This window comes from Salvelinus alpinus, chromosome 22, assembly GCF_045679555.1.
Source record: "Salvelinus alpinus chromosome 22, SLU_Salpinus.1, whole genome shotgun sequence".
NCBI lineage: Eukaryota > Metazoa > Chordata > Actinopteri > Salmoniformes > Salmonidae > Salvelinus > Salvelinus alpinus.
In genome coordinates this window covers 29,621,466-29,747,331 of record NC_092107.1, presented here as the reverse complement: position 1 = coordinate 29,747,331, position 125,866 = coordinate 29,621,466, and the positions used below count along the sequence as shown (strand labels likewise).

The 125,866-nt window shown below is 42.1% G+C and overlaps 1 protein-coding gene and 2 long non-coding RNA genes across 3 annotated transcripts; 1 reads left to right on the top strand and 2 right to left on the bottom strand.

Annotated features, from left to right (window-relative positions):
- Positions 1-31,107: 31,107 nt before the first annotated feature.
- On the bottom strand, positions 31,108-97,764 carry LOC139549395 (chloride channel protein 2-like). The gene is made up of 23 exons (XM_071359863.1): positions 97,563-97,764; positions 91,939-92,092; positions 85,564-85,695; positions 81,786-81,914; positions 81,527-81,660; positions 80,266-80,343; positions 77,226-77,304; positions 76,499-76,624; positions 67,030-67,114; positions 63,720-63,821; positions 62,851-62,935; positions 60,957-61,112; positions 52,859-52,928; positions 52,430-52,540; positions 49,072-49,285; positions 47,791-47,924; positions 46,585-46,781; positions 44,540-44,657; positions 44,181-44,251; positions 42,525-42,563; positions 39,211-39,315; positions 38,392-38,478; positions 31,108-35,968 (listed from the first exon to the last, which is right to left on the bottom strand). Exons 1-23 carry the CDS (start codon positions 97,605-97,607, stop codon positions 35,762-35,764), a joined length of 2,658 nt encoding a protein of 885 aa, XP_071215964.1. The 5' UTR covers positions 97,608-97,764; the 3' UTR covers positions 31,108-35,761.
- On the top strand, positions 54,848-56,521 carry LOC139549396 (uncharacterized). Its single transcript, XR_011669877.1, has 3 exons — positions 54,848-55,270; positions 55,570-55,702; positions 55,813-56,521. It is a non-coding gene; the product is annotated as an uncharacterized lncRNA (long non-coding RNA).
- Positions 97,765-111,303: 13,539 nt separating the features above from the next.
- Positions 111,304-112,709, bottom strand: LOC139549798 (uncharacterized). The gene is made up of 4 exons (XR_011669942.1): positions 112,487-112,709; positions 112,213-112,283; positions 112,030-112,118; positions 111,304-111,920 (listed from the first exon to the last, which is right to left on the bottom strand). It is a non-coding gene; the product is annotated as an uncharacterized lncRNA (long non-coding RNA).
- Positions 112,710-125,866: the final 13,157 nt, after the last annotated feature.

Genomic DNA, 125,866 nt, shown 5'->3' with positions numbered 1-125,866 from the left:
CCCATGTTGACTAAAATGCTTTTCACAGTTGAGTCAAGTTGGCTGGATGTCCTTTGGGTGGTGGACCATTCTTGATACACACAGGGAAACTGCTGAGCGTGAAAAACCCAGCAGCGTTGCAGTACAGGTGACATCAGTAAGGGATCATAGCTTTCACCTGGTTTCACCTGGTCAGTCTATGTCATGGAAAGAATTATGTACACTCAGGGAATATAACACACAGGGAAATCATGTTTTTGATTGCAATGAGCCTTTAAGTAGAAAATCTACACCAATATTGCATTTTAAAAGCCTTTCATATTTAATGACATGCCCTTTAATATAGACCACATGGAAAATTCAATAAATCTGATATTTTTATATGAATAGACTCCAGAATTTTACAAGTCCCTCTGCACAGGAAGAGTTTAACCCACTTGACACCAACATTTCTCAAAATGTTCACTATCATTGTAAAACCTTTTTGTTGCTTTGACAATGTAAGGTCCCGTGTGGCTCAGTTGGTAGAGCATGGCGCTTGCAACGCCAGGGTTGTGGGTTCATTCCCCACGGGGGGACCAGGATGAATATGTATGAACTTTCCAATTTGTAAGTCGCTCTGGATAAGAGTGTCTGCTAAATGACTTAAATGTAAATGTAAATGTAAGATTCTGAAGATTAGTGAACATCCATTTTTTTTTTTTTTTAAGATCAACCCTGTTACCTGAACTGAACTCTTGTTTTAATATGGTGGAACTATTCCTTTTAAATATTTACTTCAAAAGAAACACTGAACATCTATTAGTGAAATCCTAGTGTAAAATCAGGTGGGCTGGTTCTACTCTTTTTGGCCTTTTTGTGGTGTAATACTGGGTGGGTCGAGTATAACACGTCAACCCTGTTGCCCATAGACAGACAGGCTAGACATGTTTTAACAATTTAAATTATTTTTGGTGAAACTTGCATTCAATTGCCCCTCCCTGTTGCACACAACAAGCTTCCAGGGGATTTACGGCCGATTTAAGGTGAAATCGTCAACCCTGTTACAGTCAAACCTGTTACTTTAATTGGCACTTAATAGGCAGTTACTATAGACATTTTTTATTTAACCTCTTGAGAGGTTATTATAGGTTGAACATGTGCTTTTTATGACAGAATGTTCAAATTAGGTGAAATCAAAAGCTTTTTTTCACCAAGTTACACATCTCAAAAGGCACTGAATTAGTGGAACGTCCGCAACTAAGAATGACTTCCTGTCCCTCTGTTCTGTATAAGGGATCTTTGTCTCTCTGGAGTATAACATCACACCTTACCTAAGAAGAAGATACCTTCCTCCTGATGATGATGATGATGATGGTGATGATGAGGGAAAATCCCAGCATGTGATGGGAGTAGAGGTTCATGTTTTGGAATTTCCTCCCTCTCCCTGCCTCTCACTGTTTCATGATATATTGATATATGTGGGCCTCTCTCTATTCAACTGTCAGTCAGTGTGTGAGGTTAGAAGCCCAGAGAGAATGTAGTTGTCTGTCTGTCTGTCTGTCTGTAAGATTAATTGATGTGTCAAATAAGCTTATTGACCTCTCAGGACTTGAATATTACTGCCAGTCACAAAATAATTTAACAAGTAGACCTACATAAAATGTTTACGTAGTGATAACACTATCACTCGTAATTCATTAGTCACAATGATGAGAGAGATCTTGCGTGGAGCCCCAGATCGAGGGAGATTATCAGTGGTCTTGTATGTCTTCCATTTCCTAATAATTGCTCCCACAGTTGATTTCTTCAAACCAAGCTGCTTACCTATTGCAGATTCAGTCTTCCCAGCCTGGTGCAGGTCTACAATTTTGTTTATGGTGTCCTTTGACAGCTCTTTGGTCTTGGCCATAGTGGAGTTTGGAGTGTGACTGTTTGAGGTTGTGGACAGGTGTTTTTTATACTGATAACAAGTTCAAACAGGTGCCATTAATACAGGTAACGAGTGGAGGACAGAGGAGCCTCTTAAAGAAGAAGTTACAGGTCTGTGAGAGCCAGAAATCTTGCTTGTTTGTAGGTGACCAAATACTTATTTTCCACCATAATTTGCAAATAAATTCATTAAAAATCTTACAATGTGATTTTCTGGATTTTTTTTCTCATTTTGTCTGTCATAGTTGAAGTGTACCTATGATGAAAATTACAGGCCTCTCTCATCTTTTTAAGTGGGAGAACTTGCACAATTGGTGGCTGACTAAATACTTTTTTGCCCCACTGTATATGTAAAACACTAACCTACACTTTTTTGAATCAAAACACATTTGTGAATTACCACATCGCTCCCTGCCTTTCTCTCTCTCACTCACTCTTCCCCTCCCTCTCACTCCCTCTCTCTCCCACCTCCCCTACCTTATTCAGCAAAGTAACCCCTCTCAGAGAGCCCATCAGTGCCTCTCCACTCCCTGTCTTGCTTAGTGCCAGATAAACGCTGATTCTCATATCCACCCACTCCCAGTGACAAAGACAGATTCCACAGTACAGTATGTGTGACTGGAGGGCGTCAGTGCATGGCAGGTGCCTGTGCCTAGAGAGATAGAAGGCTGGTGCCTAGAGAGATAGGAGGCTGGTGCCTAGAGAGATAGAAGGCTGGTGCCTAGAGAGATAGGAGGCTGGTGCCTGGAGAGATAGGAGGCTGGTGCCTAGATTGATAGGAGGCTGGTGCCTAGAGAGATAGGTGGCTGGTGCCTAGATTGATAGGAGGCTGGTGCCTAGAGAGATAGGAGGCTGGTGCCTAGAGAGATAGGAGGCGGGTGCCTAGATTGATAGGAGGCTGGTGCCTAGAGAGATAGGAGGCTGGTGCCTAGAGAGATAGGAGGCTGGTGCCTAGATTGATAGGAGGCTGGTGCCTAGAGAGATAGGAGGCTGGTGCCTAGAGAGATAGGAGGCGAATGCTTAGAGAAATAGGAGGCTGATGCCTAGAGATATAGGAGGCTGGTGCCTAGAAAGATAGGAGGCTGATGCTTAGAGATATAGGAGGCTGGTGCCTAGAAAGATAGGAGGCTGATGCCTAGAGAGATAGGCTGCTGCCTAGCCAATCTTATTTTCTTCCTCGCTCTCTCTCTCCCTCTTTCGCTGAGTCAGTGACAGGAGACAGAGCAGAGCACACTTACTTACCCTGTATATGTCAGCCTGTCTATCATCATATACAGTCTATCACATATATCTATTAGACTTCCATACATATGTGTTTACACGTCTATTATCAAGCAGCTGATTCTAGTAAGTAATATCAGACCTCTCTCTCTCCATCACTATCTTACCATCACAACACTACTAGCCTTCTCTAACTGTTCAGACAACTTCTCCACAGTATCATAAGCTGCTCTTTACAAGACAAATATTTACATAAGATACCAGTTATTTCTGCCATGTATGTCATGCCATGAATGTTTGAGTATAATATTCTGCTGTCCTGAAACTAGCCTACACAGTGCATTAACACAGAGAGGAGAGGAGATGGATACAGCACGCAGTTAAAAGAGGAGTATTTACCTTCTGATGATGAGGACAATGATGATGATGCTCAGACAAAGAAAGAGAAGGCGAGATGATCGGACAGAGAGAGAAGACGTTATTTGACATATGTTTTGGAGGAATGTCCTGAGAGTGGGAGGACTTCCAGATGTCCCCCCCTCACCCCTCCAGAGGTGACATCAGACCTTACCTGGGTTGTTCCATGAAATTAGTACCTTTTGCTTCCCTTTGATATTTTAAAGGTCCAATGCGGCTGTTTTTATCTGAATATCAAATCATTTCTGGGTAACAATTACATACTTTACTGTGATTGTTTTCAATTAAAATATTGGATTTTTTTGTTGTTGCTTCTTAGCAAAGAACCATTTCTGAAGCAAAAATGTTGCTGGGACTATATGGGAGTGGTCTGAATTGAAAGGGGGAAAATGACAATGTGTTATTGGCAGAGAGGTTTGGAACTCTCTTTCTTATTTGTCTATTAACTAATTTATCGATTGATGATGTCAACAGGTAGGCCAAAACTATATCCCGTTAAAACTCCATCTCACCAAAACATTTTTCAAACAGCTCTTACACTAAAAGGGCATTATCATAATTTTCACAATTTCACAGTATTATTCCAACCTCAGTGTGGAACACCTTCTTAATATTGAGTTGCACCCCCTTTAGCCCTCAGAGCAGTCTCAATTTGTCAGGGCATGGGCTCTACAAGGTGTCGTAAGCGTTACACAGTGATGCTGGCCCATGTTGACTAAAATGCTTTTCACAGTTGAGTCAAGTTGGCTGGATGTCCTTTGGGTGGTGGACCATTCTTGATACACACAGGGAAACTGCTGAGCGTGAAAAACCCAGCAGCGTTGCAGTACAGGTGACATCAGTAAGGGATCATAGCTTTCACCTGGTTTCACCTGGTCAGTCTATGTCATGGAAAGAATTATGTACACTCAGGGAATATAACACACAGGGAAATCATGTTTTTGATTGCAATGAGCCTTTAAGTAGAAAATCTACACCAATATTGCATTTTAAAAGCCTTTCATATTTAATGACATGCCCTTTAATATAGACCACATGGAAAATTCAATAAATCTGATATTTTTATATGAATAGACTCCAGAATTTTACAAGTCCCTCTGCACAGGAAGAGTTTAACCCACTTGACACCAACATTTCTCAAAATGTTCACTATCATTGTAAAACCTTTTTGTTGCTTTGACAATGTAAGATTCTGAAGATTAGTGAATATCCATTTTTTTTTTTTTTAAAGATCAACCCTGTTACCTGAACTGAACTCTTGTTTTAATATGGTGGAACTATTCCTTTTAAATATTTACTTCAAAAGAAACACTGAACATCTATTAGTGAAATCCTAGTGTAAAAGCAGGTGGGCTGGTTCTACTCTTTTTGGCCTTTTTGTGGTGTAATACTGGGTGGGTCGAGTATAACACGTCAACCCTGTTGCCCATAGACAGACAGGCTAGACATGTTTTAACAATTTAAATTATTTTTGGTGAAACTTGCATTCAATTGCCCCTCCCTGTTGCACACAACAAGCTTCCAGGGGATTTACGGCCGATTTAAGGTGAAATCGTCAACCCTGTTACAGTCAAACCTGTTACTTTAATTGGCACTTAATAGGCAGTTACTATAGACATTTTTTATTTAACCTCTTGAGAGGTTATTATAGGTTGAACATGTGCTTTTTATGACAGAATGTTCAAATTAGGTGAAATCAAAAGCTTTTTTTCACCAAGTTACACATCTTAAAAGGCACTGAATTAGTGGAACGTCCGCAACTAAGAATGACTTCCTGTCCCTCTGTTCTGTATAAGGGATCTTTGTCTCTCTGGAGTATAACATCACACCTTACCTAAGAAGAAGATACCTTCCTCCTGATGATGATGATGATGATGGTGATGATGAGGGAAAATCCCAGCATGTGATGGGAGTAGAGGTTCATGTTTTGGAATTTCCTCCCTCTCCCTGCCTCTCACTGTTTCATGATTCATGATATATTGATATATGTGGGCCTCTCTCTATTCAACTGTCAGTCAGTGTGTGAGGTTAGAAGCCCAGAGAGAATGTAGTTGTCTGTCTGTCTGTCTGTCTGTCTGTCTGTCTGTCTGTCTGTCTGTCTGTCTGTCTGTCTGTCTGTCTGTCTGTCTGTCTGTCTGTCTGTCTGTCTGTCTGTCTGTCTGTCTGTCTGTCTGTCTGTAAGATTAATTGATGTGTCAAATAAGCTTATTGACCTCTCAGGACTTGAATATTACTGCCAGTCACAAAATAATTTAACAAGTAGACCTACATAAAATGTTTACGTAGTGATAACACTATCACTCGTAATTCATTAGTCACAATGATTAACTGGTACGTATGCCAGAGGTGGCACCACAGGTCCCTGAGTGGTTGGCCAATTTTTTTCACCTGATGGTAACCAGGTATAACTTTGGAACCTAGTTGTAGCAGGGACTGTAAGGGTTGCCCTACTGCCTGGGCAAGTGAACTGAGCAGTCTGGCAAGTTGAGCCTGCTCTAAAGTTTCCCCAGGTGATTTTTCTTTAGTGAGAACAACAAACTGTAAGGAATTCCCCTAGGCCTAAAACTGAAGAAAAACTAGAGTATGATAAAGAACATTTCATGGTTTTGCTGTTTAATGTTTTCATTCTTTCTCTCTATCTGTCCCTCAGGACTGTTTTACTGACATACTCTACTGTCCGTCTGTTTGTGTGTTTGTCAGAGATCCTTCAGACCCATGTCTGCTACACTGAGAGGACTCCACCAGTCTGCCCTGGACAGTAAGCTCTGCTCAGCACTTTACTCTGTACTGTGTACTCTCTGCTGTCTCCTTCCTGTGTTAAGATTTTCCTTTACCACAATATCAAAACACACACACATATATACTGTACACAAGCACATTGGCTAAGTGTTTCTTTCTGGCTTGGATATGAGGAAGCTGATGTTTGACATTAGTAAATATTGGTCTGATCTGTTCTATTCATACAGGCTGTCTTGTTGAGGTCTACAGTATACTGTATATAGACCTACATTGACACAGGCTGTCTGTGTTGGTTGTCTACCTCTCCTCTGGTTCTTCGTCTCAGTTCAGACATGAGTAAACTGAGCTAAGAACATACTGAGGAGGTTTTAAACATTCCTGTCTCCTCTTGTCCTCGTCTCCCTTCTTCTCCCCTCCCCTCGTCCTCTTCAACACTCCTCTCCCCTCTCCCTCCTCTCCCCCCTCCTATCCTCCTATCCTCCTTCCCATTCCCTCCTCTCCTCATTCCCTCCAGTGACAGACCATCCAGGCTCAGAGGACAGTGTGACAGACAGTTTTGGACAGTTCATCCAGGGTGTCCAGTCCTACCAAATTCCCCCATCCTGCTCCCCCGGAGCAAGAGGATGGTTCTGGACTCCATCGGAGTGGGACTACTGGGCAGCACCACACACATCTTCCAGTTGGCCCTACAACACTGTCAGGTGAGATAATAGAATAGAAACTTTATTGTCCATTGGTTACAACGTATACTTGTCTTCTGCCTTTCCCAACACCCCTAGATATACACACACACACCCATTGAGAGGCACAGGGTCAGCCGCACAGAGCGCCCCTGGATGGAGAGCAATTGTGAGGGGTTAAGTGCCATGCTCAAGGGCCCAACGCCAGGGGATGGTATATGGGATCAGAGACCAGCAGCCTTTCATCTACTAGTTCAGTTCCATTCCCATTTTTGTGTCACCTGGGACTTGAACCAGCACCTTTCAGCTTCCTTTTCTCCTCGTCTCCTTCCCTTCACACTACCGCTAATTGATGTGAAAGCAGATAGCTTGTAGTGATATCAATCTACCAAGTTGGCAGAACAGTGCAGATGAAGGAGAAGACACAAGGAAACGAGGCAAGGGCTTTTCTCCGACTGACAACTCTATGAATCCAGTCGAGTGCTGTAACAGTCTGTAAGAGGCAGAGACAGCCTGCAGACAAAACACAGTAACTGGACGCAGGGTTAAGGTTAGACAGAGACAGTTGACAGACTACATAACTGTTAGAGGCAGACACTCTGTCATCCATTAAATAGTCAGGACAGGAATGGAGGAATAGAGTGTACACTGTAAAGATTGGTCACTCACAGTCCCCATGGTGACAGTTTCTGTGTAGATGTGTGGAAACACATGGTGATATGGACACAGTGTTGTTAGGAAGAGGAGAAAAATTGGTTGTTTTAACAGTTATGTTGTCTCCGTTCTGTCTCTCTAATGCCCCCTACTGATGCCCCCTACTAATGCCCCCTCTCTCTAATGCCCCCTACTAATGCCCCCTACTGGTTGATGAAATCCGAGCACGGGTAGCATTCCAGAGAGACATCAGGGATTGCAACGTGCTCTGCTTCACGGAAACATGGCTAACTCAAGAGACGCTAACGGAGTCGGTGCAGCCAGCTGGTTTCTTCATGCATCGCGCCGACAGAAACAAACATCTTTCTGGTAAGAAGAGGGGCGGGGGGGTATGCCTTATGATTAACGAGACGTGGTGTGATCATCATAACAACACACAGGAACTCAAGTCATTCTGTTCACCTGATCTAGAACTCCTCACAATCAAATGTCGACCGCATTATCTACCAAGGGAATTCTCTTCAATCATAATCACAGCCGTATATATTCCCCCCCAAGCAGACACATCGATGGCCCTGAACGAACTTTATCTGACTCTTTGTAAACTGGAAACCACACACCCTGAGGCTGCATTCATCGTAGCTGGTGATTTTAACAAGGCTAATCTAAAAACAAAACTCCCTAAATTCTATCAGCATATCGATTGTGCTACCAGGGCTGGAAAAACCCTAGATCATTGTTATACTAATTTCCGCGACGCATATAAGGCCCTCCCCCGCCCCCCTTTCGGAAAAGCTGACCACGACTCCATTTTGTTGATTCCAGCCTACAAACAGAAACTAAAACAACAAGCTCCCGCGCTCAGGTCTGTTCAACGCTGGTCCGACCAATCTGAATCCACGCTTCAAGACTGCTTCGATCACGCGGATTGGAATATGTTCCGCATTGCGTCCAACAACAATATTGACGAATATGCTGATTCGGTGAGCGAGTTCATTAGGAAGTGCATTGACGATGTCGTACCCACAGCAACGATTAAAACATTCCCAAACCAGAAACCGTGGATTGACGGCAGCATTCGCGTGAAACTGAAAGCGCGAACCACTGCTTTTAACCAGGGCAAGGTGACCAGAAGCATGACCGAATACAAACAGTGTAGCTATTCTCTCCGCAAGGCAATCAAACAGGCTAAGTCCCAGTACAGAGACAAAATCGAGTCGCAATTCAACAGCTCAGACACAAGAGGTATGTGGCAGGGTCTACAGTCAATCACGGATTACAAAAAGAAAACCAGCCCCGTCGCGGACCAGGATGTCTTGCTCCCAGACAGGCTAAACAACTTTTTTGCCCGCTTTGAGGACAATACAGTGCCACTGACACGGCCCCCTACCAAAACCTGCGGGCTCTCCTTCACTGCAGCCGAGGTGAGTAAAACATTTAAACGTGTTAACCCTCGCAAGGCTGCAGGCCCAGACGGCATTCCTAGCCGCGTCCTCAGAGCATGCGCAGACCAGCTGGCTGGTGTGTTTACGGACATATTCAATCAATCCTTATCCCAGTCTGCTGTTCCCACATGCTTCAAGAGGGCCACCATTGTTCCTGTTCCCAAGAAAGCTAAGGTAACTGAGCTAAACGACTACCGCCCCGTAGCACTCACTTCCATCATCATGAAGTGCTTTGAGAGACTAGTCAAGGACCATATCACCTCCACCCTACCGGACACCCTAGACCCACTCCAATTTGCTTACCGACCCAATAGGTCCACAGACGACGCAATCGCAACCACACTGCACACTGCCCTAACCCATCTGGACAAGAGGAATACCCATGTGAGAATGCTGTTCATCGATTACAGCTCAGCATTTAACACCATAGTACCCTCCAAACTCGTCATCAAGCTCGAGACCCTGGGTCTCGACCCCGCCCTGTGCAACTGGGTCCTGGACTTCCTGACGGGCCGCCCCCAGGTGGTGAGGGTAGGTAACAACATCTCCACCCCGCTGATCCTCAACACTGGGGCCCCACAAGGGTGCGTTCTGAGCCCTCTCCTGTACTCCCTGTTCACCCACGACTGCGTGGCCATGCACGCCTCCAACTCAATCATCAAGTTTGCGGATGACACTACAGTGGTAGGCTTGATTACCAACAACGACGAGACGGCCTACAGGGAGGAGGTGAGGGCCCTCGGAGTGTGGTGTCAGGAAAATAACCTCACACTCAACGTCAACAAAACAAAGGAGATGATTGTGGACTTCAGGAAACAGCAGAGGGAGCACCCCCCTATCCACATCGACGGGTCAGTAGTGGAGAAGGTGGAAAGTTTTAAGTTCCTCGGTGTACACATCACGGACAAACTGAATTGGTCCACCCACACAGACAGCATTGTGAAGAAGGCGCAGCAGCGCCTCTTCAACCTCAGGAGGCTGAAGAAATTCGGCTTGTCACCAAAAGCACTCACAAACTTCTACAGATGCACAATCGAGAGCATCCTGTCGGGCTGTATCACCGCCTGGTACGGCAACTGCTCCGCCCACAACCGTAAGGCTCTCCAGAGGGTAGTGAGGTCTGCAGAACGCATCACCGGGGGCAAACTACCTGCCCTCCAGGACACCTACACCACCCGATGTCACAGGAAGGCCATAAAGATCATCAAGGACAACAACCACCCAAGCCACTGCCTGTTCACCCCGCTATCATCCAGAAGGCGAGGTCAGTACAGGTGCATCAAAGCAGGGACCGAGAGACTGAAAAACAGCTTCTATCTCAAGGCCATCAGACTGTTAAACAGCCACCACTAACATTTAGCGGCCGCTGCCAACATACTGACTCAACTCCAGCCACTTTAAAAATGGGAATTGATGGAAATTATGTAAAAATGTACCACTAGCCACTTTAAACAATGCCACTTAATATAATGTTTACATACCCTACATTACCCATCTCATATGTATATACTGTACTCTATATCATCTACTGCATCTTGCCATCTTTATGTAATACATGTACCACTAGCCACTTTAAACTATGCCACTTTATGTTTACATACCCTACAGTACTCATCTCATATGTATATACCGTACTCTATACCATCTACTGCATCTTGCCATGCCGTTCTGTACCACCACTCATTCATATATCTTTATGTACATATTCTTCATCCCTTTACACTTGTGTGTGTGTATAAGGTAGTAGTTGTGGAATTGTTAGGTTAGATTACTTGTTGGTTATTACTGCATTGTCGGAACTAGAAGCACAAGCATTTCGCTACACTCGCATTAACATCTGCTAACCATGTGTATGTGACTAATAAAATTTGATTTGATTTGATTTGATTTACTGTCGATCCTCTGTCCTGCAACATATGTACGCTCCGGATGACATCAGTTCTGTGTACAGATGCAGAGGAACCAGACTCTCCCCAACCCTCGCTGCCTTTATTCAAGAGAGTGGCTGTGAGTAGATGCATCTACAGTAGATCTGCATACACATAAGTGTAGATATGCAGTACCAGTCAAGAGTTTGGACACACTTCCTCATTCAAGGGTTTTTCTTTATTTTTACTATTTTCTACATTGTAGAAAAAGAATGAAGACATCAAATCTATGAAATAACACATATGGAATCATGTAGTAACCAAAAAAGTGTTAAAGAAATCAAAATATATTTTATATTTGAGATTCTTCAAAGTAGCCACCCTTTGCCTTGATGACAGCTTGGAACACCGTTGGCATTCTCTCAACCAGCTTAACCTGGAATGCTTTTCCAAAAGTCTTGAAGGAGTTCCCACATATGCTGAGCACTTGTTGGCTGCTCTTTTCATGACTGAGTAGGTGTGTCTAAACCTTTGACTGGTACTGTATGTGGACACTATGTGGCTCCTATTACCACAGACAGAAAGACAGACAGACAAAGATACATATAGAGACAGACAGAGAGACAGACAGAGAGACAGACAGAGAGACAGACAGACAGAGTTACAGAGACAGACAGAGAAACAGACAGACAGGTCATAAAGACAGAAAAAACATCCAGCAACAGACATATAATTGTCAGTATTTGTCACTATTTACTGTCTCGTGGTAAACCAACTGTGTACACCTACTGTCTTCATTTGAATTGTAATAAACATAACATTTGAATCTTTAAAGCAATGAGTCTGTTAATAACTGTGGTCTTTCCAGTGTCTGTCTCCATTGTATGTCTGTTGTCCAAGAAAACTACTGTGTGCCTGTTGTGTGTCGGTTGTCCTGTCCAGGCCCACTCCATGGACTTTGACGACGCCTGGCACCCTGCCATTTACCCGTCGGGGGCGGTCCTTCCCGCTCTACCGGCGATCAGCGACATACTGCCCAATAACAGAAAGCCTAGTGGGTGGGACTTTCTGTTGGCCTTCAACATTGGAATAGAGTTCCAGGGACGACTGATGAGGTTCTCCAACGAGGCTCACAACATCTCCAAGAGGTGAGGACTGGACCATTGCTCTGGTGCTCTCTATGGGGCTGTGACATAAGTATTATAAATGTTTACAGGTCTGTTTGTGTGGTATTCTACCAGCCTGTCTTTGGGATAGGAGAGGGTCAGTGGCTAGTCTAATTAGTTTACTTTAAACAGTGGATTCCCTCAGAAGTCGGAAGTTTACGTACACTTAGGTTGGAGTCATTAAAACTTGTTTTTCAACAACTCTACAAATTAATTGTTAACAAACTATAGTTTTGGCAAGTCGGTTAGGACAAGGCTAATTTACATAATTTGAGTCAATTAGATGTGTACCTGTGGATGTACACTTTAAACTATGCCACTTTATGTTTACATACCCTACAGTACTCATCTCATATGTATATACCGTACTCTATACCATCTACTGCATCTTGCCTATGCCGTTCTGTACCACCACTCATTCATATATCTTTATGTACATATTCTTTATCCCTTTACACTTGTGTGTGTATAAGGTAGTAGTTGTGGAATTGTTAGGTTAGATTACTTGTTGGTTATTACTGCATTGTCGGAACTAGAAGCACAAGCATTTCGCTACACTCGCATTAACATCTGCTAACCATGTGTATGTGACTAATAAAATGTGATTTGATTTGATTTGATGTATTTCAAGGCCTACCTTCAAACTCAGTGCCTCTTTGCTTGACATCATGGGAAAATCAAAAGAGATCAGCCAAAACCTCAGAAAAAAAATTGTAGACCTTCACAAGTCGGGTTCATCCTTGGGAGCAATTTCCAAACGCCTGAAGGTACCACGTTCATCTGTACAAACAATATTACGCAAGTATAAACACCATGGGACCACGCAGCCGTCATACCACTCAGGAAGGAGATGCGTTCTGTCTCCTAGAGATGAATGTACTTTGGTGCGAAAAGTGCAAATCAATCCCAGAACAACAGCAAAGGATCTTGTGAAGATGCTGGAGGAAACAGGTACAAAGTACCTATATCTACAGTAAAACGAGTACTATATCGACATAACCTGAAAGGCCGCTCAGCAAGGAAGAAGCCACTGCTCCAAAACCGTCATAAAAAAGTCAGACTACGGTTTGCAACTGCACATGGGGACAAAGATCTTACTTTTTGGAGAAATGTCCTCTGGTCTGATGTAACAAAAATAGAACTGTTTGGCCATAATGACCATAGTTATGTTTGGAGAAAAAAGGGGGATGCTTGCAAGCCGAAGAACACCATCGCAACCGTGAAGCACGGGGGTGGCATCATCATGTTGTGGGGGTGCTTTGCTGCAGGAGGGACTAATGCACTTCACAAAATAGATGGCATCATGAGGTAGGAAAATTATGTGGATATATTGAAGCAACATCTTAAGACATCAGTCAGGATGTTAAAGCTTGGTCACAAATGGGTCTTCCAAATGGACAATGACACCAAGCATACTTCCAAAGTTGTGGCAAAATGGCTTAAGGACAACAAAGTCAAGGTATTGGAGTGGCCATCACAAAGCCCTGACCTCAATCCTGAATAATTCAGGGTGTTGTGGAGGCAAAAGGGGGTCCTACCCAGTACTAGATAGATGTACCTAATAAAGTGGCCGAAGAGTGTACAGTAATGTCAAATCTGAAAACATGGTCTGGAAAAGTGGTACATGGTACCATAGAAACAGCGTCTGATAAAGAATGATGATGAAATATTACATCCATAGATAATGTAGTCCACTTGGTTCATGTTCCACGGTAATTGGTGTCAATGGATCTCGTTATCCTGAAAGTTTAATGATCTAAACATAGAATATTGTTTGTCAGTTTCCATAAAACTGCATTAAGAGTAATGCAACAGTTACTTATCATTTTGAGCAGTTGTATCAATTGATACTTAGATCATTGTAATGAAATGAATAGACAGTCATGTAATGTGTGAATTGCATTTTGAAATGGTAATGCATTTAGGTTAAGTTGTGTCACTTTGAACAGGTGATTTTAGTTCAATGAACAAATGATCTTAGCTTTATGTGTATTGTATCCAAACAATTGGAAAAAGTGTTAAGAGTTTTGAAAAATGTGCATTTTGATCATCGGTTGTGAGTTTTGTGTCTAGAGTTTTGAAAAATGACATCAAGGTTCTGACATTAGTGCCAAAGTGATCGTATTTTTTATTTATTTACCACAGGTGGACTCCAAACAAGTTGTAGAAACATCTCAAGGATGTTCAATGGAAACAGGATGCACCTGAGCTCAATTTTGAGTCTCATAGCAAAGGATCTGAATAATATACATTTTTTCAATCATTTTTATTAAATAATTTTTTCTCCCCTTTTTTCTCCCCAATTTCATGATTTCCAATTGCGATCCAATTACGATCTTGTCTCATCGCTGCAACTGCCCAACGCTCTCAGGAGAGGTGAAGGTCGAGTCATGCGTCCTCCTAAACATGTCCCGCCAAACCGCTTCTTAACATCCGCCCGATTACCCCGGAAGCCAGCTGCACCAATATGTTGGAGAAAATACTGTTCAACTGACAACCGAATTAAGCCTGCAGGCGCCCGGCCCGCCACAAGGAGTCGCTAGAGCACGATGAGCCAAGTAAATACTTTCCGAATGCACTGTATTTCTCTGTTTGTCTGTTGTAACAGATATTGCATTTGCACAAGCAGGATGCAGTTCCTACACTTTGGAGAAAAAACGATTGAGCGTTTTATGTGATGCTGTAGACTATCTTTATAGTTGCTGCCATATCGTACTTCTTGAAAAAAGAACACTACTTGACTGCCCCCTGTGCGGCTTAGCCAATGTTTGCAATAATGACGGACAAATATATTTCAATCGCTAATTAGACTGCATGTCTGTAAGCAGGTTTTCATCCAACCTTTTTATGGGAGTATAGTACTACATAGTACTACATGTCGGATAAAAAATGCCATGACAGGCCTGATGGAAACAGAAACATTTTCGGTAACATTTCCAAATGTTGACGAAACAAAATACATTAGATGAGGTGGGATCTTTTTGTGTCAGTAAAATTAATTATGCAAAAAATGTCGGTAGAAATTAATGCTGTTATGCACAAGTATTGATATAATAACCATCAAAGTACACTTTCAATCATGCAATAACGTATGTGTGGTGTAATCAAACTTGTCTGTATGTGAATAAAATAACTACTATCTACTAACTAGAGGTCGACCGATTATGATTTTTCAACGCCGATACCGATACCCATTATTGGAGGACCAAAAAAATAATATATATATTTGTAATGAAGACAATTACAACAATACTGAATGAACACTTCTTTTTAACTTAATATAACACATAAATAAAATCTATTTAGTCTCAAATAAATAATGAAACATGTTCAATTTGGTTTAAATAATGCAGAAACACAGTGTTGGAGAAGAAAGTAAAAGTGCAATATGTGCCATGTAAAAAAGCTAAAGTTTAAGTTCCTTGCTCAGAACATGAGAACATATGAAAGCTGGTGGTTCCTTTTAACATGAGTCTTCAATATTCCCAGTTAAGAAGTTTTAGGTTGTAGTTATTATAGGAATTATAGGACTATTTCTCTCTATACCATTAGTATTTCATATACCTTTGACTATTGGATGTTCTTATAGGCACTTTAGTATTTCCAGCCTAATCTCGGGAGTTGATAAGCTTGAAGTCATAAACAGCGCAATGCTTGAAGCACAGTGAAGAGCTGCTGGCAAACGCAGGAAAGTGCTGTTTGAATGAATGCTTACGAGCCTGCTGCTACCTACCACCGTTCAGTCAGACTGCTCTATCAAATCATAGACTTAATTATAATATTATAACACACAGAAATACGAGCCTTAGGTCATTAATATGGTCAAATCCGGAAACTATCATTTCGAAAACAAAACGTTTATTCTTTCAGTGAAATATGGAACCGTTCCGTATTTTATTGAACAGGCGGCAACCCTAAGACTAAATATTGCTGTTACATTGCACAAACTTTAGTTTAATACTAGCTAGCAAGTTACCTTGGCTCCTTGCTGCACTCGCGTAACAGGTGGTCAGCCTGCCACGCAGTCTCCTCGTGGAGTGCAATGTAATTGGCCACAATCGGCGTCCAAAAATGCAGATTACCGATTGTTATGAAAACTTGAAATCGGCCCTAATTAATTGGTCATTCCGATTAATCGATCGACCTCTACTACTAACGGTGTATCTTTATGAAGACACATTTATTGCTAATTTGACATTGCTTCACATTACAAACCACATGAGAGAGAGATGCTTTCCTCATAAACCCCACATTCTCACAGGTCTGCCTTAGCATATGGCTAATCAGGTTACAATATGCAAATAACACCACAGTGTGGTCCCCCCACTACAACTCATCAGGAAAGCATGCAGTCCCGACCCCTCCTGTCTCAGCCTCCAGTATTTATGCTGCAATAGTTTATGTGTCGGGGGGCTAGTGTCAGTCTGTTATATCTGGAGTATTTCTCCTGTCTTATCTGATGTCCTGTGTGAATTTAAGTATGGTCTCTCTAATTCTCTCTCTTTTTCTCTTTCTTTCTTTCTTTCTTTCTTTCTTTCTTTCTTTCTTTCTTTCTTTCTTTCTTTCTTTCTTCCTCTCTTTCTTTCTTTCTCTCTTTCTCTCTCTCTCGGAGGACCTGAGCCCTAGGACCATGCCTCAGAACTACCTGGCCTGATGACTCCTTGCTGTCCCCAGTCCACCTGGTTTTGCTGCTGCTCCAGTTTCAACTGTTCTGCCTGCGGCTATGGAACCCTGACCTGTTCACCGGACGTACTACCTGTCCCAGACCTGCTGTTTTCAACTCTCTAGAGACAGCAGGAGTGGTAGAGATACTCTGAATGATCGGCTATGATAAGCCAACTGCCATTTACTCCTGAGGTGCTGACCTGTTGCACCCTCGACAATCACTGTGATTATTATTATTTGACCCTGCTGGTCATCTATGAACATTTGAACATCTTGGCCATGTTCTGTTATAATCTCCACCCGGTACAGCCAGAAGAGGACTGGCCACCCCTCATAGCCTGGTTCCTCACTAGGTTTCTTCCTAGGTTTTGGCCTTTCTAGGGAGTTTTTCCTAGCCACCGTGCTTCTACACCTGTATTGCTTGCTGTTTAGGCACTTTGTGACATCAGCTGATTTAAGAAGGGCTTTATAAATATGTTTGATTGATTGATTAATATTAGGTTACAGATTAAATAAATTATGATGATCTTCACAGGGTGGTGAATGTGCAAGGTGATGAGCTTGATGCTCCTTTCCAATAAATATCGAGAGTTTTATTCTGGTGACATGATAATCGATGCTTGGTTGACCTTTGACAGCTGAAAATAATCTCGCTCTTTGTACATAATAATAATCTGAGCATGTACACTACTTGTGGGTTTTAGCCAACAGCGCACAGATAGTGCGCGCTGTTGGATGGAGCGCACGTGACGGAAACCCATTTATCTTGAATTTAACCGCAAAATGTATTTTATGTGCACTACGTCACACACTGCCTTCTCTCTGCAACAAGTCCATTTTATAGAAACATCTCTGGTGGTATTGTTTTTATGCGGATTTTAGAATATTCATATGAAAACATGTCGCCAATTGGATGGAAACCTAGCTACTGTCTTGCTGCTTTCCACATGACGAATGTTCTACGCAGCCGAGCGTGTATCAAGACAAGTGAAAGAGTCTGTCAGGGCTCAGTCTGAGTATAGGCGGATTTGTTTTGCATCGCCGGTGCCATAGTTAAGCCATATATGCTGATATTGTGGCGAGAGTAAATAGCTGCATGTAGCTCAGGAACTAAAAACAACATGAAATCGCTAGACTGCCTATTTGTGTTGTGCCTACAGTATAGTAAACTTAAAGAAAACAGAAGGAAAAATACGTTTTTTTTTATTGATGACAGTAATAGCACGTTAGTTAACATTAATAAAGGAAACAAGAGTGTGAAGAAAGTAATTAAAATAGGAAAGGAGTTGTCACGGCCGTTGAAAGGAGAGGACCAAGGTGCAGCGTGGTGAGCGTACATTTTCCTTTTATTAATAAAAATGACGCCGAACAAAAGAATAAACACCACAAAAACAAACCGTGAAGCTAAAGGCTATGTGCCCTAAACAAAGTAAACTTCCCACAAACACAGGTGGGAAAAAGGGCAGCCTAAGTATGGTTCTCAATCAGAGACAACGATAGACAGCTGTCCCTGATTGAGAACCCTACCCGGCCAAAACATAGAACTAAAAAACATAGAATACCCACCCCAACTCACGCCCTGACCAAACCAAAATAGAGACATAAAAAGGATCTCTAAGGTCAGGGCATGATATGAGTTTCGGGGGGTAGGTTACATGTTCATTGTGGTTATGTTGTGTTTATAAGTGAGGTCTGTTGATGTGGTATGGGATGTGAGGTTAAGCTTGTATCAGTCTGGCTTTGACATCTGGAGCATGACTGACAGGTGTTTCTGTGGCCCATTATGCTTCTTCTACGGTTTTCTTGTGATGTGTTGTGGATTGCGCTGTTCAGGTATTTCTGTCCTATTATTGTCTGTCTTTCTGTGATGGTCTTGACTCCAGATACAGTATGTGTTGAATGTATTGTGTTTATGAAGCCGGATAATCTATATGCCAGTTGTATTAATTTGTTCTGTATTTTTAGTAGTCTGTTCATTTGATGTGTGGAGGCTGTAATCCAGTGCATATTCAAGAATTGATCTGATTTTAAAATAGTTTTGCGTGCTGCTCCATGTTTATTTCCACAAAGTGCTTTCAAATGATTGATCCTCTTCTGTCCTCTCTCAATGTTCCCAATATGGGTGGTCCGCAGCATGTTTCTTTGAAATGTTACCCCCAGGAACTTATTTTTAAATTGTTATTGTTTTGATGTACATTTTTACATGCTGACTAAAGCGCAGGCTAAAGCGCAGGCTCAGCAAAAACGATAAACCTAATTAGTTTTTCTTCATCTCTCCTCCTTCCTTCAGGCTTCTTTTTCTTCTTTGGACTTTATTTGGCGGTTGGCAACCAACTTTACAGCATTACTACAACCGAACAGAGTGTGGACCTAAGTTCATCTTTCAATCCCCCACATGGGTATATGCTCCTAAAAACCAATGAGGAGAAGGCACGTGGGTATATGCTCCTAAAAACCAATGAGGAGATGGCACGTGGGTACATGCTACTAAAAACCAATGAGGAGATGGGAGAGGCCGGACTTGCAGCGCGTTGAACGTCACAAATAGAACCAATTTCTATTTTAGCGCCTGGCCACGCAGACGCTCGCTAGCACTGTGGATGCAATGATTGAATAACATGTATGTGTACATTTATTTTGCCAAGCTCGCGCAAGCGACGCAAGTGGTGTGGTCAACATGTAATAGGGTTACGAGTTTCTTTAGTTATAGGTTTGTGTTTTTGGTTAATAGGATGCACTCAGTCTTTTTGGGGTTTATTTTAACTTGCCAGTTGTTTGACCACTGTTCTATTTTTTTATATGCACTTTGTGAGTATCTTTGAGGCTAGCTGTGGGCACTTGGAGCTGGTCCAATGGCATAGGTCATCAGCAAATTGTGCTACCTGTTCAATGGAAGGTGGGGGGTAGTAAATGTCTGAGATGTAGATGATGAATAGGAGTGGGCTGAGGACTGTACCTTGGGGGACTCCAGCTTCTGGGGTAAATGTGGAAAGATGGCTGTGGACACCTTAACTTTTATTTGGCGGTTATGGAGGAAGCTTGAGATGATGTTTCTGATTGGATGTGGGAGTTGGAGGTTATTGTCGGCTAGTCTGTAACGTAGTCCGTTATGCCACATTTTGTCGAATGCTTTCTCTATGTCGAAGAAAACAACAAGATTTTAATTTTAATTTTGGACATTTCTCAGGATGTCCTCTGATAGCCATAAAATATTGTCAGTCTTGGATCATCCAGACTGATACACTACATGGCAAAAAGTATGTGGACACCCTTTGGCTATTTCAGCAACACCCGTTGCTAACAGGTGTATAAAATCGAGCACACATGCACTCTCCATAGACAAACATTGGCAGTAGTATGGCCCAAGCTCAGTGACTTTCAACGTGGCACCGTCATAGGATGCCACCTTTCCAACAAGTCAGTTCATCCAATTTCTTCCCTGCTAGAGCTGCCCCGGTCAAATGTAAGTGCTGTTATTGTACAGTAGAAACGTCTAGGAGCAACAACGGCTCAGCCACGAAGTGGTAGGCCACACAAGCTCACAGAACGGCACCGTTGAGTGCTGAAGCACGTAGTACGTGAAAATGGCCTGTCCTCGGTTGCAATACTCACTACCGAGTTACAAACTGCCTCTGGAAGCAAAGTCACAAGAACTGTTCATCGGGAGTTTCATGAAATGGGTTTCCATGGTTTCCAATGGATAACATAAATAGGAAACACATAAAATAATAACAGTAAGCTACACCAACATTAGTTATCATTCATACAAAGTATTGAGTACATTTCCACAGTAGATTTGCTGTGGTGAAAGAGGAAATACTTTATGCTTGTCAAATAGATACTGTAAATCACGCTTAGTCTGTTTAAAAAGGACTAAATTGTTACGATAATTCCAACCAGAGGGCGAACATATATTGAAAGACTATGTTTGCAAACTGGAGTAAGGTTACACTGACATCATCTATTAGGGAGCTGTAATAAGATGACTACAAATTGTTGCAAATGAGATCAGCCATGTTCGGGTGAATTTAGAATGTATTGATGGTTTAAGGAGACATCAGCTGGCAATAATCTAGTGTTAGCGATAGTTATTTGCAGGGGTGAAACTTTCACTGGGGACGGGGGACATTCGGACAGGGGGGACATCTGAAAATTGCATTTTTGTCCCCCCCAGTTTTATAATTGGAATGTGATACAAAATTAGTCCAGGGGTGCTTTAGAACCATGCAGACTCCTCCGAGCGGTCGGGTAGGCTGTTTGGAGTGTTTATTCAGTACATTTTAAAAAAAGAATTATGCCCACTCACTTATAAAACCAAAGTTGCACCCCTGGTTATTTGATTATATTCCAATTCATTCTGTAAGCTACCTGTTACCCTAGCCATTGTTGCATAATGAAAGGTGTGCTCACAATCTATTGTTATTTGTCCAATGATTTAATCTTTATTAAAGGTATTTTATTAAGGAGTGGGTAACTGTTAGTGGAATTAAATAATTCCTACAATATACTCATTAATTAAACTCAATCTGTCTATCTATAAGAATTTGTATGATACTTATTAACATAAAATAGACAGGATACAGTCATATTAAAAGTAGATAATAGTGTTTATTCTCGGAGCAAGCTCCCATTTGATCATAAACACAGACTTATATACAAGATATGACGTCATAGGTTACAGAATAAGTCTCATTGTCCTAACAAATAGAAAACAGGTTCAAAAGTTCATTCTAACCTCACAGGGCACTCACATGTAACACCATATAATCATTTATCCTGAAGGCTCACTATAATTGATTACCACTTTAGCAGACAACTCAAGATAATGAAAGACCTAAAAAGTGACCCACAGCCTTATCTAAACATCTCAGGGCTAAGTTGGGTCAGTTCAACCAGAGTTTAATGACCCTTTCTGCTTACTTTATAACCCACAACACAAATCTCTTTTCACCAGGCGTGCAGAGTTCAATTTGTTATAGTTTTATTTAAAGCTAGAATTTGTTTTAACTATTTATTAACAAAATTCCTAACAATCCACCCTAAATAACAAAACAATTCATAGCTACATATCAAAAGATCATATATAAACTTAAATGTTTATACAAGAATAATACCAAACCAATATATGTATTTACACTCCATCAACATCAATGACTGTTCTAACTTATATCAGAATTGTAACACTTCTATTAGGATTTTCGTTACAATCTTCATTAAAGAAACAGTCTATACATTGAAACATGTAACCATCTAAATTCTCTAAACATCAAATACAGTCTCGTCCAATCTCGGTTCCTCATAATTAAAAGATCCGGAGTCGTTTTCCACTAGATCCGGGCCCATACATTCATCCTTCCACTGGTCAGAGCTTAGAATTGGTCCGCACTTCATCTGTTGTGTCATCGATTTCTCCAGAATCCTGGAAATGAGAACTTTCACACACGGAATCAAACCACATCCACACAAAACTAATACAGTCACACAGGTGAAGGTAGCCCATAACACAGTAATCATGACATTTTTCCATTTCCCAAACATACTGTCAAACCAATTAGTCAGAGAAGTATCCACCCCTGAGTTCACTGCCAACTCGTGAGCTAGGGTGGTTAAACCTACCAAGGCCTTAGTCACAGATCCATCCAGAGCTGTGTTACTTGGGATAAACGTACAGCACATCGACCCGAATAACACACAAACCCCACCCTTTTCTGCCAATAACATATCTATCTCGATTCTATTCTATTCTGCCAAGCCATTCATTACATCTCTGGTATAATTGATCTAGTCCACATTCTTATTGAGAGTGGACCACTAGAAAATACTTGACTCTAATCCAGCTAAGATCTAATTCTTCGCTTTGAATTGGATCTGAGTAAGGGTAAAGAGCATGCCTAACTGCACTAGTGCATAACTACCGTTCCAATTGGTAGGCAGGTTAGGTCACAGCTTCATACCTCCACACTCTAAACCTTTTCATCTGCCAGCCAGGTCCCTCATTGTCTTCTCAGTTGTAACATTCTCAGTCCTATTGCATGTACTGACTCCCCCTACTTCCCATCCGTGTGTTATGTAGCGATCCATAAAATCCTGTCACTGTGAAAGAGAAAATCTGGATGTAATCGGCACCTGGGGACACATATCACAGATCAATGCAACTGTCATAGTTCAGCTTCCTGCCCTCTTGAACCGCTTTATCATACAGGCCATTCCATGGGTGTAGCAATTCCATCAAATGGAAAGGAAATTAGTATGAACTGAGGTTTTGCTGAGGCATGCCTAACCATAGGTTATAATCCCATAACAGTTTCCACCTCAATCACTTCCTTAAAATCTTTCATCTGAATCATCCACATCGGCCTTGGCTCTGGACAACTCTACGGTCAGTATCTGCTTTGTCTGGGGCTCTGCTTGTATTCTGGCTGACTATCATCTGCTCTAACTTCTCGTATTCGGAATGGCACTAGGTTGTCAACTGAAACCCTTACTTTCACTACTCTCCATCTTCTTCCATACTGGGTATGTAGATTTATGTATCCCTCTCTCATGATGTGAGCTATAACCTGTTTCCATGAACTACACAAGGACTTGCATAGATGTCTTCCACAATGGCTGCTCTTAGTCCTAAACTTCCAAGGAGTCAGAGGCCCCATTTGGTCTACATAAAACTCCACTGAGACTTCCTTCCCAATCCCACTCTCACTTCCTGTTTATCCAGATCAAGTGATCTCTTATGCTTGGTTAATACAAAATCCTCATTGTCTAACTATGTGTCAATATTACCCTCTGGCCTTCTTGGGGTTCATGGTGTATCAGGAATATGGCTCCCACAACCAGACAGCTCAGGATGGACCGCCCACCTATAAAGCCCCACCCTCTCCCAGAGAAAACATCATCAGCAAGAAGCCAGACACACCTTCACTTCTATGAACAAACACAGGAATGGAATGACGGGGAAAAGGAAAATCTTCATCCGAGAGATGGCCCCCGGAATTCTGTTAATTCCAGTTCTCCTCTCGGACACTGTGCTTGTTCGACAGTGTCAATGTGTCTTACCCCTCCCTCAGTGTGATATGAATCCTGGTAGCTCTTTCAGCTAGCTGTTACCAGGAGTCCTTGGTATGGTCCCCTCAACAGGCCTCGGGGACTGGATTGAGTGACTTCAACTGTAATTCACCTGTAGTGCATAAAATCTTGGACATACAGGTTTGGTTAAACAAACAACCTTTTCATGTAATTAACAATACTTCTTTCTATTTCTATATCTGCTTGTTTAGCTAGATTTTTTTATTTATTAGTTTATCATCCAATAGGCCACATCCTATCCTAGACCAACACTTACCCATCCCCCCTTGTTACCTGGCTCTGCCAGGTAACAACCTTGCCTAACCTAACCAATGACTTAGGTAAAATTAGTGTAAATTATCCTTATGTCTGACATTATCATGTAGGAACGCCCCTTTCATTCGCCGCATGTCCAATTCTCCCTTGGGCGTCCATTCATATCTATCCTTTTCCAATTCTCTGTCAAGTGACTTATCTACTTTAAAAGGTATCTGTGCTGCTTATATATGTTCTTAAATATATATATATTTATTGATTTAAACCGTATCCCTTTTCTCACCAACTTATTTCACAGCCTACCTTGCTCATGTCCTGGTCCCCCCTCTCCACTCTGCTCTCAAACCTTCAAGATCTCAACAGTGCATGGCAGACCCCTCTGTATGCCTTTTTCTCATAATAGTCAATAACAACTATGTGTTCCATCCAAATATTAACTAAGTGTCTCACTGTTTTGGCTTTACCTAAAATCCTGGATTTAAAAAAAACAACATGTCTTATAGTGTCAATCTCTAAAGTCCTTACATAACCTATCTCCATCCTATCAATAATCCCAAATCATCACATATGCCATATACCCCTGTCAATTTTAATACTATTTAAATAAAAATATTCTAATGGCCAAAACAAATGGTAACCATATCAAATCCTTTCTTTACTAATAAGCTCTCTCCCCCAGGAGCCCACTGTTTTTTATTAAATAATAACATTTGGTTAACCTTAAACTCAGTCTCATAAATAATTAATATATGTTTTACAGTGTGGAAACCCTATCCACAGTAAATTACCACTCCTAAGAACTAAAACTTATTTCTTCTCATAAATAATTTTAATGCTTACGTATTTTCCTGCCATATTGGCTTAAAATATCTCCTGTCCAAACCTCAATGTATCATATCTTCCCTCATTTATTATTGATGACAAAGGGGATTTTTCCAGTTGTAATACCAAATCAATAATAGTCAATTAATTTACCTCAAAACTAGTATCCCAAATGATCACAAATTCATTATCTACATGGCCCTCCCCTGAAGCTGATCAGACTTCAAGAGACAGCCATGATAAAGGTCAAAGGTTATACCACCCCTGTATAGTCATGTTCCCAGACATTTTAAAGAACCCTTTATCCTTAAAATCAAAAAATTCACTTGTGTAATTAAAACTCAGAAAATAAAAACTCAGAAAACTCCATATATGAGCATGCCCCTTTAAAATTCCTTTGCACTAAAACAAATAGTCCTACCAAATGTTTTATGTGTGTATATTTGCAAACCTTAATTAAAAAACAAAAACCTTTCAGGCCCTTTCCAATTTGGTCGTTTATGACCTCAATCTCAAACTCCATCTCTCCCCAAGATAATAGTCCCTTTAAACATTCAAGAAGACAATAAAACTCGCACTCTCCCAGGAAAAACACAAAGCGCCTAACTAGCATTCACTGTGCTACATCGATTCAGAAACTCAAAAGTGAACTATTAACCAAACCTAATTATAATTTCCAATTTACCTCAAATCATTAATCATAAGTTTTAAACAACGTCCATGTATATGCCTACTTAAGTGATCATGCTAGCCTTATATGCAATTAACCTGATATTTATTATCTAACCGTATTACTTTTTTCCTCTGTCGCAAATGTCATACATTTCTCAGGGTAAGAAATCAGTAATTTAATCCCAGGTATTTAATAAAAATGTAAACGTATTTTCCCATGGCTCCTTCAACTTACATATTTTAGATAACTTCCATCCGTCCCGGAAGAAGGAATCCTACTTAAACACACCAGAATACAATGTTCATAATCAATAACCATCAGAATCCATTATTACTATGTTTTACGATTCAGACATTCAGATCTCCCTTCACACAGGTGAATATAGTCCAATAAACACCATAAATCAATGATGCCCACCTAGCGAATCTGTTGCTAGTTTTTAGCATCTTTCCTAACTACCCTGACGATTTACAGCTACTTTTAAAAATGTATCTGGAAATGTTTATCAACTCCTGAAAAGTGACTCAAAAACATAATGGACGTATTTCCCTTCTAAATGTCACAAACACTTTTCTCTGCCACACCCCAGTCACAACATCATTGCCGTGGCGACAAAAGTGCCTTGTGAGTGATGTCATCAACATGCGCTCATCCTGTCTCCATGCCACAGCGACTTTCAACAAATTGCACAATCATAGTTGACTGATTGTAGCAGCAGTTTTACGGGTTCGATAAACCAAACCCAATTTATCACAAATGTTGGAACTTGTATAGAACTTACAACATCAATCAACATCTCCCAATCCAAATTGTACATCCAGAAGTACAGAAAAGAGTGGGAGTCCGTCCCTAAACTACTTTCAAATTAATTTGAGTAACGTAAATGTGTATTCAACGTAACGACGCAGTTTTGCGTTATCACCATACAATTAAGTCCCTCTTCATTATTATTTTAGAATTCATTAGAATTTTGTAACTATCTCTTCCTTGATTCAGCATTTTAATTACGACTATATTCCCAATACATTATTCAAACATATAATTTAGGCAAAAGACATCGTCTTGCATCGAAATTCGTTTCGTTATTTTATTTATTTTGATAAATCAGTCACTCAATTTAACCTAAACAATCCATTAAAATAGTTCAATTTATATCTTATACAAACACTAGCGACTGTAACTTTCTAGGCAAAACATACAAATAGTTTAATTATAATCAAAAACTCTAATTCTAGTAAAAGCATTTACCGGGAACCGAACCCGAGACTCTCGCGTTCCAGGCGAGAATTCTACCACTAATCCACCAAAGCCATGTAAATAATAAAAACTTATATCGCATTTAACCCCACTTTACATGTGTCTGTATTCGTAATTCCAATCCCGAGTCAACAAAATATCCTAATTTAAAAGCTCAAGCATTTCTTCAGTGAGAATTCCCATTTTTCTCGCTTTCGTTGTTTCTCGACTCTCTCTTATTCTCCCGATAGTCGCGCCTTACCTTTCCCTTAGTTAAATTACAATCTCGGTGATTGTGTCCAATCCTGTCACAATGTTTGCAGGGAGTGTTACACTCCCGGGCGAAATGTCCAGTTTCATTACAATTAAAACATTTTCTATTTCTCTTTTGACTCACATTTCCCACTTTTCTCGACTTATTTTCTTTCTCTACACCGACTATTCCTCCTTCGGCTTCAGCAGACTCCACAATTTTGGGTGGTGGTTTTACCGTTATCTCCTGCAGCCGTATTCTCACCACTACTATCTCATCAACAGGATTACCTCTGTATATCTGGTCTACTAGAGAAGGACATAGTATTTGACTCCCACCCCCGCCCATTCGGCTAACTTTTTCATCTGTGGGAGCGGAGTGCAGCGTATTTTGGCTCTCTTTAGATTTCTTTCTGTTACTACCCTCTACTCTTTTCCTAGCTTCCGAAAGCCAGACTCTAGCTGTGTATAACCCATGTTTATTCTGCTTCTTCACATCCCCACCACTCTCTTTATGTATTTGTTTTATAAGCAATTCTAGTTTTTCAACATTCAGCCTCCCATCAAATGCCTACTGCTTTCTCCATTTTGGACAGAATTCTAAGTTCCTCTTATCTTTCAGTTCCATAAAACGCTGGTCTCCCGTTAATACCGGGACCTCCTTAGAGGATTTACTACCCATGTTTGATAAATCCTTACCGTTACTAGTAGTTATGGTATTTATCACCTATCTATGTCTTTCTATTTATTTATTTCTCTATGTGTGTGTTACTACTTTTACCCAAGTTATAATCTTTTATGTATGAATTTATATGATTCTCTTCCTTGGAAACTTTATCTATACCGTTGTTATCGATCGGACATTAGATCTCACTTTAAACTATCAGTTATTACCCAGGGGACACACTTCCCTGGTCAAACTCTGTTTGTATTTATCCAATCTCACTTCGCTATATTAAGTTTCCCTCCCACTCTTTTGGATATTACTATCTTTCAGTATTAATAAGTTCAGTTATTCCGTTCGCCTAGGATTACCCTGCCTTCTCACCAAACCGAATTTATCCTCACCTGTTTTAGGTTAAAACTTCATTTAGGTATGTCTTTTGAATTAATGGCTGTCCTATTTGTACAAAACGACCGTCCTAACAACACTTACTATATCCCACCCTTAATAATCCTCACAGCTAGCAAGGCCCGGATTATTCAAGTTCATTATTTTTAGTTATGGTAATGCACCTACCAAGGTCTTTTCGGACCTTTTCATCCATCCATCTTGTATTTCGGTCATACAAGTAACCCACAATCTGTTTGGAATATCCGAAGCTACTATTATTGATAAATGCTAAACACGTTTAGAATTTAAAATCAAAGATAACTTACATCATACCCCCCACATTCGAGAATAAAGACTATTTACCTTCGTCTTGCAGACTGGGAAAAGCAATGCCGGTTTGATTCCGTCACCGTCTCTGTCTACCTCAGATATATAAATACCGGCCTGTTTTTTAACCTCAATTCAGAGGCCAGGACTTTAAATAACGGGTCTTGACCCGCCCGTGCACGGTTTTCGGCTAATATCTTCGGATGACAGAGGCAAAGTTTGGAAATCCGGCTCGAAGGACCAATTGTTAGTGGAATTAAATAATTCCTACAATATACTCATTAATTAAACTCAATCTGTCTATCTATAAGAATTTGTATGATACTTATTAACATAAAATAGACAGGATACAGTCATATTAAAAGTAGATAATAGTGTTTATTCTCGGAGCAAGCTCCCATTTGATCATAAACACAGACTTATATACAAGATATGACGTCATAGGTTACAGAATAAGTCTCATTGTCCTAACAAATAGAAAACAGGTTCAAAAGTTCATTCTAACCTCACAGGGCACTCACATGTAACACCATATAATCATTTATCCTGAAGGCTCACTATAATTGATTACCACTTTAGCAGACAACTCAAGATAATGAAAGACCTAAAAAGTGACCCACAGCCTTATCTAAACATCTCAGGGCTAAGTTGGGTCAGTTCAACCAGAGTTTAATGACCCTTTCTGCTTACTTTATAACCCACAACACAAATCTCTTTTCACCAGGCGTGCAGAGTTCAATTTGTTATAGTTTTATTTAAAGCTAGAATTTGTTTTAACTATTTATTAACAAAATTCCTAACAGTAACTCCCATTCCTTTCATAATTTTTTAGCTTCAATTGAAGAACATTGTTGGTGTCACGAACGTCGTTGTCACGATCGTCTTGTGAAGAGAGAGAGGACCAAAACGCAGCATGTGAAAAATAAGACATCTTCTTTTTATTTTAAGAAGGAAAAAACAAAACAAAACACTTTACAAACTAACAAAACAACAAACGACCGTGAAGCTACAAAACGAAAGTGCACACACAAGCTACTAACGTTTAGACATAGACAATTACCCACAAATACATGATGCCTATGGCTGCCTTAAATATGGCTCCCAATCAGAGACAAATGAAAAACATCTGTCTCTGATTGAGAACCACTCAGACAACCATAGACATACCTAGACACATTCACTCAACCATAGACTTACCTAGAAACATTCACTCAACACAAACCCATACACTCTAACAAATCCCCCTAGACACTACAACCACCCAAGACAAGACAAAAACACAAACATACCCCATGTCACACCCTGACCTAACTAAAATAATAAAGAAAACAAAGAATACTAAGGCCAGGGCGTGACAGTCGTAGTGAGGAGACCAAAGCGCAGCGTGATGTGAATACATACTTTTAATGTAAGACGAATGACCACAAAGAACACTAAACAAACTAACAAAAGTGAACGCTATAAACAATGAGTGCAGACATGCAACTTCACATAGACAATAACCCACAAACCAAACTGGAAAATGGCAACCTAAATAGGATCCCCAATCAGAGACAACGATAAACAGCTGCCTCTGATTGGGAACCAATCTAGGCCACCATAGACCTACATATGTCTAGACTAGACACACACACCTAGACATACAAAAAACCCTAGATAAGACAAAAACACACATACCACCCTCGTCACACCCTGACCTAACCAAAATAATAAAGAAAACAAAGAATACTAAGGTCAGGGCGTGACAGTTGGGAAGATAGGGGTCAAAGGGCAGTGGGCCTATTGCTTACCTTGAAATACACTGAGTATAATAAACATTAGGAACACCTGCTCTTTCCATGACATAAACTGACCAGGTGAAAGCAATGATCCCTTATTGATGTAACTTGTTAAATCCACTTCAATCAATGTAGGTGATGACGAGGAGACCGGTTAAAGAAGGACTTTTGTGTTGTTGAGACAATTGAGACATGGATTGTGTATGTGTGCCATTCAGAGAGTGAATGGGCAAGACAAAAAATGCTGGAGTTTTCATGCTCAACAGTTTCCCGTGTTGATCAAGAACGGTCCACCACCCAAAGGACATCCAGCCAACTTGACACAACTGTCGGAAGCATTGGATTCAACATGGGCCAGCATGTGGAACGCTTGCGACACCTTGTAGAGTCTATGCCCTGACGAATTGAGGCTGTTCTGAGGAAGATACTCCTAATGTTTGGTATACTCAGTGTATAATAAAACAATTGATATATAAAAAAAATATGTATTTTCCCTAATTAAAAATACATCTACCCCCTACGAATGTCAATTTATTATAATCCACATACGAATTCACACGAGACGGGCTGTAGCCTGCATATGCTACTTGAACTGACGCCCAGTGGACTTTCAGTCTAAGGTACAATGTAGGTACGGCATTGTATAGCCTACAAACACCACTTCCAGCTGCCCCCTGGCGGCAAATACTAAATATTCAATATTCATTCAAATCCTCCTGCTGCAGGATTATTTTCTTCCTGCGACGAAATGGTTCAAATTAAGATCCAACATCTGTAGAGCCCCCCTCACCCCCCACATACTGCTCCGAGGCAGGCCTCTGACCTGTTTTACACATACTGTAGAAGAGATGTCCTGAAATGCGATAGATAAAACATTTATGATTCGATTTCAGTAGATTTTTTATTGGTTTGTTTAGGTGTTGATGAATTAATACATTTTGTTACATACATTTTCTGTCCTTTAGCAGATGCTCTTATCCAGAGCAACTATGGATAAGTGCCTTGGTGAAGGGCACATTTATAGATGTCAGCAACCTTTGGGCTACTGTCAGGGCACTCTTAACCGCAAGGCTACCTGCCGCCTAATAATATATAAATGGATGACCTTTATAAAGAAAATGCATACAAAAATACAAAATGTATCTTTAACATTGCACCATATTAAAGTAAGTAACATGGGGTTTGGTTTATTACATACACAGTACATCCTGGTCAAAGAAAAGTTCAGACCAGGATACAGATAGACCCCCCCCCAAAAAAACTCCAAACTGAACACACTGGGTAGACCTGAGAGAGAGAAAACGGGTTACTTTCATGAACAACAACAAATACTTGTCCAGAGCCATAGAGCCAGCAATATCCTGGTAACCTATGTAACTACATTGTTCTTACATTACACTTGATTTGGTATAGCCTTTGAGCCAGCTCATAACATAGAAATAAACTAATTGAAAATGACCAGTAGTTAATGACAGGTGGTGCCTTGTTACAATTGTTGTTACCAGGTCCTAGCCTATTTATCAACCTTGGTATTACATGTGGATTCGATGGTAGTGGCACCTTGTAGTTACATGTAACAAGGTCAGATGTTGGTTAGAGTTATTAACATAGTAATTCACAGGTGATTTTCAAATGTGTAACTACAAAACATTACTTACATAGTTAAACAAGAAAATGTGTAATAACATCAGTAGTTACACCATGTGGAATAACTTTCAGCAAGAGGATGTGTAATTACACATTCATTGCTCCAATTGTGTATTCAAGGGACATTTCAACTTCATACTCATCATCAACCAATTAGTAGACAATTAGTAGTGTGGAAGAAAATGTAATTTGTTATCTTATTTGGCCTGAAGAAGAGACAGGTCATCCTGTTTCTCTTAGATTGCTAATTCTTACAGAAAGTTGTCCATTTACCTTTTTGTAGTCTGTTTTATAACTGTTTCTAACTTTCTGTGAAACGATCTTTCATAGCTCCTGCTATCCCAGGATGTGTGGGGGAGTGGTCATGTCCTTGGTATGATTAGTCGTTCTTTTTCCTTTACTATCTGTGGTGATGAGCAGAAGGACCAGACTCATTCGTAGTGCATGTGTAACACCCCACCCATCCTCAGTCTGTGAGAACAAAGAGCGAGTTGAATTGTTTTCCCATGCATGTTCAAATAAAGCTTTTGAATATTGAGATTGGACTGCCTTATGACTGTTTTTTCCACCACAGTAGGCAATGTCTACTCATAATTGCTAAAATCACACGGCACACACCCATGATGTCATTGGAAACACTTATCTTCCTCTATTTTTTTACTACAAAACATAACAAATGCGCCATTTTCACATAATGCTGATGTTGAGGTGGTGCAGAGTATGTGTGTGTGTGACCAAATGCAGAGACATGGGTAGTCATTTCTATCCCTTAAAATTATCACATTCATTTACAGAGAAAACCTATCCTACCCCTGTTACCATGCAGGGGCCAGGATGATGTAGGCACTTGTGAAATGACGATGTCATACAGACCACCGAGAACACCCGTGGGTCCTTTAAACATTCTATAAACGTTGGTTAAATGTTCCTGTTACTTCAGGTAGTGGGTCTCATTCTGCTTACTTTATAGTGTTACTTGCATTATTCAAATTACATATATAAACATTGTAGAAATGTTGGGTACATGCTGCAAGGCTGGAAAAACATTGAACATTGGACCTTTTTATAACAATCAGACAGGGAAGAGCAATACGCAACAAAAACTAAAAAGGAGATTCAGGAAGAGCAACTCGATAGATAGCAATGTAGATCAGTTAGATTTTAAATTAACAATTATGTATTACAGCAATGATGTTAAATATGTTAAATCTGTAAACCTATAGCAAAGTTTTAAATCCACACATTCCCCAAAAATCCCCATCCCCATTCCAGTGGTGGAAAAAGTACCCAGTTGTCATACTTGAGTAAAAGTAAAGATACCTTAATAGAAAATGACTCAAGTAAAAGTGAAAGTCACGCAGTAAAGTCCTACCTGAGTAAAAGTAAAAAAATATTTGGTTTTAAATATACTTAAGTATCAAAAGTAAATGTAATTGCTAAAATATACTTAAGTATCAAAAGTATAAATCATTTCAAATTCCTTATATTAACCAAACCAGACGGCACCATTTTCTTGTTTTTTTTTAATTTAAGGAGCCAGGGGCACAGTTCAACACTCAGGCCTAATTTACAAACGAAGCATTTGTGTTTAGTGAGTCCAGATCAGAGTCAGTAGGGATGACCAGAAATGTTCTCTTGATAAGTGTGTGAATTAGACAATTTTCGTGTCCATTCAAAATGTAATGAGCACTTTTGGGTGTCAGGGAAAATGTATGGAGTAAAAAGTATATAATTTTCTTTAAGAATGTAGTGAAGTAAAAGTAAAATATAAATAGTAAAGTACAGATACCCAAAACAACTACTTAAGTAGTACTTTAAAGTATTTTTACTTAAGTACTTTACACCACTGCCCCTTTCCCAAAATAAGCCATGATTAAAGCTCATTGAATGAATGAATGATGCCAATCAAACCTAGATCAAAATTAATTCAATGAGAAAAGATACAAAATAAACAAGAATAAAAACATATAAAAAAAAAATAGCCATTCTCATAATGATATTGTCCATTAAAATGATATACACAACAGCATACTTCTCATATGTGTGCATCTCTCTGCATGTCAGGATGGGCATGTCAGTCTGTGAAGATGTTAATGTGTGTGTGTGTTTTCTTTTCAGTGGCGGTGAACAAGGCAAGAACTCACCACTGAAATTAAAACGTATTTATGCAATAACACATCCAGGTTGCAGAAATGTCAGTCAGTGTGTGTGTATGTGTGTGTGTGGACGTGTCTAACTATACTTGTGGGGACAAGAAGTCTTCACAAGAATTGTCCAAAACATTTTTTGACCAACTGGGGACATTATGTTGGTCCCCACAAGGTCAAATGCCATTTCTAGGGGGTTTAGGGTTAAGGTCAGAATTAGTGTTAGGGTTAGAATTTGGGCTAGGGTTAGGTTTAAGGTTAGGTTTTTGGGTTAAGGTTAGGGTTTGGAGCTAGGGTTAGGGTTAAGGTTAGGGAAAATAGGATTTTGAATGGGACTGAATTGTGTATCTCAACAAGGTTGTACAATACTGTGTGTGTGTGCTTGTGTGTGTGTGTGTACTTTATTCAATGTGTCACTGAATAAGGCATATGAATGTGTAAAACCACAACCATCTGAGCTTGCATATGTGAGCAGACATCTTTACATTGCTGGCAGAAATCAACACCAAGCAGTGGTTTCCTTAGTCATTCAAATAACTAAGGAAACTATGCAGCACATTAAGCCAGCAACTGTCATGAGGAAAATACATGAATAAGTCAAAATCACAGAGGTCAGACTCTTAATCATCTAACCAGACCTCCTCTAGGCAGCTCTATATATCAGTAGGACTATTGATAACTCATACTGTAGTAGGAATGGAGTGCTTTATCATTGGTCATGTATAGATCATCGATCGGTAATGCTGACGGCTTCTAATTGGTCAGTATGGATGGGCTGTAGTGTTTGATCATTGGTCAGTTAGTTCAGATATCTAGTTTCAGTCAGTTGGCTACTGGTCAGCATTATTTAAACTGGTTCTATGTGGTCTGGGTCTGACCTTACTCTGATCACCGTAGTGTTACTGGATAGTGAACATATAGAGTGGGGATGTGAAGTTGGCCAACCAGAAAGCTACCCTGGGTTCTATTGGGGGGGGGGGGAAGAAACACCCTAAAGCAGCAGATTAGATAACAGAAAACGCTTTCATATTGTCATATTTTAGCCTTTTTCACTCTCCCTCTTCCCCCTCTCCTTCTTCTTCTCTTCAAGGTTATAAAGAGCTATTTTTAGAGAAAACTCCATTGTCTTGTGTGCAGACTGGCTCTTATTAAAACTTGTGCGTGTGTGTTTGAGACTGTATTTTCTGAGAGGGTATTACACATAGGATTTCCTTTTTTAAATTTCCTCTCAAAGTCAGACCAATAGCCAAGTCTGCAAAATGTGTATAAAAATGCAATTCCTTTTATAGTCAAACCACGCATATTCTATACATTTTGCTCTGACCACCTTTGTTAAGCAGTGACACCTTAACCCATCCCTCCTCTCCTCTCCTCTCCCCTCCCTAACACCCAGATCTCTTCTGTTCTGGTTGGGCCAAGCGCAGGGTGAATCCATCCCTCCTCTATAAGAGCTGAGTAACTGTAGGGCCCAAAGGCCAACCGGGAGGAGGGGTAAAGGAGAGAGGGATGGAGAGGAAGGTTAGGAGAGGAGTAAGAGGAGAGAACTCTAGTCCAGAATTAAATATTGATCCAAGCCATGAGTTTGCAGCATCGGTTGTGGTTTTGAGTTAGAGGGGGTCAACGCTCCTCCTACTCCTCGCCAACACACCTGTCCCCATCCCTGTGTCACCTGTCCCCATCCCCGTCCACCTGTCCTCATCCTCGTCCCCGTCCACATCCCCGTCAACCTATCCCCGTCCACCTCACTTGGACTTCTCGTCAGAGTCGGAGGCTCGGTGCTCCTGGGGGAGGGACATCAACTTTCGGCGGTTCCACAGCTTGTGGAGATCTCTGGCTTTGTTCTCGTTGTTCATAATGGTGCCACTGGTGCCGCTGTCCCGGAAACTGGCCAGAGGGGGGCGCACATTCACCCCCTTCACTGCCACAGAGCCCTCGATGGCCTTCTGCAGCTATAGAGATAATGACAAAGAAATAGTGGGTCAACAAAGGTGAAGCGACTTGCCCAATCCAAACCCAACCCCTAGCCTGGACACTTTGACACTTAGGGACTACAGGTCACAGTTATTGAGTACCAGTCAATTTGGGATTGAGTATAAATTAGGCTCAGTATCAGAGAGGACAGCTCAATCTGTACAGTGACCAATAATGTGTGTAAACCCTGGATTGCTGATGCTATGTATTTGCCAATGAAAGACTTTGAAGCCACCGGCCAGCCATATTGGCACTCCCCAGAAGGAGCAATCCTCCATAGGAATTAATGTAATTTTATAGTATTTCAATGAAATGATTCAAGGACAAAATTACATCTATTTAAGTATTCTTTGTTGCAGTGGGGACCAGGGTTGCAAAACTACCGGTCATTTACCAAAGTTACTGGAATCTTGTAATTAACAGAAAATCTATCGTAACTTTGGTAATTTATACTTGAAAAACATGAATAAAATTGTTAAATTACGAGCCTAGTTGGTTAAGCCACAGAAAAAGCAAGCAACCTTCCCGCTAGCCATGATTGGCTGAGATAATGAGATGGCTGGACATGCCCGAGAGATGAGTTTGGATTGGTCTGCCATATAGCACACTTCTGTCTATTTGAGCTGGTCAGTATGTGTAGGTAATCCTGTCTAACGCTGTTTAAAAAAAATATGCATTGCTTAGTAGAACTGCATAAGTGTTGCTCTCCACTTTCTGGAGGACCAAGTTTTGAAATCAGTGGAATTAGAGTATGATAGCTAAGGAGATGGAGAAAACACCTGTCTCCGGATTACATCTTCAAACCAAGGGAAACCATGGCATCCATAACAGGGAGAAGCGTCCATCCATGATGTACACTACCGGTCAAAAGTTTTAGAACACCTACTCATTCAAGGGTTTTTCTTTATTTTTTATTATTTTCTACATTGTAGAATAATAGTGAAGATATCAAAACTAGGAAATAACATATATGGAATCATGTAGTAACCACATTTTTTTTTAAACAAATCAAATAATATTTTATATTTGAGATTCTTCAAATAGCTACCCTTTGCCTTGATGACAGCTTTGCGCACTCTTGGCATTCTCTCAACCTGCTTAACCTGGAATGCTTTTCCAACAGTCTTGAAGGAGTTCTCACAGATGCTGAATTCTGGTAGTTTACTGGTAGTTTCCAATAATATACCCTCCCTTTGCAACCCTAATGGGAACAGTACTTAAAAAAAATAAAAAATAAAATATATTTTTTTAATTTGTATGTTTAGCTTACATAATATATTTTAAAAGTATGCATTAAGGTGTCTGTAATAGAATGAACATGGCAAAACAAAAAATTAAATTAATAAAGGCATTTCTATAGCTTCCAAAATAGATTTTTTACAACGGTGGGGGAGTGCCAAGATGGAGGCGCGGTGGCTTCAAAACGGCGCCCCTAGTCAGTCATCTAGGGCATATATAAACCATTGACAGTCTTAGGCAAGTGTAGACCAAAGTGGAATGGTGATGTTTAACAATGGCAATATTACAGGGCGGTTGCTATGGTGATTCTAGGTGATAATATAGGGAGTGTGGCTATGCTACCATGGTAATAAATTAAAGATGATGAACAATGTTGTTTTGAACTCAACATATATTGGCCCCAACAATAGCCCTAATCAGACGTCGTCATATACTCCACCCCTCTCCTCCCCCAACCATGACAGACGTCTGGGAAACAACAGTTTCTAGGCAGACATGTTTCTCACTTACACACACACATACACACACTCCCCAGTTATTAGAAAGCATAAGGAGAGCTGAATGCAGCAGTGCTGTGTGACAGAGACGAGGAGAGGAGGTGAGGCGAGGAGAAGCAAAGAGAGGAGAGGAGACGAGAGGGCGAGAAGAGGAGAGGCAAGGAGAGGTGAGGCTCATCTCGCTGCTGTTTAACACCAAACAAAAGGCCTAAATGTCAGCCAGTGGAACAGCACTGTGCTTAGCAACAATCTCCTGTTTTCCAGCCAACTGACAAAGACAGAGTGCCGCCGCCTGCTTTGTTTGTGAAGAGAGCGAGAGAGTGAGAGAGAGAGAGAGAGAGAGAGAGAGAGAGAGAGAGAGAGAGAGAGAGAGAGAGAGAGAGAGAGAACAAGAGACAGAGAGGAGAGACTGCAAGGAACATTAACTAGTCATTTGTCTCGCTGTCTGTCACATAACAAGGCACGGAAGGAGCGAAGGTCATTGATACTGACGGTATGTATGTGATGGTGGTGACAATTATGCTGATGATTGTGACAGTGAGAAAGATGATGATGATGGAGAGGTCTATGACAATGGTGGCTGTTGTTATGTTGTAATCGATGATGATGATGATGGGACAGTGCCATGTTGATGTGCTCAACCCCAGGTGATCTGCGTCACTCACCTCTTTGAGGGACACCACTCCGATGAGTCGTCCAATGCTGGTGACGTAGGCATGGTCCAACCCCAGCAGAGAGAAGATGGTGTGGGTCTGGGGACAAGAGAACAATACACTTAGAACCCACATTTAGAACACTTAGAACCAACATCTAGAACACTTAGAACCATAGATTCCTTTTTGACATTCATATGGAGGCCCCTCTGAATCACAAAACAGTAAACATCTGAAAGCAGCTATTAAACTACAGCAGTTAGTGCATTAGAACAGTCAGCTCAGTGGTCACTGGAGAGCTGAATGGTGTGCAAGCTCCTTCCTCATTCAACTAATGAAGTAAATCAGCAAGTCATCAAAAGTAATCACCTTGATTAGCCTAATCGGGTGTTTGAGCACCACAGAGCTAGATTGTTGTGAAAGGTACAACATCCCTACTGATACTGTAAGCTACTAGAACCTCAAGTGAACCACACAGACAGCAGCTTGAGCCTAAACCCAATTCACAGGAAATAGAATAACCTTATTGTTATTTAAATATTTAATGCAATGGGAGTTAACCATTACAATGTACCAGGAAACAAACACATAAAACAGCATGGAATACACATTACCCAGACTGATAGACGCAAGAGAACAAACACCAGTCTCCATAAAACACACACAAATGCGAGTGTGTGTGCTTGCACTGCAGTGGCTATAATAGCAATAACACTGGACTATCCATCTACAAAGCGCATTTTACAAAATAATCCTGGATTTATTTAGTGAAAAGGGGGTACTGAGCAGTATAACGGAGATAAACAGACAGACAGACAGACAGACACAGACCTTATGTAGTGAGGTGCTCTCCACCAGTTGGATGGGGGCGGGGTCGATCATGCAGTTGTCGAAGTTCACCTGCTCGTCAAGCTGGTTCTCCTCCCACTCTGCAATCTGCAAACCCGAGGAGGATAAAGAGGAGAGTGGAGAGAAACATTATGGAAGTACTCAACCACTCAGACATTGGGCTGGCACAATTACCGTATAACCATGTAACCGACGGTTATGGATGAAGACCGTCATGGACAGAAAGTTGTCATAACTGTAATAAATAAATTGATAAAATAAAAATACAAATCCTAACAAACAGCTGACTGAATGACTTCAATTCAGCGGTAGCACATATAGAAATAGGTGAATAGAACAGGCTTGGAACTTGTAACCCTGGCAAGTTGACAGGTAAAGTCATGGGTGCACTCACAATGGCTACCTGGTATTGTGATGCCATAATTTGCTTTGTAATATATGCAGAATGTTAATTGAAATTATGTTAACTGATGTGGCTCATGCACTGGAAAGTATTTTTTTGTAACGTTAGTGGAGTTGAATTACATTTACATTTTAGTCATTTAGCGACTTATGATAGTGAGCGCATACATTTTCATACTTTTTTCATACTGAACCAACAAAGCACAGCACATATTTGAGCAAATATTTTCCTTTCTGCTTTGCTCTGTTGGAATCGGCTAAACTTTGATCATTGAGGTAGTAAATGAATGATAGGAAATGAAAGAGACGATGTCAGAAGTTAATGGTTCTCTGAAGAAAGACAGAAGGCTTTGGAATGTATTCGATGGAGGAGAGGAGAGCGATGTGTTGATATAGGGAAGACAGATGGATATCTGTGGGTCAGAAGGTGAGGGGTAAGGTCAGTTCCCCTTAAGGGAGTAATCAGGGTTGCTATCTGGTTACCTTCTTTCCTGTGGAGCCATAAACTGTAAGGAAGAGGAGTGTCTTAAGTAAGATGTATATAAACTGTGATGTCTGAAATGTTTTGCTGTCTGATTTCAGCTGTACAGAACCTTTGGGAATGATTAAACTTGGTTAAAGCTTCTCTAGTGTCCGTGAGTTATTTACTCTGAAAAATAAGACCCTAACAGCTCCTATGGGTACGCTAGCTATGACTGCCAGTCCACCCATTATGCTGTCATTGACTTGAATGGGTGGGACACCTGTTCTCTTCATTCTATTTCTATGGCAGCACATGCAGTCAAGAGCGGAGGAGAAAATGTGTGTAAAAAAATTAAAAAGAATACAATTTTTTTTTAAATGCTATTCGAACGGTTATTACGGTGACAGCGGTCATTTGGCTGGCCAGTTATCATCATCCAAAATCCCATGATCGTCACAGCCCTACTACACATGGTGAGAAAGAACGGCTATGGCTTTTATTTTCAATTCCTTAAAAGGACCCCCCCGAGGAAGTTGCCACCACTATTTAAACTTAATTTCCTGTCCTAGAGAGGAAATCAATGTTTAGGTTCCACCTCCAAAGAATGACGAAGCCTACTTGTACATATTCACAAATTGGATGTGGGAATTTCCACATGGAGTTGATTAACATCAACAAATAGGGCATTGACACCTGTCTGTGTAGCTGGCTAACATGCTAACTAACCATATTTAGCTAGCGAATGTTATATGTTGCTGTTTTTTTAACTACACAATATTCAAAAGATCAGCCAGCTGGCTCTATAGCTAGTTCTGGAACTGGATTTGTCATAAGCATTGATTTAGGAAAAACTTCGCCACAGATGGAAACCCCTGTCATCTTTGACTTCGTCATCTATTGTTATCGCCAAACCTTTGGCATTGTCCATAAATTGCGGCCACGAATCCGCCATAAAGATAGTTAGAAAGAATAAGATGAAGCTCCAGTAATGTGGATAACCATTGAAAGATAGCTGATATGCGTTTTCTACATTGTAATGGACACGGTGCAACCCTTGATAGGTAGACTGCTGGCAGGCTGCGGTACAGCAAAGCCAAATCAAACCGTGCTCACAGGGGAAGTGAAATGATAGGCTACAATGACTTTGCTCATGATCATGTACTCCGCAGATGACGTGTAACTATACATTTTATTTTTCGGGTGCCTTTTCATTACCTGGATAGACACTTGTGGTTTCTAGCTAACTTTACACCAATCAAAGCAGTGGAGCGTCTAGTGAAGCAAAACTTTAGTGGTCAAAACCATTCATCTTGGGGCGACGGGGGGAGCAGGTTTGCAAAATGCTATCATATCACGCAATTATACCCTTAATAAAACGGTCAGATATATGCAGTATATTTTTAATACAGACTAGCTCAAAAATAAGTGAAAATTGACAAATTATCCAATGGATTATGTACATTTTTTCTGGGGGGAAAAAAACATACATTTGCACCGTCCATGGCTCAGGCGGCCAAGTGGACACAAGGCTGTTTCGCTCATCTCAGTCACAAAGAGGAATAACTTTGCAGCTGTTTCTGATTAATAAACAATGTCATGTTGGTGGCTGGCAACATTCAAATGAAACCCAGTGCAGAAATTAAACGTAGGCTGAAAATAATTTCTTTATCATATTTTAGGAAAAGATACTGCATTCACAAGGATTTGCACGAAATGGGCTCTCCGGATTTGTCTATTCAAGCCCAAATATATCATACTTTGACCAAAACCATGATTTATTGGCTTCAATCGTTGTGCAACATCATGGGTAAACATCGTATTTCAGTTGAAAAATGTTTTTCTGTGGGTCACCCATTAATATTTCAGAAGACAAAATCATTCCTTTTGGAATAGACATTAAACTCCAGTGATTGTTACCTATATAGGCTTCTGCAAATCTAAATGCAAATATGAGAGTGATATGCATAATAAGCATGGTAGCAGTTGAAACAGAAATGTGAGATTAAAGGAATTATAGATTATGGAATGCAGTGAAGAAATCTCTGAATATTTCAATTGAGGTACCACCAATAATTCCTGCATTAATCTAAAATCCAATCATTCCTAATAACAACCAAATCACTTTGCAAACCCCAACGCTAATTTAAATCCCTACCCAAACATCAACCCTAATTTCCAGCCCTATCCAAACTCAACTTCCTTTAAGCCTAGGTGGTTTCCTGTTTTATGTGGCTACACAGTGTCTGGCTGTGGTCCCTGGTGCAGAGATAATAGATGCCCATAGAGATTCCAGCTTTGATGAGGCTATTCATACACAGTGACTAATTATTCCCCTGATAACCAGTAAATACACTGTAGCATAGACAGACAGCACTGAAACACCCTGAGAGAAAAGGGTGAAAGAGGGAGAGAAAGTGTTGTAGGGTCTCACCTCTCTGATGGTCATGTCATCATCCACATCGAAGTCATCCTGAGAGGAGAGGGACAGGAAACAGATCAACACACTTACACTGCAAACACACACCAAGCGATAAATGGTTGAAGGTTTTATTTCTATAATCTAGCTATATGATGAATGGATGCTTTTATGATATGGATGTGTCATACATATAGTCTATGGATATGAAATAAAATCAATGTTTAATGACATAAAACCTTGAACTATTTCATTTCCAGATTGCTGTTCTCTTGACTATTTATGAATAACACAATTACCATTTTATATTTTGTCAGTGGGGTAAATACAAAATGTTATCATGTTGTATATGTTGTAATCATCATTCTTAATTCAGAATTGGTCAGTTGTTTCATTGATAGACATGAATGTCTGTTTGAGCGTAGCAGCGTTGGTAACTAGACAGTGTATCATGGTTTATGGTGTCATTTTCCAGATACTTCAAATAATTCCTCCTCTCATGCATTATGGGTTCCTTGGTGGTTGTAAGTGTAATTGCTTTGTCATTGAACAGGAGGATAAGAACTGCCCGTCTTACCAACAGGATGTTCTTCTGATTTCTGTTGTCCTCCATAGATAGACATGCATGGTAACCCCCCGCTCCCATCACAACCCCCCCCCCCCCGCTCTCATCACAACCCCCACCCTTCCTTCCATCTTCAGTATGGCATATGGTTTCATGGCAAGTGGTATGAACAACTATAGAAGATGAAAAGGGGAGGAGTTTGGTTCTGTGGAGGGGCGGGCCCCACCCACAAACCAGGAGAAGGTCACTGATTGGACGCCTCTAATGACATGGCTGATGATAGACAGCGTAGCAGCATGCTTTGCTTGAACTGCGACTTCCCTTAAGTTGCCCGCAGCTTAACCCCACCACCCTGACCATGGAAAGACCACGTTTGGACCACATAGACACGGTTTGTAGTCTTTTGGGGTTTAGGGTGTCATAGCTAGAGAGGCGGTCGGGTTCTCCACGACCACTACTGACTTCTTGACCAATCAGTTTGCATTCTGATGATGAGGTCAGAGTTAAAACTACCTAACAGCCAATCAGAAGAGTAGGACTATGTGTCAGAGGTCAGTAAGAGTTCACAGACAGGGAGGAGGGCATTCAACACATTTGTCTCGATGGCACAGATCGGCATGGCTCAGCTCGGCACAGATCAAAGTCCACAGGCATGGATTAGCCCTGCAGTGGATGGCGAATGCTTGATTGGATGGCTGACCAGTTGCTGGGCAGTTTCCTTGGGCATTCCCAGCATTCTTACCACAACGAATATCCTGATGCGCTTGGGTGGCCTCCTAAACTCAGGAGACGCAGAGCTCGATGCAGTGCCCTTTATGTTGATGTTGACATTGTTGTTCTTCCAGTGGCCAAAGACAAGAACAACGTTAACACAACATCTCTGCCACGCTGGGCAAATGCACCCCCAACTCTGAAGCTCCCCCAACTCTCAAAAAATAGAGTCATGCCTAACCTAAGTAGAGGTGTGGAGGCTTAAGTTGGAGGTGTCACTCAAAGAGATTGAACAGGAAGTGATTATGTATCGGAGAGTGATTGATGGTGAACTTCTAGAAGAGGGAGAGTTTGTAAAGGAGGTAGGAGTGTGTGTTTTCTGACAGGTGTCTCACCTCCAGGTCTTCTATATCAGGTCTGACACGGAAGAGGTTCTTCAAGGTGCTGCCAGAGTGGTCCTGTGGACCTGAGAAAGGGAGAGAGAGAGACTATTGAAGAAGCTCTAAGTAATTCAAAAAGTACTTAGTTGTTTAATAATTTGCAAAAGTCTAAGCAGTTGAGGGGGGTTCTAAACTGACTTATGGAATTGTTTTAAGAAGGTCATTCTATTGATCATTTAGCTATTTGATTTAGAATTTTAGGACCCTTTCAGAATAAAAAATTAATTAAATACAATTATTTGAGAGACATGGAAGGAGAGATAGAGACCATTGATGTTGGTAATACAAGTTCCTCTGTGTGTGTTTCCTCTTACTTGTGGGCATGGGTATCTCAGTAGGGCGGTCCACCACAGAGGGTCTCTTCAGGGCCGGCTTCAGTGGCTTCATGGAGGGGGTAGGAGTGGAACTGAGGGAAGACTCCTCTGTGGAGATCTATACACACACACACACACACACACACACACACACACACACACACACACACACACACACACACACACACACACACACACACACACACACACACACACACACACACACACACACACACACACACGTTACTATTAATGGGTTGCATGTTTCGTCACAATATTGTTTTGAACGTTTGTTTGGGTTTGATGCCCGACTGAGCATTCTACTCAATGCATTGTCAATGAGCGCTAATGAAGATTTCCTCAAAAGTGCATTCCAATGGCTTGGAAATACTATGACATTCAAAAGGAGGAACATAATTAGTAGGAAAACATTTTGTCATAATTTTGATGTAGCCAGATTAACTGAGAGGCCACCGGATTGTAGCTAGCTAGCGTTAGCATTGCTAGCTATTTTTGATTAACTTAGCAAGCTAATGACAACATTGGCATCTGTCTAAAGTAAATTTGACGGCATGATAATGCTGATAAAGTTGTTTCCTACAAAATATTTTACTACTTTAGCAATGTCATCATATTTTTAGGCACTATAGTATAATTTTGACTAAATAATAGTTAGCCTCTGTCCAGAATGACTGGGCGGCAGAGGACGGCTGAAGAACGTTCATAACAATGGCATGACGCGACCAATTCACAATGGTGCAACCTATGAATACACTCTGAATACATATAATCAATAGTACAGTTCATGCTGTACCTGTTGCCTAAATAAAGGAAACACTTGAGTAAATAAGGGATGCAAAGTATATTGAAAGCAGGTGCTTCCACACAGGTGTGGTTCCTGAGTTAATTAAGCAGTTAACATCCCATCATGCTTATGGTCATACGTATATAAAAATTCCCAATTGCCCATTATTTTGGCTACAATGACTAGAAGAGATCTCAGTGACTTTGATAGAGAGGTCTCAAAGTAGCATAGGGGGTTTAAAGGGTGTGTGTGTGTGTGTGTGTGTGTGTGTGTGTGTGTGTGTGTGTGTGTGTGTGTGTGTGTGTGTGTGTGTGTGTCTCAGTCACCAGATCTCAACACAATTGAACACTTATGTGAGATTCTGGAGCGGCGATCTGTCTGTTTCTCGTTCTCTGTCTCTCTCTCTGTCTGTTTGTTTGTTTCTCTCTGTCTCAGGCTATCTCTCCCTCTCTCTGTCTCAATTCAATTCAAGGGGCTTTATTGGCATGGGAAACATATGTTAACACTGCCAAAGGAAGTGAAGTAGATAGTAAACTTTACACTCATAGAAGTTCCAAAAGAATAAAGACATTACAAATGTGATATTATGTATATATACAGTGTTGTAACGATGTGCAAATGGTTAAAGTACAAAGGGGAAAATAAATAAACAGTTTCCACCTCATTTTGTGGGCAGTGTGCACATAGCCTGTTTTCTCTTGAGAACCAGGTCTGCCTACGGCGGCTTTCTCAATTGCAAGGCTATGCTCACTGAGTCTGTACATAGTCAAAGCTTTCCTTAAATTTGGGTCAGTCACAGTGGTCAGGTATTCTGCTACTGTGTACTCTCTGTGTAGGGCCAAATAGCATTCTAGTTTGCTCTGTTTTTTGTTAATTCTTTCCAATGTGTCAAGTAATTCTCTTTTTGTTTTCTCATGATTTGGTTGGGTCTAATTGTGTTGCTCTCCTGGTGCTCTGTGGGATCTTTTTGTGTTTGTGAACAGAGCCCCAGGACTCTATCTCTCCCTCTGTCTGTCTCTCTCTCCTGGCCTCTTACTGATGGGACAGTAAAGGCTTGTTAAAACTCTTTCTCTCACAGATACAGCCAATATCAACCATGAGACTAGAAGAATTTCATATAGTTTTATTTCCCCTTTCACTATGAAAAGTGCCTAGGTTCTCTTACCCTCCTTCACTGATCCAGTCTTCAAGACTGTGAGCGTATGCACCACATCTTATACAGATGTATTTGTACTTTTACCTTATTGACCTGGAAGTGGACCTCCTGGTTGACCATGGTGGAACCGTCCTCGCTGCTTGGATGGGAGGCCACCGACAGGCGCTTATCAGCTGTGGCCCGGTCTCTCAGGTACTTCAGCCTCCGTGGCCGGCCCAGCTGTAGGGACAGGAGGGCCTGGAGCTGGGCACGCTCAATAGAACCCAGCAGGATCATCGACTCTGAGGGGGGGACGAGGGGGTAGAGGTGGAGAGGGAGAAAAAGTAAGTAGGGAGTGAGGGGTGAAGAGAGGACATAGATGATGGGCAGAGGAGAAGAACAATGATGGAAGAGAGGAGAAATGGAGAGAGGGGCCAGGAGATTAGAGTGAGAGTTAGAGTGAGAGAGGAGGGGGAGGACAGAGTGGGAAGATGGGATGGAGGAGAGGAGAAGATGTATTTTAGAACAGTAGTTAATGTGCAGACTGCAGGGGACTCCTAACGAATCACAACAACATGGTGAGTGATGTAACTGAGAAGTCTGACTACCTAATTGCACTACCTAATTGTTACAATAATGGTGCCTAGTTGTGTCTAGTCTTGAATAGGTTTTTATAATCTTGTCTATCTGTACTGTCATGACGTTGCCCTCTTTGGACACAGCGAGCACCATCCCCCTACCTCTGCACCATCTCTCTCTCTCTCCTACACCCAGGCTGCAGTTAGGTAGGTCATAAATTCCTGGAGGAGATTCTTCCTCATGGCCACAGTATAGAGAGAGAGTGAGTTTTCATAGAGAGAACAAAGGAATTTCTTCTACCTCACCAGAACTGGAGGTCCGAAAAATATTTATGTTCTGGAGAATGTATAAAAGATCGGTGAAGAATCCAGCTACGAACTGTGTGTGTGTGTGTGTATGTGTGTGTGTGTGTGTGTGTGTGTGTGTGTGTGTACAACAGGCATACAGTACAGTGTGTATGAGGGGGTATGTTTGTTTGTTTTAAATAATTGCCTTTTTGTGTGGAATTTGTTTATTATATCTTGGTTAAATGCCCTAGCTAATTGCTTTGGCATCGCTTCACAATTACAACAGACTTGGCATAAGAATACATAACTTGAATGTGTGTGTGGGGGAGCATTTATTTGACTGAAAATGTTCTGTAGTGTCTATAATGTGTGTGTATGCATGTCTGCATCTGTAAATGATGAGTGTGTATTTGTGTGTGTTTGTGTGTGTGTGCGTGTGTCTCACCACTGGACTCGAGCAGGGCTAGGGTCTTGAGGTGTCCGGCCAGCAGTACATCATGCAGGTCTCTGTAGCAGCAGTTGAGGGTGATGTACATCACATCACTGATCATGATGTCCTCCACACAAATATTATACTTCCTGAAGGACGATAGGAGAGAGGGATGACGAGAGGAGGAGTGGAAGAGAGGGAGGGGGTATTAGCACCACCCATACAGTCAGTACAGGTTTCCATTGACTCAGGTTTATTAGATAAAAACAATGTCACAAAAGAAGAAATGTTCTAAAGATCGACAACATTTGTAACTGTTCAACAGGGGGGGATTTTTATTTTGCCAAACTTTCTTTATTGCGAGAAATGATGGAATCTGTGTTTTTCTAATAAATTAACATTTCCAAATCATTTTGAAGGTACGCGGGCCATGTTTTGCCATCACGTAACTATAAAACTCCACTCCACATTTCATTCTAAAGGCATACTGCTAGCAAAATCTATTGTTCAACTATAAAAATAATGTTTCTTTGCAGGACATGGATTGTCCTGACTCAAGAATGACTGAATTGCTTCACCTTGCTTTTCTGGTTGGCTGGCAAGTTTCACCATCCAATTATTTCAGATCTAGGCCTACAGGAGTGCAAGTTTCACCGTGGCAATATGTTGGGACATGAGAATTATTAGAATATGGCAAATATTAGTAAATGAATGCATTCTATCCATGCTGGTGTTCGCGGACTACCTGAGACGTGAAACAGATAGGTGGGAGGGCATACAGGCAGTCACCAATTTATTCATGCGCAATTTGTCTAAATGGGTAATGGAAACACTTCAACCACTTCATTATTCAACACTAGGTTTTTGTGAAAAACTTTTTTTAAATTGTACGTGTGACGTCATCACGTCCAGCTGTTTTTTGGACAAAAGATAGTTCAATGGAAATGCACAGTAGCAGGCAATTGTCACAACGATTTTCTATACAAACTTTCTAAATGTCGACCAAAAGTAATTGGACAAGTTAATGGAAACATAGCTTGTTAATGGAAACATAGCTTATTAATGGAAACATAGCTTGTGAGTGATGACTGTTAGAAAATGGGCACAAAAGGTTAACCCTCAGGTAGCGTAGTGGTTAGAGTGATGGGCCAGTAACTGAAAGCTTGCTGTTTCAAATACCAGAGCTGACAATGTGAAAAATCGGTTGATTTATCCTTGAGCAAGGCACTTAAACCCTAATTTGCTCCAGGGGTGCTGTTGATAGATAGATAGACAGATAGGTGTAGTCCTACATACTCGTGGTGTCCCCATCCCAGCTCAGGGAGGTAAGGTAGTTTCTTGATCATGATGAGGGAGTCATATAGCGAGGGCTGGAGGGACTGGGCCACGGCGTTGGCCAGTATCACCGCTATCATCACCGGCAGGATGTGGCTGATCTGACCTGTCAGCTCAAACACAACAACTGCCGTCGACACTGTGTGAGTGACTGCTCCAGACAGGGCCGCCGCACCTAAGAGGAGCAGGGGAGAGGAGGAGAAGGAGGAGAAGAGAAGGGAAGAACAGAGGAGAGGCGGGAGAGAAGGGGAGAGGAAAGGAGAGGAGGGAATGGGTACAGATGAAGGTTGAGGTTACTGTCCATTGACATGACTAAAGTAGTAAAAGCAATATCAGTGTAATCATACTTCTCATCACCTCAACTCTATACTGAACCTTCATCAATAATACTGGAGCAACAAAGTGAGGAGGGAGGGTTGAGAGGGGAGGGAAGGAGACGGTAGGTAGAGACAGGTGTTGGATTGAGATTACATTGTACCTCACACATTTTTTTAAATTTAAGAACTGTTATTGAAGCGAAAAAGAGATGAGTGGATAAAATGAGAAAAAATAAGGAGTTGAGAGAGTGGGTGGGAGGGTGCAGAGATAGAAGGGAGGGAGGGAAGGTTGATTATTCCTAACTTTATTAGGAGGGAGGAGAGAGGGCGTGAGAGAGCAAGGGAGCGAGAGAGTGAGAAAAAGGGAGTGAGAGTGACTGAGAGAAAGAGAGAGAGCGAGAGAGAGAGGGAGAACGAGAGAGAGAGAGAGAGAGCGAGAGAGAGAGAGAGAGAGAGAGAGAGAGAGAGAGAGAGGGCAAATCTAGCCATGCTGAGATGAAAGAGGGCTCATCAGAGAGACAGAAAGCTGAGGTGAGTGAACATCGGCACCCATTAGACACAAACACAGATGACATCAACCCCAGCACTGAACAACAGCATAATCAGCACAACAGTCAACAACAATGCTAACAGAATCACTCATAGCAACAACGTTAAAGGAAAATTCAACCCAAAAACGATCTTTTGGTATTTGTTGCATTAGTCAATTGTTGATATAGTCCCAAATGTTTTGCTTGTCAGCAATCAAGTTTTCAAGATTTGAAACTTTCAAAATACAGAAATCAACCACGTATGATGCAATTTGATTTCTGTACTTTGAAAGTTACATATCTTGAAAACTTGATTGCTGGCAAGCAAACCATTTGGGACTATGTCAACAATTGACTAATGAAACAAATAACAAAAGATTGTTTTTGGTGGAGTTTTCCTTTAAGAGGCATCTTACCAAATGGGACATCATATTGTTTTTGTCAGTGACATAAAGGGCTTTCTGGCTTTATCTGGCTTTGCACTACCTAATTGTTACAATAATGGTGCCTAGTTCTGTCTAGTCTTGAATAGGTATTTATAATCTTGTCTATCTGTACTGTCATGACGTTGCCCTCTTTGGACACAGCGAGCACCATCCCCCTACCTCTGCACCATCTCTCTCTCTCTCCTACACCCAGGCTGCAGTTAGGTAGGTCATAAATTCCTGGAGGAGATTCTTCCTCATGGCCACAGTATAGAGAGAGAGTGAGTTTTCATAGAGAGAACAAAGGAATTTCTTCCACCTCACAGAACTGGAGGTCCTAAAAATATTTATGTTCTGGAGAATGTATAAAAGATCGGTGAAGAATCCAGCTACGAACTGGTCCGTTTGGTACAATTTGTGAAACTCATGAGAGACAATACGGCCACATTACCATAACGCTGTTTATATAATAGCCTCAGTTATGAGGCTTACATCTAATTGTTGTACAAAATGAATGAGTAAAGATGATACCATTTGTGAAATGACGGATGCTATGTAATGATGTTAATGTGAGAGAATTGTATTTCTGTTTAAAGTTTCACTAAGTCATTGGCACGCCCCCAGGGGCACAGACAGGACCTGGCGTCATGAGACAGCTCTTTTCGATGTTCCGAATAAAACCCCCACCTGGGTTTTCTATCACCAGACCAGCTTACCTCGATAACGAGAGGGCCAAGGTTTGAGACCGAAGACCGAGCTTACCTCAATTACGAGGGGGCTAAGGGTTGAGACAAGACCAGTCTACATACTGAATGGGGTTCCTTGTGAGACATTAGCTAGAGTTTCGTTTCTGCCACCAGAGCTTTTTAAAATATTTAAAAAATATATTTGTATGACATACAAATCATTAAAATCCAGACAGAAAATATTTACACAAGAAGCCACCTAATATCACACAGTCAAACTCTTCAGTCATTTAGTAAAATCACCATTCTGCGATTTCTCATCGTTTTAAACATCGCACAGTGTTTCAACAACGGCTCTTTATGTCATCGTTTTTATCTGAGCAGTCAACACCCAAATGTTTTTCTAAAGTAATCTAGTATCATTTCATTTCATTTCAATTTCAGATCATAGAGGGAAATAAGGTTTAAGTAGATTGCTGAATCTTTTAACCATCCCACATGGTTAAACTCTTAGACCATCGATACCGACAGGATAAGAACAAGTCTTTGATTTAATTACTAGTCTGCAGCTAGGAATTCGGTATCATTGAACGCGAAGACTGACAACCGCCAAATCATCTATTCTATAACGACATGAATGAATGTCACTCTGAGCTATCCATTCTAACCACAACAGAGAGAGGGCGGACAAACTCTCCAACAGAAACAAACTTTTCAACAGAGATCCCGACGACACACTGAGCATAAATATATATATTGATTGCAATTATTCCCGAATGAGTGAGCGTTCATGTGCAAAGGATTAGCATTTCAATTGTTATCATTATCAACTTTGTAGTGTCTCTTATCTTTCGTGCCCTTATCAATCCCTCTGTCTAACAAGCCGCCATGCCGGTTTAGCCCACTAGGGCACATTCCCCTATAATTTCTTTGTAACCATTCCTACTTTGTTTGTTTGTGTTACGCATTTCTGTGAGTACTTAGTTAGTAAATAAATGATTTTAAGACAATAGATGTATGGATGACTCATAGTGAAGACTGGGTTAGTGCAGATAACCAACAATTTACAAAGTTTGGAATGAGACTAACGTGAGGTAAAGATTAATTCATTAATCAGAAGACCAAGTGATCAGATATTAAAATATCTGAAAGTTATATTAGGAAAATTATAACTTTGTAATCTGAATATTTTTCTTGGTGCCCCGACTTCCTAGTTAATTACAGTTACATGATTAAGTAGTTTAATCACGTAATAATAATTACAGAGAATTTTTGATAAAGATTAATATTCAGTTTAATGATGCCAAAGACACGACAGTACCAAACTTTGTCTTTGTGTTTATATTTCTACAGTAACTCACCTACGGCTGCGTACACTCCTGGCTCTATGGGGTAGATGGTGCCATCAGAGTGGACGCCATCAGGGAACCAGGTGGCCATGCTCTCCCCGACCAGACGGCCAAACGCTGCCCCTAGAACACACAAACACACACACATTGTTAATCAGAAAGTAACATATTGGTACACAGACACTCACAAGACTGACTAGCATATCCGCAGGGTTAACATTATTGTTGAAACACACACGTTGTTAATGAGAGAGTAACATATTCGTACATAGACACTCACAAGACTGACTAGCATATCCGCAGGGTTAACATTATTGTTGAAACACGCAAGTTGTTAATGAGAGAGTAACATATTGGTACACAGACACTCACAAGACTGAATAGCATATCCACAGGGTTAACATTATTGTTGAATCACACACATTCGCACACAATTCTTACCAATGACGAAGACAGGCATGAAGGCTCCACAGGGCACAGGCATGGTCATGGCCAGAGCAGACATCCAGAACTGAGACAGACAGAGACAGAGTCACACAGGGAACAGTGTGGCATTTCAATAAGGGAACAGGACAATCTTTAATTTAAAGAGATGTTACCAGAAGTTTTGGAAACTTTTTTGACAGTTTTTCTGAAAGTAGCGCACATGCGCCAAAAGTGGTCCCCGAAAATCACGTACGGTGTCACACAGTTGAAGTCGAAAATTTACATACACTTATGTTGGAGTCATTAAAACTAGTTTTTCAACCACTCCACAAATGTCTTGTTAACAAACTATAGTTTTGGCAAGTCGGTTAGGATATCTACTTTGTGCGTGACACAAGTCATTTTTCCAATAATTGTTTACAGACAGATTAATTCACTTATAATTCACTAAATCACAATTCCAGTGGGTCAGAAGTTTACATACACTAAGTTGACCGTGCATTTAAACAGCTTGGAAAATTCCAGAAAATGATGTCATGGATTTAGAAGCTTCTGATAGGCTAATTGACAGCATTTGAGTCAATTGGACGTGTACCTGTGGATGTATTTCAAGTCCTACCTTCAAACTCAGTGCCTCTTTGCTTGACATCATGGGAAAATCAAAAGAAATCAGCCAAGACCCCAGAAAAAAATTGTAGACCTCCACAAGTCGGGTTCATCCTTGGGAGCAATTTCCAAACGCCTGAAGGTACCACGTTCATCTGTACAAATAATAGTTCGCAAGTATAAACACCATGGGACCACGCAGCCGTCATACCGCTCAGGAAGGAGAGGCGTTCTCTCGCCTAGAGATGAATGTACTTTGTTGCGAAAAGTGCAAATCAATCCCAGAACAACAGCAAAGGACCCTGTGAAGATGCTGGAGGAAACAGGTACAAAAGTACCTATATCCACAGTAAAACGAGTCCTATATCGTCATAACCTGAAAGGCCGCTCAGCAAGGAAGAAGCCACTGCTCCAAAAACCATTAAAAAAGCCAGACTACGGTTTGCAACTGCACATGGGGACAAAGATCTTACTTTTTGGAGAAATGTCCTCTGGTCTGATGAAACAAAAATAGAACTGCTTGGCCATAATGACTATCGTTATGTTTGGAGGAAAAAGGGGGAGGATTGCAAGCCGAAGAACATCATCCCAACCGTGAAGCACGGGGGGTGGCAGCATCATGTTGTGGGGGTGCTTTGCTGCAGGAGAGACTGGTGCACTTCACAAAATAGATGGCATCATGAGGAAAGAAAATTATGTGGATATATTGAAGCAACATCTCAAGACATCAGTCAGGAAGTTAAAGCTTGGTTGCAAATGGGTCATCCAAATGTACAATGACCTTAGCATACTTCCAAAGTTGTGGCAAAATGGCTAAGGACAACAAAGTCAAGGTATTGGAGTGGCCATCACAACGCTCTGACCTCAATCCTATAGAAAAATTGTGGGCAGAACTGAAAAAGCGTGTGCGAGCAAGGAGGCCTACAAACCTGACTCAGTTACACCAGCTCTGTCTGGAGGAATGGGCCAAAATTCACCCAACTTATTGTGGGAAGCTTGTGGAAGGCTACCTGAAACGTTTGACTCAAGTTAAACAATTTAAAGGCAATGCTACCAAATACTAATTGAGTGTATGTAAACTTCTGACCCACTGGTAATGTGAAGAAATAAAAGCTGAAATAAATCGTTCTCTCTACTATTATTCTGACATTTCACATTCTTAAAATAAAGTGGTGATCCTAACTGACCTAAGACAGGGAATTTGTACTAAGATTAAATGTCAGGAGTTGTGAAAAACTGAGTTTAAATGTATTTGGCTAAGGTGTATTTAAACTTCAACTGTATTTGCAGATATGTGCACCACGTCATTAGTCTTTTTCTTTGTCTGATGTGTGTACATGTGCATGGAATTTGCACTGAGCCATTGGGCCCACCCTTCAACCTCATTGGGTAACGCTTGGTAGGCCTGGGCCAGCCTTCTTCTTTCACTGTGCAACCTCATTAGACCTGATCACATGATTGTGCCTTCTCCGGAAAAAAATGCCATGCACGTAGCTCTCTTTCTCTCACTCACTCACTCAAGCCGGCCATAGATTGGAACTGGCCTACCTGGTTAAATAAAGCTGAAATAAAATAAATGTAAAGAGGTAGCTTAATCCAGCCATAACTCTGCTAATAATGTAGCTAGAATGCTATTAATAATTAATACTATTAATGACGTCAGGCCCGAAAGAGAACTATATCTAGATATTGAATTATAGGGTCGTTCATGAAAGACAAAGGCAGACAAATTATGGATACCGGATGTTTTTCCGAGATGGCCTCAAGGATGAGAAACCTTGTTGCCTCATCCAGTCCATAAAAGTAATCTTCGGTCGAAAGGTAAGAGACTAAGCTTTAGCATTAGCTAGGCTAGTCAACAGTTTGTGTAGCATGCTTTCAAAGCTAATGTAGATAGCTAGCATTCATGGTAAATGCATCATACTGTCCATCTAGCCAACTGAAACCTGTTTCAAAATGGGAAATCGCTCTACTAATATCTGTATGTTGTGTATTTTTGTAGCTGCATAGAATCTCTTATTGCCTGGCTAAAATGGTGACATAGATGTTTGTAACTACCAGTGTCTAGCTAGCTGGCTAGGCTATGTTTACAACTGGTTGTCTTTAACTATATGAAACAGTAGTAAAGGGTGTCAAGGACCTGAATTCAACAGTGTGGAAGATGCTACATTGCATTCTGTCAAACATGCTTGCCATCGCCACAACCTGGACTGGTGCAGGGGATAAGGCCTGTTCGAAAGACTATGCTTCACAGTAAGTTTTGTTATTATTAAATGTGTTACCTTTAAGTAAATTTTTTTAACTCGTTGCGTAAGACCTTGTGCAATTGAAATGTAACTAAATGTTCATTCTTTGTGTATTAGAAAGAACCCTGCAACCCGGGATGACATGGACGATGGGTCCAGATTCAGGTCACCCTTTACCTGAAAGGGGCGTCCGATTGAAGGCGGGAGGCGGTGCACAGGGTAGAGGGATCCGCTGCAGTGAGGATTCAACATCAAGTCTCGGACCACCTATCTCAAAACCAGCCCACTTTAGTCTTACGGACCAATGCAATAGTTATGTCACCTAACTCCACTATGTAGATATACTTTAATTATAATTCTATGCTGCTACTGCACTGTAGTTATTCCACTCTATGCACAAACAATGTCCATACTATATGCCTATAGGTCTTTTTTTCTTCTTCTTTTTTGTGTACTTTTACAATGTCACTTATTTTATTCCTTTACTATGTCACTTTGAATACTATGTCACTTTTGTTGCGATTGCACTGTGTGATTTGACTGGATGTATTTGTTGTCAACTGTTGATCCAGGGAACATGGACTGGCACTCTTCATCTAATCATTTACGCACACATAATCATTTACAGTTGTTGTACATACTTATTTTAAATCACAAAACGTTTTTTAAATGGACATGGCATCCAATGTCTTAAATAATACAAATCTATAAATTTTGAAAAATGTACGCACGCCGCTGGGGTTACAGCATGTCACTGAATTGGCATATAAATCCTTAGTCATATGTTGTGCATATATTTTTTGACAGTAAAGAACCTGATTGTGAACTGGGCTTTGTTTGTCATGTCATAGCCATGTTTTGTTACTTTAAAAGGACGTGTCACTGTTATGCTATATTTGTAATGGGGAAGGGATACAACAAAAGAGAAACAAGTAGTGATGCATTTTCCAGCACAGATTCTGTGTTATTACATAGCAACTACCATATCTGTTTCCAGGTAACACTGTGGGCTAGTTGGGATGTTTAAAGGTATTTAACAGTATAACTAAAGATAAACAGGTAATGTTGCATTTTCCAGTACTGATTCAGCGTAAGAGACCAAGAACGCGCCAACAAAAAGGCCCACCTCGCTTCTAGTCCTTAGGAAACTTTGCAGTATTTTGCTTTTTTAATGTATTATTTCTTACATTGTTAGCCCAGAAATGTTCCCAGAATGTTATATGTTATTACATACAGCCGGGAAGAACTATTGGATATCAGAGCGGTGCTAACTCACCAGCATTACGACCAGGAATACGACTTTCCCGAAGCGGATCCTTTGTTCACACCAGCCAGGGCATTTGAACTGATTCCAGAGGCCGACCCAAAACAACGTCGCCAGAGGAGAGGAATTCAGAGCGTTCTTCTAGTGAGACTTAGGAGGTGCGCACACCACCCACTTCTTCCAAGTATATTACTCGCTAATGTTCAGTCCCTCGACAACAAAGTTGACGAGATCAGAGCAAGGGTTGCTTTCCAGAGAGACATCAGGGATTGTAACATATACTGTTTCACGGAAACATGACTCTCTCAGTGCATCGTGCAGACAGGAATTAACATATCTAAGGGAAGAAGAAGCATGGGGTGTATATTTCATGATTAACGACTCATGGTGTAATTGTAATAACATACAGGAGCTCAAGTCCTTTTGTTCACCTGACCTAGAATACCTCACAATCAAATGCCGACCTTATTATCTCCCTAGAGAATTCTCTTCGGTTATTGTCACAGCCATGTATATCCCTCTCAAGCCGATACGACCCAAATTATATCGGCATATCGACTGTTTTATTTTATTTTATTTTTTATTTCACCTTTATTTAACCAGGTAGGCTAGTTGAGAACAAGTTCTCATTTGCAACTGCGACCTGGCCAAGATAAAGCATAGCAGTGTGAACAGACAACACAGAGTTACACATGGAGTAAACAATAAACAAGTCAATGTAGCACTCGCGCTGAAAAAAAACTGGACCATTGTTGCTCTAACTTCCGACATTCATACAAGGCCCTCCCCCACCCTCCTTTCAGCAAATCAGACCACGACTCCATTTTCCTGCTCCAGCAGGTATATCTCACTGGTCAACCCCAAAGCCAATTCTTCCTTTGGCCGCCTTTCCTTCCAGTTCTCTGCTGCCAAAGACGTGAACGAACTGCAAAAATCACTGAAGCTGGAGACTCATATCTCCCTCACTAGCTTTAAGCACCAGCTGTCAGAGCAGCTCACAGATCACTGCACCTGTACATAGCCAATCTGTAAATAGCCCATCCAATTTATTTATGTATCTTGCTCCTTTGCACCCCAGTATCTCTACTTACACATTCATCTTCTGCACATCTACCATTCCTGTGTTTAATTGCTATATTGTAATTACTTTGCCACCATGGCCTATTTATTGCCTTACCTCCCTTATCCTACCTCATTTGCCCATGCTGTATATAGACTTTTTCTTCTGTATTATTGACGGTATGTTTGTTTATTCCATGTGTAACTCTGTGTTGTTGTATGTGTCGAACTGCTTTGCTTTATCTTGGCCAGGTCGCAGTTGCAAATGAGTACTTGTTCTCAACTAGCCTACCTGGTTAAATAAAGGTGAAATAAAAATAAATACAAATTTTGCTCCTTCCTTCCTATAAGCAGAAACTTAAACAGGAAGTACTCGTGCTAAGGACTATTCAACGCTGGTCTGACCAAGCGGAATCCACGCTTCAAGATTGTTTTGATCACGCGGACTGGGATATGTTCTGGGTAGCTTCTGAGAATAATATGGATGTGTACACTGAGACGGTTACTGAGTTTATCTAGAAGTGTAGAGAATATCTTGTACCCACTGACTATCAAAACCTACCCTAACCAGAAACCATGGATAGATGGTAGCATTCACGCAAAACTGAAAGCTCGAACCACCACATTTAACCATGGCAAGGTGATGGGGAATACGGCAGAATACTAACAGAGTAGTCATTCCCTCCGCAAGGTAATAAAACAGGCAAAATGTCAGTATTGAGACAAAGTGGAGTCGCAATTCAATGGCTCAGACAAGAGAAGTATGTGGCAGGGTCTATAGACAATCACGGACTACAAAAGGAAAACCAGCCACGTCGCGGACACCGACATCTTGCTTCCAGACAAGCTAAACACATTCTTTGTCCGCTTTGAGGACAACACAGTGCCACCGACGAGGCCAGCTACCAAGGACTGTGTGCTCTCCTTCTCCGTGGCCGACGTGAGTAAGACATTTAAATGTGTTAACTCTCGCAAGGCTGCCGGCCTAGACTGCATCCCTAACCACATCCTCAGAGCATGCACAGACCAGCTGGCTGGAGTGTTTACAGACATATTCAATCTCTCCCTATCCCAGTCTGACGTGCCCACATGCTTCAAAATGGCCAGCATTGTTCCTGTACCCAAGAATGCAAAGATAACTGAACTATCATCCTGTAGGCACTCACTTCGGTCATCATGAAGTGCTTTGAGAGACTAGTCAAGGATCATATCACCGCCACCTTACCTGTCACCCTATACCCACTTCAATTTGCTTACCGCCCCAATAGGTCCACAGACGATGCAATCGCCATCACACTGCACACTGCCCTATGCCATCTGGACAAGAGGAATACCTATGTAAGAATACTGTTCATTGACTATAGCTCAGTATTCAACACCATAGTACCCTCCAAGCTCATCATTAAGCTCGAGACCCTGGGTCTGAACTCGGCCCTGTGCAATTGGGTCCTGGACTTCCTGACGGCCCGCCACCAGGTGGTGGGTAACAACATCTCCACTTCGCTGATCCTTCAGAGCAAGCCTTCTTCTTCATGAAACAGCAGAGGGAGCACCCCCCTATCCACGTCAACGGGACAGCAGTGGAGAAGGTGGAAAGCTTTAGGTTCCTCAGCGTACATATCACTGACAAACTGAAATGGACCACCCACACAGACAGTGTGGTTAAGAAGGCGCAACAGCGCCTCTTCAACCTCAGGAGGCTGAAGAAATTAGGCCTGTCATCTAAAACTTTTACAGAAGCACAATTGAGAGCATCCTGTCATGCTGTATCACCACCTGGTACGGCAACTGCACCGCCCACAACCGCAGGGCTCTCCAGAGGGTGGTGCGGTCTGCACAACGCATCACAGGGGGCAAACTACCTGCCCGCCAGGACACCTACAGCACCAGATGTCACAGGAAGGCCAAAAAGATCCTCAAGGACAAGAACCACCCGAGCCACTGCCTGTTCACTCCGCTATCATCCAGAAGGTGAGGTCAGTACGGGTGCATCAAAGCTGGGACCGAGACTGAGAAACAGCTTCTATCTCAAGGCCATCAGACTGTTAAATAGCCATCACTAGCAAAGAGAGGCTGCTGCCTACATACAGACTTGAAATCATTGGTCACTTTAATAATGTCACTTTAATAAAATTTACATATTTGTCATAAATCATCTCATATGTATATACTGTATTCTATACTATCTACTGTATCTTAGCCTATGCCGCTCTGAAATTGCTCATCCATATATTTATATATTCTTATTCCATTCCTTTACTTAGATTTGTGTGTATTAGGTATTTGTTGTGAAATTGTTCGATATTACTTGCTAAATATTGCTGCACTGTCGGAACTAGAAGCACAAGAGTTTCGCTACACTCGCAATAACACTGGCTAAACACGTGTATGTGACCAATAAAATTTGATTTGATTGCATAGAAATTACCGTCTAGTTAGCAGTAATTAAGGCCAGCTGCCAGTGTGATCTAATAGATCTATGTCAGTAACTCTACACCCTACGCTGCTTTCACACCTATCACACATACAGTACATACACACACACACACACACACACACACACACACACACTGGGGATTACTAAAATAGTACCTCTATTGAGAACAATGGGCACAAACACAAAGTTAGTGACAACGTCAAAATATATGCCAGAAATACTGCTACATATACAGTAGGGGGCTGGACACACACACCCAGAGAAAATTGGCTGTGTCAACCTTGGAAGTGACATTGGAAGAACAGAGGGGTTGGGATGGGACAGCACCATCAGAGGAGTGAAAGTAAAGGTGTCTGATTTTAGGACAGAAGAGAGAGGAGACAGGGATGGGACAAGAGGACAAGACAGGACTTTTAAGCAGTTTTGGATGGGAAATTGTTTCTTTAACTCCTGTCCTTCAAGACCACTAACAGGAGAAAGGTTAGGCTCCTGTGTGCCTACCTTCATGACGACAAAGAGGGTGAGGGTGACGAAGACGTTGACCTGGGGTTGTTTCCAGGCCTGAGAGTTGCTGTCGCTGTCAAACTCCTCGGGTATGCCCTGCTTGGACCACGTCTGGTTGTCTAACAATGTCTCCAGGGACTCCATCTGGGTCAGCTGCATGGGGGAAACCGGAAGTGACATCATATCAGACAGATGGAGGCCTAAAGACAGCAGGCATTTATGTAATTTTTTATATATCCCATATTGGTCCCAAGCTCCTACCCAAAGCATTGAAGCAGATATGAAAGGATTGGATAGGTATAAGCAACACAGCAAGAATTATTCCTTTCAGAGGTCAAGCAGAAGCTATTACATTAGTGCTATCCCAATCTACATGAAGTGCCATGTGGTAGGTGCTAGGGGATAGGGTTGCAAAGGGTCATAAACTTTCTGGTAAATTTCCGGAATATTTTCAGAAATTTTCCATGGGAAGTTAAGCCCGGGAATTTGGTGAATTTTGCTTAAATTCATCAAAAACGTTAACTTGTAACAGTGAACTTATTGTGGGATACACAAGGCAATTCGAGGTCTTGTGTCATATTTTGGTTAAACTTTCCCCAATTCAATGGAATTGCAACCCTCTGCATGCACAGTGCATTCTTCCATCACATGTACAGCTGATTCTCAAGATCTTGCACACTAATGAGATGCTATTGAGCCCACACTACTATACTGTCTGAGCCAAGGACTACATATTTTCTGGTTTTGATTACAATACTGGGTGGGGTGAATATATTTTATATGACATACATGATTTTTTGTTAACTAGTAAATAGTAGCCTCCAGCAAAGTGTTTAAATCATTTCTAACTTTTAACAATTTCTGCTAGTTAGTTTTTGCTACCATGTGGGTTTTAGCTTGCTTGCTTGAGCCTGCTCACTGAGGAGTGTTAATTCACCTGTTTCCATACATGTTTCATTTAAAAAAATGTATCTTACAAAGGAGTTGTTTAATCTAACTGCGTAACTATTTATCTGTACATGGAATTGTTTAAGCAAAAAAGAAAAATTGCAGTTTAAACTAAATCTATTTGTCACATCCCTAGAATCAACAGCAGAACTGCACCAATAGTTTCACTCCCCCTCTCATTACAGAGAGGGGGGGGGGGGGGGGGGTAGGGAGGCAGGAAAACATAGGAAGAAAAAAATGAGATGGAGGGAGAGACTGTTCCTCTATGTAAATGTGTGATTGTGTGTTAGGCCGGAGGACCCGCTGAATTTTCTGCTGTTAATTGTTTTAATTTCACAGATGAGAGGAATTTAATCAGAGAGGCATCTACATTAGTCACCCCTAAGCCATCTCTACAAGCGCACACACGTGTAGACACACACACACCTCCATCCTCTCTCTCTCGCTCTCTCTCTCCTCATATAATTTAAGCCAAATGGCACTGCTCTCATCTAACACTTGCAATGAAGCTGCATGTACAGACACACACACACACACACACACACACACACACACACACACACACACACACACACACACACACACACACACACACACACACACACACACACACACACACACACACACACACACAGTCTTGTACAGCTAACTTTGTGGGGACACACAATTCAGTCCCATTCAATATCCTATTTTCCCTAACCCCTAACCCTAAACCTAACGCATACTTTTACCCTAACCCAAACCCTAACTTTAACCCAAAAACCTAACCCTAAAATGAACCCTAGCTCCTAACCCTTAACGTAATTCTAACCTTGTGGGGACTAACAAAATGTCCCCAGTTGGTCAAACATTTTTTGTTTACTATTCAACTCTCCTCTGATTTCACCTGTGTTATCCACAAAAACCCACTGGCCATGGTTTGGAAGGGTGGAACTAAACTAACCTTGGCTGCCATGAACTGTCCGAAGCCGGGGGGAAACGTTAGCGTAGACACAAGCAGAGTGACCAGGGCTGGGTACAGCAGACGCCTGAGAGGAGAGAAGAGGAGGGAGGGAAGGAGGGAGAGAGGGAGGGAGAAGAGAAAAAAGGGAGGGTGAGAGAAGGGAGGGAGGGTGAGAAGAGAGAGAAGGAGGGAGGGTGAGATAGAGAGAGAGAGAGTGAGGGAGAAGAGAAAAGAGGGAGGGTGAGAGGTGGAGTAGAGAGAGGGAGGGTGAGAGAAGAGAAGGGGAGTGAGAGGGAGAGGAGAGAGAGGGAGGAAGGAAGGGAGGGAGGGGGGTGAGAGGAAAGAGAGAGTGAGAGAAGAGAAGGGTGAGAGGGAGAGGAGAGAGAGAGAGAGAGGGAGGAAGGGGGTGAGAGGAAAGAGAGAGGGAGGGAGGGTGAGAGAAGAGAAGGGAGGGAGGATAAGTGGGAGAGCAGAGAGGGTGTTTAGTCAAACTGTCCCCAAACCCTTCCCACAGCTGAGTGATATACAGAACATCACATTAATTTAGAAGTCTGAGGATTGCTAATGCATCAGTCTGGTAGGGAGATGAGTAAACACCATTCATTAATAAACAGTTGTCAAGATGAATGTCTTCATTTATCTCTGCTGTGGAGAGGTCTGCATCATTGGAGCTAAATCTGTGTGTGTGTGTGTGTGTGTGTGTGTGTGTGTGTGTGTGTGTGTGTGTGTGTGTGTGTGTGTGTGTGTGTGTGTGTGTGTGTGTGTGTGTGTGTGTGTGTGTGTGTGTGTGTGTGTGTGTGTGTGACACTGGGATACAGGTACTCTCTCTAGGACCCAGTAGGGGCCACTGTCTGATGTTGATGACTTACTTCTTCATGAGGAACTTTTTGATGGTCTTCTGGTTCCTGATTAACTGGACTATCTGTCTGTTCAGGCAGACAAACAATGCCCCGCCAAGACCACTGGCAATACTGTGGCGAGAGAAGGGGGGGAAGGGAGGAGTGGGGAGGGAGGAGGGACAGGGAGAGGGAGAGATTAAAAGGAGAAAAAGACAGGTGTAGAAAGAGAGAGAGGCCAGTTTATATAAGCTTGTATTTTGTGGAAGTTACAGTAGGACAGAGAGGCAGAGTTTCTCCAGCCACCAGAACCAAGTGGTAGCAAAGCCTAGAGCTGGGACGATGAACTGAAAATTACTGACACCCGCATGTTCAGTGACTTTGCTACACAACGTTCTTGTAGATTGTTCTAAAATCATTATTTGGTCAATAGTAATAGCCTATACATTGTGTTGATTCCTGCTATGAAAGTATCTGCCTGTCCCGTTTCGCTGTCGGCTGCTGTGGGAAGCTCTCACTCCCTCACCCCATTATGCGAGGAGAGAGAGATGTACAAGTATACAGTGCATTCGGAAAGTAATCAGACCCCTTGACTTTTCCCACATTTTAAAATTGATAAAATAAAAAATTATCCTCATCAATCTACACACAATAGACCATAATGATAAGGCAAAAACATGTTTTTAGACATTTTTGCAAATGTATAAAAATAAAAACATAAATTCTTTATTTAAATAAGTACTCAGACCCTTTGCTAGGAGACTTGAAATTGAGGTCAGGTGCATCCTGTTTCATTTGATCATCCTTGAGATGTTTCTACAACTTGATAAGAGTCCACCTGTGGTAAATTCAATTGACTGGACATGATTTGGAAAGGGGTCAAGGGGTCTGAATAGTTTCCGAATGCACTGTATGACCATTGATCAGTGTAGGCCGTAGTATGGTTTTGATGCGCTCGAAGAGCAGAACACGCCATTTTCAGTGAATAGAAATGGCCTACATCAAACTGGAAAGTTTTTTTTAGGACATTAACCTATATTTACTGATAGATTAATCAATTAGCCTACATGGCTATATAGCCAAAAATAAATAATGTTACACATCAAAATATCAATCATGCATTCCCTGGATATGTTAGATGAAATAGATGACTTTTTTAACCATAGGCTACCATCTCAGTTGTCCTACTTGACACTGGAAAAAACGTGTCTAAAGCCCTGCCCCAAAACCGCAAACTTTTTTGTTTGTCGTTGTATTTACTGTTATCAAGCAAATAGTTACATTTATCACAATATGGATTTTGTTCATATCACCCAGCTCAAAGTTCCCCCTCAGTTACAGCCAATTACTGTATATGAATGCTCATAAATTCATGTTCCTGAATAATTAAATATGTCAAATACTCCTGAATAAATGATGAATAGATGATATTTCACAGTACCCCTCCAGGTTTCCCTTATCTTGGGGGGAATGGAACTGTCAGTTGGGTAGTGATCAACTGTGGTGAGAATTGTAGAGAAGTAGATAGGATAGCTCTCCTAGGGTTAGTGTGTATGTATGTGCGTCGGTTAAGAGAATGTTATAAAAGGAACATCTTTGTATATGCACGGCAGAGCTCTCGCGAATAAAATTGGATTTGACTAATTGTGAGTTGGGAATTCTGTCTGTTTCATTTAAACCAGAACTTTACACACTCTGGGTTGCACACCTATAAAGATAATTGAAATTTATGAACATTGATTACAAAATCCTACAACACCTACTTTCCCAAAAGACATCAAGGCAAGGGAGAGGTTACCGAAATACACACCTACAGGGGCGTGCGTGCGTGCACACACACAAACACTCTCTCTCTATCTCTCTCCCCTATAGAAGTGTGATAAGACTGCTGTTTTGTTTGATTGTGAGTCAAAGCTCCACTCCTCAGATGCCGAGTGGGAGGACATCCTCCAGACAAGAAGGAAAGAGGAGAAAAAAGAGGGGGATTTTCTTCTCTTTGGGAGCCCACGCAGTTAAGCACAGGGCTCGTCTTTCATCTGAGATGGAAATAGAGAGAGAAAGAGAGGGGGCTCTGGTACTATTCAGTTCTGTGGTAAGCCCGGAGGCTACGCTACCACGGTAACAGCAAGCTAAAATAAGACGTCCTAAATGCACCACCTCACTGGCTGAATTATCCATGTTAGGTGACAGGCTATCCTCCTGTACACTCACACCAGCTTTCACTGGCTAACAGAGGCAACAAAGAGCTCACTGGCTAACAGAGACAACAAAGAGCTTACTGGCTAACAGAGGCAACAGAGAGCTCACTGGCTAACAGAGGCAACGAAGAGCTCACTGGCTAACAGAGGCAACGAAGAGCTCACTGGCTAACAGAGGCAACGAAGAGCTCACTGGCTAACAGAGGCAACGAAGAGCTCACTGGCTAATAGAGGCAACGAAGGGCTCACTGGCTAACAGAGGCAACAAAGAGCTCACTGACTAACAGAGGCAACAAAGAGCTCACTGGCTAACAGAGGCAACAAAGAGCTCACTGGCTAACAGAGGCAACAAAGAGCTTACTGGCTAACAGAGGCAACAAAGAGCTCACTGGCTAACAGAGGCAACGAAGAGCTCACTGGCTAATAGAGGCAACGAAGAGCTCACTGGCTAACAGAGGCAACGAAGAGCTCACTGGCTAACAGAGGCAACAAAGAGCTCACTGGCTAATAGAGGCAACTAAGAGCTCACTGGCTAACAGAGGAAACAAAGAGCTCACTGGCTAACAGAGGCAACAAAGAGCTCACTGGCTAACAGAGGCAACGAAGAGCTCACTGGCTAACAGAGGCAACAAAGAGCTCACTGGCTAACAGAGGCAACAAAGAGCTCACTGGCTAACAGAGGCAACAAAGAGCTTACTGGCTAACAGAGGCAACAAAGAGCTCACTGGCTAACAGAGGCAACAAAGAGCTCACTGGCTAACAGAGGCAACGAAGAGCTCACTGGCTAATAGAGGCAACGAAGAGCTCACTGGCTAACAGAGGCAACGAAGAGCTCACTGGCTAACAGAGGCAACAAAGAGCTCACTGGCTAATAGAGGCAACGAAGAGCTCACTGGCTAACAGAGGCAACAAAGAGCTCACTGGCTAACAGAGGCAACAAAGAGCTCACTGGCTAACAGAGGCAACGAAGAGCTCACTGGCTAACAGAGGCAACAAAGAGCTTACTGGCTAACAGAGGCAACAAAGAGCTCACTGGCTAACAGAGGCAACAAAGAGCTCACTGGCTAACAGAGGCAACGAAGAGCTCACTGGCTAATTGAGGCAACAAAGAGCTTACTGGCTAATTGAGGACAGCTTAGACTCACCCAAGGATAGCGAAGGCTGGGAGCTCCTGGAGGTCAAAGGGGAAGTCCTGACGGAAATTGGTTGGCAACAGAGCTGTGATGGTCACTGTGTAGGAGGTAGGGATAGAGAGAGAGAAATAAAGTGATTAATCGTTATCAAAATGTTTTTAAAGGGCTATATCAGTGTTTCCCAAACTCAGTCCTGGGGCCCCCTGGGTGCATGTTTTGGTTTTTGCCCCAGCACTACACAGCTGATTCAAATAATCAACTAATCATCAAGCGTTGATTATTTGAATCAGCTGTGTAGTGCTAGGTCAAAAACCTAAACGTGCACCCCTTGGGGTCCCGAGGTCTGAGTTTGGGAAACACTGGGCTATATACAGTACAGACCTTACCTCAATGTTTTATTAAGGCAATATACAGTATACATAGCAAACCAAAATTGGTTCTATGAAAGTTCCCAGAACATTTGTTATGTAGTGGCAAATGTTCTCATAACACAAAGACTGTCCAGTTGTGCTGAGGATTATACAATGTTCGTATAAACCACTAGCCTGACAATGCAAGGATGTTACCAGAACACATACTGTATAGTCTGTTCTTTAAAGGTTTCCAGAATGTTTCATTAGGTTGTGGTAACAGTCTGGTGGGAACATTGTGGGGACATCACAAAAGATATGTGACCCGTTTCAGGAAACTAGGCGTATGTTGCGGGTCACTACTTCAAACGAGAGCCATTTAAACGTAATCTTTTTTTTAATCAAAATGTGTTTTAGCCACAGAGCCTAGTTGGTTTAGCCACAGAAAAAGCAAGCAACCTTCCCGCTAGCCATGATTGCTGGGATAATGAGTGGGCTGGACATGCCGAGAGATGAGTTCGGATTGGTCTGCCATATAGCACACTTCTGTCTATTTGAGCTGGTCAGTATGTGTAGGTAATCTTGTCTAACGCGACAAAAAAAAAAAAATATTGCTTAGTAAAGCTGCATAAGTGTTGCTCTCCACTTTCTGGAGGACTGAGTTTTGAAATCAGTGGAATTAGAGTATGATAGCTAAGGAGATGGAGAAAACACCTGTCTCCGGATTACATCTTCAAACTAAGGGCAACCATTAGCTAGCTAACATTGATCCTGGTTGGTTAGCTACCTGCAGATTCATGCAGGGTAGTAACGTCATGAGTTGGGATTATGGTTCATTGTTTGGCTAGCTAGCTAGCTACATGTCTTAACAAAAGACTCCACTATGCAAGTATCCATTTCAATAGAATGTCACTGCGACAACTGTTGATAGACATAGCCAGTAAATTCGCTCTGGCTATCTACTCCGATTTCAAACGGGTAAGAAAGTCTAGCTAGCAACATTTTCAGATATTACACGTTTCTTTGTGGGGATATGACGAGAGATAGGTTCCCTAAACACAAAATATGTCCAGATGTGATGGCATACTTACAATGTTTGCATCAGGGTGCACAAAACATTCCCTCAATGTTCTTTCTATGTTCCCAGAATGATAAATTACATTTTTTTAAGTCCATGGAGGTTTCTTTCATATGTTAGTGTTATCTTACTGTTGAGAAAGTTAGTTGTACAACAAACCATGTAGAAATCTGGAGTCACATGACAATATATTAAACATTTATTGTACAAACATAGTTTTTCTGTATCTTGTTGATCGACTCAAGTTGAGATCGGACCTGGGAGATTTTGAGTGTTAACCCTTGAAAAAATCCACTGAGCCACTGGGATGGGACTGACACCAATATGAAGCTGTTAACCTGTTGGGGATGAGGGCGCTGTTGTGGCTATTTATGCTAATCGTGTAATTTTTTGAAACGGCTTCCCACAAAGTTCTTGATCGTACAATATGCATATTATTATTATTATTGGATAGAAAACAGTCTATAGTTTCTATAGGAGTTGAAATTTTGTCTCTAAGTGGAACAGAGCCCATTCTACAGCAATTTCCCTGACATGGAGTCAGATTCCAGAAATTTTGGCCACTGGTCTGGAGTCAGTTAAAAGGCCACTGTTATTGCTATGACTATACGGACACTGCTTACGTCTTCCCCTGGATGTCTTTACGTGATGACGATTTGAATCGTGTCGATTGCGCGTTCACAGGCACTATAAATTAAAAAACCCTGAGGCTAATCAGTCTTTCCTTGCTGCGTAACGCGCGTGCTGGACACCGACCCGCTCCTGTTCCAAGCGTTAGTTTAGCCTGTTATATTTCTCCGGTCATCTTTTCACTCGTTATAGGAGTTAAAAACATCATAAGGTAGTTAATTTAAAGCGTTTTATAGCAATTTATATCCGTTTAGTGCGATTTTGGGACATTTATTTTTGCAACGATGTGAAAAGTTGGGCACGCTTTTCAGTTCATCCCGAACGCAGTTGACATTTCCACATGGCAAGAGGACAGCTTTCCACCAAAAGACGATTTCTCCCAAGAAAGGATCCTTTGCCCAAGATACTGATGGAAGAACAGCTCAAGGTAGGACATTTTTATTATGATAAATCGTGTTTCTGTCGAAACATTTTAGTGGCTTAGGACGCCATGTTTTTTGACGTAGCTTTGCTTGGCGCAAACTGTATTGAAAAGTAAGGATAAATTAAAAAATGTAATAACGCAATTGTATTAAGAATTAAATTGTCTATCAATCCCTGTCCACCCTATATTTTTTAGTCACGTTTATGAGTATTTATGTATAAGAGTAGATCACTGTCTAAGTGGCGCAAGGACTTTTTCTTTACCAGCTTGTCTACATTTCACATTGTCTAACCATGATTTTGGTGGCTAAATATAAACATTTTCGATCAAACTCTATATGGATTGTGTAATATGATGTTACAGGAGTGTCATCTGAAGAATTCTGAGAAGGTTAGTGAAAAAATTAATATATTTTGGCGATGTTTACTTTTATCGCTCACTTTGGCTAGAATCAATGCTGGGCTGCTATGTGCTATGTGCTATGCTAATATAACGATTTATTGTGTTTTCGCTGTAAGACACTTAGAAAATCTGAAATATTGTCTGTATTCACAGGATCTGTGTCTTTCGATTCGTGTATGCTGTGTATTTTTACGAAATGTTTGATGATTAGTAAGTAGGTAAACACGTTGCTCTAAGTAGTTTGTCTATTCCATTTGTGACGGTGGGTGCAATTGTAACCGATGCCATCTACCTGAAATATGCACTTTTTTCTAACAAAACCTATCCCATACCATAAATATGTTATCAGACTGTCATCTGATTAGTTTTTTTCTTGGTTAGGGGCTATAAATATCTTAGTTTAGCCGAATTGGTGATAGCTACTGGTGTTGGTGGACAAATAAAAGATGGTGGATTATGCTAATGTGTTTTTAGGTGCTAATGTGTACATCTTTACATATTGTGTCTTCCCTGTAAAACATTTAAAAAATCGGACATGTTGACTGGATTCACAAGATCTGCGTCTTTCATTAGCTGTATTGGACTTTAATGTGTGAAAGTTAAATATTTAAAAAAAATATTTTTTTTGAATTTCGCGGCACTGGTTTTTCAGTGGGGGTGGGGGGGGAGTGCCGCTAGCGCCACTCTCATCCTAGACAGGTTAACACCTTTACTGTGACTTCCAGGTTGTGGTCTTTGACTTTGCAAAAGAGAGGATAACTAAATCTAGAAAAACATTATCCTCTATTATTTCTTACTCTACCAATCTTCTTTATACACTCAGTGGCTAGTTTATTAAGTACACCCATCTAGTACCGGGTCGGAACCTCCTTGCCTCCAGAACAAACTGAATTCTTCAGGACATGGAAACGTTGCTTAATTGGTATCAAGGGACCTAACGTGTGCCAGGAAAACATTCCCCACACCAGTACACCACCATCAGCCTGTACTGTTGACACCAGGCAGGATGGGGTCATGTACTCATGCTACTTACGTCAAATCCTGACTCTGACATCAGCATGATACAACAGGAACTGCGATTCTTGGACCAGGTAATGTTTTTCCACCCCTCAATTGTCCTGTGTTGGTGATGGCGTGCCCACTGGAGGCGCTCCTTCTTGTTTTTAGCTGATAGGAGTGGAGCCCGGTGTGGTCGACGAGGATCGACGAGTTTTGCGTTCCGAGATGCCGTTCTGCACACCACTGTGGTAATGCGCTGTTATTTGACAGTTTGTAGCCCGCCTGTTAGCTTGCACAATTCTTGCCATTTTCCTTCGACCTCTCATTAACGATCTGTTTTCGCCGCCAGGACTGCCGCTGACTGTATGTTTTTTGTTTGTCGCACCATTCTCTATAAACCCTATACGTTGTCAGGCTTGAAAAGCCCAGGAGGCCGACCTGGTACCGACGATCATACCACACTGAAAGTCGCTTAGGTTACTCGTTTTGCCCATTTTAATGCTCAATCGAACAGTAACTGAATGCGTCGGTGCCTGTCTGCCTACATGCCACGTCTGTAGGAGCGAACCATTTTCGTGTACCTAATACACTGGCCACTGTTGGGATTTTTATTTTTTTTCCACTACAAACTTCATTTCAGAAATCATGTAAAATTACTGCCTGGCAGATTGCGGTGAGATGTACATAGATGCGCATATGTTCTAAGACACATACTACTACTACTACTACTGTACTACTACTACTACTGTACTACTACTACTACTGTACTACTACTACTACCCACTGTACTACTACTACTACTGTACTACTACTACAACCTCTCCCTCAAAGTCAGCAAGACAAAGCAGCTGATTGTGGACTACAGGAAACAGATGGGGCGAGCACGCCCCCATCCACATTGACGGGGCTGTAGTGGAATGGGTCGAGGGCTTCAAGTTCCTCAGTTTCCACATCACCAAGGACTAAACACAACAGTGCCCCTCATAAGGTTGAAAAGATTTGGCTTGGCCCCTCAGATCCTCAAAAGGTTATACAGCTGCACCATTGAGAGCATCTTGACTGGCTGCATCACTGCGGGTCCCGACAGAGATCATTGCGGCCCGTTCAGCATTTTTCATGCTGTGGTTGGGAGCGGGGGCGGTAACATAAATACACATACAGGTCCAGTTTTGGCCGTTCTGCTGCACTAGGTGAGAGAAGAAAATTCCTTCCTCCTATACCCCACAAAACTAGAAAAGTCCTAGTAAGCAAATTGACATTGAAAAAACATCTAAAATATGTATTTTCCAGAAGTTGAAGTTAGGTTCATTTTAGAATCTGTGAAAGGTGAAAATACGTATTTCCAGACGTTGAAAAATACGTATTTTCCGGACATTAAAAAAACGTATTTTCCGGACGTTGAAAATATGTATTTTCTGGTCGTTGAAATCAGGTTCATTTTCAGTTTTGAATGAAAGTTGAAAAGGCGTTCTTTCCGGATTTAGAAAAAACATATTTTCAGTTTGTAATGAAAGTTGAAATAAGGTCATTTATTGAACCAAATCAAGGCTGGTCCAGACCCGACCAAATCTGAACCAAACATAAACGATTTTGATTGGTTCAAATTTGGCCTTCACCGGACCAAAAATCTATGTCAGAAATCAAGGCTGGTCTGGACTGGACCAAAAAAAGACGCCCAAAAGACATTGGTGTCAGTCCGTACTTACTGGGGTGCAGCTTACGGTGTCATCCCGCAATGGAATTTTATGAATGCCCATCCATCTGGTAGACCTATCGTTTGTAAAACACCAAAAAAAGACGGATTGTCCGGAAAGAACCAGAACAAGACATTGGCGTCGGTCTGTGCTTACTGGGGTGTAGCCTACAGTGTCGGCCGCAATAGAATTTTATGAATCTATGTGGTAGGACTAACGTTTATAAAACAGGCCGTTGCATTGTCTTTATTAGTCCTGATTCCTGTGACTAATCAATTTGGCTATTTAAGCTCTGAATATCAGCTACACAACTTTTATCAAGAGTTATCCTCAGCCTATTTGCCATTTTTACACCCCCGGGAAATGCAGAAGTACGCCTTTTTTCTTTCTCCCTATGATCAGCTCGTCAAAAATGGGATGGATACAAACTTTAAACCACTGATCATGACAATTTAGCCCATGGGGTAAAACTCCTGGACAGCAGTTGTGAGAACCCTGAATGGTCATTCCATATTGTCCTTTTTACTTTGACCTGTACTGTTTTTAGGATATGGTGTTTAACATGTCAGCACATTTTTTATTTGATTGGGCGCCATTTAGGTTTGGCTATTTGCGTCATTTAGGTTAGGCTATTTGATGGAAGAAACGTGTATGATGTAAAAAGTGTCTGTCTCATTACATTGTCATACATTTTATCTCCTGCATGTAGGCTACATAAAAGGCTGCATACTCTTTTCTCTTTCATAGGCTACATGATTTATGTTTGATAATTTTTTGACGGAACGTTGGTGGAGCGCCGCAGCGATGAGTCTCTCCAACAGCACCCTGGAGAGGCACACTGGGAATGGACGAGCAAAATATTTTGTGCCCTTGCCTTTGACAAAGTGGGGACTGCTTATCACAGTATGGCATCAGTGCTCACCTAAAAAGCCCATATGCCACTGGTTGAGAGAAATTGTCATTGTTTTTGGGAAGAAATATGTGAGGTGTTATGTGTTGTTGGAGGTTCTGCTTGGTCAGTTTAGCTCGGAAAATGCCATCTTCGTCAAGCTGCCACCATAATCCTGCCTAATGGGCGGGCCGGCCGGCCCTGTGCATATACTTCAGTCAAGGATATTCGTATTATAACTAAATTTGGTACACATGTTGCAAACATTGTCAAGACTCAACTTATGCAAGAACATTAATGGTGGTTCTATAACAGGCACATCTCTTGATCTATTTGACTCAGAATGATGACATTTGGCACACATGCTCAGGGATATGAGTCTAGCTAAACCACCCTATATCTCAGACACCACTGACCCGATATTGACGAAACTTGGGTGAATGATGCATCTTGCCATAGAGATCCTGCATATACAATATTACACTAATTAGCGGCGCTATAGTAATCCACTGTAAGTTAGTCACACGAGATATCTCAGAAACTACTGGCCTGATTTTGGACAAAACTGGGGTGAATAATGCGTCTTGCCATAGAGCTCCATAATTTACTAAATTACACTGATTGGCACAAGGGGGGCACGGCATCATTCATGGGGGAAGACATGTTTATTGTTGCCTTGTTTACTATCTATCCTGATTGCCTAGTCACTTTTACCCCTTCCTACATGTACATATTACGTCAACTACCTCGTACCCTTGCACATTCACTCGGTACCAGTACTCCTTGTTTATAGCCAAGTTATTGTTATTTATTGTGTTAATATTTAACATTCTTATCTGCAAATGTTCTTACTTTTTAACTCTGCATTGTTGGGAAAGGGATCTTAATTAAGTAAGCATTTCACGGTAAAGACTACACATGTTTTATTCGGCACGTGACAAATAAAATGTGATTTGATTAACATTCTTTGGATAATATCCTAATAAAATGGAAGGATTTACGAAGATTGAAATGTCATTTCTTTAAAAGTTTTGCAACTTCATATAATAATTTAACATTATACATCAATATAATGTGCCTTGGTTAGGGAGGTGACCAAGAACCCGATGGTCACTATGACAGGGCTCTAGAGTTCCTCTGCGGAGATGGGAGAACCTTCCAAAATGACCACCATCTCTGCAGCACTCAACCAATCAGGCCTATATGGTAGAGTGGCCAGACGGAAGCCACTCCTTTGATTGCCAAAAGTCACCTAAAGACTCTCAGACCATGAGAAACAAGATTCTCTGGTCTGATGAAACCAAGATTCAACTCTTTGGCCTGAATTCCAAGTGTCACTTCTGGAGGAAACCTGGCACCATCCCGACAGTGAAGAATGGTGGTTGCAGCATCATGCTGTGGGGATGTTTTTCAGCGGCAAGAACTGGGAGACTAGTCAGAATCGAGGGAAAGATGAACAGAGCAAAGTACAAAGAGATCGTTGATGAAAACCTGCTCCAGAGCACTCAGGACCTCAGACTGGGGTGAAGGTTCACCTTCCAACAGGACAAAGACCCTAAGCACACAGCCAAGACAACGCAGGACTGGCTTTGGGACAAGTCTCTGAATGTCCTTGAGTGGCCAAGCCAGAGCCCAGACTTGAAACCGATCGAAAATAGCTGTGCAGCGACTTCCCAAATACAGGTGTTCCAAGCTTGTAGCGTCATACCCAAGAAAACTTAAGGCAGTAATCGCTGCCAAACTACTGAGTAAAGGGTCTGAATACTTATGTAAATGTAATATTTCAGTTTTTTATTTGTAGTACATTTGCAAAAATGTCTAAAAACAGGGTATTAATGTACACATTATTTGTGTGTACAGTAGATTGATGACGTAATAAAATGTGTAAAAAGTCAAGGGGTCTGAATACTTTACAAATGCACTGCAGAACATTGTAGCAATGCTTTGAGAAATACTTCCATTATCGTTGAAGTTTGTTTTTAGAACAATTCTGGATCATCATGTCATAACCTTACAGAATCATTTTACAAGAGTCTTGCAAGAAGTTTGTTGTTATAGGTGTTAGTAGTAAGGTCTCCCTCAACATTAACTGAATATTTCAGGAATATTTCTTGTTTGTTGTTACAGGTGTTAGTAGTAAGGTCTCCTTCAACATTAACTGAATATTTCAGGAATGTTTCTTGTATGCTGTTATAGGTGTTAGTAGTAAGGTCTCCCTCAACATTAACTGAATATTTTGGAAAGAATATTGGAGGTTTAAAAATTATTCTAAAGTTTCTTATTTAAAAGGTCAGACTTGATTTTCCCTAATGAAAAATGTATCAACCCATACAAAAATGTCCATTAATTATAATCCACTTATTAATTCACATTTCCTGTTGCTGCAAGATTATTTTCCTGCTGTGAGAAACTGGTCAAATTAAGATCCTATGCCTGGATAGGTGTCTCGGATATCCATTAATGTTAGTGAAATATTCCAGTGATGTTTTCTCAGAACTAATATAATTGAATGCAGACATGATTGCTGAAGAAGGTTTAGGGAACATTATTGGAATAATCATGTCATAATGTCACACTGTGACACACTGAAACTTTGTCACACTGAAACTTCATGAAAGCATAGTGGGAATATTCCCTGCTTGTTGTTATGCATGTTTTTGATAACATCTTCATCAACATTAGCAGAACGTTCACGTAATATATTCTCAAAGCCATTTCTATTGCTCTCATATTTTGTTGTGGCAGTATGTTTTAAAAGTACTTGTACATTGTGTTATTACATTACCTGGAAACCTGTTAGGGGAATGTTCTGCAGTGGTTGTTACAGATGTTGTGCACAACATTTTAGTGAACGTTAGGAGAACATTCCAAGTATAATACATTTTAAACACCTAATAAAAAACATTTGGTTATCAAAAACATTATTGGAATGTTCGATAAAACCCTAACTATAACATAAGTTAATGTTCTGGGAATGCTCCCAGTTTGCTGGGTACACATGTAAACATGTCTTACCCTCGTCTCTGTTCCACACGGCCAGGACTCTGTACATGAAGGCAGTGACGGTAGCAGCGAAGAACCCTCTCCAGTAGTTCCTCACAGTGAAGAAAGTAGACATTGCCTCAATACTGAACAGCAAACCTATCACACACACAGGCACACACAAACACACACACACACACACATACACACACACATATTACTCAGAAACACACAGGAAGATAATTAGTAACTATGCCTCAATCAGGGGAGTGACGGGTGTAAGACTATTTCCAAGATAAATACACAACGAAGAGGACTAAAGGTCAAGAGGACTAAAAGTCAAGAGAGGACTATGGAAATAGTGTTTTTTCTGTAATAGGGAATTATTGATCAATGGGTCAGAGACATGGAATGAATTTGTCTAGGCATTGAGCCTGAAATAGGATACTTGTTATTTGGCCATTGGCCCAGTTTTATTGCAAGGAATTCTAATTGGTCAACCACAGGCTAGGGCTGGGTTATAAAACTACATCCTGTCCCTTTGTTCTGTGGAGAGAATCAATGAGGACAGGGGAGAATGAACATCTACCTCTCAGCATAACATCCTCTTGAATAAACCTATTTTTCTCCCCCTAATTTGCTTTGGGGTCTGTGTTATTGAAGAGTAACATCAATTGCTAACAGGGGGGAAGAAGTAAACCTTACAATCTCCGACCCAGCCAGTGTATCAGTCAGTAAGTGTTATGTTGGTGCCACTCACCTCCAATAGGGGCAGCGAAAACACAGCTCACCCCCACAGCACAGGCAACTGACAACAGCTCAATGTTCCTCGACTCATTCTGTAAGCACATAGGGAGAGGTGTGTTTACATTTACAGACACACACAGCCTGCGAGGTAGGCTGTTGTCAGGATGGATGTAGGCCTAGTAGTGTGGAAGGAGGCAGACAATGATGCTACATTTTTCTGCACAAGGTCAGGGCTTTTATGAGCAAAAATGGGGAATAAATAAGCACAAAAAGTAGGCTACTACATTATTTACAAAATAATAAACAGGACGAAGAGCAATATCAACTGGATTTAAATCAATAAGTCAGCCAACTGACCTCCCCCAGGGCAGGCCTCAGTAATGACTGATAGCAATTAGCATGCACAGCAGCAAGTATAGCCCAACCTATCACTGTCACAGCTGTTGTGACAGGGGAAAATTGGGATAATGCATTTCACTATGGAATATACAATTTCACACCAACAGGATGGCATGAACAGTTAAAACATTGCGCTCTCCAACACACCTCTGTTTGCCTGTCACAACAAGGAAATATGAAGAATCCTTCTCCAACTACCAGGACAAATAAAGTAAGCAAGCATTTATATTTCTTTAGCTTTGCAAGAGCGCTAAAGTGTTTATTCCTAAACATGATTACTTTGTAGGTAATATTTGAATGAACAAATGCATGGATGGAAGAGTAATTCATGTGGAATCGCAAACAAAAGCCATAAAATGCGGCATATTCATACAGTGGGGAGAACAAGTATTTGATACACTGCCGATTTTGCAGGTTTTCCTACTTACAAAGCATGTAGAGGTCTGTAATTTTTATCATAGGTACACTTCAACTATGAGAGACGGAATCTAAAACAAAAATCCAGAAAATCACATTGTATGATTTTTAAGTAATTAATTTGCATTTTATTGCATGACATAAGTATTTGATCACCTACCAACCAGTAAGAATTCCGGCTCTCACAGACCTGTTAGTTTTTCTTTAAGAAGCCCTCCTGTTCTCCACTCATTACCTGTATTAACTGCACCTGTTTGAACTCGTTACCTGTATAAAAGACACCTGTCCACACACTCAATCAAACAGACTCCAACCTCTCCACAATGGCCAAGACCAGAGAGCTGTGTAAGGACATCAGGGATAAATTGTAGACCTGTACAAGGCTGGGATGGGCTACAGGACAATAGGCAAGCAGCTTGATGAGAAGGCAACAACTGTTGGCACAATTATTAGAAAATGGAAGAAGTTCAAGATGACGGTCAATCACCCTCGGTCTGGGGCTCCATGCAAGATCTCACCTCGTGGGGCATCAATGATCATGAGGAATGTGAGGGATCAGCCCAGAACTACACGGCAGGACCTGGTCAATGACCTGAAGAGAGCTGGGACCACAGTCTCAAAGAAAACCATTAGTAACACACTACGCCGTCATGGATTAAAATCCTGCAGCGCACGCAAGGTCCCCCTGCTCAAGCCAGCGCATGTCCAGGCCCGTCTGAAGTTTGCCAATGACCATCTGGATGATCCAGAGGAGGAATGGGAGAAGGTCATGTGGTCTGATGAGACAAAAATAGAGCTTTTTGCTCTAAACTCCACTCGCCGTGTTTGGAGGAATAGAAGGATGAGTACAACCCCAAGAACACCATCCCAACCGTGAAGCATGGAGGTGGAAACATCATTCTTTGGGGATGCTTTTCTGCAAAGGGGACAGGACGACTGCACCGTATTGAGGGGAGGATGGATGGGGCCATGTATCGCGAGATCTACACCAACAACCTCCTTCCCTCAGTAAGAGCATTGAAGATGGGTCGTGGCTGGGTCTTCCAGCATGACAACGACCCGAAACACACAGCCAGGGCAACTAAGGAGTGGCTCCGTAAGAAGCATCTCAAGGTCCTGGAGTGGCCTAGCCAGTCTCCAGACCTGAACCCAATAGAAAATCTTTGGAGGGAGCCGAAAGTCCGTATTGCCCAGCGACAGCCCCGAAACCTGAAGGATCTGGAGAAGGTCTGTATGGAGGAGTGGGCCAAAATCCCTGCTGCAGTGTGTGCAAACCTGGTCAAGAACTACAGGAAACGTATGATCTCTGTAATTGCAAACTAAGGTTTCTGTACCAAATATTAAGTTCTGCTTTTCTGATGTATCAAATACTTATGTCATGCAATAAAATGCAAATTAATTACTTAAAAATCATACAATGTGATTTTCTGGATTTTTGTTTTAGATTCCGTCTCTCACAGTTGAAGTGTACCTATGATAAAAATTACAGACCTCTACATGCTTTGTAAGTAGGAAAACCTGCAAAATCATCAGTGTATCAAATACTTGTTCTCCCCACTGTATACAGTACAGATACAACACAGAGAGGAGGGAGGAAGAGAGAAGGGATGAGGGAAGGAGAGAGGCGAGAGGGAGCCGAGGGAGAGAAGGAAAAGATTAAGGGGAGATGGACGGACAGACGGACGGACGGACGGACGGACGGACGGACAGACAGACAGACAGACGTACAGTATGCAGCAAAGGAGTGGTCAACTCTTGAGGGGACTTGGGGGTTTGGCTCAAAGATTCCCCCCGGACCCCGGCCCTTCAAACACACACACACACACACACACACACACACACACACACACACACACACACACACACACACACACACACACACACACACACACACACACACACACACACACACACACACACACACACACACACACACACATACACACACACACACACAAAAAACCTACAGTACAGTTCTGTCATTAGGGAGAGAGGAGTCTGTTCGGTGATTTATGGATTTAAGCATCTCAACTACAGTGGAGTTGGTTTGACTGCACGAACAGTGGCTACAATAGATGATAAATAGATATAGTGATAGTGATGAGATATACTGTGGTTTAGTTGTGAAGTTAGGGTATGGAAGTGAAATACTGACAGAGGCATGTATAGTGTTGAAAGCTTATTAAGAACATATTGGTAACAATGTGGTAACATGTGTGTGTACAGGTGTAGTTTACCTCATAGATTCCTCCAAACAGAGACATGAACTTGCAGAGAAGTGCAGCACCAAGACTAGCAATGTGAACAAACGGACTCTAGAGAGGAAGAGAGAATGACTTGTGAATTATTTCTTAAAACAATTGGTAAAAAAAAAAAAATTGTTACATACTTAAAGAAAACCACATCACACTTAAACTTCAGTTTCACTCATCCCGGAATAAAAACAAGTCACATTTTTCCAAAAGGGTCAATGTAGTCCAGAGGTTTAAAACAGAAACATATCGGAAAGTGTGACACCCTCCAGGAGACTAACCTACTCCTGGTGTTGAGAAGCAACACTTCTCCCCAATACAACTAGTCCCCTTCTCTCTCTCTCCCTCTCCCTCCCTTTCTCCACTTTTTTTTAACTCTCAGAGGAGGAAAGGTGTCCAGTCTTTCTTTCTTTACCTCCGTTTCCCTCCCTGTTTTTACACTCACTCATGACCTCTCTCTCTGTCTCTCTCTCCACTTTTCAAACTCTCTGAGAGGAGGGAGAGGTCTCCAGTCTTTTTCTTTACAAAATGTATGCACTCAAAGCTTACTGTAAGTCACCCTGAATAAGAGTGTCTGATAAATCACTAAAATATCAAATGTAACATGTGTGTACACAAACACCCTCCTCAGTGTGTTCCTATACGTCTCCTCTCCTCCAGTGTATCATCGATTAATCTCAGGTCTTTCAAGATTACAATGATCTAATTTTCTTTCCCTCTTCCACCCCCCGTCTCCTCTCCACCCTCCTTCATCCCCCTCTCCTCTCCTCCCCACCCTCCTTCACACCCCTCTCCTCTCCTCTCTCATTCATCCCCCTCTCCTCTCCTCTCCTCCCTCATTCATCCCCCTCTCCTCTCCACCCTCATTCATCCCCCTCTCCTCTCTACCCTCATTCATCCCCCTCTCCTCTCCTCTCCTTTCCTCCCTCCTTATCCCCCTCCCCTGTCCTCCCTCTCCACTGTGACCAACGGGGTAGCCTGAGTGCAACGTGTGTGGCTGTATGACAGGGACACAGGACACGTGTAACCACAACCACATGCCTGTGTGTGTGCTTCACCGTGAGAACCACTTGTCCTGTGAATGGAGTGTGTGTCTGCATAACAGTACTGTACTGTCAGCAACAAGTGACAACTACCCACACTCACACAAGCCTGACTGTGAGAAGAGGATGTGTGAGGACTGTTGAGAAGAATGTTTACAGAGTGTGTGTGTGTGTGTACTGTGTGTAGAGAGTGCGTGTGTTACCTCCTTGCCCAGAGGCATGCCACTGCCCAGGGCAAACGTGAGACCGATGACTTTGGCCACAAAGGTTTTAAAGGTGAGGTATTCTTTCAGCACTACACCCCTCAGAATGGTCTTAATCTCTGGGATACCTGAACCTAGAGGGGGAGGGGGAGAGGGGGTTAGTGTGGGTATGTTATGGTCAGTATGTGTGTGTAGTATGTGTGTGTGTGTGTGTGTGTGTGTGTGTGTGTGTGTATGATTGTGTGAGTGTGTGTCTTACCTACGGCCTGTGGGGCCAGTATCTGTGTGAAGCCAGCTGAGAAGGTGATGAGCACCACAGGGTAGGTGACCCAGGCCAGGTACTGGAGAAACACATTACTCTCCAGGTTCACATACATCCACTTCTGTGCTGTGGACACACACACACACACACACACACACACACACACACACACACACACACACACACACACACACACACACACACACACACACACACACACACACACACACACACACACACACACCAATATCAACTTGATGTCAATCATAAAGTAAAAGTACATCTAAAGTCATGCTTCAACTGAGACGGACAGAAAGATTACTTATGAGTACCTCAACAACAGTAGAATACGCAGGACTCCTCTCCCTAAAAGGACTGCTTTACAGGGAGAGATCAAAAGTGTGTGTGTGCATGTGTGTGTGTGTGTGTGGAGAAAGGGGATAAGAGGATGTGTCTATATGAGTTCTTGCTTCTAGATTACTCTCTCTTCACTTTCTCCACGTGCATCAGTCTCCCCCTTGGCACACACACACAATAACGCAGCAATGTGTGTAAATGTCTGTTTGACTGAAGAAACGATGGATTTCTAATGGCAGAAAAAGACACACACACACACCTGCATGCAGCTTAGGGAGACAGCAATTTGCACTGCAGATCATCATGAACACACACACACACCCTGGTTTGACGGGTGTGTGTACGTAAACCACAGTGTCTGAGATCATCTTGAGTGTGGTTTAATGTCTTCTTTAGCTGCATGCAGGAGATGTGTCAGATTAAATGATTCAGCCAGAGGAACAGTGTTTCAAGTTTCAAGATTTATTAGTTGTACGTACAGTTGAAGTCAGAAGTTTACATACACTTCGGTTGGAGTCATTAAAACTAATTTTACAACCACTCCACAAATTTCTTGTTAACAAACTATAGTTTTGGAAAGTCGGTTAGGACATCTACTGTGTGCATGACACAAGTAATTTTTCCAACAATTGTTTACGGACCTATTATTTCACTTATAATTCACTGTATCACAATTCCAGTGGGTCAGAAGTTTACATACACTAAGTTGACTGTGCCTTTAAACAGCTTCGAAAATTCCAGAAAATGACATCATAGCTTTAGATGCTTCTGATAGGCTAATTGACAACATTTGAGTCAATTGGAGGTGTACCTGTGTATTTCTTGGTACCACATTCATCTGTACAAACAATAATACGCAAGTATAAACACCATGGGACCACTCAGGAAGGAGACGCATTCTCTCTCCTAGAGATGAACATACTTTGTTGATAAAAGTGCAAATCAATCCCAGAACAACAGCAAAGGACCTTGTGAAGATGTTGGAGGAAACAGGTACTAAAGTATCTATATCCACAGTAAAACGAGTCCTATATCGACATAATCTGAAAGGCCGCTCAGCAAGGAAGAAGCCACTGCTCCAAAACCGCCATTAAAAAGCCAGACCACGGTTTGCAACTGCACTGTTTGGCCATAATGACCATCGTTATGTTTGGAGGAAAAAGGGGGAGGCTTGCAAGCCGAAGAACACCATCCCAACCGTGATGCTCGGGGGTGCTTTGCTACAGGAGGGACTGGTGCACTTCACAAAATAGATGGCATCATGAGGAAAGAAAATTATGTGGATGTATTGAAGCAACATCTCAAGACATCAGTCAGGTAGTTAAAGCTTGGTCGCAAATCGGTCTTCCAAATGGACAATGACCCCAAGCATACTTCCAAAGTTGTGGCAAAATGGCTTAAGGACAACAAAGTCAAGGTATTGGAGTGCCCATCACAAAGCCCTGACCTCAATCCTATAGAAAATTTGTGGGCAGAACTGAAAAAGCGTGTGCGAGCAAGGAGGCCTACAAACCTGCCTCAGTTACACCAGCTGTCAGGAGGAATGGGCCAAAATTCACCCAATTTGCGGAATGCTACCCGAAACGTTTGACCCAAGTTAAACCATTTCAAGGCCAAATACTAATTGAGTGTATGTAAACTTCTGACCCACTGGGAATGTGATGAAAGAAATAAAAGCAGAAAAAAATCATTGTCTCTACTATTATTCTGACATTTCACATTCTTCAATTAAAGTGGTGATCCTAACTGACCTAAGACAGGGAATTTTTACTATAATTAAATGTCAGGAATTGTGAAAAACTGAGTTTAAATGTATTTGGCTAAGGTGTATGTAAACTTCCGACTTCAACTGTACATGGTATAAACCGTCCAACGAAATGCAAACTTGCAGTTTCCTTCTCAACAATGCAACAACAATAAGAAATAATAAAAGACAATAATACGAACATGAAGTAAATGGCTCAGTAGAATAAAATAAACATTTTAGCATAAGTATAATACAGGACAGCACAATTTATAGTCCAATATGTACATGTGTTCTGGGGAAGGGGGGGTGGGGAGCAAGTGTTTAAATTGTGCAGTATTTAGCCATCATAATAAGAGTCTGGTAAAAGCAGTGGTGTGTGTGTGTGTGTGTGTGTGTGTGTGTGTGTGTGTGTGTGTGTGTGTGTGTGTGTGTGTGTGTGTGTGTGTGTGTGTGTGTGTGTGTGTGTGTGTGTGTGTGTGTGTGTGTGTGTGGGTGTGTCTGTGTGGGTTTGTGCATGAGGGAGTGAGTGCATGTGTGCGAAGGTGCAGAGAATCAGAGCAGGTGGCCAGTCCAATTAAAGTGTTCTGCAGTATGATGGCTTGTAGATAGAAACTGTCAGGACGCTCTCGATGGTGCAGCGGCAACATTCGAATTTCTTCAGCCGCCTTAGGAAGTTAAAGACACTGTTGACAAGAGTGGTGACAAGTCCTCAGTGATGTGGGCGGTGAGGAACTTTAAACTGCTGACTCTCTCTCTCCAGTCCCATTGATGTGACTCAGGGCATGTTCCCTCCTCTGCTTGAACTCCTTGGTTTTGCTGACGTTGAGGGAGAGGTTGTTATCCTGTCACCACAATGCCACTTCACTTACCTAACTGGTTATCAGGCCTACAACTGTGGTGTCGTCACCAAACATTATGATGGAGTTGGTATCGTGCAAAGCCACGCAGTTGTGGGTGAACAGGGAGTACAGCAGAGGGCTGAGGACACACCCCTGGGGGGCCAGTTGCAAAGGGTGGTGTCCAGACCCAGGGCCCTGATCTTGGTGTCGAGCTTGGATGGAACAATAGTGTTGAATACTGAACTGTAGTGTATGAACAGCATTCTTACATAGGTGCTCCTCTTGTCCAGATGTGTTACAGCCGTTTGAATAGCGATGGAAATGGCATTTTCTGTGGATCTGTTGGAGAGGTAGGCAAATTGGAGTGGGTCCAGTGTGCCTGGCATGCTAGCCTTGATGTGGGCCATGACCAGCCTCTCAAAGTAAGTGGAGGTGGTGGGTAGTCCCTGTTGGACAGGTGGTTAGTCATCATGTATCCAGTTGTAAAAGCTGTATAGCTCGTTTGTGTCAAGATAGAAGACTTCAACCTTGACAAGATATACACACAAAAGATACATTCAAACCTAATGGGAGAACACTGACAATGTGCTTACACACACCATGGGGTCTAAGTAGTCTGTGCACCATTTGGCTTCCCCGCATCCTCTCCCGACAACCTGCTCTCCTCCTCCCTCCCTCTTTCTCTCCTCTCTTTTCCCTCCCTCCCTCACCTTGTAGACAGGTTGCGATAGTGAAGTCGATGACCCAGCTGACTAGAGCCATCAGTAGACCAAGGAGTCTACCTCTCTTTCCCTTCCTAACTCCCTCCTTCCCAACTCCCTCCCTCTCTTACATTGTAGACAGATGCCGATACCGAAGTCGACCAGCCAGCTGAGCAGAGCCATGAATAGACCCAGGAGGATGAGGAAGATCCAGTCTTCACCAACACAAGAGATGAGGAACTTCTGACAGCGCACTGTACAGACTGGAGGGAAGAGAGATACAGGTGCACACTGTTAGACGACAACAACAACACTTACTAGAACAGTACCAGTGAGTCAAGTCAGTCAGAACTACAATACAAACAAACCAACACATCTTACAGACTGAGGAGAGAAGAGAAGCATTGTTAAAACTACATTACCCACCTTGGAGTCAAGACCACCCATACCCACCATACAATGTAACACCCTCACCATGTTTTACTAAGTTAACTTTTGCACAGACTAGTATCATTTAACACAGTGATGTTCTGCTCTGTCTCCCGTCCTCTCCTCTAACTCCCCCTCCCCTCCCCTACACACACACACACACACACACACACACACACACACACACACACCACACACACACACACACACACACACACACACACACACACACACACACACACACACACACACACACACACACACACACACTGACTCTACCAGTTCTTCCCCTACTTCCCTCCACTGTTGTAACATTATTCCTGCTCCCCAGTCATCTTATTCAGTCTTCTCTCATCTCACCAATGTACTAAACCACACTAATGCTACTTTACCACAGTACAAGATTCTTTCTTTTCCTCATCTAAAGCATTACTACTCTCCCTATTTCTGTCTCTACACTTTCCTCCTCCTCTATAGTACGGCCTCTGTGTGCTATTGTATAGGGCAACAGGTTGTAATGTTGATGACATGGATAGGTGTGTACAATCATGGCCAAAAGTTTTGAGAATTTGTATGATGGCAATTTGCATATACTGCAGAATGTTATGAAGAGTGATCAGATGAATTGCAATTAATTGCAAAGTTCCTCTTTGCCATGCAAATGAACTGAATCCCCAAAAAACATGTCCACTGCATTTCAGCCCTGCCACAAAAGGACCAGCTGACATCATGTCAGTGATTCTCTCGTTAACACAGGTGTGAGTGTTGACGAGGACAATGCTGGAGATCACTCTGTCATGCTTATTGAGTTCGAATAACAGACTGGAAGCTTCAAAAGGAGGGTGGTGCTTGGAATCATTGTTCTTCCTCTGTCAACCATGGTTACCTGCAAGGAAACACGTGCCGTCATCATTGCTTTGCACAAAAAGGGCTTCACAGGCAAGGATATTGCTGCCAGTAAGATTGCACCTAAATCAACCATTTATCGGATCATCAAGAACTTCAAGGAGAGCGGTTCAATTGTTGTGAAGAAGGCTTCATGGTGCCCAAGAAATTCCAGCAAGCGCCAGGACAGTCTCCTAAAGTTGAGGCACCACCAGTACAGAGCTTGCTCAGGAATGGCAGCAGACAGGTGTGAGTTCATCTGCACTCACAGTGAGGCAAAGACTTTTGGAGGATGGCCTGGTGTCAAGAAGGGCAGCAAAGAAGCCACTTCTCTCCAGGAAAAACATCAGGGAAAGACTGATATTCTGCAAAAGGTACAGGGATTAGACTGCTGAGGACTGGGGTAAAGTCATTTTCTCTGATGAATCCCCTTTCCGATTGTTTGGGGCATCCGGAAAAAAAGCTTGTCCGGAGAAGACAAGGTGAGCTCTACCATCAGTCCTGTGTCATTCCAACAGTAAAGCATCCTGAGTCCATTCATGTGTGGGGTTGCTTCTCAGCCAAGGGAGTGGGCTCACTCACAATTTTGCCTAAGAACACAGCCATGAATAAAGAATGGTACCAACACATCCTCCGAGAGCAACTTGGAACAGTTGAACGGTTTTCCTCCAACACATTGGTGCGGTTGGCTTCTGGGATAAGCGGGTGTTAAGAAGCGCGGTTTGGCGGGTCATGTTTCAGAGAACGCATGACTCGTCCTTCGCCTCCTGAGCTCGTTGGGGAGTTGCAGCAATGAGACAAGATCAAAATTCGGGGTAAATAAGACTGACTTTGAGTGTCCCTGTGTCGAACTTCCACAACATATCCCTTTGAGCATGGTGAAGTTATTAATTACACTTTGGGTGGTGTATCAATACACCCAGTCCCCTCCTAACTCAGTTGCCAGAAAGGAAGGAGATGGTGTAGGGGTTTCATCATGAGACCAATGGTGACTTTAAAACAGTTACAGGGTTTAATGGCTGTGATAGGAGATGGATCAACAACACTGTAGTTACTCCACAATACTAACCTAATTGACAGAGTGAAATTAAAGAAGCCTGCACAGATAAAAAAATATTCTAAGGCACTGCAACAAGACACTAAAGTAATACTGAAAAAAATGTGGCAAAGCAATTCACTTTTTGTCCTGAATACAAAGTGTTATGTTTGGGACAAATCCAATACAACACATTGCTGAGCAACACTCTCAATATTTTCAAGCATGGTGGTGGCTGCATCATGTTATGGGTATGCTTGTAATCGTTAAGGACTGAGGAGTTTTTCAGGATAAAAAAGAAATGGAATAGAGCTAAGCACATGCAAAATCCTAAAGGAAAACCTGGTTCAGTCGATCGTTATAATGAGTGGACCAAGATGCAGCGTGGTATGGTTCCATCCTCTTTATTTGTAAGTGAAACTCACAGAAAACAATAAAGCGCAAAACGAAACGTGACGCTAATGTAGTGCTCGCAGGCAACTATACATAGACAAGATCCCACAAAGCACAAAGGGGAAATGGGGAAATGGCTGCCTAAATATGATCCCCAATCAGAGACAATGATAAACAGCTGCCTCTGATTGGGAAACATACCAGGCCAACATAGAAATATAATCACCTAGATGACCCACCCTAATCACACCCCGACCTAACCAACATAGAGAATAAAAAGCTCTCTATGGTCAGGGCGTGACACACTGGGAGATGAATTCACTCTTCAGCAGGACAATAACCTAAAACATGAGGCCAAATCTACAATGGAGTTGATTACCAAGAAGAAGGTGAATGTTCCTTAGTGGCTGAGTTACAGTTTTGACTTAAATCTGCTTGAAAATCTATGGCAGGACCTGAAAATAGTTGTCTAGCAATGATCAACAACCAATTTCACAGAACTTGAATCATTTTGAAAAGAATGATGGGAAAACGCTTCTACTAAGCTAACATATGTATTTTTTTAAAGATGGTTATGCCAACGATGATTTAGCTATTTGATTTTGAGGACCCCTTTAGGTATAAGAAAAAAGAATAATTTGATGAAACATTGAATTTGGCCTACTATTAGCACATACAAATAACAGATTCATACATGGAAAAACAGATAGTCCAAAAATAACTCAAAAGAAAGAATGACATGTCTTTAAAATGTCTGTCCTATATCTGAAAGACATAAGAAAGATCAGGATTTTTAAATATTTTTTTACCCATATTTAACAACCCAAAAATTTGCCCTAAACTACTTCTATATACATTTTCGTTCATTTTTTAAACTGGTACAGGGCTACCTTCAGACGAGTCTCATGAGGCTTGTGTGCATCCTAGAGCAAAACATCTACTGACATGTACGTGTTTGTGGGAGTCTCACCTTTCCACAGAGGGGTCATATTAGTGTGTAGCCCAAACTGTTTGGTCGCTACAGACTGAAGTTGGCAGATCGGCGGTACTGACTTCGGCGGTACAGACTTGTGACGCTTGTGGGAGCAAAACGGAGAACACCATCGTGTTCATGAGAGTCTCATCTTTCCATAGAGTGGTGTACAGTGCCTTCAGAAAGTATTCAGACCCCTTAACTTTTCCCACATTTTGTTAGGTTACAGCCTTATTCTAAAATGGATAAAATAAAGAAAAAAATATCTCAACAATCTACACAATAACACATAATGACAAAGCAAAAACAGTGTTTTAGAATTTTTAGCAGATTAAAATAAAAAATAAAATATTACATGTACATAATTATTCAGACCCTTTTTACACATTACTTTGTTGAAGCACCTTTGACAGCGATTACAGCCTCGAGTGGTCTTGTGTATGACACTACAAGCTTGGTGTAACGAGTGCGCTGAGAGTCGGGAAGCAAGTACAGGGAGTGTTTTAATAAATAAACAAAACAATAAACACGAAACACAAACAACGCACCAACATGAAACAGAGTCAATAACACCTGAGGAAAGAACCAAAGGGGAGTGACAGATATAGGGAAGATAATCAAGGAGGTGATGGAGTCCAGGTGAGTGTTATGAGGCGCTGGTGCGCTTGACGATGGTGACAGGTGTGCGGGATAATCAGCAGCCTGATGACATAGAGGCCGGAGAGGGAGTATACGTGACACTTGGCACACCTATATTTGGGGGTTTCTCCCATTCTTCTCTGCAGATCCTCTCAAGCTCTGTCAGGTTGGATGGGGAGCGTCGCTGCACAGTTCTTTCAGGTCTCTCCTGAGATGTTCGATCAGGTTCAAGTGTGGGCTCTAGCTGGGCCACTCAAGGACATTCAGAGACTTGTCCCGAAGTCACTCCTGCGTTGTCTTGGCTGTGTGCTTAGGGTCGTTGTCCTGTTGGAAGGTGAACCTATGCCCCAGTCTGAGGTCCTGAGTGCTCTGGAGCAGGTTTTCATCAAGGATCTCACAGAACTGTGCCCTGTTAATCTTATTCAGCAGTTCCTGCCGCTGAAAAACATCCCCACAGCATGATGCTGCCACCACCATACTTCACCGTAGGGATGGTGCAAGGTTTCCTCCAGACGTGATGCTTGGCATTCAGGCCAAAGAGTTCAATCTTTGTTTCATCAGACAAGAGAATCTTGTTTCTCATGGTCTGAGAGTCTTTAGGTTTCTTTTGCCAAACTGTAAGCAGGCTGTCATGTGCTTTTTACTGAGGAGTGGCTTCCGTCTGGTCACTACCATAAAGGCCTGATTGGTGGAGTGCTGCAGAGATGGTTGTCCTTCTGAAAGTTTCTCCCATCTCCACAGAGGAACTCTGGAGCTCTTTCAGAGTGACCATCAGGTTCTTGGTCACCTCCCTGACCAAGACCCTTCTCCCCCGATTGCTCAGTTTGGCCGGGCGGCCAGCTCTAGGAAGAGCCTTGGTGGTTACACACTTCTTCTATTTAAGAATGATGGAGGCCACTGTGTTCTTGGGGACCTTCAATGCTGCAGACATTTTTTGGGTACCCTTCCCCAGATCTGTGTCTCGACACAATACTGTCTTCGAGCTCTACGGACAATTCCTTCGACCTCATGGCTTAGTTGTTGCTCTAACATGCACTGTCAACTGTGGGACCTTATATAGACAGGTATGTGCCTTTCCAAATCATGTCCAATCAATTGAATTTACCACAGGTGGTTAAGTTGTATAAACATGTCACGGATGATCAATGGAAACAGGAAGCACCTGCGCTCAATTTCAAGTCTCATAGCAAAGGGTCTGAATACTTATGTAAATAAGGTATTTTGTTTTTCATTTTTAATACATTTGCAAAAATGTCTAAAAACCTGTTTTCGCTTTGTCATTATGGGTCTGAATACTGAGTGGTTAAGGTTAGGGCTATGGCTGTTTCCATCAACTACACTATCATCAAGTATTCTCAGGCTTGCTAGAGCAATGTGAACTGCAGTGGAGCTGTGGTCTGAGCAGTGTGCTCTGACTCCGCCAATCACAACTTCGCGCCAACTGCTGGGCAATTATTCTTGGGGGTTGGACCATTCTTGACACACACAGCAAACTGTTGAGCGTGAAAACCCCAGCAACTTTGCAGTTCTTGACACACATCGGTGCGCCTGGCACCTACTACCATTCAAAGGCAGTAAAATATTTTGTCTTGCCAATTCACCATTTGATTGGCACATATACACAATCCATGTCTCAATTGTATCAAGGCTTAAAAATCCTTCTTTAGCCTGATTGAAGTGGATTGAACAGGTGACATCAATAAGAGATCATAGCTTCCACCTGGATACACCTGGTCAGTCTATGTCAAGGAAAGAGCAGGTGTTCATAATATTTTGTACACTCGCAGTCTATTTCTAGTTAACAGGCTGTTCAGTCTACCAAAAACAAACATATTAATCATTATTATCACCATCAACAGTAAATAGCATGATGTGGCTCACACACCACAAACACTGTACTAGCAAATAAACATCAACACACACACACACTGACTGCACAAACACTCCAAAACTCTCCCTCCCAAATCCCTCCTTCAATACACTCCAGTTTATTTATGTTAGTAACAATGTAACTACATGGTATCTGGGAAAGTTTATGTGAAGTGAGACTTGTTTCACAGTAACAAAGAGAGACAGAGAGAGACCTGGTCAGAGAATATGGTCTGGTTACAATATATCCAGCTTGAGTGGTCAGTATTGGTCAGTACTCACTGCGACACTTGGCGCAGCAGCCCTTGTCATTCTCCAGGAGTTCCAGGGAGCGTGAGCGTTCTGTGACCGAGGGCCTCTGCACCTCCTCCTCCCTCAGGCGAGCTGCCTCTTCTTTAGCATACGCCCCCAACTCCTGTGTGTAGCGACCATACATCTGGAAGAACACACAGAAAGGGTCAAGGGAGAGCAGTAGGTAACACACACACATAAACATATACAAAACATGCCATGTACTTACAGCAAGGACTGGGTCTCACACTAGACAACCCTACCTACTACAACACTAGTTTACTTACACATACTGTAGAGGACATTTCTAGACATCTTGTTGAATGAATGGGTCCCACCGGCACATTGCAATGACAGTCTAAGTATGGTCTATGTATATGGTCCATGTATAGGACTGTATCAGCCAGAACAACTGATCCTATCTACAGTGTATAGGACTGTATCAGCCAGAACAACAGGTAGGATATATGAGAGAGGGGAAGGAAGAGTAGTGATGGGGGGAATCGATAAAGTTACATACCGAAATATAATATTGCAATATTATTTTTGCACTAGTTAGCTGTACCTGCACCAAAACTCCAGTATGTTTCCTTCATAGCTTGTTCTCCATCTTCTTTTTAAATAGGTAGCCAATTTGTTTTCTGCACTTTTATTTCCATGACTGATCAAAACTCGTTTTCTAATGGCTCTCTCTTGTCCCTCTGCAGCAGATATATGATGAGCAATATGTTTGTGCCTTTTACTAAGGAGTGGCTTCCGTTTAGCCACTCTACCATAAAGGCCTGATTGGTGGAGTGCTGCAGAGATGGTTGTCCTTCTGGAACAGGTATTCCCAAACTGGGGTAGCAATGCGGTCGGGGGTAAGCCAAATAAAAATGTGATTCACATTTTTTATCTTCACATTTTCAAACAGTACATTTATATATTCCAACGGGGCTGTACATTTGGGTGAGGTTTTTCTCTCGCATGAGTAGCCTCGTTTCACTGCCAAAATTAAAATTAAACCGTCTAATGTTCAGCGAAATAACAACACAATGTCAAATACAGGTAGCCTAGTCAAATAATTAACATCCAATCACATTAACTGTTACTCTCTCGTTGGAAACCTTCACTCTTGCACAGACATTTAGAAACGAAACTTGACAATTTGAAAAATAAGCCACAGAGTTTTTGGAGCGAGAATAAAGACGGCTTCGAGTAGTAAGACACGTATAAAAGCCACAGATACCATTAATAAGAAGGGTCTAGAAGCGTCTTATATGGTGAGCAACCGAGTGGCTAAGACAGTGTCACGTGTGCTTCCTATCCGGCCTCTAGGTCACCACTCCCAGCACACACGTTACAGACAGGTAAGCCCCATACTATTGTGGAGGACTTAACTCTTCCTGCTGCCGTGGATATGACTGGGACAATGCTGGGGGAAAAGGACAAAAAACTATACAGACAATGCCTTCATCAAACAACACTGTTTCACTATGCATCAGTGACATGGCAGGAGATGTTTTGAAACAATTACTGCTTCGCATACAAGCCAGTGAATTATATATGTTACAGCTTGATGAGTCAACAGACGTGGCGGGCCTGGCACATCTCTTGGTATATGTCCGTTACATTTATGGGATGTCAATTAAGGAAGACATCCTCTTCTGCAAACCACTGGAAACCAGGAGAACATGAGAGGATATTTTTAAAGTAATGGACTTTGGTGGTCAAGGTGTGTTGGTATCTGTACTGACGGAGCAAAAGCCACGATAGGGAGACATAGTGGAGTGGTAATGCGCATGCAAGCAGTTGCTCCCAACGCCACTTGGGTACACTGCAGCATCCACCGAGGGGCTCTTGTTGCCAAGGGAATGCCTGACAGCTTGAAAGACATTTTGGACAATACAGTGAAAATGGTTAAATTTGTTAGAGCAAGGCCCTTGAACTCTCGTGTATTTTCTGTATTATGCAATGATATGGGCAGCGACCATATAACGCTTTTAAAACATATAGAAGTGCACTGGTTATCAAGGGGCAAAGTATTGACACGTTTTTTTTAAATTGAGAGACGAGCTTAAAGTTTTCTTTACTGACCATAATTTTCCCTTGTCTGACCGCTTGCATGATGATTCGTTTCTCACACGACTGGCCTATCTGACTTGCCTAGTTAAATAAAGGTTAAATAAAAAAATACAAAATGTGGGTGATGTTTTTTCTCGCCTGAATGATCTGAATCTAGGATTATAGGGACTCTCTGCAACTATATTCAATGTGTGGGACAAAATTGAGGTTATGGTTAAGAAGTTGGAGCTCTTTTCTGTCTGCATTAACGAGGACCACACACAGGTCTTTTCATCATTGTATGATTTTTTGTGTGCAAATGAACTCAAGCTTACGGACAACGTCAAATGTGATATAGCGAAGCACCTGAGTGAGCTGGGTGCACATTTACACAGGTACTTTCCGGAAACGGACAACACAAACAACTGGATTCATTCTCCTTTTCATGCACTGCCTCCAGCCCACTTACCAATATCTGAACAAGAGAGCCTCATCAAAATTGCAACAAGCGGTTCTGTGAAAATGTAATTTAATCAGAAGCCACTGCCAGATATCTGGATACGGCTGCGCTCAGAGTTTCTTGCCTTGGCAAATCGCGCTGTTAAGACACTGATGCCCTTTGCAACCACGTACCTATGTGAGAGTGGATTCTCGGCCCTCACTAGCATGAAAACTAAAAACAGGCACAGATTGTGTGTGGAAAATGATTTAAGACTGAAACTTACTCCAATACAAGCAAACATTGCAGAGTTATGTGCATCCTTTCAAGCACACCCTTCTCATTAACCTGTGGTGAGTTATTCACCATTTTTAATGAACAAATAAGGTATTATATGTAAAATGGCTAAATAAAGAGATTTTTTTTTATTTATTATTATTTGTGCCCTGGTCCTATAAGAGCTCTTTGTCACTTCCCACAAGCTGGGTTATGACAAAAAACACACACTCATTATTATGTTTAATACATGTATTGTATAGTGTGTGTGTGGCAGGCTTACAATGATGGCAAAAAACAACATTTGAGAGTGCACTGACCCTGGTGCTAGAGGGGGTAGGCAGCTGGAAGTTTGGGAACCACTGTTCTGGAAGATTCTCTTATCACAGAGGAACTCTGGAGCTCTGTCAGAGTGACCCTCAAGTTCTTGGTCACCTCCCTGACCAAGTTCTTGGTCACCTCCCTGACCAAGGCCCTTCTTTCTCGATTGCTCAGTTTGGCCGGGCGGCCAGCTCTAGCAAGACTATTGGTGGTTCCAAACCTCTTCCATTTAAGAATGATGGAGGCCACTGGGTTCTTGGGGACCTTCAATGCTGCAGAAAGTGCTTGGTACACCTCCCCAAATCTGTGCCTCGACACAATACCGTCTCTGAGCTCTACAGACAATTCCTTCGACCTCATGGCTTGGTTTTTGCTCTGACATGCACTGTCAACTGTGAGACCTTATATAGACAGGTTTGTGCCTTTCCAAATCATGTCCAATTAATTGAATTTACCACAGGTGGACTCCAATCAAGTTGTAGAAACATCTCAAGGATAATCAGTGGAAACAGGATGCACCTGAGCTCAATTTCGAGTCTCATAGCAAAGGGTCTCAATACTTATGTAAATCAGATATTTTTTTTACATTTTTTTTTATACATTTGCGAAAAACATGTTTTCGCTTTGCCATTATGGGGTATTGTGTGTAGATTGATTAGTATTTTTTTTATCCATTTTAGAATAAAGCGCAACAAAATGTGGAAAATGTCAACGTGTCTGAATATTTTCAAAAGCACATTTATTGATGTATAATGTTAAATTATTATATGAAGTTGCCAAACTTTTAAAGAAATGGCATTTAAATCTTCATACATCATTAGATTACCTTCAGAATGCACTGTATAGGCTACATCATATACTTATAATCAAGTATGATGATGATAATAATAGTCATCATAATAATAATAATCATAATTGTAATAATAATAAATAATCATGCTTAATGTTCCACAAAAATGCCTAAAGAATGTTTTAATACATTTCATTTGCATGAATAATTTTATTTTTTCATAAAAATATGGAAATGACTCATATACTCTCTAATTTATCCTTCTTTACAATAAAGAATTAAGTGTCCCACTTTGCCAATCATAGTGTCCCAATTTACCAGTATGGACTGCAAAAGATGTGGCCTCAGGACAATTTGTGTTTGAAGAAGAGTCATCCATTCTGTGTTAAATATTTCTTAAGTTTTCTTTTGGATAGTGTAGTAGAGTTCTTAAGATATTTAGAACGGTATCATGTTGGGGGTTATGACAATGCGAAGATTCTGTAAGGTGTTCTGGTGTTGTGCCGAAAATCTCCCCCCTGCCAGAATCCCCCCCTTCGCGTGAACGGGCACACACTCAATTCTTAATTGCTGCGACTTGCTTGCTAGTAGAGAGTTCTGCTCTTCACTGAGTCAAATACTTTCTGTGGCACACACTACTGGTCAACATGAGCTACCAAAATGATAATGATGTGTGCCAGGCCTTGCAGTCCCAAGATAGAAGGGGGGGGGGGGGGGTTCGCAAGGCAAGAAAATGGCCTTGCCGAACCCCCCCACCCCCCCTCCTTCTAATTTCCTTCATTTTGTCACTAGAGTCAAATACTTTCTGTGGCACACATCAGAGCCAAATACTTTCTATAGAACAAACATCACGTCAGGATAGGCAAACGAAATGAATACTTCTTGTATGTGTGTTAAACATAGAGGGAGTAAAATGTTGGCAAACAATAAACATTTCAAAACAACTACTAGTCGAATAAGATCAGGGAGAGATGACGAATTTTGGCAAATAGATTTATTTATAGACTAATACACTTTAAACAAATAGCCAAACCGAAAAATGCAGACATTACTTGTGCCTCCCCCGCGATTCAAACCACCAGAATTTTTTTTAAATATGAAACGCAGTCTGACGTGATCATTGACAGCTGCCTTGAAGGAGACAAATAAAAATGCTTTCTTCTACTAAGATCAGTGAAATGTGGGCTAAACTGACAACGGAGTGAAGAGCAGAACTAGCAAGAAGCAGAACTCTCTACTAGCAAGCAAGTCGCAGCAATTAAGAATTGAGTGTGTGCCCGTTCACGCGAAGGGGGGGATTCTGGCAGGGGGGAGATTTTCGGCACAACACCTGTTAGCACATTTTCAGAAAGTGTCCCACTTTACTGTACCTTATGTACATTGTGAAAAATGTAACGACCTTAGACCCATTTAATGCTGTGTTTTAAAATCGGCCTACCCCTTTTAATTGTATTTTTTAAATCTGTGAGAGAGAAATCATAAACCTCTCATAAGTATGTTGTGACCTCTCATTTTACCAAACGTAAGCACCAGCCCAGGTGCGAGTCCAAAACTTTGAAGCCGTTCTCGAAGTAAAGACAGTGAACGACACTGGCTCAAGTAGATGTAACGGACAACACACACCGATTTCACTGTGTAACGAAGTGACGTTGAAGTGGCAACAATTTAGCTGATGAACGCTCAACTGGTCTTGTATATCGAGAGAACGGAGAAAAGCCTTCCTCAGCTAGCAACAAGTTAACTTACCAACGTTTGTTCATAATGGAGCCCCCGCTGATCGTCACTGGCCATGGTTGCGCTGTGTGGCTCGCGCTACCGGCAGAGGGATGCGAGAGATGAGGATGAGGATGAGGAATTATTTTGAGGTAGGAGTGAGACACCAAAGCACTCTCTTGTTTGCTAGTGACTAGAACACTACGCTGATTAAAGTGTCGTGAAGCTGATGACGTTCACGAGATGAACTCAAAAGTGCTGCATAACAAAGTTCCTTCATTTTATATCCCCAAATCTCTTCAATCCAGAGGCGGGACTTGTGTGTGTAGTGCTTTAGGTGCGGGAGCGTCCAAAAAAAAGTTAGTTACATCATTATTTCGCAATCAAAGTTTGTACCGACAGATGTAGCCTATTGTATATTATTATAGAATATTAATCAAATTTATCCTCCAATTGCAACGTCTGCCTATGCCCATACATATTGTCTCAAGAAACGTATATTTTTAATACCCTCAAACACCAAGTTAAGCACACAGTGCCTTCAGAAAGTATTCACACCCCTTTACTTTTTCTACATTTTGTTGTGTTACAGCCTGAATTTAAAATGTATTGAATTGAGATTTTGTGTCACTGATCTACACACAATACCCCATAATGGCAAATTGGAATATCGTTTGTAGAACATTTCAGAAATGTATAAAAAATGTAAAGCTGAAATATCTTGAGTCAATAAGTATTCAACCCCTTTGTTATGGCCTGAATAAGTTCAAGAGTAAAAATGTGCTTAACCAATCATATAATAAGTTGCATGGACTCATTCCGTGTTCAATAATAGTGGTTAACATGATTTTTTTATGACTACCCCATCTCTGTACCCCACACATACAATCATCTGTAAGGTCCCTCAATTGACTAGTGAACTTCAAGCACAGATACATCCACAAAGAGAGGGAGGTTTTTCAATGCCTTGCAAAGAAGGGCACCGATTGATTGGTACAGGTGTTAAATATAAAAAATATATATATTAAATATAAGTGCTGAATATCCCTTTGAGCATGGTGAAGTTATTAATTAGGCTTTGGATGGTGTATCAATACACCCAGTCACTACAAAGATACAGGCGTCCTTCCTAACTCAGTTTCCAGAGCGTATTTCACCATGATGTCAATGATGATTTTAAAAGAGTTACAGAGTTAAATGGTTATGATATGAGAAAACTGAGGATGGATCAACAACATTGTAGTTACTCCACAATACTAACCTAAATGACAGAGTTAAAAAAGATTCCAAAACATGCATCCTGTTTGCAACAAGGCACTTAAGTAATACTGCAGAAATGTGCCAAAGATATTAACTTTTTGCTCTGAATACAAAGCGTTATGTTTGGGACAAATCCAACACAACACATCACCGAGTACCACTCTTCATATTTTCAAGCTTGGTGGTGGCTGCATCATGTTATGGGTATGCTTTTCATTGTTAAGGACTAGGGAGTTTTTTTCAGGATAAAAATAAACTAAATACAGCTATAAGCACAGGGAAAATCCTAGAGAAAAACCTGCTTTCCAAACCTACTTTCCAAGACACTGGGAAAATAATTCACTTTTCACCAGGACAATAACCCCACCTCAAAAAATTCTGTAGTCTATTTAATTCTCAGAAAAATTGCCAACATTTCGAAAAACCTGTTTTCACGTTTTCATTATTGGGTATTGTGTGTGGATGGGTGAGAAAAAAATGTATTTAATCTATTTGGAATTTAGGCTGTAACACAATAACATTTGAAATAAGTCAAGGTTTATGAATACAAACCGTTATGTTTGGGACAACATAGCTAGCCCGGCCAGGGCTCCTGTGCTACCACCGAAGCCCACTCCTGGGCTACAATATCCGGAACCCTTCTACTGCGGGTACGGGGCACGGAATCCCGCCTATCCTCTACGACTGGAATACCGACATAATCTGCCCTAGGATTCCAACAGGCCCCTCAGGCGCGACGCCCGCTGAAGGCCCATTCTGCTAACCTGCTAGGCCTGCTAGCTACCTAGAGCTACTTGGAACCCTACTAATTCCACGACTGGTCTATCGACATCACCGCATAAAGAGGCAAAAACAGACTTAACCCCATCTGCTAACTGCTAGCTTGTTTACCCCGGTCTGCTAACTGCTAACGTTAGCTTTTCTGCCCCGGTTTGCTAACTGCTAGCCCCTGCCTACTGCTTGCTTGCTAACCCGGTCTGCTAACTGCTAGCTTGCCAGCCCCGGTCTGCTAACTACTAGCTTGTTCAGCCCCGGCCTACTAACTGTTAGCTTGTTAGCATCGGCCTGCTAACTGTCTGAATTGCCGTGTCCCCAGTCAGCCCAACCACTCACTGGACCCATATGTTCACTTGGCTACGCATGCCTCTCTCTAATATTAATATGCCTCGTCCATTGCTGTCCTGGTTAGTGATTACTGTCTTATTTCACTATAGAGCTTCTAGCCCTGCTCAATATGCCTTAACGGACCATGTTGTTCCACCTCCTACATATGCGATGACATCACCTGGTTTAAACGTCTCTAGAGAGTATATCTCTCTCATCATTACTCAATGCCTAGGTTTACCTCCAATGTACTCTTTGTCTGTACACTATGCCTTGAATCTATGCTATCGTGCCCAGAAACCTGCTCCTTTTACTCTCTGTTCCGAACGTGCTAGATGGCCAGTTCGTATAGCATTTAGCCGTACCCTTATTCTACTTCTCCTCTGTTCCTCTGGTGATGTAGAGGTTAATCCAGGTCCTGCAGTGCCTAGTTCCACTCCCACTCCTCAGGTGCTCTCATTTGTTGACTTCTGTAACCGTAAAAGCCTTGGTTTCATGCATGTTAATATTAGAAGCCTACTCCCTAAGTTTGTTTTACTCACTGCTTTAGCACACTCTGCCAACCCGGATGTCTAAGCCGTGTCTGAATCCTGGCTTAGGAAAACCACCAAAACCCCTGAAATCTCTATCGCTAGCCATAACATTTCCCGCCAAGATAGAACTGCCAAAGGGGGCGGTGTTGCAATCTACTGCAAAGATAGCATGCAGAGTTCTGTATTACTATCCAAGTCTGTACCCAAACAATTTGAGCTTCTACTTCAAAAAAATGTACCTTTCCAGAAACAAGTCTCTCACTGTTGCCGCTTGCTATAGACCTCCCTCTGCCCCCAGCTGTGCCCTCAATACCATATGTGAATTGATTGCCCCCCATCTATCTTCTGAGCTCGTGCTACTAGGTGACCTAAACTGGGACATGCTTAACACCCCAGCCATCCTACAATCTAAGCTTGATGCCCTCACTCTCACACAAATTATCAATGAACCTACCAGGTACAACTCCAAATCCGTAAACACGGGCACCCTCATAGATGTCATCCTAACTAACTCGCCCTCCAAATACACCTCTGCTGTTTTCAATCAAGATCTCAGCGATCACTGCCTCATTGCCTGCATCCGTAATGGGTCTGCGACCAAACAACCACCCCTCATCACTGTCAAACGCTTCCTAAAACACTTCTGCAAGCAGGCCTTTCTAATTGACCTGGCTGGGGTATCCTGGAATGACATTGACCTCATCGCGTCAGTAGATGATGCCTGGCTATTCTTTAAAAGTGCCTTCCTCATCATCTTAAATAAGCATGCCCCATTCAAAAAAATTTAGAACTAGGAATAGATATAGTCCTTGGTTCACTCCAGACCTGTCTGCCCTTGACCAGCACAAAAACATCCTGTGGCGTTCTGCATTAGCACCGAATAGCCCCCGTGATATGCAACTTTTCAGGGAAGTTAGGAACAAATATACTCAGGCAGTTGGGAAAGCTAAGGCTAGCTTTTTCAAACAGAAATTTGCATCCTGTAGAACTAACTCAAAAAAGTTCTGGGACACTGTAAAGTCCGTGGAGAATAAGAGCACCTCCTCCCAGCTGCCCACTGCACTGAGGCTAGGAAACACTGTCACCACCAATAAATCCACTATAATTGAGAATTTCAATAAGCATTTCTCTACGGCTGGCCATGGTTTCCACCTGGCTACCCCTACCCCGGTCAACTGCCAGGCACCCTCCACAGCAACCCGCCAAAGCCCCCACCATTTCTCCTTCACCCAAATCCAGATAGCTGATGTTCTGAAAGAGCTGCAAAATCTGGACCCCTACAAATCAGCCGGGCTAGACAATCTGGACCCTCTCTTTCTAAAATTATATTCCGAAATTGTTGCAACCCCTATTACTAGCCTGTTCAACCTCTCTTTTGTATCGTCTGAGATTCCCAAAGATTGGAAAGCTGCCGCGGTCATCCCCCTCTTCAAAGGGGGTGACACTCTAGACCCAAACTGCTACAGACCTATATCTATCCTACCCTGTCTTTCTAAGGTCTTCGAAAGCCAAGTTAACAAACAGATTACCGACCATTTTGAATCCCACCGTACCTTCTCCCCTATGCAATCTGGTTTCAGAGCTGGTCATGGGTGCACCTCAGGCACGCTCAAGGTCCTTAACGACATCATAACCGCCATCGATAAGAGACATTACTGTGCAGCCGTATTAATCGACCTGGCCAACGCTTTCGACTCTGTCAATCACCACATTCTTATTGGCAGACTCGACAGCCTTGGTTTCTCAAATGATTGCCTCGCCTGGTTTACCAACTACTTCTCTGATAGAGTTCAGTGTTTCAAATTGGAGGGCCTGTTGTCCGGACCTCTGGCAGTCTCTATGGGGGTGCCACAAGGTTCAATCCTTGGGCCGACTCTCTTCTCTCTATACATCAATGATGTTGCTCTTGCTGCTGGTGATTCTCTGATACACCTCTACGCAGACGACACCATTCTGTATACTTCTGGCCCCTCTTTGGACACTGTGTTAACTAACCGCCAGACGAGCTTCAATGCCATACAACTCTCCTTCCGTGGCCTCCAACTGCTCTTAAACGCAAGTAAAACTAAATACATGCTATTCAACCAATCACTGCCCGCACCTGCTTGCCCGTCCAGCATCACTTCTCTGGACGGCTCTGACTTAGAATACGTGGACAACTACAAATACCTAGGTGTCTGGTTAGATTGTAAACTCTCATTCCAGACTCACATTAAGCATCTCCAATCCAAAATTAAATCTAGAATCGGCTTCCTATATCGCAACAAAGCATCCTTCACTCATGCTGCCAAACATACCCTCATAAAACTGACCATCCTACCAATCCTCGACTTCGGTGATGTCATCTATAAAATAGCCTCCAACACTCTACTCAACAAACTGGATGCAGTCTATCACAGTGCCATCTGTTTTGTCACCAAAGCCCCATACACTACCCACCATTGCGACCTGTACGCTCTCGTTGGTTGGCCCTCGCTTCATACTCGTCGCCAAACGCACTGGCTACAGGTTATCTACAAGTCTCTGCTAGGTAAAGCCCCGCCTTATCTCAGCTCACTGGTCACCATAGCAGCACCCACTCATAACACGCGCTCCAGCAGGTATATCTCACTGGTCACCCCCAAAGCCAATTCCTCCTTTGGTCGTCTTTCCTTCCAGTTCTCTGCTGCCAATGACTGGAACAAACTGCAAAAATCTCTGAAGCTGGAGACTCATATCTCCCTCACTAGCTTTAAGCACCAGCTGTCAGAGCAGCTCACAGATCACTGCACCTGTACACAGCCCATCTGTAAACAGCCCATCTATCTACCTACCTCATCCCCATACTGTATTTATTTATTTATCTTGCTCCTTTGCACCCCAGTATCTCTACTTGCACATTCATCTTCTGCACATCTACCATTCCAGTGTTTAATTGCTATATTGTAATTACTTTTCCCCCATGGCCTATTTATTGCCTTAACTCCCTTATCTTACCTCATTTGCACTCACTGTATATATACTTTTTGTTTTCTTTTTTCTACTGTATTATTGACTGTATGTTTTGTTTATTCCATGTGTAACTCTGTGTTGTTGTATGTGTCTAATTGCTATGCTTTATCTTGGTCGCAGTTGCTAATGAGAACTTGTTCTCAACTAGCCTACCTGGTTAAATAAAAGTGAAATATATTTTTTTATTTTTTATTAATACTTTCTGAAGGCACTGTAATTTCAAAATAGTATAGGCCATCACTGTCAATCGTGAATGATAATTCTTCACGTTTTACCGGTGAAACGTCTAAACTGCATCTGCTTGCCAATCATTTGATCTCAATCGGTTTCATGGGAATATGCATTTAGATCTTCTTGAATTATTGTTTCATGAGCTAATTAGAGCAGATGTTGTTAGTAAACAATTAGCTTTTCTTGTATTTTGTTTCAATCAAAGCATATATCTTGCATAGTCGCGCATTGTTGATTTTTGTCAGCATGAGAAAAGAAATAGGTCTATTCAGCTTCAGCTAACCATCCTTAAATCTCACCAGAAATGAGGAGTTGTTTTTGGTGTAACAGTAATGTTATAGGCCTATTATGCTATGCTATTATATTATATTAGATTCTGTTATGATCATCAAGGACAACAACCACCCGAGCTATTGCCTGTTCACTCCGCTATCATCCAGAAGGTGAGGTCAGTACGGGTGCATCAAAGCTGGGACCGGGAGACTGAAAAACAGCTTCTATCTCAAGGCCATCACTAGCAAGCCTCCACCCAGTACCCTGCCCGGAACTTAATCACTGTCATTAGCCGGCTACCACCCGGTTACTCAACTCTGCATCTTAGAGGCTGCTGCCCTATGTACATAGACATGGAATCACTGTTCACTTTAATAATGTTTACATACTGTTTCACTCATTTCATACGTATATACTGTATTCTACTGTACTCTAGTCAATGCCACTCCGACATTGCTCATCCTAATATTTATATATTTCTTAATTGCATTATTTGACTTTGAGATGTATGTATATTGTTGTGAATTGTTAGATATTACTGCACTGTTGGAGCTAGGAACACAAGCATTTCACTACAACCGCAATAACATCCGCTAAATATGTGTATGTGACCAATCGATTTTGATTTGATTTGATTTTTGTAAATACTAATTCATCATTATGTGATCTTGCCAGGCATTGATTGAGCTTCAGAAATCATGTCCCAGACATATTTTTACCAGCTTTGCGTATTCTCAAATTGAAAAAAGTTAGAGAGCCCTCATGCTTTGGCAGCACTACACCCCTGGATTTGTGTGGCTTGGAGATGTATGACACACCCCTCTAGCTCGTTCAAATGGTACAGTCGGTCCTCTTGTTTTCTGAACAGTGAAAGTTCAGGCAAAGATGGTGGATAAATAAGATTGTTTAGTTAGACCGTTTACCATTTTAAAAAATTGTCAAGGTTCCTGTCTGTGTAAGTGGGCGTTTCCTCTCTCTTGTGAGCACGTTTTTCCCGCTTGAGCTCACGGTTCCTCCACAATAGAGCCCCACAGTGGAGGTGTCAAAAAATAATATAACCTAGAGGTCAAACAGGGAAATGGTTCCAATTGTTTTTTCAATCATTCATTTTTTTCCATAGGAGATTTTAGAAACACTTAAAATAGGGGTTGTGTTTAGTGTAGGCTTACCCTGTTGTGACGTTTTGATAACCATCTAAATCTCCCTCGAACAAGGTGACTTTTATCAATATATTTCGCCCAAATGCGCAAAGTCTGTTGGTCCATTGCGTCAAACTTGGCCTTTGTTAGACAATACAGAATGCCGAGCGATATTCCTGGTGTGTAAGCATTGGCTTAATCGGCTTAATCTACCAACCAATCATCTTCCACAACACATTCTCCCTAACCCTCCCCCGTACACTAGCACACCACAAGCACAGAGGCACGCCTTGTCATGTTATTGGCTCAAATTAAATCATGACAAATACTTTATTCAGTAGGTCCCATAGAATTCTATGGTCACTCCCAGTAAGGCCAACGTTGAGTGGTTGAGATCCCAGTCTTATATGCGCTGTGCGCAATAGGCTAGGGATGAGATTATGTTTGATTTGACCATGTATTGACAATGTTGTGTGGTTAATGTGTGATCTATATGTGGTCAGAGGGAGGTGGAATGCAGACAGCAGATGACAGATGGTGGGAGATGAGGTGGCGGAGATGGTGGGGACAGTGGACATCCCAACCACTTGGCAGTGTTGCTACTGCTACTTCCTACCTGATGGGTAAGAGGACATCACTTCTGCTTGTACAATCAATCAGTCAATTAAGCAGTTAAAAAAAATATGAATAATAATAAGAAATAAAAGAAATAAGTAATTAAAGAGCAGCAGTAAAAAATAACAATATATACAGGGGGGTGCCGGTACAGAGTCAATGTGCAGGTGCACTGGTTAGTTGAGGTAGTATGTACATGTAGGTAGAGTTAATTAAAGTGACTATGCATAGATGACAACAGAGAGTGGCAGTGGTGTGGAGAGCGGTGGGGGGGGGGGCAATGCAAATTGTCTGGGTAGGCATTTGACTAGATGTTCAGGAGTCTTATGGCTTGGGGGTAGAAGCTGTTTAGAAGCCTCTAGGACCTAGACTTGGCACTCCAGTACCGCTTGCCGTGTGGTAGCAGGGAGAACAGTCTATGACTCGGGTGTCTTTGAGTCTTTGACTATTTTTAGGGCCTTCCTCTGACACCGCCTGATATAGAGGTCCTGCATGGCAGGAAGCTGTATTTTACCCCCTTTTTCGATCTTGCCTCATCGCTGCAAATAACCAATGTGCTCGGGAGACGAAGGTCGAGTCATGCGTCCTCCGAAACATGACCTGCCAAACTGCGCTTCTTAAAACCCGCCCGCTTAACCCGGAAGCCAGCCGCACCAATGTGTCGGAGGAAACACCCTTCAACTGATGACCAAGGACAGCCTGCAGGCGCCCGGCCCGACAACAAGGAGTCGCTAGAGCGCGATGAGCCAAGTAAAGCCCCTCCGGCCAAACCCTCCCGTGACCCGGACGACGCTGGGACAATTGTGCGGCACCTTATGGGACTCCCGATCATGGCTCGTTGTGATACAGCCCAGGATCGAACCCGGGTCTGTAGTGACGCTTTAGACCGCTGCGCCACTCGAGAGCCACTATGACATAGTGCTTTAATAGTAACCCGGCCTGAACCGGAGAAACCCAGGACATACAGGGCACCACTGCTCCTGCCATCTCTTTCTCCCTGTGTGATGTCATATCCTGTTCCTGTTTAGGGCCAGCCGAATGCAGGTGTGCTCTCCCGTCAACATGAGGCTCCTGCTGCTCCCGCCCCAAATACAAACAGGTACACATAGACAGATACACACACAAACACACACACTATTAGGAATGGTCCCCTATTTACATGTCCGTGTGTATGTTTGTTGTGTGTCAGAGGTGAGGGATGACCAGCCAGTGTTTGAGAAGAGGCGTCTGGTGTGGGAGGAGGACATGTAGATGCACTCCAAGTTCCTGGACAGAAAGGTGACATTCGTTTTTCCCTACACCCTACCAAACAATTGTTGGTTGATACACAAATTGTAACTGAGAGAACCTCCATTCTGAAAGCCTTGAATCAGCATTTTTTAGATGCAGGCAGTTTATTTGAAAAGGTCAAAGGTATAATTGAGCCCCCTATGAATTTACCTGACACCTCTGTGCACTCCTTCACCAGGTTCTCCTTTTCATCCTTCTCTGTTTCAGAAGTGTGTAAAGCCCTGAAAGAAATTGGTTTAAAAAAGATCCCCTGGCCCTGATGAACTAGACCCCCGCCTCCTACACCTAGCTGCAGTCATCATTGCTCCCCCTTAACATTTATTTTTAACCTCACGCTTGATGTTAAGGAAATCCCCAAGTTATGGAAATCTGCTTTTGTACTGCCTCTCCTGAAAGGTGGAGATCCTTCGCTACTTGACAACTATCGACCCATATCAACATTTTCTGTACTGTCAAAGGTACTGGAGTCCTTAGTTAGTAGGCAGCTAAAGGTCTACTTCCAAGAAGCCAACATCTTAAATGGAATGCAATCAGGTTTTAGGTCTGGCCACAGCCCTGTTTCAGCAACATTGAATGTTTTTAAATGACATCCACTGTGCTCTTGATAAGAAGTTACATTGTGTGTCTGTTTTTATTGATTTGTCGAAGGCTTTTGACACCGTGGACCATGCTGTGTTAGTGCAAAGGTTAAAATGTTGTGGAATTACTGGTCATGCTCTAGATTGGTTTATAAATTACCTATCAAATCGTACACAATGTGTAATGGCGGATGGTTGTAAATCTGAGTCCATAGAGGTGTGCTCAGGTGTTCCTCAAGGTTCTATTTTGGGCCCACTGTTGTTCATTTTGTATATCAACAACATTGGGGATCTTATTGAAACAGCGGATGTTAATTTTTATGCAGATGATACTGTTCTTTATTCAAGTGGTAGTAGATTATCTTTAGGTTTTGAAAATGCCCAAAAAGCATTTAACATCATACAACAGAATCTGTATGATTTAAAGCTGATTCTAAATTCGGGTAAAACAAAATGCATGGTATTTTCAAATGCCAGGCATGTTACAAATCATGTCATTGCTACATTGGCTGGACATACTATAGAGCAAGTTAAAGTGTACACATATTTGGGTGTGTGGGTTGATGATAAGCTGAGCTTCACTGTGCATGTAGAGAACTTGATAAGGACGCTCAAGCTGAAAATAGGATTTTATTACCGGCATAAGGCTTGTTTTTCTTTTGAGGCCAGGAAGGAGCTGGTACGATGTACATTACTGTCGGTTTTAGATTTTAGTGATGTTATATATATGCAGGCCTCAGCCACTACCCTGAGAGCACTTGATTCAGTGTATCATGCAGCCCTCAGGTTCATTACAAGTCAGAAACGTCTAACACATCATTGGGATCTCTACAGCGCTGTTGGCTGGTCGTCATTGACCTTGCGTAGGCTTAAACACTGGTATACACTGATTTATAAGGCCATATTGGTTAAATGCCATTTTATCTCTGTTCTTTTTTAGTTAGGTCAGTAAATAAATATCTATTACGGTCCCATTCTGATTTGCTTCTAACAGTACCAAAAATTAGAACAGGTCATGGTAGAAATAGTTTTAGTTACTTAGCTCCGTGGTCCTGGAATTCTCTCCTGAACATTATAAAATGTGATGATCTAGTTTCGTTGGAGTTTAAACACTTGATCGATGTATATATCATAGAAGAGTGTCATTGTTTTTAGGCCAGCTGTTTTTAGTCAAGACGTTTGTGTTTTTAATGTAAAATGTTTTTGTTGTACTCTATGTGTGTATATAGTTTTGTTTAATGTTGTGTTAGTGTAAGTAAGTTGTTTTGTCTGTAACGTTGTTCCCTCTGTGTCACGAACGCCGTCAGGGAAATGACCGGACCAAGGTGCAGCGTGATAAGCGTACATACTTTTATTAATTAGATGTCCCCAACAAAACAATAAACATCAAAAAACGACCGTGAAGCTCGGTAAGGCTATACATGCCATTAACAAAGACAACTACCCACAACTAAGGTGGCAAAACAGGCTGCCTAAGTATGATTCCCAATCAGAGACAACGATAGACAGCTGCCTCTGATTGGGAACCACACTCGGCCAAACACACAGAAATACAAAACATAGAATGCCCACCCCACATCCCACCCTGACCTAACCAAATAGAGAAATAAAACGTCTCTCTAATGTCAGGGCGTGACACTCTGCTGCTATTGGACCAGGTCTCTCTTGGAAAAGAGATGTCATCTCAATGAGAAAAAACCTGTATAAATAAAGGGAAAATAAATAAATAAATTACCATGTACTGTGACCTTAGCCCCTAAACGAATAACCCCTACGTTTCCAACATACGTTTCCAACATGACCTGATTTGTGTGTGTTGAAGACAGAGCATGCCTCGTACCTGCGGCTGGCAGCTCCACGCATGCCTCGTACCTGCGGCTGGCAGCTCCGCGCCATGATGGCTGACTTCTTACAGTTCCTGTTACTACATAAACCAAGCAATGTCTTCATGGTCGCCCGTGAGGACTTCTCCCTTCCGCTCCCGCCAAACACCTTCAACACCTCCTCACCGTGAGGACACACACTGTAGCTGCATCTCAATAGTCTATTAGCTTCCTCTCACAGGCACTTAACTGAGATCAATACTCTTCTGGTTACTTGTCACTAGTATGTACAGAGGCCCTCGAGATCATCAAATATGATTGTTTTTATGGATGTTTTGTATTTTATTTTGTGATTCTGTTGTTACTGTCTACTGTTTTTGTTTGTATGAGCTGCATGGAAAAAATTCTAATCAAGAGTTACAGTTATGTCAGTTGGTGTGAAGGAAATAAAATGTATTTTCCATGCTTTATTTCTGTTAAGTACTTTATCATCGAGTGTGATCATTTCAGTAACTGCTACTTTGCTTTGGCTCTGAGGAGGTAATGAAAGTGCGCAAACATAAGACGTCGCTTGGTTTTCATAGTAACAGGAACTGCAAGAAGTCTGCCATCATGGCGAGGAGCTCCGGGTTCTACTGCAGGTACAAGACAAGCTCCACCTTCAACTCCTCCTGTAACACACACGTCATGTTAGAAACTTAGGGGTTAGTGGTTTAAGGTTAAGGGGCAAAGGTGAGAGTAAGGGATAATGGTAGGGTGTAGAGAAAACTAATATGTCACCTTTCTGTCCAGGAACTTGGAGTGCATCTACATGTCCTCCTCCCTCACCAGACGCCTCTTCTCAAACACTGGCTTATCATCCCTCAACTCTGACACACAACAAACATACACACGGACATGTAAATAGGGGAACATTCCCAATAGTGTGTGTGTTTGTGTGTGTATCTGTGTATGTGTGTACCTGTTTGTATTTGGGGTGGAAGCAGCAGGAGCCTCATGTTGACGGGAGAGCACACCTGCATTCAGCTGGCCCTAAACAGGAACAGGATATGATATCACACAGGGAGAAAGAGATGGCAGGAGCAGTGGTGCCCTGTATGTTCTGGGTTTCTCTGGTGTAGGCCAGGTTACTGTAAAAGCACTATTAAACTAGGCAAGTCAGTTAAGAACAAATTCTTCTTTATAATGACGGCCTACACTGGCCAAACCTGGACAACGCTGGGCCAATTGTGTGCCGCCCTATGGGACTCCCAATCACGGCCGGTTGTGATACAGCCTGGATGTAACTGCTGATGTAAAATAAAATGCCATATGTAATTGTGCTTGATTGATTGATTGATTTATTGATTGTATAAGTAGAAGTGATGTCCTCTTACCCGTCAGGTAGGAAGTAGCAGTGATGTCCTCGTACCCGTCAGGTAGGAAGTAGCAGTGCCAACACTGCCAAGTGGCAGGTGTGTCCTCCACTGAGTCCACCGTCTTCTCCTCCCCAAACACCTCCACCACCTCCACTCCCACTGTCTGCCATCTGCACCTCAGCTCCCTCTGACCGCAGATCGACCACACATTAACCACACAACATGGTCAATACATGGTCAAATCAAACATAACCTCATGTCCTGTCTATTGCGCACAAATTTGGCCTTACTGGGAGTGACCATAGAATTCTATTGGGACATACTGAGTAAAGTATTTGTCATAAATACATTTTAGCCAATCACACAACTGTGAGGTGTGCCTCTGTGCTTGTGGGGTGCTAGCGTACAAGGGAGGGTTAGGGGGAAGGTGTTGTGGGAGATGATTGGTTGGTAGATTAAGCTGTTTCATGTTTTGATGGATTTAATGAATTGGTATGTGTTGGGAGTATACATGATATGGGAGTATACATGATAATATACCTAGGAAATCACTGCAGCAAAGTTATCCAAACAATATCATTACTTTCATTTATAATTTTATTCTTACTATTTTATGGGGGGGATCACATCAGAGCCAAAGCAAAGTAGCAGTTACTGAAATTATTACACTCAATGAGGAAGTTCTTAACAGAAATTTAAAAAAAAAATTGAAAATATACAAGACATGAAACAATATGTTATTTTATTCACACCAACTGACATAACTGTAACTCTTGCAATTACCACATCAACAGAGTTGATTGGAATTAGTTTTACCTTCAGTATAGTACACAGTAAAAACAGTATCACAAAATAAAATACAAAACATCCATGGAAACAATGAATATTTGATGATCTCGATGGTCTGTACATACTAGTGACAAGTGATAACCGGAAGAGTATTGATCTCAGTTAAGTGCCTGTGAGAAGAAGCTAATAGACTATTGAGACGCAGCTACAGTGTGTGTCCTCACGGTGAGGAGGTGTTGAAGGTGCTCCCCGTGGTTCGGTGGAGCCCAAGTGGGAGATGTCCTCGGGGGCAAACATAAGATGTCGCTTGGTTTTTGTAGTAACAGGAACTGCAAGAAGTCGGCCATTATGGCAGGGAGCACCGGGTTCTACTGCAGGTACAAGACAAGCTCCACCTTCAACTCCTCCTGTAACACACACGTCATGTTAGACACTTAGGGGTTAGTGGTTTAAGGTTAAGGGGCAAAGTTGACAGTAAGGGATAATGGTAGGGTGTAGAGAAAACTAATATGTCACCTTTCTGTCCAAGAACTTGGAGTGCATCTACATGTCCTCCTCCCTCACCAGACGCCTCTTCTCAAACACTGGCTTATCATCCCTCAACTCTGACACACAACAAACATACACATGGACATGTAAATAGGGGAACATTCCTAATAGTGTGTGTGTTTGTGTGTGTGTATCTGTGTATGTGTGTACCTGTTTGTATTTGGGGTGGGAGCAACAAGAGCCTCATGTTGACGGGAGAGCACACCTGCATTCGGCTGGCCCTAAATAGGAACAGGATATGACATTACACAGGGAGAAAGAGAAGGCAGGAGTGGTGCCCTGCATGTCCTGGGTTTCTCTGGTGTAGGCCGGGTTAATGTAAAGGCTCTTTGTGACAACTGCTGATGTAAAATAAAATGCCATATATAATTGTGCTTGATTAAAGTATTTATTGATTGTATAAGTAGAAGTGATGTCCTCTTACCCGTCAGGTAGGAAGTAGCATTGATGTCCTCTTACCGGTCAGGTGAGAAGTAGCAGTGATGTCCTCTTACCCTTCAGATAGGAAGTAGCAGTGCCAACACTGCCAAGTGGCTGGCTTGTCCTCTACTGACTCCACTGTCCTCTCCTCTCCAAACACCTCCACTCCCACTGTCTGCACGCCAGCTCCCTCTGACCACAGATAGACCACACATTAACCACACAACAGGGTCAATACACGGTCACACCAAACATAACCTTGCCCAGGTTATCGTACACAACACATGTAAGCCTGGGATATCAACCACTCAAAGTTGGCCTTCCTGGGAGTGACCATAGATATCTATGTGACTTACTGAGTAAAGTATTTGTCATCATTTAATTTTAGCCAATCACACAACTGCGAGGCATGCCTCTGTGCTTGTCGTGTGCTAGCATACGGGGGAGCGTTAGGGGGAAGGTGTTGTGGGAGATAATTGGTTGGTAGATTAAGCCGTTTCATGTTTTGATGGATTTAATGAATTGATATGTGTTGGGAGTATACATGATAATATACTGTAGCGACCCGCACAGACAGCTGTGTGTTATGTGTTAGGCTAGTAGGTGGTTGTGTTGTACTGACCAGTACCCAGTGTTCGCGGGGTCCGACATGTCAGTCAACCTGCTATCTGCCAATCACGGGGATGCCTGGAATGTTCTGATGCCGGGCATCCTGGCGGTTGGCAGAGTGGCGTGGAGGGGGGTTGGGCAGGGGGATGGAGCATTGGAAGTTAAGACCAGGTTGAGCCTTTGTTCTCTCTCTTACGTCTGGGCTTCACAAGAGAAGGTCACGATTGGCTTGTGGGTTATCTGTCATTTATTTGGCGTGGCCTACGGCCAAACAGTAGCCTGTGTAAAATTAGTTTATTAAACCGTCAATTCGCAAACTCAATCCTCTGTCTGGACAATTGTTCATTTATGATCTAGTCAGGTACAATACCTAGGAAATCACTGCAGCAAAGTTATCCAAACAATATCATTACTTTCATTTATAATTTTATTGTTACTATTTTATGGGGGGGGGGGGGGGGATCACATCAGAGCCAAAGCATTTCTTAACAGAAATAAAGCATGGAAAATATACAAGATATGAAATAATACATTTTATTTTATTCACATCAACTGACATAACTGTAACTCTTGCAATTGCCATAGCAACAGAGTTGATTGGAATTAATTTCAGTGCAGCTCATACAAACAAAAACAGTAGACATTAGAAACAGAATCACAAAATAAAATACAAAACATCCATAAAAACAATCATATTTAATGATCTCGAAGGCCTCTGTACATACTAGTGACAAGTGATAACCAGAACAGTATTGTCCTAAGTAAAATGCCTGTGAGAGGAAGCTAATAGACTATTGCAGCCACAATGTGTGTCCTCAAGGTGAGGAGGTGTTGAAGCCCCCAGGGTTAGCTAACTAACTAACGTTACTTGTTGGTGGCCCTTATTATAGCTAACCTGGCGAAGGCTAGCTAGCTAGCTGGAGTGATTGTCAGGTAATATTAGTCACACAGCTTTTACTTTGAAAACTGCTAGCCCATGTATCATGCTGCAGCCCCTCCTCTCCACGCCCACACAGTCTCTGTTGATTATTCATTATTGTGGAAGAAATTAGAAAAATGAATTCAAGCAGTGGAAATAGTTATCCGTCTTCGTTGTTTAAGTTCGGATATCAGTTGAACGACCGTTACACAGATCAAATGAGTTAGCTATTTAATCTAACATGCTCAGGGAATGCATGGTGGATATTTTGATGTGCAACCCTGTTTGCTGACCAAAAATCAGCTATAACTGGGCAAACTAACTAGCAGGAAATATCAACAAATGTGCACACATGTCTACATGCGGCAGTTTCTTTTTTCTGAAGCCCCAATGAGCTCAGAGTCTTGAAACAGTCTAGCTAATGTCTTAGCTAGCTGGCAAAATGCTAGTTTTGTTTTAAAAGAAAATGGCTGAGATGACTCAAACACTGTAACTAGCTAGCAAGCCCTTCTCGGCGACAATGTTATTGGGGTGTGGGAATGTTAGATTAATCTTTTAATTGAATTACTACTGGCTTCAGATAGCAAGAGAAACTGTCTGCCATGTTTGATATTCGGAGTGACGTCATACACCCAAGAAGCCTCAACCAATCACGTGACAGACGTTAATGACTTTGCCTCCTCAAAATACATTTTGCAACCGGATATGCAAAAACCATGTCTCCCAAAAAATGGATGTCAAGGGAAAAGAAATTATATAAGAAATATTAAAAAGTGAATTGCTAATAGTTTCCTTGTTTTTTTAAGATATCAAAGCCAAACGTAACATGGTTCATCATGGTAATGTCTTTGATGACCCTAAAAAGTAGGCCAATGGACAGGTAAAATCAAATTTCCTGATTTCTCAATAATTCAGCCATCTCTTAACCCAAAAATGTGACGGAGATGAGTACAGTATTTCCGTTATATTGTGCTGCTGCTTAGTTGTTGCCACTGCGGCAATACATATTTTTTTAAATGAACATCAAATAATACTTGAGGTGCGCCTCTGTGTGTGCATGTCATGTGCGTGTGCGTGTGCCAGTGCGAGTCAGGCCGTTGCCAGAAGAGAGACAGGAGAGCACGAGGTAGCGGGCCCAGTTCCACGAGGGGGCAAAAAGGGGCTTAGCCTCCTCAGTTGAAACTTGTGCCCCCTCAGTTTTAGTTTTATGTCCCTATATACAAATACCAAAAAAAGTTCAAATGATTGAGTGACAGTTTGGCGAAAAATCTGTATCTCTGCTGCGCTGTATCAGCACAATGGACCGAGCGCGCCACAGTGTGTGTAGGGGGGCTATGGAAAGCCATTGGGGTGGTTAGGTATGACTCCTTTGAGTTTGATTTATAAGGGCGGGGGCAAGTTTACAGTTGAAGCTGCTTCAATCAACTCTGCCTCACGCCCCACCACTACAGAGTTTAGTTAGGTTTTTAGCTAGCTGTAAAAAAGCGTTAGTGTTTTTAGCCTTAGCCTGAAGGGTAGGCTGTCATTGTAAATACGAAATTGTTCTTAACTGACTTGACTAGTTAAATAAAACATTCAATTGCTAGCTTGTACCAGCTAATCTGCCACTTCCAAAAGGAGAAGGAGAGCGATGAGCAGCAGCATCAAACCACAGAGGCCGCTGGCAAGGTCAGCAGCGATGAGCTCCAGCTAGCTCCGCTAGCAGAGCCTACCCACCTTTCCACAAGCACCGCCAGGATAATCGCTCCACAGCATCCTCCACCTCTGACTGTTCCTGACGATCTTGGAACATAGGAGTCAGCCCAGGTTAACCTAGAATCCTACCCTATCCACAGGTTTTCTGTGCAATTTTTATTTATTTAATAGCAACGGGTTCATAGGAAGAGTGTCTGGAGTATTCGTACTGCAGAATTCAATATAATTCCAATGCAAGAACCCATATGACGCCCCTGGGTATAGCTACATATCGGAATGTTTCATCATAGAAATAGATACATTCTATTATGATTTTCTTGGTTGTTGGTTTTGGTTGTAAATGGAACTGTAAGTATTGGAAATGTGTTTATGGTAGGCTGGCAATGCTTAATTGATTACGTGGGTGAGATTTGATCCACAGAAGTGTATTGTGCCATATCACAACTATTTGTTTGTCAAGACAGCTGTACATGGCTGCATCTCAGTAGTAGTTTGTAGGCTATGTTTTGGTTATTTGGATCTCCATTCGTCTTTTATTTACTGCGTTTATTTACTGTTAATGTAACTAGCCTAAATATAGATTGTGTCATGCCTTTATCGATCAGATATTTTGTTTACTATGCCTACTTGGTACTGCTGTTTTGTTCTGTTCGCGTTCATCCGTTCGCATTCGCAGTTGTGTCGGTATTCTAAGCCAAACTGCTATTCAGTATTTTTGTTTGCATGCGTGAATAACTAGGTTACCACTTTCAGCATTTAGTTTGCGTTTTTTTGGTAAAACAGATGTGTGTACGGCTGCATTCACATGGGGTAAATCACCTATTGCAAACAGCCTAAATACTGTATCTTGTAGCCTATATTCATTACCTAAATGACCTTGCTTCAGTGTGTAGGGTGCTGGCCATTGTGGTGATACAGTAAATTTGAGATAGGCTACAGATTTCGTGCCAACCTGTCACTTCAAAGCACTCAATCAATGGTCTCAGGGTCTCTGCACTTGAACTTAATGTTTGTGGTATAGCGTGATATAAGCAGAATTCAGTATTATGCCAATGCAAGAACCCTCCAAAATTGTGCCCAATCACCAATTTCAACTGCCCCCTTAGTACCTTTATCCTGGCGCCGGGTCTGCAAGGTAGCCTATACAATTTGATAGATGACAACACTAACAAGAGGTGGGACGATGAACCAAAAATGACCTCCTCTTACCTCATATGAAAGCAATTTTGCTCACATCAGTATTTTCAGTGATTTGGCTACAGAACATTCCTGTAGATTTTTTGGTTCTAAAACCATTATTTGGTCAACAGTAATGTACACTAACCTGCTTACTATAATGAAAGTATCTGCTCTGTCTAGCAGAGTATGTATTTGAGATGATGCACCAGCGGAACAGAGCGGAGCGTGCCATTTGCGGTGAATACATCAAGCAGCCTATAGGCCTACCAATGGAACATATGTGTTGGACATTTCATTTACTGTTAGATCAATTGCATGGCTATCTAACAACAATAACATATTCAGAGTTAGCAATCTAGCTAATGTGTTTTGAGTTCCTACTTCCTCAGGTGGTAAATTATGTAGCATATAGGCTAGGACAATATACACAATAAACATGCAGGCAAATTCATCTCTAAAGAGCCAAAAAGATACCCAATTATTCTGGATTCTATTTTGACATGTTGCAAATCAAAATGTCCATCGTGCATTCCCTGAACATGTTATATGACATAGCTAACTTCTTTTATGTCTTACTTGGCACTGGAAAAAGTCAGTCTAGAGCCCTGCTTAGCTACCTTTCTTCGAAGTATAGCCATTTGATACATGATTCACTGAATGAGTGCATTATTTTATTATACTTTTTGGTTGTAGGCTATAGCCTTAAGTGAAAGAGACACCCCTAAAAATACAAACTTTTGCCAACATGGGCTCATTTCTGGAGGAATATTATAAGGTGTGTGGCGTGTGCAGTCCTCAACATTTGTATTAAATTGCATTCCAAGTTGCATTAAAAAGGTCTTAAAAAGTCTTAAATTCAACTTGAAGTTACCTGCAGATACCCTGGCAAGGGGGAAAACATATTTAAGAATAACAAGCTTCGCTGTGAACCCCTAATCAGAAAACGTACCTAAATTCAGTGTCCAACAGTGTTGGGGTCAATTCCATTTCAATTGCAGTTAAATCAGAAAGAAATTCCAATTCCAAATTAAAAGTATTGAAGAGAATTGACTGGAATTTAAATGTAATTGACCCCAACCCTGGTGTCCAAGGGCATCTCCATCCGACTCAGGTAGGGCAAATTGAGAGAAACAAGAAGTACCCGTGGTAAGGACTGTTCAACGTTGGTCTGACCAATCAAAATATATGCTTCAAGATTGTTTTGATCACTCGGACTGGGATATGTTCCAGGTTGCGTCTGAGAATAACATTAAGGTATATATACTGACTCGGTGACTGAGTTCATCAGCAAGTGCATAGACGATGTTGTTCCCACTGTGACGATTACAACGTATCCAAACCAAAAACTGTGGATAGAGCAAAACTGAAAGCGCGAACCACCACATTTAACCACGGAAATGTGACTGGGAACATGGATGAGCACAAACAGTCCTGCTATGCTCTCCGTTAAGCAATCAAACAGGCAAAATGTCAGTGCAGAGACAAAGTGGAGTCGCAATTCAATGGCTCAGACAAGACACATGTGGCAGGGATTCCAGACAATCGCAGATTATAAAGGGAACATCAGCCTTGCTCCCGGACAAGCTAAACACCTTCTTCGCCTGCTTCGAGGAAAACACAGTCACGACGACTGTGAGCTCTCATTCTCCGTGGCCGACATGAGTAAGACGTTTAAGCGTGTTAACCCTTGCAAGGCTGCCAGCCCAGACGGCATCCCTAGCCTCGTCCTCAGAGCATGTACAGACCAGCTGGTTGGAGTGTTTATGGGCATATTCAATCTCTCCCTATCCCAATCTGTTGTGTCCACTTGCTTCAAAATGTCCACCATTGTTCCTGTACCCAGAAAGCAAAGGTAACTTAACTAAATGACTATCGCCCCGTAGCACTCACTTCTGTCATCATGAAGTGCTTTGAGAGGCTAGTTAAGGATCATATCACCTCCACCTTCGACTACAGCTCAGCCTTCAACACCATAGTGCCCTCCAAGCTCATCACTAAGCTCGAGGCCCTGGGTCTGAACTCCACCCTGTGCAACTGGGTCCTGGACTTCCTGAAGGACCGACCCCAGGTGGTGAAGGTAGGCAACAACACCTCCGCTACGCTGATCCTCGACACAGGTGCTTGCTCAGCCCACCTTAGAAACTGCTGCCTTATGTACATAGTCATTGAACACTGGTCATTTCAATAATGTTTACATAATGTTGTACCCACTTCATATGTATACTGAACAAAAATATAAATGCAACATATAAAGAGTTGATCCTATATTCCATGAGCTGAGGAGTATTTCTGTCTGTAATAAAGCCCTTTTTGTGGGGAAAATTAATTCTGATTGGCTGGGCCTGGCTCCCCAATTGGTGAGCCTGGCTCCCAAGTGGGTGGGCCTATGCTCTCCCACTGCGCCCTTACCCAGTCATCTGAAATCCATACATTAGGGCCTAATGAATTTATTTCAATTGACCGATTTCCTTATATAAACTGTAACTCAGCAAAATCGTTGAAATTGTTGCATGTTGCATTTATATTTTTGTTCAGTATATAAACTGTATTCTAGTCAAGGCTCATCCTATATTTAGTAACTACTGCTGTACACACCTTGTCTATTAATATACTGTCCATAATGTCTATACCCACCATCATATAAATACTGTATAGATTTATATTCCGGACTCTGACATTGCTCGTTCTAATCTTTTTAAATTCCTTTATTTTTATTTTTGGGATTTACCTGTTAGGTTTTACTGCACTGTTGGAGCTAAGAAAATATGTTACGTGAACAATACAATTTATTCTATAGACACTCCCACTCAGACTAAACCATAGAGCAGCAACACATATGTTTATCTTTTCAATATCCATCTCATATACTGCATGTTTAATCCATAAAATATAGTATGTGTAATTTGGATCTCTGTGACAATATATTTTTTAAATTAATAATAGTAATAATAAAATACTATATTGTTTGTCATTGCACCGCCCTCTCCTCATTGACCTCCATTCTTTATACTGACTTAAGGAAAGTACCCAACTCATTCTCTCTCCATAGTTCATTGTTAGGTTTAGCTATAAGGATGACAAATTCCAGTAACTTTCCCTAAATTCCCCAGTTTTCCAGAAATCCTGGTTGGAGGTTTCTGGATATCCTGCTAATTCAGGGAATCCTCCAACCAGGAGTACTGGAAAACCTGAGAATATCTGGACATTTTGCAACCCTACCTGTACAGCATATTGACCATAGGGTATTGACCCATTCCTTTGTGTGTTTTCTCTACCTTTGTAAGTGGAGTGAATTATTGATTGGCAATGAACATTAAATTATTCAGTTAACCACACACACATGATGTACATCCCACACACACACCCTCACACCTTTAGTAGAAAAGAGAAATTACTATCAACAAGAACCCGTTTCTAGGTAATGGCAGTGTGTCACGCCCTGGCCTTAGTTATCTTTGTTTTCTGTATTATTTTAGTTAGGTCAGGGGAGGGATGTTTGTGTATATTTGTCTCGTCTTGGGTGGTTGTATTGTATAGGGGGTTTTGTTGAGTGTATGGGATTGTGTTCAGTATAGATGTTTAGGAAAGTCTATGGTTGCCTGGTTTGGTTCTCAATCAGAGACAGCTGTTTATTGTTGTCTCTGATTGGGAGCCATATTTAAGGCAGCCATAGGCATTAGGCTATTGTGGGTAATTGTCTATGTGATGTTGCATGTTTGCACTCAGTATTATAGCGGTCACGTTTTGTTATTGTGTATTGTTTGTTAAGTGTTCTTCGTTATTAAAAAGAAGAATGTATTTCTCTCACGCTGCGCTTTGGTCTCCTCACTACTACGTTCGTGACAGAGTGTCATGTTATGGTTGCTAATTTAAAATGTTCTTCAGGTGTGTCCTCTCCTGGCTCAAAGCCATATCTCCTCCCAACTTACTCTCTGCTGGAGGCTACATACAAGATAGGCTGGCAGATGCTCAAACAAACAGATTAGTTCTCTGTATTAAGTTTGTTGATTGTATGCAGTATCCTAAATATGGAGGTGACACTGTATTTCTAAGAAGGCAGAAGACACAAAGATTAATTTGAATATAACAAGTTGAAAGGTTTATTGCTGACTGTATATTCATCAAAAGCAACATATAAAGCATTACACATCAGCTTTAAGTAAAGTGTTATCACAATTTTTTATGCACACAAAGAGATGGATCCTTGCTTAACCTTCAAAAGGACCTTTCTAGAATGTCTTCAGTCAAACCGCTCAAGGTGCCACAAAACTAACAGACAGACAGACAAAATGATACACACACACACACAACGTTGAAGAGACAATATGTATTTGACGAAAGTGGAACAGTTGCAGTATAGGATTTACCAAATTTACCGGAATGTTCTGTAATTTTGGTAAGTAAAAGGTAATCTATGGTAACTTTGGAAATTAATTATTGAATAACTATATTTATATACACTACCGTTCAAAAGTTTGGGGTCACTTAGAAATGTCCTTGTTTTTGAAAGAAAAGCTACTTTTCTGTCCATTAAAATAACATAATATTGATAAGAAATACAGTGTAAACATTGTTTATGTTGTAAATTACTATTGTAGCTGGAAACGGCAGATTTTTTATGGAATATCTACATAGGTGTACATAGGCCCATTATCAGCAACCATCACTCCTGTGTTCCAATAGCTAATCCAAGTTTATAATTTTAAAAGGCTAGTTGATCATTAGAAAACCCTTTTGCAATTACCTTAGCACAGCTGAAAACTGTTGTGCTGATTAAAGAAGCAATAAAACTGACCCCACACTTTTGAATGGTAGTGTATATAGTATTCCTTTTTTATATTTTGTCCATATTGTCCATTTGTTTCGAATGTATAGGCCATATTGTTCAAAAGAAAATAGCCTAATAATGAAAAAGCATCTAATCAACAATGGCATTATTTTCAATTAACTCTGGCAATTCGAAAGGTGGTCTTGAGGAAGCCCCTGTTGTGAATGATGAATCTAGGTGACACTGGCCCTGCAACAAACTTCGGGCTGCGGTCTAGGCCAACGTAGGGTGGATGAAGATTTTGAAATCTGGGCCATCACATTACCCTTTGAGAGGTGTTGATCAGAGTCCTGCACTGATCGAGTCTTCGGCACCGGAAATACAGAAGTTGCGGGAGGAGAAGTTGGGCAGAGCGCTGCAGCGGGAAGCAGGCCTATGGCTATGAGTGGAAATAAGAGATGAAAGAAAAAATTGGCAGACTTCCGTCGGCAACAGTTGTTGTTTGACAAAGAGCAGTCAGAACTGGGCGCCCTAATCTTAGACGGAGAGGTGAGCAGTTCGTGTCGCCTGGTCTCATAGACTAGACGTAACATAGTAAAAAAATATCCGGGATACTGAAATTAGTATGATACAGGGGCAAAACTTTCACTGGGGACGGGGGACTTGACCCCTCCACAATCTGAAATTGCATTTTTGTCCCAGCTTCAGTTTTATCATTGCACTGGGGTACAAAAATAGGTATTGTGTGCTTTCGGATCATGCGGATGCCTCAGAGCAGTCGGGTAGCTGTTCGGCGGTTTAAGTCGGCTCGATTTAGGACTGTGCAGACACCAGAGAGTGTGAGGACAAGCTGTGTGAAGGCAAAGCTTCGGAAACGCTGGCTTATAGGACCGTCACTGGAGAGATGAATAGAGGCAGGTGCAGTCTGTGTTGTGATTTTTCTCAGAGTTGTAAAAGCAAGCAGAGCAGAAACTGGCTACTATTTATTTGACTGATAAAAGTCAACTACTGTTTGACTTAAGAGGAAAAATGTAGATTCACAGTGCTGAGCTAATAGTGTAGCTAACTGACCTGTAACATTAGTTGATGTTTCACAGTAGCTACTGTAGCTAGTACCTACCACAGCCAGTTCAGCTCTAGCCTCTAGCTGTCTCAGTATCTGTCAAGTAGCAGTATCTAACTGCTGTTGTGTGAATGGAAATGTTTTGTAGCCTTTGTTTTGTCCCGTTTCATTCAGAAGTAAATGAACTTGGCTAGTTTTCACCAGTTGATGTACCATTAGAGCTAGCCAAATGTTGGCTAACGTCAGCTAGCATGCTCACTAACTTTATCTATTATTTTTGCCCTAATTACACTAGACCTGAATCAAATGATGAAACCAGTGGCCAAACGATTAAAGACCGTTGTTTTTACATTTTTTGACAGCACAATGAGTTTTTTTCATTAGAGCCAGTATAGCAATGTAACGTTATTGATCTGTCAGTTTCAGCTAATTCCCTACTTTTCACACTGACACAGCATTAACAGCTCTACAGGCTTCACTGTCATGACTCATTGTGCACAATCAGTACACACTACACAACACAATGCTCATCATGTCTTAGCAGCATTAGATGGTGACAGGTGTCCCAGCAGGGTCAGACAGCCAGGGAAGACCAGTTTACAGAGCTCAGGTGAATTTTGCAGTGTATTGTAACAATCAGTGAATAGATAAAAAGTTCCATCTTGAGTTGATAGGTAGGTCTATAGTAGCTACATGACAGCAGCTTAAAGCTTCAGTCTGGGATCTGGGAATACTGGTAATTTCAATTATTGAACCATTGATTCTAGTCTTGGATAATATAATGTACACCGAGGTAATTATTTGTCATGCCTCATTTTAGCAGGATCAGATGGTGGTCTCAGTAGGGGTCTCAGTAGAGTCAGGCAACCAGGGTAGACCAGTCTGTGGTGGCGCTGAGGTGAACTTGCAGATGCAACACTATTCTCTCTGTGCATCAAACACTGGACAAGCCAGAAGCTTCAAATATTGAAACTATTTTAAGGCAATCTGTCACGCCCTGGCCATAGAGAGGCTTTTATTCTCTATTTTGGTTAGGCAAGGGTGTGACTAGGGTGGGCATTCTAGTTTCTTTATTTCTATGTTTTGTATTTCTATGTTTTGGCTGGGTATGGTTCTCAATCAGGGACAGCTGTCTATCGTTGTCTCTGATTGGGAATCATACTTAGGCAGCCTTTTTTCCTTTGGTGTTTGTGAGTAGTTAACCTTGTTAGTGGCACTATAGCCCTGTTAAGCTTCACGGTCGTTTCTTTGTTTTCTTGATTTGTTGGCGACATTTACTAAAATAAAATAAAATGTACGCTTACCACGCTGCACCTTGGTCTCCTTCCAATGACGGCCATGACAGAACTACCCACCACAAAAGGACCAAGCAGCGTGGCCAGGAGGAGCAGGGATCCTGGGCGAGAGAGTGGAGGACATCTTGGACATGGGAGCAGGTTATGGCAGGGGACAAGACCCTGCCATGGAAACAGGCGGAAGTAGCGAGGGAGGAACGACAACGATACCAGGAGTCACGGCAACGAAGCAGGCACGAGAGGCAGCCCCCAAATTTATTTTGGGGGGGGGGCACACGAGGATTTGGCTGAGTCAGGTTGGAGACCTGAGCCAACTCCTCGTGCTTACCGTAGGGAGCGTGGTACTGGTCAGGCACCGTGTTATGCGGTAGAGCGCACGGTATCTCCAGTGCGGGTTCACAGCCAGGTGCGCTACATTCCAGCCTCCCCGCATCGGCCGGGCTAGAATGGGCATCCAGCCAGGATGGATGGTGCCGGCTCAGCGCATCTGGCCGCCAGTGCGTCTCTACGGCCCGGGATATCCTGCGCCGGCTCTGCGCACTGTGTCTCCGGTGCGTCTGCACAGCCCAGTGCGTCCTGTGCCAGCGCCCCGCCTTTGCCGGGCGAAGGTAACCATCCAGCCAGGACGGGTTGTGCAGGCTCTACGCTCAAGACCTCCAGTGCGATTCCACGGCCCAGTGTATCCGGTGCCTACTCCCAGAACCAGGCCTCCTGTATGTCTCCCCAGCCTGGTAAGCACTGTGGAAGCTCCACGCACCAGGCTGCCTAGACGTCTCCTCACTCCAGTGATGATCCATGGCACGAAGCCTCCAGTGATGATCCATGGCACGAAGCCACCAGTGATGATCCATGGCACGAAGCCTCCAGTGATGATCCATGGCACGAAGCCTCCAGTGATGATCCATGGCACGAAGCCACCAGTGATGATCCGTGGCACGAAGCCTCCAGTGATGATCCGTGGCACGAAGCCTCCAGTGATGATCCATGGCACGAAGCCTCCAGTGATGATCCATGGCACGAAGCCTCCAGTGATGATCCATGGCACGAAGCCACCAGTGATGATCCATGGCACGAAGCCTCCAGTGATGATCCATGGCACGAAGCCTCCAGTGATGATCCATGGCACGAAGCCACCAGTGATGATCCGTGGCACGAAGCCTCCAGTGATGATCCGTGGCACGAAGCCTCCAGTGATGATCCATGGCACGAAGCCTCCAGTGATGATCCATGGCACGAAGCCTCCAGTGATGATCCATGGCACGAAGCCTCCAGTGATGATCCATGGCACGAAGCCTCCAGTGATGATTCATGGCACGAAGCCTCCAGCGATGGTCCATGGTCCGGAGCCTCCAGCGGCAGTCCCCAGTCCGGGGCCTGCAACGAGGGTCCACAGTCCAGGGCCTCCAGCGACGGTCCCCAGTCCGAGGCCTGCAACGAGGGTCCCCAGTCTGGGGCCTGCAACGAGGGTCCCCAGTCTGGGGCCTGCAGCGAGGGTCCACAGTCCGGGGCCTGCAGCGAGGGTTCCCAGTCCGGGGCCTGCAGTGAGGGTCCCCAGTCCGGGGTCGGCGACGAGGGTCCCCGCACCAGAGGCGCCACCAAAGTGGGGGGAGCCAGAGGTGGAGCGGGGTCTACGTCCCGCACCGGAGCCGCCACCGTGAAGAGATGCCCACCCGGACCCTCCCCTATAGAGTCAGGTTTTGCGGCCGGAGTCCGCACCTTTTGGGGGGGTACTGTCATGCCCTGGCCATAGAGAGGCTTTTATTCTCTATTTTGGTTAGGCCAGGGTGTGACTAGGGTGGGTATTCTAGTTTCTTCATTTCTATGTTTTATATTTTTATGTTTTGGCCGGGTATGGT

Bases quoted from the DNA above. Each gene is read 5' to 3' on its own strand.
- LOC139549395 (XM_071359863.1), bottom strand. From the start codon at position 97,607: ATGGCCAGTGACGATCAGCGGGGGCTCCATTATGAACAAACGTTG. The intron at 44,252-44,539 runs GTAAGAGGAAAC...TCCCTTTCTCAG, and splicing joins TGAGATACCCATGCCCACAA to GTCCACAGGACCACTCTGGC. The intron at 39,316-42,524 runs GTGAGACCCTAC...TCGGGTTTGCAG, and splicing joins ATGACATGACCATCAGAGAG to ATTGCAGAGTGGGAGGAGAA.